Genomic DNA, 139,398 nt, shown 5'->3' with positions numbered 1-139,398 from the left:
AGTTTAGGGTTTAAAACCCTAATGCTGACTAAAGGAAAAGTTCAGGTTAGGGTTTAAAACCCTAATGCTGACTAAAGGAAAAGAGTTCAGTTTAGGGTTTAAAACCCTAATGCTGACTAAAGGAAAAGTTCAGTTTAGGGTTTAAAACCCTAATGCTGACTAAAGGAAAAGAGTTCAGTTTAGGGTTTAAAACCCTAATGCTGACTAAAGGAAAAGAGTTCAGTTTAGGGTTTAAAAACCCTAATGCTGACTAATGGAAAAGTTCAGTTTAGGGTTTAAAACACTAATGCTGACTAAAGGAAAAGAGTTCAGTTTAGGGTTTAAAACCAGTTCAGTTTACGGTTTAAAACCCTAATGCTGACTAAAGGAAAAGAGTTCAGTTTAGGGTTTAAAACCCTAATGCTGACTAAAGGAAAAGAGTTCAGTTTAGGGTTTAAAACCCTAATGCTGACTAAAGGGAAAGAGTTCAGTTTAAGGTTTAAAACCCTAATGCTGACTAAAGGAAAATAGTTCAGTTTAGGGTTTAAAACCCTAATGCTGACTAAAGGAAAAAAGTTCAGTTTAGGGTTTAAAACCCTAATGCTGACTAAAGGAAAAGAGTTCAATTTAGGGTTTAAAACCCTAATGCTGACTAAAGGGAAAGAGTTCAGTTTAGGGTTTAAAACCCTAATGCTGACTAAAGGGAAAGAGTTCAGTTTAGGGTTTAAAACCCTAATGCTGACTAAAGGAAAAGAGTTCAGTTTAGGGTTTAAAACCCTAATGCTGACTAAAGGAAAAGAGTTCAGTTTAGGGTTTAAAACCCTAATGCTGACTAAAGGAAAAGAGTTCAGTTTAGGGTTTAAAACACAAATGCTGACTAAAGAAAAAGTTCAGGTTAGGGTTTAAAACCCTAATGCTGACTAAAGGAAAAGAGTTCAGTTTAGGGTTTAAAACCCTAATGCTGACTAAAGGAAAAGTTCAGTTTAGGGTTTAAAACCCTAATGCTGACTAAAGGAAAAGAGTTCAGTTTAGGGTTTAAAACCCTAATGTTGACTAAAGGAAAAAAGTTCAGTTTAGGGTTTAAAAACCCAAATGCTGACTAAAGGAAAAGTTCAGTTTAGGGTTTAATACACTAATGCTGACTAAAGGAAAAGAGTTCAGTTTAGAGTTTAAAACCAGTTCAGTTTACGGTTTAAAACCCTAATGCTGACTAAAGGAAAAGAGTTCAGTTTAGGGTTTAAAACCCTAATGCTGACTTAAGGAAAAGAGTTCAGTTTAGGGTTTAAAACCCTAATGCTGACTAAAGGGAAAAAGTTCAGTTAAGGGTTTAAAACCCTAATGCTGACTAAAGAAAAAGAGTTCAGTTTAGGGTTTAAAACCCTAATGCTGACTAAAGGAAAAGATTTCAATTTAGGGTTTAAAACCCTAATGCTGACTAAAGGAAAAGAGTTCAGTTTAGGGTTTAAAACACTAATCCTGACTAAAGGAAAAGTTCAGGTTAGGGTTTAAAACCCTAATGCTGACTAAAGGGAAAGAGTTCAGTTTAGGGTTTAAAACCCTAATGCTGACTAAAGGAAAAAGTTTAGTTTAGGGTTTAAAACCCTAATGATGACTGAAGGAAAGAGTTCAGTTTAGGGTTTAAAACCCTAATGCTGACTAAAGGAAAAAGTTCAGTTTAGGGTTTAAAACCCTAATGTTGACTGAAGGAAAGAGTTTAGTTTAGGGTTTAAAACCCTAATGTTGACTAAAGGGAAAGAGTTCAGTTTAGGGTTTAAAACCCTAATGCTGACTAAAGGGAAAGAGTTCAGTTTAGGGTTTAAAACCCTAATGCTGACTAAAGGGAAAGAGTTCAGTTTTGGGTTTAAAACACTAATGCTGACTAAAGGAAAAGAGTTCAGTTTAGGGTTTAAAACCCTAATGCTTACTAAAGGAAAAGAGTTCAGTTTAAGGTTTAAAACCCTAATGCTGACTAAAGGGAAAGAGTTCAGTTTAAGGTTTAAAACCCTAATGCTGACTAAAGGAAAATAGTTCAGTTTAGGGTTTAAAACCTTAATGCTGACTAAAGGAAAAAAGTTCAGTTTAGGGTTTAAAACCCTAATGCTGACTAAAGAGAAAAGTTTATTTTAGGGTTTAAAACCCTAATGCTGACTAAAGAAAAAGAGTTTAGTTTAGGGTTTAAAACCCTAATGCTGACTAAAGGAAAAGAGTTCAATTTAGGGTTTAAAACCCTAATGCTGACTAAAGGAAAAGAGTTCAGTTTAGGGTTTAAAACCCTAATGCTGCCTAAAGGAAAAGAGTTCAGTTTAGGGTTTAAAAACCCTAATGCTGACTAAAGAAAAAGTTCAGTTTAGGGTTTAAAACCCTAATACTGACTAAAGGAAAAGAGTTCAGCTTAGGGTTTAAAACCAGTTCAGTTTAGGGTTTAAAACCCTAATGCTGACTAAAGGAAAAGAGTTCAGTTTAGGGTTTAAAACCCTAATGCTGACTAAAGGAAAAGAGTTCAGTTTATGGTTTAAAACCCTAATGCTGACTAAAGGAAAAGTTCAGTTTAGGGTTTAAAACCCTAATGCTGACAAAAGGAAAAGAGTTCAGTTTAGGGTTTAAAACCCTAATGCTGACTAAAGGAAAAGAGTTCAGTTTAGTGTTTAAAACCCTAATGCTGACTAAAGGAAAAGATTTCAATTTAGGGTTTAAAACCCTAATGCTGACTAAAGGAAAAGAGTTCAGTTTAGGGTTTAAAACCCTAATGCTTTCTAAAGGGAAAAGTTCAGTTTAGGGTTTAAAACCCTAATGCTGACTAAATGAAAAGAGTTTAGTTTAGTGTTTAAAACCCTAATGCTGACTAAAGGAAAAGAGTTCAGTTTAGGGTTTAAAACCCTAATGCTGACTAAAGGAAAAGTTTAGTTTAGGGTTTAAAACCCTAATGCTGACTAAAGGAAAAGAGTTCAGTTTAGGGTTTAAAACCCTAATGCTGACTAAAGGAAAAGAGTTCAGTTTAGGGTTTAAAACCCTAATGCTGACTAAAGGGAAAGAGTTCAGTTTAGGGTTTAAAACTCTAATGCTGGCTGAAGGGAAAGAGTTCAGTTTAGGGTTTAAAACCCTAATGCTGACTGAAGGAAAAGAGTTCAGTTTAGGGTTTAAATCCCTAATGCTGACTGAAGGAAAGAGTTCAGTTTAGGGTTTAAAACCCTAATGCTGACTAAAGGAAAAGAGTTCAGTTTAGGGTTTAAAACCCTAATGCTGACTAAAGGAAAAGAGTTCAGTTTAGGGTTTAAAACCCTAATGTTGACTAAAGGAAAAGAGTTCAGTTTAGGGTTTAAAAACCCAAATGCTGACTAAAGGAAAAGTTCAGTTTAGGGTTTAATACACTAATGCTGACTAAAGGAAAAGAGTTCAGTTTAGTGTTTAAAACCAGTTCAGTTTACGGTTTAAAACCCTAATGCTAAGTAAAGGAAAAGAGTTCAGTTTAGGGTTTAAAACCCTAATGCTGACTAAAGGAAAAGAGTTCAGTTTAGGGTTTAAAACCCTAATGCTGACTAAAGGGAAAAAGTTCAGTTAAGGGTTTAAAACCCTAATGCTGACTAAAGGAAAAGAGTTCAGTTTAGGGTTTAAAACACTAATCCTGACTAAAGGAAAAGTTCAGGTTAGGGTTTAAAACCTTAATGCTGACTAAAGGGAAAGAGTTCAGTTTAGGGTTTAAAACCCTAATGCTGACTAAAGGAAAAAGTTCAGTTTAGGGTTTAAAACCCTAATGATGACTGAAGGAAAGAGTTCAGTTTAGGGTTTAAAACACTAATGCTGACTAAAGGAAAAAGTTCAGTTTAGGGTTTAAAACCCTAATGCTGACTAAAGGAAAAGATTTCAATTTAGGGTTTAAAACCCTAATGCTGACTAAAGGAAAAGAGTTCAGTTTAGGGTTTAAAACACTAATCCTGACTAAAGGAAAAGTTCAGGTTAGGGTTTAAAACCCTAATGCTGACTAAAGGGAAAGAGTTCAGTTTAGGGTTTAAAACCCTAATGCTGACTAAAGGAAAAAGTTTAGTTTAGGGTTTAAAACCCTAATGATGACTGAAGGAAAGAGTTCAGTTTAGGGTTTAAAACCCTAATACTGACTAAAGGAAAAAGTTCAGTTTAGGGTTTAAAACCCTAATGTTGACTGAAGGAAAGAGTTCAGTTTAGGGTTTAAAACCCTAATGCTGCCTAAAGGAAAAGAGTTCAGTTTAGGGTTTAAAAACCCTAATGCTGACTAAAGAAAAAGTTCAATTTAGGGTTTAAAACCCTAATGCTGACTAAAGGAAAAGAGTTCAGTTTAGGGTTTAAAACCCTAATGTTGACTAAAGGAAAAGAGTTCAGTTTAGGGTTTAAAAACCCAAATGCTGACTAAAGGAAAAGTTCAGTTTAGGGTTTAATACACTAATGCTGACTAAAGGAAAAGAGTTCAGTTTAGAGTTTAAAAAGAGTTCAGTTTACGGTTTAAAACCCTAATGCTGACTAAAGGAAAAGAGTTCAGTTTAGGGTTTAAAACCCTAATGCTGACTAAAGGAAAAGAGTTCAGTTTAGGGTTTAAAACCCTAATGCTGACTAAAGGAAAAGAGTTCAGTTTAGGGTTTAAAACCCTAATGCTGACTAAAGAAAAAGAGTTCAGTTTAGGGTTTAAAACCCTAATGCTGACTAAAGGAAAAGATTTCAATTTAGGGTTTAAAACCCTAATGCTGACTAAAGGAAAAGAGTTCAGTTTAGGGTTTAAAACCCTAATGCTTTCTAAAGGGAAAAGTTCAGTTTAGGGTTTAAAACCCTAATGCTGACTAAATGAAAAGAGTTTAGTTTAGTGTTTAAAACCCTAATGCTGACTAAAGGAAAAGAGTTCAGTTTAGGGTTTAAAACCCTAATGCTGACTAAAGGAAAAAGTTCAGTTTAGGGTTTAAACCATAATGATGACTGAAGGAAAGAGTTCAGCTTAGGGTTTAACAACCTAATGCTGACTAAAGGAAAAGAGTTCAGTTTAGGGTTTAAAACCCTAATGCTGACTAAAGGGAAAGAGTTCAGTTTAGGGTTTAAAACTCTAATGCTGGCTGAAGGGAAAGAGTTCAGTTTAGGGTTTAAAACCCTAATGCTGACTGAAGGAAAAGAGTTCAGTTTAGGGTTTAAATCCCTAATGCTGACTGAAGGAAAGAGTTCAGTTTAGGGTTTAAAACCCTAATGCTGACTAAAGGAAAAGAGTTCAGTTTAGGGTTTAAAACCCTAATGCTGACTAAAGGAAAAGAGTTCAGTTTAGGGTTTAAAACCCTAATGTTGACTAAAGGAAAAGAGTTCAGTTTAGGGTTTAAAAACCCAAATGCTGACTAAAGGAAAAGTTCAGTTTAGGGTTTAATACACTAATGCTGACTAAAGGAAAAGAGTTCAGTTTAGAGTTTAAAACCAGTTCAGTTTGCGGTTTAAAACCCTAATGCTGACTAAAGGAAAAGAGTTCAGTTTAGGGTTTAAAACCCTAATGCTGACTAAATGAAAAGAGTTCAGTTTAGGGTTTAAAACCCTAATGCTGACTAAAGAAAAAGAGTTCAGTTTAGGGTTTAAAACCCTAATGCTGACTAAAGGAAAAGATTTCAATTTAGGGTTTAAAACCCTAATGCTGACTAAAGGAAAAGAGTTCAGTTTAGGGTTTAAAACACTAATCCTGACTAAAGGAAAAGTTCAGGTTAGGGTTTAAAACCCTAATGCTGACTAAAGGGAAAGAGTTCAGTTTAGGGTTTAAAACCCTAATGCTGACTAAAGGAAAAAGTTCAGTTTAGGGTTTAAAACCCTAATGATGACTGAAGGAAAGAGTTCAGTTTAGGGTTTAAAACCCTAATGCTGACTAAAGGAAAAAGTTCAGTTTAGGGTTTAAAACCCTAATGTTGACTGAAGGAAAGAGTTCAGTTTAGGGTTTAAAACCCTAATGTTGACTAAAGGGAAAGAGTTCAGTTTAGGGTTTAAAACCCTAATGCTGACTAAAGGAAAAGTTTAGTTTAGGGTTTAAAACCCTAATGCTGACTAAAGGAAAAGTTCAGGTTAGGGTTTAAAACCCTAATGCTGACTAAAGGAAAAGAGTTCAGTTTAGGGTTTAAAACCCTAATGCTGACTAAAGGAAAAGTTCAGTTTAGGGTTTAAAACCCTAATGCTGACTAAAGGAAAAGAGTTCAGTTTAGGGTTTAAAACCCTAATGCTGACTAAAGGAAAAGAGTTCAGTTTAGGGTTTAAAAACCCTAATGCTGACTAATGGAAAAGTTCAGTTTAGGGTTTAAAACACTAATGCTGACTAAAGGAAAAGAGTTCAGTTTACGGTTTAAAACCCTAATGCTGACTAAAGGAAAAGAGTTCAGTTTAGGGTTTAAAACCCTAATGCTGACTAAAGGAAAAGAGTTCAGTTTAGGGTTTAAAACCCTAATGCTGACTAAAGGAAAAGAGTTCAGTTTAGGGTTTAAAACCCTAATGTTGACTAAAGGAAAAGAGTTCAGTTTAGGGTTTAAAAACCCAAATGCTGACTAAAGGAAAAGTTCAGTTTAGGGTTTAATACACTAATGCTGACTAAAGGAAAAGAGTTCAGTTTAGAGTTTAAAACCAGTTCAGTTTGCGGTTTAAAACCCTAATGCTGACTAAAGGAAAAGAGTTCAGTTTAGGGTTTAAAACCCTAATGCTGACTAAAGGAAAAGAGTTCAGTTTAGGGTTTAAAACCCTAATGCTGACTAAAGAAAAAGAGTTCAGTTTAGGGTTTAAAACCCTAATGCTGACTAAAGGAAAAGATTTCAATTTAGGGTTTAAAACCCTAATGCTGACTAAAGGAAAAGAGTTCAGTTTAGGGTTTAAAACACTAATCCTGACTAAAGGAAAAGTTCAGGTTAGGGTTTAAAACCCTAATGCTGACTAAAGGGAAAGAGTTCAGTTTAGGGTTTAAAACCCTAATGCTGACTAAAGGAAAAAGTTCAGTTTAGGGTTTAAAACCCTAATGATGACTGAAGGAAAGAGTTCAGTTTAGGGTTTAAAACCCTAATGCTGACTAAAGGAAAAAGTTCAGTTGAGGGTTTAAAACCCTAATGTTGACTGAAGGAAAGAGTTCAGTTTAGGGTTTAAAACCCTAATGTTGACTAAAGGGAAAGAGTTCAGTTTAGGGTTTAAAACCCTAATGCTGACTAAAGGAAAAGTTTAGTTTAGGGTTTAAAACCCTAATGCTGACTAAAGGAAAAGTTCAGGTTAGGGTTTAAAACCCTAATGCTGACTAAAGGAAAAGAGTTCAGTTTAGGGTTTAAAACCCTAATGCTGACTAAAGGAAAAGTTCAGTTTAGGGTTTAAAACCCTAATGCTGACTAAAGGAAAAGAGTTCAGTTTAGGGTTTAAAACCCTAATGCTGACTAAAGGAAAAGAGTTCAGTTTAGGGTTTAAAAACCCTAATGCTGACTAATGGAAAAGTTCAGTTTAGGGTTTAAAACACTAATGCTGACTAAAGGAAAAGAGTTCAGTTTACGGTTTAAAACCCTAATGCTGACTAAAGGAAAAGAGTTCAGTTTAGGGTTTAAAACCCTAATGCTGACTAAAGGAAAAGAGTTCAGTTTAGGGTTTAAAACCCTAATGCTGACTAAAGGGAAAGAGTTCAGTTTAAGGTTTAAAACCCTAATGCTGACTAAAGGAAAATAGTTCAGTTTAGGGTTTAAAATCCTAATGCTGACTAAAGGAAAAGAGTTCAGTTTAGGGTTTAAAACCCTAATGCTGACTAAAGGAAAAGAGTTCAGTTTAGGGTTTAAAACCCTAATGCTGACTAAAGGGAAAGAGTTCAGTTTAGGGTTTAAAACCCTAATGCTGACTAAAGGGAAAGAGTTCAGTTTAGGGTTTAAAACCCTAATGCTGACTAAAGGAAAAGAGTTCAGTTTAGGGTTTAAAACCCTAATGCTGACTAAAGGAAAAGAGTTCAGTTTAGGGTTTAAAACCCTAATGCTGACTAAAGGAAAAGAGTTCAGTTTAGGGTTTAAAACACAAATGCTGACTAAAGAAAAAGTTCAGGTTAGGGTTTAAAACCCTAATGCTGACTAAAGGAAAAGAGTTCAGTTTAGGGTTTAAAACCCTAATGCTGACTAAAGGAAAAGTTCAGTTTAGGGTTTAAAACCCTAATGCTGACTAAAGGAAAAGAGTTCAGTTTAGGGTTTAAAACCCTAATGTTGACTAAAGGAAAAGAGTTCAGTTTAGGGTTTAAAAACCCAAATGCTGACTAAAGGAAAAGTTCAGTTTAGGGTTTAATACACTAATGCTGACTAAAGGAAAAGAGTTCAGTTTAGAGTTTAAAACCAGTTCAGTTTACGGTTTAAAACCCTAATGCTGACTAAAGGAAAAGAGTTCAGTTTAGGGTTTAAAACCCTAATGCTGACTTAAGGAAAAGAGTTCAGTTTAGGGTTTAAAACCCTAATGCTGACTAAAGGGAAAAAGTTCAGTTAAGGGTTTAAAACCCTAATGCTGACTAAAGAAAAAGAGTTCAGTTTAGGGTTTAAAACCCTAATGCTGACTAAAGGAAAAGATTTCAATTTAGGGTTTAAAACCCTAATGCTGACTAAAGGAAAAGAGTTCAGTTTAGGGTTTAAAACACTAATCCTGACTAAAGGAAAAGTTCAGGTTAGGGTTTAAAACCCTAATGCTGACTAAAGGGAAAGAGTTCAGTTTAGGGTTTAAAACCCTAATGCTGACTGAAGGAAAAAGTTCAGTTTAGGGTTTAAAACCCTAATGATGACTGAAGGAAAGAGTTCAGTTTAGGGTTTAAAACCCTAATGCTGACTAAAGGAAAAAGTTCAGTTTAGGGTTTAAAACCCTAATGTTGACTGAAGGAAAGAGTTCAGTTTAGGGTTTAAAACCCTAATGTTGACTAAAGGGAAAGAGTTCAGTTTAGGGTTTAAAACCCTAATGCTGACTAAAGGGAAAGAGTTCAGTTTAGGGTTTAAAACCCTAATGCTGACTAAAGGGAAAGAGTTCAGTTTTGGGTTTAAAACACTAATGCTGACTAAAGGAAAAGAGTTCAGTTTAGGGTTTAAAACCCTAATGCTGACTAAAGGAAAAGAGTTCAGTTTAGGGTTTAAAACCCTAATGCTGACTAAAGGAAAAGTTCAGTTTAGGGTTTAAAACCCTAATGCTGACTAAAGGAAAAGAGTTCAGTTTAGGGTTTAAAACCCTAATGCTGACTAAAGGAAAAAGTTCAGTTTAGGGTTTAAAACCCTAATGATGACTGAAGGAAAGAGTTCAGTTTAGGGTTTAAAACCCTAATGCTGACTAAAGGAAAAAGTTCAGTTGAGGGTTTAAAACCCTAATGTTGACTGAAGGAAAGAGTTCAGTTTAGGGTTTAAAACCCTAATGTTGACTAAAGGGAAAGAGTTCAGTTTAGGGTTTAAAACCCTAATGCTGACTAAAGGAAAAGTTTAGTTTAGGGTTTAAAACCCTAATGCTGACTAAAGGAAAAGTTCAGGTTAGGGTTTAAAACCCTAATGCTGACTAAAGGAAAAGAGTTCAGTTTAGGGTTTAAAACCCTAATGCTGACTAAAGGAAAAGTTCAGTTTAGGGTTTAAAACCCTAATGCTGACTAAAGGAAAAGAGTTCAGTTTAGGGTTTAAAACCCTAATGCTGACTAAAGGAAAAGAGTTCAGTTTAGGGTTTAAAAACCCTAATGCTGACTAATGGAAAAGTTCAGTTTAGGGTTTAAAACACTAATGCTGACTAAAGGAAAAGAGTTCAGTTTACGGTTTAAAACCCTAATGCTGACTAAAGGAAAAGAGTTCAGTTTAGGGTTTAAAACCCTAATGCTGACTAAAGGAAAAGAGTTCAGTTTAGGGTTTAAAACCCTAATGCTGACTAAAGGGAAAGAGTTCAGTTTAAGGTTTAAAACCCTAATGCTGACTAAAGGAAAATAGTTCAGTTTAGGGTTTAAAATCCTAATGCTGACTAAAGGAAAAGAGTTCAGTTTAGGGTTTAAAACCCTAATGCTGACTAAAGGAAAAGAGTTCAGTTTAGGGTTTAAAACCCTAATGCTGACTAAAGGGAAAGAGTTCAGTTTAGGGTTTAAAACCCTAATGCTGACTAAAGGGAAAGAGTTCAGTTTAGGGTTTAAAACCCTAATGCTGACTAAAGGAAAAGAGTTCAGTTTAGGGTTTAAAACCCTAATGCTGACTAAAGGAAAAGAGTTCAGTTTAGGGTTTAAAACCCTAATGCTGACTAAAGGAAAAGAGTTCAGTTTAGGGTTTAAAACACAAATGCTGACTAAAGAAAAAGTTCAGGTTAGGGTTTAAAACCCTAATGCTGACTAAAGGAAAAGAGTTCAGTTTAGGGTTTAAAACCCTAATGCTGACTAAAGGAAAAGTTCAGTTTAGGGTTTAAAACCCTAATGCTGACTAAAGGAAAAGAGTTCAGTTTAGGGTTTAAAACCCTAATGTTGACTAAAGGAAAAGAGTTCAGTTTAGGGTTTAAAAACCCAAATGCTGACTAAAGGAAAAGTTCAGTTTAGGGTTTAATACACTAATGCTGACTAAAGGAAAAGAGTTCAGTTTAGAGTTTAAAACCAGTTCAGTTTACGGTTTAAAACCCTAATGCTGACTAAAGGAAAAGAGTTCAGTTTAGGGTTTAAAACCCTAATGCTGACTTAAGGAAAAGAGTTCAGTTTAGGGTTTAAAACCCTAATGCTGACTAAAGGGAAAAAGTTCAGTTAAGGGTTTAAAACCCTAATGCTGACTAAAGAAAAAGAGTTCAGTTTAGGGTTTAAAACCCTAATGCTGACTAAAGGAAAAGATTTCAATTTAGGGTTTAAAACCCTAATGCTGACTAAAGGAAAAGAGTTCAGTTTAGGGTTTAAAACACTAATCCTGACTAAAGGAAAAGTTCAGGTTAGGGTTTAAAACCCTAATGCTGACTAAAGGGAAAGAGTTCAGTTTAGGGTTTAAAACCCTAATGCTGACTGAAGGAAAAAGTTCAGTTTAGGGTTTAAAACCCTAATGATGACTGAAGGAAAGAGTTCAGTTTAGGGTTTAAAACCCTAATGCTGACTAAAGGAAAAAGTTCAGTTTAAGGTTTAAAACCCTAATGTTGACTGAAGGAAAGAGTTCAGTTTAGGGTTTAAAACCCTAATGTTGACTAAAGGGAAAGAGTTCAGTTTAGGGTTTAAAACCCTAATGCTGACTAAAGGGAAAGAGTTCAGTTTAGGGTTTAAAACCCTAATGCTGACTAAAGGGAAAGAGTTCAGTTTTGGGTTTAAAACACTAATGCTGACTAAAGGAAAAGAGTTCAGTTTAGGGTTTAAAACCCTAATGCTGACTAAAGGAAAAGAGTTCAGTTTAGGGTTTAAAACCCTAATGCTGACTAAAGGGAAAGAGTTCAGTTTATGGTTTAAAACCCTAATGCTGACTAAAGGAAAATAGTTCAGTTTAGGGTTTAAAACCTTAATGCTGACTAAAGGAAAAAAGTTCAGTTTAGGGTTTAAAACCCTAATGCTGACTAAAGAGAAAAGTTTATTTTAGGGTTTAAAACCCTAATGCTGACTAAAGGAAAAGAGTTTAGTTTAGGGTTTAAAACCCTAATGCTGACTAAAGGAAAAGAGTTCAATTTAGGGTTTAAAACCCTAATGCTGACTAAAGGAAAAGAGTTCAGTTTAGGGTTTAAAACCCTAATGCTGCCTAAAGGAAAAGAGTTCAGTTTAGGGTTTAAAAACCCTAATGCTGACTAAAGAAAAAGTTCAGTTTAGGGTTTAAAACCCTAATACTGACTAAAGGAAAAGAGTTCAGCTTAGGGTTTAAAACCAGTTCAGTTTAGGGTTTAAAACCCTAATGCTGACTAAAGGAAAAGAGTTCAGTTTAGGGTTTAAAACCCTAATGCTGACTAAAGAAAAAGAGTTCAGTTTATGGTTTAAAACCCTAATGCTGACTAAAGGAAAAGTTCAGTTTAGGGTTTAAAACCCTAATGCTGACAAAAGGAAAAGAGTTCAGTTTAGGGTTTAAAACCCTAATGCTGACTAAAGGAAAAGAGTTCAGATTAGTGTTTAAAACCCTAATGCTGACTAAAGGAAAAGATTTCAATTTAGGGTTTAAAACCCTAATGCTGACTAAAGGAAAAGAGTTCAGTTTAGGGTTTAAAACCCTAATGCTTTCTAAAGGGAAAAGTTCAGTTTAAGGTTTAAAACCCTAATGCTGACTAAAGGGAAAGAGTTCAGTTTAAGGTTTAAAACCCTAATGCTGACTAAAGGAAAATAGTTCAGTTTAGGGTTTAAAACCTTAATGCTGACTAAAGCAAAAAAGATCAGTTTAGGGTTTAAAACCCTAATGCTGACTAAAGAGAAAAGTTTATTTTAGGGTTTAAAACCCTAATGCTGACTAAAGGAAAAGAGTTTAGGTTAGGGTTTAAAACCCTAATGCTGACTAAAGGAAAAGAGTTCAATTTAGGGTTTAAAACCCTAATGCTGACTAAAGGAAAAGAGTTCAGTTTAGGGTTTAAAACCCTAATGCTGCCTAAAGGAAAAGAGTTCAGTTTTGGGTTTAAAAACCCTAATGCTGACTAAAGAAAAAGTTCAGTTTAGGGTTTAAAACCCTAATACTGACTAAAGGAAAAGAGTTCAGCTTAGGGTTTAAAACCAGTTCAGTTTAGGGTTTAAAACCCTAATGCTGACTAAAGGAAAAGAGTTCAGTTTAGGGTTTAAAACCCTAATGCTGACTAAAGGAAAAGAGTTCAGTTTATGGTTTAAAACCCTAATGCTGACTAAAGGAAAAGTTCAGTTTAGGGTTTAAAACCCTAATGCTGACAAAAGGAAAAGAGTTCAGTTTAGGGTTTAAAACCCTAATGCTGACTAAAGGAAAAGAGTTCAGTTTAGTGTTTAAAACCCTAATGCTGACTAAAGGAAAAGATTTCAATTTAGGGTTTAAAACCCTAATGCTGACTAAAGGAAAAGAGTTCAGTTTAGGGTTTAAAACCCTAATGCTTTCTAAAGGGAAAAGTTCAGTTTAGGGTTTAAAACCCTAATGCTGACTAAATGAAAAGAGTTTAGTTTAGTGTTTAAAACCCTAATGCTGACTAAAGGAAAAGAGTTCAGTTTAGGGTTTAAAACCCTAATGCTGACTAAAGGAAAAGTTTAGTTTAGGGTTTAAAACCCTAATGCTGACTAAAGGAAAAGAGTTCAGTTTAGGGTTTAAAACCCTAATGCTGACTAAAGGAAAAGAGTTCAGTTTAGGGTTTAAAACCCTAATGCTGACTAAAGGGAAAGAGTTCAGTTTAGGGTTTAAAACTCTAATGCTGGCTGAAGGGAAAGAGTTCAGTTTAGGGTTTAAAACCCTAATACTGACTGAAGGAAAAGAGTTCAGTTTAGGGTTTAAATCCCTAATGCTGACTGAAGGAAAGAGTTCAGTTTAGGGTTTAAAACCCTAATGCTGACTAAAGGAAAAGAGTTCAGTTTAGGGTTTAAAACCCTAATGCTGACTAAAGGAAAAGAGTTCAGTTTAGGGTTTAAAACCCTAATGCTGACTAAAGGAAAAGAGTTCAGTTTAGGGTTTAAAAACCCAAATGCTGACTAAAGGAAAAGTTCAGTTTAGGGTTTAATACACTAATGCTGACTTAAGGAAAAGAGTTCAGTTTAGAGTTTAAAACCAGTTCAGTTTACGGTTTAAAACCCTAATGCTAACTAAAGGAAAAGAGTTCAGTTTAGGGTTTAAAACCCTAATGCTGACTAAAGGAAAAGAGTTCAGTTTAGGGTTTAAAACCCTAATGCTGACTAAAGGGAAAAAGTTCAGTTAAGGGTTTAAAACCCTAATGCTGACTAAAGAAAAAGAGTTCAGTTTAGGGTTTAAAACCCTAATGCTGACTAAAGGAAAAGATTTCAATTTAGGGTTTAAAACCCTAATGCTGACTAAAGGAAAAGAGTTCAGTTTAGGGTTTAAAACACTAATCCTGACTAAAGGAAAAGTTCAGGTTAGGGTTTAAAACCCTAATGCTGACTAAAGGGAAAGAGTCAGTTTAGGGTTTAAAACCCTAATGCTGACTAAAGGAAAAAGTTCAGTTTAGGGTTTAAAACCCTAATGATGACTGAAGGAAAGAGTTCAGTTTAGGGTTTAAAACCCTAATGCTGACTAAAGGAAAAAGGAAAAAGTTCAGTTTAGGGTTTAAAACCCTAATGTTGACTGAAGGAAAGAGTTCAGTTTAGGGTTTAAAACCCTAATGTTGACTAAAGGGAAAGAGTTTAGTTTAGGGTTTAAAACCCTAATGCTGACTAAAGGGAAAGAGTTCAGTTTAGGGTTTAAAACCCTAATGCTGACTAAAGGGAAAGAGTTCAGTTTTGGGTTTAAAACACTAATGCTGACTAAAGGAAAAGAGTTCAGTTTAGGGTTTAAAACCCTAATGCTGACTAAAGGAAAAGAGTTCAGTTTAGGGTTTAAAACCCTAATGCTGACTAAAGGGAAAGAGTTCAGTTTATGGTTTAAAACCCTAATGCTGACTAAAGGAAAATAGTTCAGTTTAGGGTTTAAAACCTTAATGCTGACTAAAGGAAAAAAGTTCAGTTTAGGGTTAAAAACCCTAATGCTGACTAAAGAGAAAAGTTTATTTTAGGGTTTAAAACCCTAATGCTGACTAAAGGAAAAGAGTTTAGTTTAGGGTTTAAAACCCTAATGCTGACTAAAGGAAAATAGTTCAATTTAGGGTTTAAAACCCTAATGCTGCCTAAAGGAAAAGAGTTCAGTTTAGGGTTTAAAACCCTAATGCTGCCTAAAGGAAAAGAGTTCAGTTTAGGGTTTAAAAACCCTAATGCTGACTAAAGAAAAAGTTCAGTTTAGGGTTTAAAACCCTAATACTGACTAAAGGAAAAGAGTTCAGCTTAGGGTTTAAAACCAGTTCAGTTTAGGTTTTAAAACCCTAATGCTGACTAAAGGAAAAGAGTTCAGTTTAGGGTTTAAAACCCTAATGCTGACTAAAGGAAAAGAGTTCAGTTTATGGTTTAAAACCCTAATGCTGACTAAAGGAAAAGTTCAGTTTAGGGTTTAAAACCCTAATGCTGACAAAAGGAAAAGAGTTCAGTTTAGGGTTTAAAACCCTAATGCTGACTAAAGGAAAAGAGTTCAGATTAGTGTTTAAAACCCTAATGCTGACTAAAGGAAAAGATTTCAATTTAGGGTTTAAAACCCTAATGCTGACTAAAGGAAAAGAGTTCAGTTTAGGGTTTAAAACCCTAATGCTTTCTAAAGGGAAAAGTTCAGTTTAGGGTTTAAAACCCTAATGCTGACTAAATTAAAAGAGTTTAGTTTAGTGTTTAAAACCCTAATGCTGACTAAAGGAAAAGAGTTCAGTTTAGGGTTTAAAACCCTAATGCTGACTAAAGGAAAAGCTTAGTATAGGGTTTAAAACCCTAATGCTGATTAAAGGAAAAGAGTTCAGTTTAGGGTTTAAAACCCTAATGCTGACTAAAGAAAAAGAGTTCAGTTTAGGGTTTAAAACCCTAATGCTGACTAAAGGGAAAGAGTTCAGTTTAGGGTTTAAAACTCTAATGCTGGCTGAAGGGAAAAAGTTCAGTTTAGGGTTTAAAACCCTAATGCTGACTGAAGGAAAAGAGTTCAGTTTAGGGTTTAAATCCCTAATGCTGACTGAAGGAAAGAGTTCAGTTTAGGGTTTAAAACCCTAATGCTGACTAAAGGAAAAGAGTTCAGTTTAGGGTTCAAAACCCTAATGCTGACAAAAGGAAAAAGTTCAGTTTAGGGTTTAAACCATAATGATGACTGAAGGAAAGAGTTCAGCTTAGGATTTAACAACCTAATGCTGACTAAAGGAAAAGAGTTCAATTTAGGGTTTAAAACCCTAATGCTGACTAAAGGAAAAGAGTTCAGTTTAGGGTTTAAAACCCTAATGCTGACTAAAGGGAAATAGTTCAGTTTAGGGTTTAAAACCCTAATGCTGACTAAAGGGAAAGAGTTCAGTTTAGGGTTTAAACCCTAATGCTGACTGAAGGAAAAGAGTTCAATTTAGGGTTTAAAACCCTAATGCTGACTGAAGGAAAGAGTTTAGTTTAGGGTTTAAAACCCTAATGCTGACTAAAGGAAAAGAGTTCAGTTTAGGGTTCAAAACCCTAATGCTGACTGAAGGAAAGAGTTCAGTTTAGGGTTTAAAACCCTAATGCTGACTAAAGGGAAAGAGTTCAGTTTATGGTTTAAAACCCTAATGCTGACTAAAGGGAAAGAGTTCAGTTTGGGGTTTAAAACCCTAATTCTGACTAAAGAAAAAGAGTTCAGTTTAGGGTTTAAAACCCTAATGCTGACTAAAAGGAAAGAGTTCAGTTTAGGGTTTAAAACCCTAATGCTGACTAAAGGGAAAGAGTTCAGTTTAGGGTTTAAAACCCTAATACTGACTAAAGGAAAAGAGTTCAATTTAGGGTTTAAAACGCTAATGCTGACTAAAGGAAAAAGAGTTCAGTTTAGGGTTTAAAACCCTAATGCTGACTAAAGGGAAAGAGTTCAGTTTAGGGTTTAAAACCCTAATGCTGACTAAAGGGAAAGAGTTCAGTTTAGGGTTTAAAACCCTAATGCTAACTAAAGGAAAAGAGTTCAGTTTAGGGTTTAAAACACTAATGCTGACTAAAGGAAAAGAGTTCAGTTTAGGGTTTAAAAGCCTAATGCTGACTAAAAGAAATGAGTTCAGTTTAGGGTTTAAAACCCTAATGCTGACTAAAGGGAAAGAGTTCAGTTTAAAGTTTAAAACCGTAATGCTGACTAAAGGAAAATAGTTCAGTTTAGGGTTTAAAACCCTAATGCTGACTAAAGAAAAAGAGTTCAGTTTAGGGTTTAAAACCCTAATGCTGACTAAAGGGAAAAGTTTAGTTTAGGGTTTAAAACCCTAATGCTGACTAAAGGAAAAGAGTTCAGTTTAGGGTTTAAAACCCTAATGCTGACTAAAGGAAAGGAGTTCAATTTAGGGTTTAAAACCCTAATGCTGACTAAAGGAAAAGAGTTCAGTTTAGGGTTTAAAAACTCTAATGCTGACTAAAGAAAAAGTTCAGTTTAGGGTTTAAAACCCTAATACTGACTAAAGAAAAAGAGTTCAGTTTAGGGTTTAAAACCAGATCAGTTTATGGTTTAAAACCCTAATGCTAACTAAAGGAAAAGAGTATAGTTTAGGGTTTAAAACCCTAATGCTGACTAAAGGAAAAGAGTTCAGTTTAGGGTTTAAAACCCTAATGCTGACTAAAGGAAAAGTTCAGTTTAGGGTTTAAAACCCTAATGCTGACTAAAGGAAAAGAGTTCAGTTTAGGTTTAAAACCCTAATGCTGACTAAAGGAAAAGAGTTCAGTTTAGTGTTTAAAACCCTAATGCTGACTAAAGGAAAAGAGTTCAATTTAGGGTTTAAAACCCTAATGCTGACTAAAGGAAAAGAGTTCAGTTTAGGGTTTAAAACCCTAATGCTGACTAAAGGGAAAAAGTTCAGTTAAGGGTTTAAAACCTTAATGCTGACTAAAGAAAAAGAGTTCAGTTTAGGGTTTAAAACCCTAATGCTGACTAAAGGAAAAGATTTCAATTTAGGGTTTAAAACCCTAATGCTGACTAAAGGAAAAAAGTTCAGTTTAGGGTTTATAACACTAATCCTGACTAAAGGAAAAGTTCAGGTTAGGGTTTAAAACCCTAATGCTAACTAAAGGGAAAGAGTTCAGTTTAGGGTTTAAAACCCTAATGCTGACTAAAGGAAAAAGTTTAGTTTAGGGTTTAAAACCCTAATGATGACTGAAGGAAAGAGTTCAGTTTAGGGTTTAAAACCCTAATGCTGACTAAAGGAAAAAGTTCAGTTTAGGGTTTAAAACCCTAATGTTGACTGAAGGAAAGAGTTCAGTTTAGGGTTTAAAACCCTAATGTTGACTAAAGGGAAAGAGTTCAGTTTAGGGTTTAAAACCCTAATGCTGACTAAAGGGAAAGAGTTCAGTTTAGGGTTTAAAACCCTAATGCTGACTAAAGGGAAAGAGTTCAGTTTTGGGTTTAAAACACTAATGCTGACTAAAGGAAAAGAGTTCAGTTTAGGGTTTAAAACCCTAATGCTGACTAAAGGAAAAGAGTTCAGTTTAGGGTTTAAAACCCTAATGCTGACTAAAGGGAAAGAGTTCAGTTTAAGGTTTAAAACCCTAATGCTGACTAAAGGAAAATAGTTCAGTTTAGGGTTTAAAACCTTAATGCTGACTAAAGGAAAAAAGTTCAGTTTAGGGTTTAAAACCCTAATGCTGACTAAAGAGAAAAGTTTATTTTAGGGTTTAAAACCCTAATGCTGACTAAAGGAAAAGAGTTTAGTTTAGGGTTTAAAACCCTAATGCTGACTAAAGGAAAAGAGTTCAATTTAGGGTTTAAAACCCTAATGCTGACTAAAGGAAAAGAGTTCAGTTTAGGGTTTAAAACCCTAATGCTGCCTAAAGGAAAAGAGTTCAGTTTAGGGTTTAAAAACCCTAATGCTGACTAAAGAAAAAGTTCAGTTTAGGGTTTAAAACCCTAATACTGACTAAAGGAAAAGAGTTCAGCTTAGGGTTTAAAACCAGTTCAGTTTAGGGTTTAAAACCCTAATGCTGACTAAAGGAAAAGAGTTCAGTTTAGGGTTTAAAACCCTAATGCTGACTAAAGGAAAAGAGTTCAGTTTATGGTTTAAAATCCTAATGCTGACTAAAGGAAAAGTTCAGTTTAGGGTTTAAAACCCTAATGCTGACAAAAGGAAAAGAGTTCAGTTTAGGGTTTAAAACCCTAATGCTGACTAAAGGAAAAGAGTTCAGTTTAGTGTTTAAAACCCTAATACTGACTAAAGGAAAAGATTTCAATTTAGGGTTTAAAACCCTAATGCTGACTAAAGGAAAAGAGTTCAGTTTAGAGTTTAAAACCAGTTCAGTTTACGGTTTAAAACCCTAATGCTGACTAAAGGAAAAGAGTTCAGTTTAGGGTTTAAAACCCTAATGCTGACTAAAGGAAAAGAGTTCAGTTTAGGGTTTAAAACCCTAATGCTGACTAAAGGGAAAAAGTTCAGTTAAGGGTTTAAAACCTTAATGCTGACTAAAGAAAAAGAGTTCAGTTTAGGGTTTAAAACCCTAATGCTGACTAAAGGAAAAGATTTCAATTTAGGGTTTAAAACCCTAATGCTGACTAAAGGAAAAAAGTTCAGTTTAGGGTTTATAACACTAATCCTGACTAAAGGAAAAGTTCAGGTTAGGGTTTAAAACCCTAATGCTGACTAAAGGGAAAGAGTTCAGTTTAGGGTTTAAAACCCTAATGCTGACTAAAGGAAAAAGTTTAGTTTAGGGTTTAAAACCCTAATGATGACTGAAGGAAAGAGTTCAGTTTAGGGTTTAAAACCCTAATGCTGACTAAAGGAAAAAGTTCAGTTTAGGGTTTAAAACCCTAATGTTGACTGAAGGAAAGAGTTCAGTTTAGGGTTTAAAACCCTAATGTTGACTAAAGGGAAAGAGTTCAGTTTAGGGTTTAAAACCCTAATGCTGACTAAAGGGAAAGAGTTCAGTTTAGGGTTTAAAACCCTAATGCTGACTAAAGGGAAAGAGTTCAGTTTTGGGTTTAAAACACTAATGCTGACTAAAGGAAAAGAGTTCAGTTTAGGGTTTAAAACCCTAATGCTGACTAAAGGAAAAGAGTTCAGTTTAGGGTTTAAAACCCTAATGCTGACTAAAGGGAAAGAGTTCAGTTTAAGGTTTAAAACCCTAATGCTGACTAAAGGAAAATAGTTCAGTTTAGGGTTTAAAACCTTAATGCTGACTAAAGGAAAAAAGTTCAGTTTAGGGTTTAAAACCCTAATGCTGACTAAAGAGAAAAGTTTATTTTAGGGTTTAAAACCCTAATGCTGACTAAAGGAAAAGAGTTCAATTTAGGGTTTAAAACCCTAATGCTGACTAAAGGAAAAGAGTTCAGTTTAGGGTTTAAAACCCTAATGCTGCCTAAAGGAAAAGAGTTCAGTTTAGGGTTTAAAAACCCTAATGCTGACTAAAGAAAAAGTTCAGTTTAGGGTTTAAAACCCTAATACTGACTAAAGGAAAAGAGTTCAGCTTAGGGTTTAAAACCAGTTCAGTTTAGGGTTTAAAACCCTAATGCTGACTAAAGGAAAAGAGTTCAGTTTAGGGTTTAAAACCCTAATGCTGACTAAAGGAAAAGAGTTCAGTTTATGGTTTAAAACCCTAATGCTGACTAAAGGAAAAGTTCAGTTTAGGGTTTAAAACCCTAATGCTGACAAAAGGAAAAGAGTTCAGTTTAGGGTTTAAAACCCTAATGCTGACTAAAGGAAAAGAGTTCAGTTTAGTGTTTAAAACCCTAATGCTGACTAAAGGAAAAGATTTCAATTTAGGGTTTAAAACCCTAATGCTGACTAAAGGAAAAGAGTTCAGTTTAGGGTTTAAAACCCTAATGCTTTCTAAAGGGAAAAGTTCAGTTTAGGGTTTAAAACCCTAATGCTGACTAAATGAAAAGAGTTTAGTTTAGTGTTTAAAACCCTAATGCTGACTAAAGGAAAAGAGTTCAGTTTAGGGTTTAAAACCCTAATGCTGACTAAAGGAAAAAGTTCAGTTTAGGGTTTAAACCATAATGATGACTGAAGGAAAGAGTTCAGCTTAGGGTTTAACAACCTAATGCTGACTAAAGGAAAAGAGTTCAGTTTAGGGTTTAAAACCCTAATGCTGACTAAAGGGAAAGAGTTCAGTTTAGGGTTTAAAACTCTAATGCTGGCTGAAGGGAAAGAGTTCAGTTTAGGGTTTAAAACCCTAATGCTGACTGAAGGAAAAGAGTTCAGTTTAGGGTTTAAATCCCTAATGCTGACTGAAGGAAAGAGTTCAGTTTAGGGTTTAAAACCCTAATGCTGACTAAAGGAAAAGAGTTCAGTTTAGGGTTTAAAACCCTAATGCTGACTAAAGGAAAAGAGTTCAGTTTAGGGTTTAAAACCCTAATGTTGACTAAAGGAAAAGAGTTCAGTTTAGGGTTTAAAAACCCAAATGCTGACTAAAGGAAAAGTTCAGTTTAGGGTTTAATACACTAATGCTGACTAAAGGAAAAGAGTTCAGTTTAGAGTTTAAAACCAGTTCAGTTTGCGGTTTAAAACCCTAATGCTGACTAAAGGAAAAGAGTTCAGTTTAGGGTTTAAAACCCTAATGCTGACTAAAGGAAAAGAGTTCAGTTTAGGGTTTAAAACCCTAATGCTGACTAAAGAAAAAGAGTTCAGTTTAGGGTTTAAAACCCTAATGCTGACTAAAGGAAAAGATTTCAATTTAGGGTTTAAAACCCTAATGCTGACTAAAGGAAAAGAGTTCAGTTTAGGGTTTAAAACACTAATCCTGACTAAAGGAAAAGTTCAGGTTAGGGTTTAAAACCCTAATGCTGACTAAAGGGAAAGAGTTCAGTTTAGGGTTTAAAACCCTAATGCTGACTAAAGGAAAAAGTTCAGTTTAGGGTTTAAAACCCTAATGATGACTGAAGGAAAGAGTTCAGTTTAGGGTTTAAAACCCTAATGCTGACTAAAGGAAAAAGTTCAGTTTAGGGTTTAAAACCCTAATGCTGACTAAAGGAAAAGAGTTCAGTTTAGAGTTTAAAACCAGTTCAGTTTACGGTTTAAAACCCTAATGCTGACTAAAGGAAAAGAGTTTAGTTTAGGGTTTAAAACCCTAATGCTGACTAAAGGAAAAGAGTTCAGTTTAGGGTTTAAAACCCTAATGCTGACTAAAGGAAAAGAGTTCAGTTTAGGGTTTAAAACCCTAATGCTGACTAAAGGGAAAGAGTTCAGTTTAAGGTTTAAAACCCTAATGCTGACTAAAGGAAAAGAGTTTAGTTTAGGGTTTAAAACCCTAATGCTGACTAAAGGAAAAGAGTTCAATTTAGGGTTTAAAACCCTAATGCTGACTAAAGGAAAAGAGTTCAGTTTAGGGTTTAAAACCCTAATGCTGCCTAAAGGAAAAGAGTTCAGTTTAGGGTTTAAAAACCCTAATGCTGACTAAAGAAAAAGTTCAGTTTAGGGTTTAAAACCCTAATACTGACTAAAGGAAAAGAGTTCAGCTTAGGGTTTAAAACCAGTTCAGTTTAGGGTTTAAAACCCTAATGCTGACTAAAGGAAAAGAGTTCAGTTTAGGGTTTAAAACCCTAATGCTGACTAAAGGAAAAGAGTTCAGTTTATGGTTTAAAATCCTAATGCTGACTAAAGGAAAAGTTCAGTTTAGGGTTTAAAACCCTAATGCTGACAAAAGGAAAAGAGTTCAGTTTAGGGTTTAAAACCCTAATGCTGACTAAAGGAAAAGAGTTCAGTTTAGTGTTTAAAACCCTAATACTGACTAAAGGAAAAGATTTCAATTTAGGGTTTAAAACCCTAATGCTGACTAAAGGAAAAGAGTTCAGTTTAGAGTTTAAAACCAGTTCAGTTTACGGTTTAAAACCCTAATGCTGACTAAAGGAAAAGAGTTCAGTTTAGGGTTTAAAACCCTAATGCTGACTAAAGGAAAAGAGTTCAGTTTAGGGTTTAAAACCCTAATGCTGACTAAAGGGAAAAAGTTCAGTTAAGGGTTTAAAACCTTAATGCTGACTAAAGAAAAAGAGTTCAGTTTAGGGTTTAAAACCCTAATGCTGACTAAAGGAAAAGATTTCAATTTAGGGTTTAAAACCCTAATGCTGACTAAAGGAAAAAAGTTCAGTTTAGGGTTTATAACACTAATCCTGACTAAAGGAAAAGTTCAGGTTAGGGTTTAAAACCCTAATGCTGACTAAAGGGAAAGAGTTCAGTTTAGGGTTTAAAACCCTAATGCTGACTAAAGGAAAAAGTTTAGTTTAGGGTTTAAAACCCTAATGATGACTGAAGGAAAGAGTTCAGTTTAGGGTTTAAAACCCTAATGCTGACTAAAGGAAAAAGTTCAGTTTAGGGTTTAAAACCCTAATGTTGACTGAAGGAAAGAGTTCAGTTTAGGGTTTAAAACCCTAATGTTGACTAAAGGGAAAGAGTTCAGTTTAGGGTTTAAAACCCTAATGCTGACTAAAGGGAAAGAGTTCAGTTTAGGGTTTAAAACCCTAATGCTGACTAAAGGGAAAGAGTTCAGTTTTGGGTTTAAAACACTAATGCTGACTAAAGGAAAAGAGTTCAGTTTAGGGTTTAAAACCCTAATGCTGACTAAAGGAAAAGAGTTCAGTTTAGGGTTTAAAACCCTAATGCTGACTAAAGGGAAAGAGTTCAGTTTAAGGTTTAAAACCCTAATGCTGACTAAAGGAAAATAGTTCAGTTTAGGGTTTAAAACCTTAATGCTGACTAAAGGAAAAAAGTTCAGTTTAGGGTTTAAAACCCTAATGCTGACTAAAGAGAAAAGTTTATTTTAGGGTTTAAAACCCTAATGCTGACTAAAGGAAAAGAGTTTAGTTTAGGGTTTAAAACCCTAATGCTGACTAAAGGAAAAGAGTTCAATTTAGGGTTTAAAACCCTAATGCTGACTAAAGGAAAAGAGTTCAGTTTAGGGTTTAAAACCCTAATGCTGCCTAAAGGAAAAGAGTTCAGTTTAGGGTTTAAAAACCCTAATGCTGACTAAAGAAAAAGTTCAGTTTAGGGTTTAAAACCCTAATACTGACTAAAGGAAAAGAGTTCAGCTTAGGGTTTAAAACCAGTTCAGTTTAGGGTTTAAAACCCTAATGCTGACTAAAGGAAAAGAGTTCAGTTTAGGGTTTAAAATCCTAATGCTGACTAAAGGAAAAGAGTTCAGTTTATGGTTTAAAACCCTAATGCTGACTAAAGGAAAAGTTCAGTTTAGTGTTTAAAACCCTAATGCTGACAAAAGGAAAAGAGTTCAGTTTAGGGTTTAAAACCCTAATGCTGACTAAAGGAAAAGAGTTCAGTTTAGTGTTTAAAACCCTAATGCTGACTAAAGGAAAAGATTTCAATTTAGGGTTTAAAACCCTAATGCTGACTAAAGGAAAAGAGTTCAGTTTAGGGTTTAAAACCCTAATGCTTTCTAAAGGGAAAAGTTCAGTTTAGGGTTTAAAACCCTAATGCTGACTAAATGAAAAGAGTTTAGTTTAGTGTTTAAAACCCTAATGCTGACTAAAGGAAAAGAGTTCAGTTTAGGGTTTAAAACCCTAATGCTGACTAAAGGAAAAAGTTCAGTTTAGGGTTTAAACCATAATGATGACTGAAGGAAAGAGTTCAGCTTAGGGTTTAACAACCTAATGCTGACTAAAGGAAAAGAGTTCAGTTTAGGGTTTAAAACCCTAATGCTGACTAAAGGGAAAGAGTTCAGTTTAGGGTTTAAAACTCTAATGCTGGCTGAAGGGAAAGAGTTCAGTTTAGGGTTTAAAACCCTAATGCTGACTGAAGGAAAAGAGTTCAGTTTAGGGTTTAAATCCCTAATGCTGACTGAAGGAAAGAGTTCAGTTTAGGGTTTAAAACCCTAATGCTGACTAAAGGAAAAGAGTTCAGTTTAGGGTTTAAAACCCTAATGCTGACTAAAGGAAAAGAGTTCAGTTTAGGGTTTAAAACCCTAATGTTGACTAAAGGAAAAGAGTTCAGTTTAGGGTTTAAAAACCCAAATGCTGACTAAAGGAAAAGTTCAGTTTAGGGTTTAATACACTAATGCTGACTAAAGGAAAAGAGTTCAGTTTAGAGTTTAAAACCAGTTCAGTTTGCGGTTTAAAACCCTAATGCTGACTAAAGGAAAAGAGTTCAGTTTAGGGTTTAAAACCCTAATGCTGACTAAAGGAAAAGAGTTCAGTTTAGGGTTTAAAACCCTAATGCTGACTAAAGAAAAAGAGTTCAGTTTAGGGTTTAAAACCCTAATGCTGACTAAAGGAAAAGATTTCAATTTAGGGTTTAAAACCCTAATGCTGACTAAAGGAAAAGAGTTCAGTTTAGGGTTTAAAACACTAATCCTGACTAAAGGAAAAGTTCAGGTTAGGGTTTAAAACCCTAATGCTGACTAAAGGGAAAGAGTTCAGTTTAGGGTTTAAAACCCTAATGCTGACTAAAGGAAAAAGTTCAGTTTAGGGTTTAAAACCCTAATGATGACTGAAGGAAAGAGTTCAGTTTAGGGTTTAAAACCCTAATGCTGACTAAAGGAAAAAGTTCAGTTTAGGGTTTAAAACCCTAATGCTGACTAAAGGAAAAGAGTTCAGTTTAGTGTTTAAAACCAGTTCAGTTTACGGTTTAAAACCCTAATGCTGACTAAAGGAAAAGAGTTCAGTTTAGGGTTTAAAACCCTAATGCTGACTAAAGGAAAAGAGTTCAGTTTAGGGTTTAAAACCCTAATGCTGACTAAAGGGAAAAAGTTCAGTTAAGGGTTTAAAACCTTAATGCTGACTAAAGAAAAAAGTTCAGTTTAGGGTTTAAAACCCTAATGCTGACTAAAGGAAAAGAGTTCAGTTTAGGGTTTAAAACCCTAATGCTGACTAAAGGAAAAGAGTTCAGTTTAGGGTTTAAAACCCTAATGCTGACTAAAGGGAAAAGTTCAGTTTAGGGTTTAAAACCCTAATGCTGACTAAAGGAAAAGAGTTCAGTTTAGGGTTTAAAACCCTAATGCTGACTGAAGGAAAAGAGTTCAGTTTAGGGTTTAAAACCCTAATGCTGACTGAAGGAAAAGAGTTCAGTTTAGGGTTTAAAACCCTAATGCTGACTGAAGGAAAAAAGTTTAGTTTAGGGTTCAAAACCCTAATGCAGACTAAAGGAAAAAGTTCAGTTTAGGGTTTAAAACCCTAATGATGACTGAAGGAAAGAGTTCAGTTTAGGGTTTAAAACCCTAATGCTGACTAAAGGAAAAATTCAGTTTAGGGTTTAAAACCCTAATGCTGACTAAAGGAAAAGAGTTCAGTTTAGGGTTTAAAACCCTAATGCTGACTAAAGGAAAAGAGTTCAGTTTAGGGTTTAAAACCCTAATGCTGACTAAAGGGAAAGAGTTCAATTTAGGGTTTAAAACCCTAATGCTGACTAAAGGAAAAGAGTTCAGTTTAGGGTTTAAAACCCTAATGCTGACTGAAGTAAAGAGTTTAGTTTAGGGTTTAAAACTCTAATGCTGACTAAAGGAAAAGAGTTTAGATTAGGGTTTAAAACCCTAATGCTGACTAAAGGAAAAAGTTCAGTTTAGGGTTTAAAACACTAGTGATGACTAAAGGAAAAGAGTTCAGTTTAGGGTTTAAAACCCTAATGCTGACTGAAGGAAAAGAGTTCAGTTTAGGGTTTAAAACCCTAATGCTGACTGAAGGAAAAGAGTTCAGTTTAGGGTTTAAAACCCTAATGCTGACTGAAGGAAAAAAGTTTAGTTTAGGGTTCAAAACCCTAATGCAGACTAAAGGAAAAAGTTCAGTTTAGGGTTTAAAACCCTAATGATGACTGAAGGAAAGAGTTCAGTTTAGGGTTTAAAACCCTAATGCTGACTAAAGGAAAAATTCAGTTTAGGGTTTAAAACCCTAATGCTGACTAAAGGAAAAGAGTTCAGTTTAGGGTTTAAAACCCTAATGCTGACTAAAGGAAAAGAGTTCAGTTTAGGGTTTAAAACCCTAATGCTGACTAAAGGGAAAGAGTTCAATTTAGGGTTTAAAACCCTAATGCTGACTAAAGGAAAAGAGTTCAGTTTAGGGTTTAAAACCCTAATGCTGACTGAAGTAAAGAGTTTAGTTTAGGGTTTAAAACTCTAATGCTGACTAAAGGAAAAGAGTTTAGATTAGGGTTTAAAACCCTAATGCTGACTAAAGGAAAAAGTTCAGTTTAGGGTTTAAAACACTAGTGATGACTGAAGGAAAGAGTTCAGTTTAGGGTTTAAAACCCTAATGCTGACTAAAGGAAAAAGTTCAGTTTAGGGTTTAAAACCCTAATGTTGACTGAAGGAAAGAGTTCAGTTTAGGGTTTAAAACCCTAATGTTGACTAAAGGGAAAGAGTTCAGTTTAGGGTTTAAAACCCTAATGCTGACTAAAGGGAAAGAGTTCTGTTTAGGGTTTAAAACCCTAATGCTGACTAAAGGAAAAGAGTTCAGATTAGGGTTTAAAACCCTAATGCTGACTAAAGGGAAAGAGTTCAGTTTAGGGTTTAAAACCCTAATGCTGACTAAAGGGAAAGAGTTCAGTTTAGGGTTTAAAACACTAATGCTGACTAAAGGAAAAGAGTTCAGTTTAGGGTTTAAAACCCTAATGCTGACTAAAGGAAAAGAGTTCAGTTTAAGGTTTACAACCCTAATGCTGACTAAAGGGAAAGAGTTCCTTTTAAGGTTTAAAACCCTAATGCTGACTAAAGGAAAATAGTTCAGTTTAGGGTTTAAATCCCTAATGCTGACTAAAGGAAAAGAGTTCAGTTTAGGGTTTAAAACCCTAATACTGACTAAAGGGAAAAGTTTAGTTTAGGGTTTCAAACCCTAATGCTGACTAAAGGAAAAGAGTTCAGTTTAGGGTTTAAAACCCTAATGCTGACTAAAGGAAAATAGTTCAATTTAGGGTTTAAAACCCTAATGCTAACTAAAGGAAAAGTTCAGTTTAGGGTTTAAAACCCTAATGCTGACTAAAGGAAAAGAGTTCAGTTTAGGGTTTAAAACCCTAATGCTGACTAAAGAAAAAGAGTTCAGTTTAGGGTTTAAAAACCCTAATGCTGACTAAAGGAAAAGTTTAGTTTAGGGTTTAAAATCCTAATACTGACTAAAGGAAAAGAGTTCAGTTTAGGGTTTAAAACCAGTTCAGTTTAGGGTTTAAAACCCTAATGCTGACTAAAGAAAAAGAGTTCAGTTTAGGGTTTAAAACCCTAATGCTGACTAAAGGAAAAGTTCAGTTTAGGGTTTAAAACCCTAATGCTGACTAAAGGAAAAGAGTTCAGTTTAGGGTTTAAAACCCTAATGCTGACTAAAGGAAAAGAGTTCAGTTTAGGGTTTAAAACCCTAATGCTGACTAAAGGGAAAAGTTCAGTTTAGGGTTTAAAACCCTAATGCTGACTAAATGAAAAGAGTTTAGTTTAGTGTTTAAAACCCGAATGCTGACTAAAGGAAAAGAGTTCAGTTTAGGGTTTAAAACCCTAATGCTGACTAAAGGGAAAAGTTCAGTTTAGGGTTTAAAACCCTAATGCTGACTAAAGGAAAAGAGTTCAGTTTAGGGTTTAAAACCCTAATGCTGACTGAAGGAAAAGAGTTCAGTTTAGGGTTTAAAACCCTAATGCTGACTGAAGGAAAAGAGTTCAGTTTAGGGTTTAAAACCCTAATGCTGACTGAAGGAAAAAAGTTTAGTTTAGGGTTCAAAACCCTAATGCAGACTAAAGGAAAAAGTTCAGTTTAGGGTTTAAAACCCTAATGATGACTGAAGGAAAGAGTTCAGTTTAGGGTTTAAAACCCTAATGCTGACTAAAGGAAAAAGTTCAGTTTAGGGTTTAAAACCCTAATGCTGACTGAAGGAAAGAGTTCAGTTTAGGGTTTAAAACCCTAATGCTGACTAAAGGGAAAGAGTTCAGTTTAGGGTTTAAAACCCTAATGCTGACTAAAGGGAAAGAGTTCAGTATAGTGTTTAAAACCCTAATGCTGACTAAAGGGAAAGAGTTCAGTTTAGGGTTTAAAACCCTAATGCTGACTAAAGGGAAAGAGTTCAGTTTAGGGTTTAAAACCCTAATGCTGACTAAAGGGAAAGAGTTCAGTTTAGTGTTTAAAACCGTAATGCTGACTAAAGGAAAAGAGTTCAGTTTAGGGTTTAAAACCCTAATGCTGACTAAAGGAAAAGAGTTCAGTTTAGGGTTTAAAACCCTAATGCTGACTAAAGGGAAAGAGTTCAGTTTAGGGTTTAAAACCCTAATGCTGACTAAAGGAAAAGAGTTCAGTTTAGGGTTTAAAACACTAATGCTGACTAAAGGAAAAGTTCAGGTTAAGGTTTAAAACCCTAATGCTGACTAAAGGAAAAGAGTTCAGTTTAGGGTTTAAAACCCTAATGCTGACTAAAGGAAAAGTTCAGTTTAAGGTTTAAAACCCTAATGCTGACTAAAGGAAAAGAGTTCAGTTTAGGGTTTAAAACCCTAATGCTGACTAAAGGAAAAGAGTTCAGTTTAGGGTTTAAAAACCCTAATGCTGACTAATGGAAAAGTTCAGTTTAGGGTTTAAAACACTAATGCTGACTAAAGGAAAAGAGTTCAGTTTAGGGTTTAAAACCAGTTCAGTTTACGGTTTAAAACCCTAATACTGACTAAAGGAAAAGAGTTCAGTTTAAGGTTTAAAACCCTAATGCTGACTAAAGGAAAAGAGTTCAGTTTAGGGTTTAAAACCCTAATGCTGACTAAAGGGAAAGAGTTCAGTTTAAGGTTTAAAACCCTAATGCTGACTAAAGGAAAATAGTTCAGTTTAGGGTTTAAAACCCTAATGCTGACTAAAGGAAAAGAGTTCAGTTTAGGGTTTAAAACCCTAATGCTGACTAAAGGGAAAGAGTTCAGTTTAGGGTTTAAAACCCTAATGCTGACTAAAGGGAAAGAGTTCAGTTTAGGGTTTAAAACCCTAATGCTGACTAAAGGAAAAGAGTTCAGTTTAGGGTTTAAAACCCTAATGCTGACTAAAGGAAAAGAGTTCAGTTTAGGGTTTAAAACCCTAATGCTGACTAAAGTGAAAGAGTTCAGTTTAGGGTTTAAAACCCTAATGCTGACTAAAGGAAAAGAGTTCAGTTTAGGGTTTAAAACACTAATGCTGACTAAAGAAAAAGTTTAGGTTAGGGTTTAAAACTCTAATGCTGACTAAAGGAAAAGAGTTCAGTTTAGGGTTTAAAACCCTAATGCTGACTAAAGGAAAAGTTCAGTTTAGGGTTTAAAACCCTAATGCTGACTAAAGGAAAAGAGTTCAGTTTAGGGTTTAAAACCCTAATGTTGACTAAAGGAAAAGAGTTCAGTTTAGGGTTTAAAAACCCAAATGCTGACTAAAGGAAAAGTTTAGTTTAGGGTTTAATACACTAATGCTGACTAAAGGAAAAGAGTTCAGTTTAGAGTTTAAAACCAGTTCAGTTTACGGTTTAAAACCCTAATGCTGACTAAAGGAAAAGAGTTCAGTTTAGGGTTTAAAACCCTAATGCTGACTAAAGGAAAAGAGTTCAGTTTAGGGTTTAAAACCCTAATGCTGACTAAAGGGAAAAAGTTCAGTTAAGGGTTTAAAACCTTAATGCTGACTAAAGAAAAAAGTTCAGTTTAGGGTTTAAAACCCTAATGCTGACTAAAGGAAAAGATTTCAATTTAGGGTTTAAAACCCTGATGCTGACTAAAGGAAAAGAGTTCAGTTTAGGGTTTATAACACTAATCCTGACTAAAGGAAAAGTTCAGGTTAGGGTTTAAAACCCTAATGCTGACTAAAGGGAAAGAGTTCAGTTTAGGGTTTAAAACCCTAATGCTGACTAAAGGAAAAAGTTTAGTTTAGGGTTTAAAACCCTAATGATGACTGAAGGAAAGAGTTCAGTTTAGGGTTTAAAACCCTAATGCTGACTAAAGGAAAAAGTTCAGTTTAGGGTTTAAAACCCTAATGTTGACTGAAGGAAAGAGTTCAGTTTAGGGTTTAAAACCCTAATGTTGACTAAAGGGAAAGAGTTCAGTTTAGGGTTTAAAACCCTAATGCTGACTAAAGGGAAAGAGTTCAGTTTAGGGTTTAAAACACTAATGCTGACTAAAGGAAAAGAGTTCAGTTTAGGGTTTAAAACCCTAATGCTTACTAAAGGAAAAGAGTTCAGATTAAGGTTTAAAACCCTAATGCTGACTAAAGGGAAAGAGTTCAGTTTAAGGTTTAAAACCCTAATGCTGACTAAAGGAAAATAGTTCAGTTTAGGGTTTAAAACCTTAATGCTGACTAAAGGAAAAAAGTTCAGTTTAGGGTTTAAAACCCTAATGCTGACTAAAGAGAAAAGTTTATTTTAGGGTTTAAAACCCTAATGCTGACTAAAGGAAAAGAGTTTAGTTTAGGGTTTAAAACCCTAATGCTGACTAAAGGAAAAGAGTTCAATTTAGGGTTTAAAACCCTAATGCTGACTAAAGGAAAAGAGTTCAGTTTAGGGTTTAAAACCCTAATGCTGCCTAAAGGAAAAGAGTTCAGTTTAGGGTTTAAAAACCCTAATGCTGACTAAAGAAAAAGTTCAGTTTAGGGTTTAAAACCCTAATACTGACTTAAGGAAAAGAGTTCAGCTTAGGGTTTAAAACCAGTTCAGTTTAGGGTTTAAAACCCTAATGCTGACTAAAGGAAAAGAGTTCAGTTTAGGGTTTAAAACCCTAATGCTGACTAAAGGAAAAGAGTTCAGTTTATGGTTTAAAACCCTAATGCTGACTAAAGGAAAAGTTCAGTTTAGGGTTTAAAACCCTAATGCTGACAAAAGGAAAAGAGTTCAGTTTAGGGTTTAAAACCCTAATGCTGACTAAAGGAAAAGAGTTCAGTTTAGTGTTTAAAACCCTAATGCTAACTAAAGGAAAAGATTTCAATTTAGGGTTTAAAACCCTAATGCTGACTAAAGGAAAAGAGTTCAGTTTAGGGTTTAAAACCCTAATGCTTTCTAAAGGGAAAAGTTCAGTTTAGGGTTTAAAACCCTAATGCTGACTAAATGAAAAGAGTTTAGTTTAGTGTTTAAAACCCTAATGCTGACTAAAGGAAAATAGTTCAGTTTAGGGTTTAAAACCCTAATGCTGACTAAAGGAAAAAGTTCAGTTTAGGGTTTAAACCATAATGATGACTGAAGGAAAGAGTTCAGCTTAGGGTTTAACAACCTAATGCTGACTAAAGGAAAAGAGTTCAGTTTAGGGTTTAAAACCCTAATGCTGACTAAAGGGAAAGAGTTCAGTTTAGGGTTTAAAACTCTAATGCTGGCTGAAGGGAAAGAGTTCAGTTTAGGGTTTAAAACCCTAATGCTGACTGAAGGAAAAGAGTTCAGTTTAGGGTTTAAATCCCTAATGCTGACTGAAGGAAAGAGTTCAGTTTAGGGTTTAAAACCCTAATGCTGACTAAAGGAAAAGAGTTCAGTTTAGGGTTTAAAACCCTAATGCTGACTAAAGGAAAAGAGTTCAGTTTAGGGTTTAAAACCCTAATGTTGACTAAAGGAAAAGAGTTCAGTTTAGGGTTTAAAAACCCAAATGCTGACTAAAGGAAAAGTTCAGTTTAGGGTTTAATACACTAATGCTGACTAAAGGAAAAGAGTTCAGTTTAGAGTTTAAAACCAGTTCAGTTTGCGGTTTAAAACCCTAATGCTGACTAAAGGAAAAGAGTTCAGTTTAGGGTTTAAAACCCTAATGCTGACTAAATGAAAAGAGTTCAGTTTAGGGTTTAAAACCCTAATGCTGACTAAAGAAAAAGAGTTCAGTTTAGGGTTTAAAACCCTAATGCTGACTAAAGGAAAAGATTTCAATTTAGGGTTTAAAACCCTAATGCTGACTAAAGGAAAAGAGTTCAGTTTAGGGTTTAAAACCCTAATGCTGACTAAATGAAAAGAGTTTAGTTTAGTGTTTAAAACCCTAATGCTGACTAAAGGAAAAGAGTTCAGTTTAGGGTTTAAAACCCTAATGCTGACTAAAGGAAAAGTTTAGTTTAGGGTTTAAAACCCTAATGCTGACTAAAGGAAAAGAGTTCAGTTTAGGGTTTAAAACCCTAATGCTGACTAAAGGAAAAGAGTTCAGTTTAGGGTTTAAAACCCTAATGCTGACTAAAGGGAAAGAGTTCAGTTTAGGGTTTAAAACCCTAATGCTGACTAAAGGAAAAGAGTTCAGTTTAGGGTTTAAAACACTAATGTTGACTGAAGGAAAGAGTTCAGTTTAGGGTTTAAAACCCTAATGTTGACTAAAGGGAAAGAGTTCAGTTTAGGGTTTAAAACCCTAATGCTAACTTAGGGTTTAAAACCCTAATGCTGACTAAAGGGAAAGAGTTCAGGTTAGGGTTTAAAACCCTAATGCTGACTAAAGGAAAAGAGTTCAGTTTAGGGTTTAAAACCCTAATGCTGACTAAAGGAAAAGTTCAGTTTAGGGTTTAAAACCCTAATGCTGACTAAAGGAAAAGAGTTCAGTTTAGGGTTTAAAACCCTAATGCTGACTAAAGGAAAAGAGTTCAGTTTAGGGTTTAAAAACCCTAATGCTGACTAATGGAAAAGTTCAGTTTAGGGTTTAAAACACTAATGCTGACTAAAGGAAAAGAGTTCAGTTTAGGGTTTAAAACCAGTTCAGTTTACGGTTTAAAACCCTAATGCTGACTAAAGGAAAAGAGTTCAGTTTAGGGTTTAAAACCCTAATGCTGACTAAAGGAAAAGAGTTCAGTTTAGGGTTTAAAACCCTAATGCTGACTAAAGGGAAAGAGTTCAGTTTAAGGTTTAAAACCCTAATGCTGACTAAAGGAAAATAGTTCAGTTTAGGGTTTAAAACCCTAATGCTGACTAAAGGAAAAAGTTCAGTTTAGGGTTTAAAACCCTAATGCTGACTAAAGGAAAAGAGTTCAGTTTAGGGTTTAAAACCCTAATGCTGACTAAAGGGAAAGAGTTCAGTTTAGGGTTTAAAACCCTAATGCTGACTAAAGGGAAAGAGTTCAGTTTAGGGTTTAAAACCCTAATGCTGACTAAAGGAAAAGAGTTCAGTTTAGGGTTTAAAACCCTAATGCTGACTAAAGGAAAAGAGTTCAGTTTAGGGTTTAAAACCCTAATGCTGACTAAAGGGAAAGAGTTCAGTTTAGGGTTTAAAACCCTAATGCTGACTAAAGGAAAAGAGTTCAGTTTAGGGTTTAAAACACAAATGCTGACTAAAGAAAAAGTTCAGGTTAGGGTTTAAAACCCTAATGCTGACTAAAGGAAAAGAGTTCAGTTTAGGGTTTAAAACCCTAATGCTGACTAAAGGAAAAGTTCAGTTTAGGGTTTAAAACCCTAATGCTGACTAAAGGAAAAGAGTTCAGTTTAAGGGTTTAAAACCCTAATGTTGACTAAAGGAAAAGAGTTCAGTTTAGGGTTTAAAAACCCAAATGCTGACTAAAGGAAAAGTTCAGTTTAGGGTTTAATACACTAATGCTGACTAAAGGAAAAGAGTTCAGTTTAGAGTTTAAAACCAGTTCAGTTTACAGTTTAAAACCCTAATGCTGACTAAAGGAAAAGAGTTCAGCTTAGGGTTTAAAACCCTAATGCTGACTTAAGGAAAAGAGTTCAGTTTAGGGTTTAAAACCCTAATGCTGACTAAAGGGAAAAAGTTCAGTTAAGGGTTTAAAACCCTAATGCTGACTAAAGAAAAAGAGTTCAGTTTAGGGTTTAAAACCCTAATGCTGACTAAAAGAAAAGATTTCAATTTAGGGTATAAAACCCTAATGCTGACTAAAGGAAAAGAGTTCAGTTTAGGGTTTAAAACACTAATCCTGACTAAAGGAAAAGTTCAGGTTAGGGTTTAAAACCCTAATGCTGACTAAAGGGAAAGAGTTCAGTTTAGGGTTTAAAACCCTAATGCTGACTAAAGGAAAAAGTTTAGTTTAGGGTTTAAAACCCTAATGATGACTGAAGGAAAGAGTTCAGTTTAGGGTTTAAAACCCTAATGCTGACTAAAGGAAAAAGTTCAGTTTAGGGTTTAAAACCCTAATGTTGACTGAAGGAAAGAGTTCAGTTTAGGGTTTAAAACCCTAATGTTGACTAAAGGGAAAGAGTTCAGTTTAGGGTTTAAAACCCTAATGCTGACTAAAGGGAAAGAGTTCAGTTTAGGGTTTAAAACCCTAATGCTGACTAAAGGGAAAGAGTTCAGTTTTGGGTTTAAAACACTAATGCTGACTAAAGGAAAAGAGTTCAGTTTAGGGTTTAAAACCCTAATGCTTACTAAAGGAAAAGAGTTCAGATTAAGGTTTAAAACCCTAATGCTGACTAAAGGGAAAGAGTTCAGTTTAAGGTTTAAAACCCTAATGCTGACTAAAGGAAAATAGTTCAGTTTAGGGTTTAAAACCTTAATGCTGACTAAAGGAAAAAAGTTCAGTTTAGGGTTTAAAACCCTAATGCTGACTAAAGAGAAAAGTTTATTTTAGGGTTTAAAACCCTAATGCTGACTAAAGGAAAAGAGTTCAATTTAGGGTTTAAAACCCTAATGCTGACTGAAGGAAAAGAGTTCAATTTAGGGTTTAAAACCCTAATGCTGACTGAAGGAAAAGAGTTCAGTTTAGGGTTTAAAACCCTAATGCTGACTGAAGGAAAAGAGTTCAGGTTAGGGTTTAAAACCCTAATGCTGACTGAAGGAAAAAAGTTTAGTTTAGGGTTCAAAACCCTAATGCAGACTAAAGGAAAAAGAGTTCAGTTTAGGGTTTAAAACCCTAATGATGACTGAAGGAAAGAGTTCAGTTTAGGGTTTAAAACCCTAATGCTGACTAAAGGAAAAATTCAGTTTAGGGTTTAAAACCCTAATGCTGACTAAAGGAAAAGAGTTCAGTTTAGGGTTTAAAACCCTAATGCTGACTAAAGGAAAAGAGTTCAGTTTAGGGTTTAAAACCCTAATGCTGACTAAAGGGAAAGAGTTCAATTTAGGGTTTAAAACCCTAATGCTGACTAAAGGAAAAGAGTTCAGTTTAGGGTTTAAAACCCTAATGCTGACTGAAGTAAAGAGTTTAGTTTAGGGTTTAAAACTCTAATGCTGACTAATGGAAAAGAGTTTAGATTAGGGTTTAAAACCCTAATGCTGACTAAAGGAAAAAGTTCAGTTTAGGGTTTAAAACACTAGTGATGACTGAAGGAAAGAGTTCAGTTTAGGGTTTAAAACCCTAATGCTGACTAAAGGAAAAAGTTCAGTTTAGGGTTTAAAACCCTAATGTTGACTGAAGGAAAGAGTTCAGTTTAGGGTTTAAAACCCTAATGTTGACTAAAGGGAAAGAGTTCAGTTTAGGGTTTAAAACCCTAATGCTGACTAAAGGGAAAGAGTTCTGTTTAGGGTTTAAAACCCTAATGCTGACTAAAGGAAAAGAGTTCAGATTAGGGTTTAAAACCCTAATGCTGACTAAAGGGAAAGAGTTCAGTTTAGGGTTTAAAACCCTAATGCTGACTAAAGGGAAAGAGTTCAGTTTAGGGTTTAAAACCCTAATGCTGACTAAAGGAAAAGAGTTCAGTTTAGGGTTTAAAACCCTAATGCTGACTAAAGGGAAAGAGTTCAATTTAGGGTTTAAAACCCTAATGCTGACTAAAGGAAAAGAGTTCAGTTTAGGGTTTAAAACCCTAATGCTGACTGAAGTAAAGAGTTTAGTTTAGGGTTTAAAACTCTAATGCTGACTAATGGAAAAGAGTTTAGATTAGGGTTTAAAACACTAATGCTGACTAAAGGAAAAGAGTTCAGTTTAGGGTTTAAAACCAGTTCAGTTTACGGTTTAAAACCCTAATGCTGACTAAAGGAAAAGAGTTCAGTTTAGGGTTTAAAACCCTAATGCTGACTAAAGGAAAAGAGTTCAGTTTAGGGTTTAAAACCCTAATGCTGACTAAAGGGAAAGAGTTCAGTTTAAGGTTTAAAACCCTAATGCTGACTAAAGGAAAATAGTTCAGTTTAGGGTTTAAAACCCTAATGCTGACTAAAGGAAAAAAGTTCAGTTTAGGGTTTAAAACCCTAATGCTGACTAAAGGAAAAGAGTTCAGTTTAGGGTTTAAAACCCTAATGCTGACTAAAGGGAAAGAGTTCAGTTTAGGGTTTAAAACCCTAATGCTGACTAAAGGGAAAGAGTTCAGTTTAGGGTTTAAAACCCTAATGCTGACTAAAGGAAAAGAGTTCAGTTTAGGGTTTAAAACCCTAATGCTGACTAAAGGAAAAGAGTTCAGTTTAGGGTTTAAAACCCTAATGCTGACTAAAGGGAAAGAGTTCAGTTTAGGGTTTAAAACCCTAATGCTGACTAAAGGAAAAGAGTTCAGTTTAGGGTTTAAAACACAAATGCTGACTAAAGAAAAAGTTCAGGTTAGGGTTTAAAACCCTAATGCTGACTAAAGGAAAAGAGTTCAGTTTAGGGTTTAAAACCCTAATGCTGACTAAAGGAAAAGTTCAGTTTAGGGTTTAAAACCCTAATGCTGACTAAAGGAAAAGAGTTCAGTTTAGGGTTTAAAACCCTAATGTTGACTAAAGGAAAAGAGTTCAGTTTAGGGTTTAAAAACCCAAATGCTGACTAAAGGAAAAGTTCAGTTTAGGGTTTAATACACTAATGCTGACTAAAGGAAAAGAGTTCAGTTTAGAGTTTAAAACCAGTTCAGTTTACAGTTTAAAACCCTAATGCTGACTAAAGGAAAAGAGTTCAGCTTAGGGTTTAAAACCCTAATGCTGACTTAAGGAAAAGAGTTCAGTTTAGGGTTTAAAACCCTAATGCTGACTAAAGGGAAAAAGTTCAGTTAAGGGTTTAAAACCCTAATGCTGACTAAAGAAAAAGAGTTCAGTTTAGGGTTTAAAACCCTAATGCTGACTAAAAGAAAAGATTTCAATTTAGGGTATAAAACCCTAATGCTGACTAAAGGAAAAGAGTTCAGTTTAGGGTTTAAAACACTAATCCTGACTAAAGGAAAAGTTCAGGTTAGGGTTTAAAACCCTAATGCTGACTAAAGGGAAAGAGTTCAGTTTAGGGTTTAAAACCCTAATGCTGACTAAAGGAAAAAGTTTAGTTTAGGGTTTAAAACCCTAATGATGACTGAAGGAAAGAGTTCAGTTTAGGGTTTAAAACCCTAATGCTGACTAAAGGAAAAAGTTCAGTTTAGGGTTTAAAACCCTAATGTTGACTGAAGGAAAGAGTTCAGTTTAGGGTTTAAAACCCTAATGTTGACTAAAGGGAAAGAGTTCAGTTTAGGGTTTAAAACCCTAATGCTGACTAAAGGGAAAGAGTTCAGTTTAGGGTTTAAAACCCTAATGCTGACTAAAGGAAAAGAGTTCAGTTTAGGGTTTAAAACCCTAATGCTGACTAAAGGAAAAGAGTTCAGTTTAGGGTTTAAAACCCTAATGCTGACTAAAGGGAAAGAGTTCAGTTTAGGGTTTAAAACCCTAATGCTGACTAAAGGGAAAGAGTTTAGTTTAGGGTTTAAAACCCTAATGCTGACTAAAGGAAAAGAGTTCAGTTTAGGGTTTAAAACCCTAATGCTTACTAAAGGAAAAGAGTTCAGATTAAGGTTTAAAACCCTAATGCTGACTAAAGGGAAAGAGTTCAGTTTAAGGTTTAAAACCCTAATGCTGACTAAAGGAAAATAGTTCAGTTTAGGGTTTAAAACCTTAATGCTGACTAAAGGAAAAAAGTTCAGTTTAGGGTTTAAAACCCTAATGCTGACTAAAGAGAAAAGTTTATTTTAGGGTTTAAAACCCTAATGCTGACTAAAGGAAAAGAGTTCAATTTAGGGTTTAAAACCCTAATGCTGACTGAAGGAAAAGAGTTCAATTTAGGGTTTAAAACCCTAATGCTGACTGAAGGAAAAGAGTTCAGTTTAGGGTTTAAAACCCTAATGCTGACTGAAGGAAAAGAGTTCAGGTTAGGGTTTAAAACCCTAATGCTGACTGAAGGAAAAAAGTTTAGTTTAGGGTTCAAAACCCTAATGCAGACTAAAGGAAAAAGAGTTCAGTTTAGGGTTTAAAACCCTAATGATGACTGAAGGAAAGAGTTCAGTTTAGGGTTTAAAACCCTAATGCTGACTAAAGGAAAAATTCAGTTTAGGGTTTAAAACCCTAATGCTGACTAAAGGAAAAGAGTTCAGTTTTAGGGTTTAAAACCCTAATGCTGACTAAAGGAAAAGAGTTCAGTTTAGGGTTTAAAACCCTAATGCTGACTAAAGGGAAAGAGTTCAATTTAGGGTTTAAAACCCTAATGCTGACTAAAGGAAAAGAGTTCAGTTTAGGGTTTAAAACCCTAATGCTGACTGAAGTAAAGAGTTTAGTTTAGGGTTTAAAACTCTAATGCTGACTAATGGAAAAGAGTTTAGATTAGGGTTTAAAACCCTAATGCTGACTAAAGGAAAAAGTTCAGTTTAGGGTTTAAAACACTAGTGATGACTGAAGGAAAGAGTTCAGTTTAGGGTTTAAAACCCTAATGCTGACTAAAGGAAAAAGTTCAGTTTAGGGTTTAAAACCCTAATGTTGACTGAAGGAAAGAGTTCAGTTTAGGGTTTAAAACCCTAATGTTGACTAAAGGGAAAGAGTTCAGTTTAGGGTTTAAAACCCTAATGCTGACTAAAGGGAAAGAGTTCTGTTTAGGGTTTAAAACCCTAATGCTGACTAAAGGAAAAGAGTTCAGATTAGGGTTTAAAACCCTAATGCTGACTAAAGGGAAAGAGTTCAGTTTAGGGTTTAAAACCCTAATGCTGACTAAAGGGAAAGAGTTCAGTTTAGGGTTTAAAACACTAATGCTGACTAAAGGAAAAGAGTTCAGTTTAGGGTTTAAAACCCTAATGCTGACTAAAGGAAAAGAGTTCAGTTTAAGGTTTACAACCCTAATGCTGACTAAAGGGAAAGAGTTCCTTTTAAGGTTTAAAACCCTAATGCTGACTAAAGGAAAATAGTTCAGTTTAGGGTTTAAATCCCTAATGCTGACTAAAGGAAAAGAGTTCAGTTTAGGGTTTAAAACCCTAATACTGACTAAAGGGAAAAGTTTAGTTTAGGGTTTCAAACCCTAATGCTGACTAAAGGAAAAGAGTTCAGTTTAGGGTTTAAAACCCTAATGCTGACTAAAGGAAAATAGTTCAATTTAGGGTTTAAAACCCTAATGCTAACTAAAGGAAAAGTTCAGTTTAGGGTTTAAAACCCTAATGCTGACTAAAGGAAAAGAGTTCAGTTTAGGGTTTAAAACCCTAATGCTGACTAAAGAAAAAGAGTTCAGTTTAGGGTTTAAAAACCCTAATGCTGACTAAAGGAAAAGTTTAGTTTAGGGTTTAAAATCCTAATACTGACTAAAGGAAAAGAGTTCAGTTTAGGGTTTAAAACCAGTTCAGTTTAGGGTTTAAAACCCTAATGCTGACTAAAGAAAAAGAGTTCAGTTTAGGGTTTAAAACCCTAATGCTGACTAAAGGAAAAGTTCAGTTTAGGGTTTAAAACCCTAATGCTGACTAAAGGAAAAGAGTTCAGTTTAGGGTTTAAAACCCTAATGCTGACTAAAGGAAAAGAGTTCAGTTTAGGGTTTAAAACCCTAATGCTGACTAAAGGGAAAAGTTCAGTTTAGGGTTTAAAACCCTAATGCTGACTAAATGAAAAGAGTTTAGTTTAGTGTTTAAAACCCGAATGCTGACTAAAGGAAAAGAGTTCAGTTTAGGGTTTAAAACCCTAATGCTGACTAAAGGGAAAAGTTCAGTTTAGGGTTTAAAACCCTAATGCTGACTAAAGGAAAAGAGTTCAGTTTAGGGTTTAAAACCCTAATGCTGACTGAAGGAAAAGAGTTCAGTTTAGGGTTTAAAACCCTAATGCTGACTGAAGGAAAAGAGTTCAGTTTAGGGTTTAAAACCCTAATGCTGACTGAAGGAAAAAAGTTTAGTTTAGGGTTCAAAACCCTAATGCAGACTAAAGGAAAAAGTTCAGTTTAGGGTTTAAAACCCTAATGATGACTGAAGGAAAGAGTTCAGTTTAGGGTTTAAAACCCTAATGCTGACTAAAGGAAAAAGTTCAGTTTAGGGTTTAAAACCCTAATGCTGACTGAAGGAAAGAGTTCAGTTTAGGGTTTAAAACCCTAATGCTGACTAAAGGGAAAGAGTTCAGTTTAGGGTTTAAAACCCTAATGCTGACTAAAGGGAAAGAGTTCAGTATAGTGTTTAAAACCCTAATGCTGACTAAAGGGAAAGAGTTCAGTTTAGGGTTTAAAACCCTAATGCTGACTAAAGGGAAAGAGTTCAGTTTAGGGTTTAAAACCCTAATGCTGACTAAAGGGAAAGAGTTCAGTTTAGGGTTTAAAACCCTAATGCTGACTAAAGGAAAAGAGTTCAGTTTAGGGTTTAAAACCCTAATGCTGACTAAAGGAAAAGAGTTCAGTTTAGGGTTTAAAACCCTAATGCTGACTAAAGGGAAAGAGTTCAGTTTAGGGTTTAAAACCCTAATGCTGACTAAAGGAAAAGAGTTCAGTTTAGGGTTTAAAACACTAATGCTGACTAAAGGAAAAGTTCAGGTTAAGGTTTAAAACCCTAATGCTGACTAAAGGAAAAGAGTTCAGTTTAGGGTTTAAAACCCTAATGCTGACTAAAGGAAAAGTTCAGTTTAAGGTTTAAAACCCTAATGCTGACTAAAGGAAAAGAGTTCAGTTTAGGGTTTAAAACCCTAATGCTGACTAAAGGAAAAGAGTTCAGTTTAGGGTTTAAAAACCCTAATGCTGACTAATGGAAAAGTTCAGTTTAGGGTTTAAAACACTAATGCTGACTAAAGGAAAAGAGTTCAGTTTAGGGTTTAAAACCAGTTCAGTTTACGGTTTAAAACCCTAATACTGACTAAAGGAAAAGAGTTCAGTTTAAGGTTTAAAACCCTAATGCTGACTAAAGGAAAAGAGTTCAGTTTAGGGTTTAAAACCCTAATGCTGACTAAAGGGAAAGAGTTCAGTTTAAGGTTTAAAACCCTAATGCTGACTAAAGGAAAATAGTTCAGTTTAGGGTTTAAAACCCTAATGCTGACTAAAGGAAAAGAGTTCAGTTTAGGGTTTAAAACCCTAATGCTGACTAAAGGAAAAGAGTTCAGTTTAGGGTTTAAAACCCTAATGCTGACTAAAGGAAAAGAGTTCAGTTTAGGGTTTAAAACCCTAATGCTGACTAAAGGGAAAGAGTTCAGTTTAAGGTTTAAAACCCTAATGCTGACTAAAGGAAAATAGTTCAGTTTAGGGTTTAAAACCCTAATGCTGACTAAAGGAAAAGAGTTCAGTTTAGGGTTTAAAACCCTAATGCTGACTAAAGGAAAAGAGTTCAGTTTAGGGTTTAAAACCCTAATGCTGACTAAAGTGAAAGAGTTCAGTTTAGGGTTTAAAACCCTAATGCTGACTAAAGGAAAAGAGTTCAGTTTAGGGTTTAAAACACTAATGCTGACTAAAGAAAAAGTTTAGGTTAGGGTTTAAAACCCTAATGCTGACTAAAGGAAAAGAGTTCAGTTTAGGGTTTAAAACCCTAATGCTGACTAAAGGAAAAGTTCAGTTTAGGGTTTAAAACCCTAATGCTGACTAAAGGAAAAGAGTTCAGTTTAGGGTTTAAAACCCTAATGTTGACTAAAGGAAAAGAGTTCAGTTTAGGGTTTAAAAACCCAAATGCTGACTAAAGGAAAAGTTTAGTTTAGGGTTTAATACACTAATGCTGACTAAAGGAAAAGAGTTCAGTTTAGAGTTTAAAACCAGTTCAGTTTACGGTTTAAAACCCTAATGCTGACTAAAGGAAAAGAGTTCAGTTTAGGGTTTAAAACCCTAATGCTGACTAAAGGAAAAGAGTTCAGTTTAGGGTTTAAAACCCTAATGCTGACTAAAGGGAAAAAGTTCAGTTAAGGGTTTAAAACCTTAATGCTGACTAAAGAAAAAAAGTTCAGTTTAGGGTTTAAAACCCTAATGCTGACTAAAGGAAAAGATTTCAATTTAGGGTTTAAAACCCTAATGCTGACTAAAGGAAAAGAGTTCAGTTTAGGGTTTATAACACTAATCCTGACTAAAGGAAAAGTTCAGGTTAGGGTTTAAAACCCTAATGCTGACTAAAGGGAAAGAGTTCAGTTTAGGGTTTAAAACCCTAATGCTGACTAAAGGAAAAAGTTTAGTTTAGGGTTTAAAACCCTAATGATGACTGAAGGAAAGAGTTCAGTTTAGGGTTTAAAACCCTAATGCTGACTAAAGGAAAAAGTTCAGTTTAGGGTTTAAAACCCTAATGTTGACTGAAGGAAAGAGTTCAGTTTAGGGTTTAAAACCCTAATGTTGACTAAAGGGAAAGAGTTCAGTTTAGGGTTTAAAACCCTAATGCTGACTAAAGGGAAAGAGTTCAGTTTAGGGTTTAAAACCCTAATGCTGACTAAAGGGAAAGAGTTCAGTTTTGGGTTTAAAACACTAATGCTGACTAAAGGAAAAGAGTTCAGTTTAGGGTTTAAAACCCTAATGCTTACTAAAGGAAAAGAGTTCAGATTAAGGTTTAAAACCCTAATGCTGACTAAAGGGAAAGAGTTCAGTTTAAGGTTTAAAACCCTAATGCTGACTAAAGGAAAATAGTTCAGTTTAGGGTTTAAAACCTTAATGCTGACTAAAGGAAAAAAGTTCAGTTTAGGGTTTAAAACCCTAATGCTGACTAAAGAGAAAAGTTTATTTTAGGGTTTAAAACCCTAATGCTGACTAAAGGAAAAGAGTTTAGTTTAGGGTTTAAAACCCTAATGCTGACTAAAGGAAAAGAGTTCAATTTAGGGTTTAAAACCCTAATGCTGACTAAAGGAAAAGAGTTCAGTTTAGGGTTTAAAACCCTAATGCTGCCTAAAGGAAAAGAGTTCAGTTTAGGGTTTAAAAACCCTAATGCTGACTAAAGAAAAAGTTCAGTTTAGGGTTTAAAACCCTAATACTGACTTAAGGAAAAGAGTTCAGCTTAGGGTTTAAAACCAGTTCAGTTTAGGGTTTAAAACCCTAATGCTGACTAAAGGAAAAGAGTTCAGTTTAGGGTTTAAAACCCTAATGCTGACTAAAGGAAAAGAGTTCAGTTTATGGTTTAAAACCCTAATGCTGACTAAAGGAAAAGTTCAGTTTAGGGTTTAAAACCCTAATGCTGACAAAAGGAAAAGAGTTCAGTTTAGGGTTTAAAACCCTAATGCTGACTAAAGGAAAAGAGTTCAGTTTAGTGTTTAAAACCCTAATGCTAACTAAAGGAAAAGATTTCAATTTAGGGTTTAAAACCCTAATGCTGACTAAAGGAAAAGAGTTCAGTTTAGGGTTTAAAACCCTAATGCTTTCTAAAGGGAAAAGTTCAGTTTAGGGTTTAAAACCCTAATGCTGACTAAATGAAAAGAGTTTAGTTTAGTGTTTAAAACCCTAATGCTGACTAAAGGAAAATAGTTCAGTTTAGGGTTTAAAACCCTAATGCTGACTAAAGGAAAAAGTTCAGTTTAGGGTTTAAACCATAATGATGACTGAAGGAAAGAGTTCAGCTTAGGGTTTAACAACCTAATGCTGACTAAAGGAAAAGAGTTCAGTTTAGGGTTTAAAACCATAATGCTTACTAAAGGGAAAGAGTTTAGTTTAGGGTTTAAAACTCTAATACTGGCTGAAGGGAAAGAGTTCAGTTTAGGGTTTAAAACCCTAATGCTGACTGAAGGAAAAGAGTTCAGTTTAGGGTTTAAATCCCTAATGCTGACTGAAGGAAAGAGTTCAGTTTAGGGTTTAAAACCCTAATGCTGACTAAAGGAAAAGAGTTCAGTTTAGGGTTTAAAACCCTAATGCTGACTAAAGGAAAAGAGTTCAGTTTAGGGTTTAAAACCCTAATGTTGACTAAAGGAAAAGAGTTCAGTTTAGGGTTTAAAAACCCAAATGCTGACTAAAGGAAAAGTTCAGTTTAGGGTTTAATACACTAATGCTGACTAAAGGAAAAGAGTTCAGTTTAGAGTTTAAAACCAGTTCAGTTTGCGGTTTAAAACCCTAATGCTGACTAAAGGAAAAGAGTTCAGTTTAGGGTTTAAAACCCTAATGCTGACTAAAGGAAAAGAGTTCAGTTTAGGGTTTAAAACCCTAATGCTGACTAAAGAAAAAGAGTTCAGTTTAGGGTTTAAAACCCTAATGCTGACTAAAGGAAAAGATTTCAATTTAGGGTTTAAAACCCTAATGCTGACTAAAGGAAAAGAGTTCAGTTTAGGGTTTAAAACACTAATCCTGACTAAAGGAAAAGTTCAGGTTAGGGTTTAAAACCCTAATGCTGACTAAAGGGAAAGAGTTCAGTTTAGGGTTTAAAACCCTAATGCTGACTAAAGGAAAAAGTTCAGTTTAGGGTTTAAAACCCTAATGATGACTGAAGGAAAGAGTTCAGTTTAGGGTTTAAAACCCTAATGCTGACTAAAGGAAAAAGTTCAGTTTAGGGTTTAAAACCCTAATGCTGACTGAAGGAAAGAGTTCAGTTTAGGGTTTAAAACCCTAATGCTGACTAAAGGGAAAGAGTTCAGTTTAGGGTTTAAAACCCTAATGCTGACTAAAGGAAAAGTTTAGTTTAGGGTTTAAAACCCTAATGCTGACTAAAGGAAAAGTTCAGGTTAGGGTTTAAAACCCTAATGCTGACTAAAGGAAAAGAGTTCAGTTTAGGGTTTAAAACCCTAATGCTGACTAAAGGAAAAGTTCAGTTTAGGGTTTAAAACCCTAATGCTGACTAAAGGAAAAGAGTTCAGTTTAGGGTTTAAAACCCTAATGCTGACTAAAGGAAAAGAGTTCAGTTTAGGGTTTAAAACCCTAATGCTGACTAAAGGGAAAAGTTCAGTTTAGGGTTTAAAACACTAATGCTGACTAAAGGAAAAGAGTTCAGTTTAGGGTTTAAAACCAGTTCAGTTTACGGTTTAAAACCCTAATGCTGACTAAAGGAAAAGAGTTCAGTTTAGGGTTTAAAACCCTAATGCTGACTAAAGGAAAAGAGTTCAGTTTAGGGTTTAAAACCCTAATGCTGACTAAAGGGAAAGAGTTCAGTTTAGGGTTTAAAACCCTAATGCTGACTAAAGGAAAAGAGTTCAGTTTAGGGTTTAAAACCCTAATGCTGACTAAAGGAAAAAGTTCAGTTTAGGGTTTAAAACCCTAATGCTGACTAAAGGAAAAGAGTTCAGTTTAGGGTTTAAAACCCTAATGCTGACTAAAGGGAAAGAGTTCAGTTTAGGGTTTAAAACCCTAATGCTGACTAAAGGGAAAGAGTTCAGTTTAGGGTTTAAAACCCTAATGCTGACTAAAGGAAAAGAGTTCAGTTTAGGGTTTAAAACCCTAATGCTGACTAAAGGAAAAGAGTTCAGTTTAGGGTTTAAAACCCTAATGCTGACTAAAGGGAAAGAGTTCAGTTTAGGGTTTAAAACCCTAATGCTGACTAAAGGAAAAGAGTTCAGTTTAGGGTTTAAAACACTAATGCTGACTAAAGGAAAAGTTCAGTTTAGGGTTTAAAACCCTAATGCTGACTAAAGGAAAAGAGTTCAGTTTAGGGTTTAAAACCCTAATGCTGACTAAAGGAAAAAGTTCAGTTTAGGGTTTAAAACCCTAATGCTGACTAAAGGAAAAGAGTTCAGTTTAGGGTTTAAAACCCTAATGCTGACTAAAGGAAAAGAGTTCAGTTTAGGGTTTAAAACCCTAATGCTGACTAAAGGAAAAAGTTCAGTTTAGGGTTTAAAACCCTAATGCTGACTAAAGGAAAAGAGTTCAGTTTAGGGTTTAAAACCCTAATGCTGACTAAGGGAAAAAGTTCAGTTTAGGGTTTAAAACCCTAATGCTGACTAAAGGAAAAGAGTTCAGTTTAGGGTTTAAAACCCTAATGCTGACTTAAGGAAAAGAGTTCAGTTTAGGGTTTAAAACCCTAATGCTGACTAAAGGGAAAAAGTTCAGTTAAGGGTTTAAAACCCTAATGCTGACTAAAGGAAAAGAGTTCAGTTTAGGGTTTAAAACCCTAATGCTGACTAAAGGAAAAGATTTCAGTTTAGGGTTTAAAACCCTAATGCTGACTAAAGGAAAAGAGTTCAGTTTAGGGTTTAAAACCCTAATGCTAACTAAAGGAAAAGAGTCAGTTTAGGGTTTAAAACCCTAATGCTGACTGAAGGAAAGAGTTCAGTTTAGGGTTTAAAACCCTAATGCTGACTAAAGGAAAAAGTTCAGTTTAGGGTTTAAAACCCTAATGATGACTGAAGGAAAGAGTTCAGTTTAGGGTTTAAAACCCTAATGCTGACTAAAGGAAAAAGTTCAGTTTAGGGTTTAAAACCCTAATGTTGACTGAAGGAAAGAGTTCAGTTTAGGGTTTAAAACCCTAATGTTGACTAAAGGGAAAGAGTTCAGTTTAGGGTTTAAAACCCTAATGCTGACTAAAGGAAAAGTTTAGTTTAGGGTTTAAAACCCTAATGCTGACTAAAGGAAAAGTTCAGGTTAGGGTTTAAAACCCTAATGCTGACTAAAGGAAAAGAGTTCAGTTTAGGGTTTAAAACCCTAATGCTGACTAAAGGAAAAGTTCAGTTTAGGGTTTAAAACCCTAATGCTGACTAAAGGAAAAGAGTTCAGTTTAGGGTTTAAAACCCTAATGCTGACTAAAGGAAAAGAGTTCAGTTTAGGGTTTAAAAACCCTAATGCTGACTAATGGAAAAGTTCAGTTTAGGGTTTAAAACACTAATGCTGACTAAAGGAAAAGAGTTCAGTTTAGGGTTTAAAACCAGTTCAGTTTACGGTTTAAAACCCTAATGCTGACTAAAGGAAAAGAGTTCAGTTTAGGGTTTAAAACCCTAATGCTGACTAAAGGAAAAGAGTTCAGTTTAGGGTTTAAAACCCTAATGCTGACTAAAGGGAAAGAGTTCAGTTTAAGGTTTAAAACCCTAATGCTGACTAAAGGAAAATAGTTCAGTTTAGGGTTTAAAACCCTAATGCTGACTAAAGGAAAAAGTTCAGTTTAGGGTTTAAAACCCTAATGCTGACTAAAGGAAAAGAGTTCAGTTTAGGGTTTAAAACCCTAATGCTGACTAAAGGGAAAGAGTTCAGTTTAGGGTTTAAAACCCTAATGCTGACTAAAGGGAAAGAGTTCAGTTTAGGGTTTAAAACCCTAATGCTGACTAAAGGAAAAGAGTTCAGTTTAGGGTTTAAAACCCTAATGCTGACTAAAGGAAAAGAGTTCAGTTTAGGGTTTAAAACCCTAATGCTGACTAAAGGGAAAGAGTTCAGTTTAGGGTTTAAAACCCTAATGCTGACTAAAGGAAAAGAGTTCAGTTTAGGGTTTAAAACACAAATGCTGACTAAAGAAAAAGTTCAGGTTAGGGTTTAAAACCCTAATGCTGACTAAAGGAAAAGAGTTCAGTTTAGGGTTTAAAACCCTAATGCTGACTAAAGGAAAAGTTCAGTTTAGGGTTTAAAACCCTAATGCTGACTAAAGGAAAAGAGTTCAGTTTAAGGGTTTAAAACCCTAATGTTGACTAAAGGAAAAGAGTTCAGTTTAGGGTTTAAAAACCCAAATGCTGACTAAAGGAAAAGTTCAGTTTAGGGTTTAATACACTAATGCTGACTAAAGGAAAAGAGTTCAGTTTAGAGTTTAAAACCAGTTCAGTTTACAGTTTAAAACCCTAATGCTGACTAAAGGAAAAGAGTTCAGTTTAGGGTTTAAAACCCTAATGCTGACTTAAGGAAAAGAGTTCAGTTTAGGGTTTAAAACCCTAATGCTGACTAAAGGGAAAAAGTTCAGTTAAGGGTTTAAAACCCTAATGCTGACTAAAGAAAAAGAGTTCAGTTTAGGGTTTAAAACCCTAATGCTGACTAAAAGGAAAAGATTTCAATTTAGGGTTTAAAACCCTAATGCTGACTAAAGGAAAAGAGTTCAGTTTAGGGTTTAAAACACTAATCCTGACTAAAGGAAAAGTTCAGGTTAGGGTTTAAAACCCTAATGCTGACTAAAGGGAAAGAGTTCAGTTTAGGGTTTAAAACCCTAATGCTGACTAAAGGAAAAAGTTTAGTTTAGGGTTTAAAACCCTAATGATGACTGAAGGAAAGAGTTCAGTTTAGGGTTTAAAACCCTAATGCTGACTAAAGGAAAAAGTTCAGTTTAGGGTTTAAAACCCTAATGCTGACTGAAGGAAAGAGTTCAGTTTAGGGTTTAAAACCCTAATGCTGACTAAAGGGAAAGAGTTCAGTTTAGGGTTTAAAACCCTAATGCTGACTAAAGGGAAAGAGTTCAGTTTAGGGTTTAAAACCCTAATGCTGACTAAAGGGAAAGAGTTCAGTTTTGGGTTTAAAACCCTAATGCTGACTGAAAGGAAAAGTTCAGTTTAGGGTTTAAAACCCTAATGCTGACTAAAGGAAAAGAGTTCAGTTTAGGGTTTAAAACCCTAATGCTGACTAAAGGGAAAGAGTTCAGTTTAAGGTTTAAAACCCTAATGCTGACTAAAGGAAAATAGTTCAGTTTAGGGTTTAAAACCTTAATGCTGACTAAAGGAAAAAAGTTCAGTTTAGGGTTTAAAACCCTAATGCTGACTAAAGAGAAAAGTTTATTTTAGGGTTTAAAACCCTAATGCTGACTAAAGGAAAAGAGTTTAGTTTAGGGTTTAAAACCCTAATGCTGACTAAAGGAAAAGAGTTCAATTTAGGGTTTAAAACCCTAATGCTGACTAAAGGAAAAGAGTTCAGTTTAGGGTTTAAAACCCTAATGCTGACTAAAGAAAAAGAGTTCAGTTTAGGGTTTAAAACCCTAATGCTGACTAAAGGAAAAGATTTCAATTTAGGGTTTAAAACCCTAATGCTGACTAAAGGAAAAGAGTTCAGTTTAGGGTTTAAAACCCTAATGCTTTCTAAAGGGAAAAGTTCAGTTTAAAGTTTAAAACCCTAATGCTGATTGGAAGGAAAAGAGTTCAGTTTAGGGTTTAAAACCCTAATGCTGACTGAATGGAAAAAGTTCAGTTTAGGGTTTAAAACCCTAATGCTGACTAAAGGAAAAAGTTCAGTTTAGGGTTTAAAACCATAATGCTGACTGAAAGGAAAAGTTCAGTTTAGGGTTTAAAACCCTAATGCTAACTAAAGGAAAAGAGTCAGTTTAGGGTTTAAAACCCTAATGCTGACTGAAGGAAAGAGTTCAGTTTAGGGTTTAAAACCCTAATGCTGACTGAAGGAAAAGAGTTCAGTTTAGGGTTTAAAACCCTAATGCTGACTGAAGGAAAAGAGTTCAGTTTAGGGTTTAAAACCCTAATGCTGACTGAAGGAAAGAGTTCAGTTTAGGGTTTAAAACCCTAATGCTGACTAAAGGAAAAGAGTTCAGTTTAGGGTTTAAAACCCTAATGCTGACTAAAGGAAAAGAGTTCAGTTTAGGGTTTAAAACCCTAATGCTGACTAAAGGGAAAGAGTTCAGTTTAGGGTTTAATACACTAATGCTGACTAAAGGAAAAGAGTTCAGTTTAGAGTTTAAAACCAGTTCAGTTTGCGGTTTAAAACCCTAATGCTGACTAAAGGAAAAGAGTTCAGTTTAGGGTTTAAAACCCTAATGCTGACTAAAGGAAAAGAGTTCAGTTTAGGGTTTAAAACCCTAATGCTGACTAAAGGAAAAGAGTTCAGTTTAGGGTTTAAAACCCTAATGCTGACTAAAGGAAAAGAGTTCAGTTTAGGGTTTAAAACCCTAATGCTGACTAAAGGAAAAAGTTCAGTTTAGGGTTTAAAACCCTAATGATGACTGAAGGAAAGAGTTCAGTTTAGGGTTTAAAACCCTAATGCTGACTAAAGGAAAAAGTTCAGTTTAGGGTTTAAAACCCTAATGTTGACTGAAGGAAAGAGTTCAGTTTAGGGTTTAAAACCCTAATGCTGACTAAAGGGAAAGAGTTCAGTTTAGGGTTTAAAACCCTAATGCTGACTAAAAGGAAAAGTTTAGTTTAGGGTTTAAAACCCTAATGCTGACTAAAGGAAAAGTTCAGGTTAGGGTTTAAAACCCTAATGCTGACTAAAGGAAAAGAGTTCAGTTTAGGGTTTAAAACCCTAATGCTGACTAAAGGAAAAGTTCAGTTTAGGGTTTAAAACCCTAATGCTGACTAAAGGAAAAGAGTTCAGTTTAGGGTTTAAAACCCTAATGCTGACTAAAGGAAAAGAGTTCAGTTTAGGGTTTAAAAACCCTAATGCTGACTAATGGAAAAGTTCAGTTTAGGGTTTAAAACACTAATGCTGACTAAAGGAAAAGTTCAGTTTACGGTTTAAAACCCTAATGCTGACTAAAGGAAAAGAGTTCAGTTTAGGGTTTAAAACCCTAATGCTGACTAAAGGAAAAGAGTTCAGTTTAGGGTTTAAAACCCTAATGCTGACTAAAGGGAAAGAGTTCAGTTTAGGGTTTAAAACCCTAATGCTGACTAAAGGAAAAGAGTTCAGTTTAGGGTTTAAAACACAAATGCTGACTAAAGAAAAAGTTCAGGTTAGGGTTTAAAACCCTAATGCTGACTAAAGGAAAAGAGTTCAGTTTAGGGTTTAAAACCCTAATGCTGACTAAAGGGAAAGAGTTCAGTTTAGGGTTTAAAACCCTAATGCTGACTAAAGGGAAAGAGTTCAGTTTAGGGTTTAAAACCCTAATGCTGACTAAAGGAAAAGAGTTCAGTTTAGGGTTTAAAACCCTAATGCTGACTAAAGGAAAAGAGTTCAGTTTAGGGTTTAAAACCCTAATGCTGACTAAAGGGAAAGAGTTCAGTTTAGGGTTTAAAACCCTAATGCTGACTAAAGGAAAAGAGTTCAGTTTAGGGTTTAAAACACAAATGCTGACTAAAGAAAAAGTTCAGGTTAGGGTTTAAAACCCTAATGCTGACTAAAGGAAAAGAGTTCAGTTTAGGGTTTAAAACCCTAATGCTGACTAAAGGAAAAGTTCAGTTTAGGGTTTAAAACCCTAATGCTGACTAAAGGAAAAGAGTTCAGTTTAAGGGTTTAAAACCCTAATGTTGACTAAAGGAAAAGAGTTCAGTTTAGGGTTTAAAAACCCAAATGCTGACTAAAGGAAAAGTTCAGTTTAGGGTTTAATACACTAATGCTGACTAAAGGAAAAGAGTTCAGTTTAGAGTTTAAAACCAGTTCAGTTTACAGTTTAAAACCCTAATGCTGACTAAAGGAAAAGAGTTCAGTTTAGGGTTTAAAACCCTAATGCTGACTTAAGGAAAAGAGTTCAGTTTAGGGTTTAAAACCCTAATGCTGACTAAAGGGAAAAAGTTCAGTTAAGGGTTTAAAACCCTAATGCTGACTAAAGAAAAAGAGTTCAGTTTAGGGTTTAAAACCCTAATGCTGACTAAAAGAAAAGATTTCAATTTAGGGTTTAAAACCCTAATGCTGACTAAAGGAAAAGAGTTCAGTTTAGGGTTTAAAACACTAATCCTGACTAAAGGAAAAGTTCAGGTTAGGGTTTAAAACCCTAATGCTGACTAAAGGGAAAGAGTTCAGTTTAGGGTTTAAAACCCTAATGCTGACTAAAGGAAAAAGTTTAGTTTAGGGTTTAAAACCCTAATGATGACTGAAGGAAAGAGTTCAGTTTAGGGTTTAAAACCCTAATGCTGACTAAAGGAAAAAGTTCAGTTTAGGGTTTAAAACCCTAATGTTGACTGAAGGAAAGAGTTCAGTTTAGGGTTTAAAACCCTAATGTTGACTAAAGGGAAAGAGTTCAGTTTAGGGTTTAAAACCCTAATGCTGACTAAAGGGAAAGAGTTCAGTTTAGGGTTTAAAACCCTAATGCTGACTAAAGGGAAAGAGTTCAGTTTAGGGTTTAAAACCCTAATGCTGATTGAAAGGAAAAGTTCAGTTTAGGGTTTAAAACCCTAATGCTGACTGAAAGGAAAAAGTTCAGTTTAGGGTTTAAAACCCTAATGCTGACTAAAGGGAAAGAGTTCAGTTTAAGGTTTAAAACCCTAATGCTGACTAAAGGAAAATAGTTCAGTTTAGGGTTTAAAACCTTAATGCTGACTAAAGGAAAAAAGTTCAGTTTAGGGTTTAAAACCCTAATGCTGACTAAAGAGAAAAGTTTATTTTAGGGTTTAAAACCCTAATGCTGACTAAAGGAAAAGAGTTTAGTTTAGGGTTTAAAACCCTAATGCTGACTAAAGGAAAAGAGTTCAATTTAGGGTTTAAAACCCTAATGCTGACTAAAGGAAAAGAGTTCAGTTTAGGGTTTAAAACCCTAATGCTGCCTAAAGGAAAAGAGTTCAGTTTAGGGTTTAAAAACCCTAATGCTGACTAAAGAAAAAGTTCAGTTTAGGGTTTAAAACCCTAATACTGACTAAAGGAAAAGAGTTCAGCTTAGGGTTTAAAACCAGTTCAGTTTAGGGTTTAAAACCCTAATGCTGACTAAAGGAAAAGAGTTCAGTTTAGGGTTTAAAACCCTAATGCTGACTAAAGGAAAAGAGTTCAGTTTAGGGTTTAAAACCCTAATGCTGACTAAAGGAAAAGTTCAGTTTAGGGTTTAAAACCCTAATGCTGACAAAAGGAAAAGAGTTCAGTTTAGGGTTTAAAACCCTAATGCTGACTAAAGGAAAAGAGTTCAGTTTAGTGTTTAAAACCCTAATGCTGACTAAAGGAAAAGATTTCAATTTAGGGTTTAAAACCCTAATGCTGACTAAAGGAAAAGAGTTCAGTTTAGGGTTTAAAACCCTAATGCTTTCTAAAGGGAAAAGTTCAGTTTAGGGTTTAAAACCCTAATGCTGACTAATGGAAAAGTTCAGTTTAGGGTTTAAAACCCTAATGCTGACTAAAGGAAAAGTTCAGTTTAGGGTTTAAAACCCTAATGCTGACTAAAGGAAAAAGTTCAGTTTAGGGTTTAAAACCCTAATGCTGACTGAAGGAAAGAGTTCAGTTTAGGGTTTAAAACCCTAATGCTGACTAAAGGGAAAGAGTTCAGTTTAGGGTTTAAAACCCTAATGCTGACTAAAGGGAAAGAGTTCAGTTTAGGGTTTAAAACCCTAATGCTGACTAAAGGGAAAGAGTTCAGTTTAGGGTTTAAAACCCTAATGCTGACTAAAGGGAAAGAGTTCAGTTTAGGGTTTAAAACCCTAATGCTGACTAAAGGGAAAGAGTTCAGTTTAGGGTTTAAAACCCTAATGCTGACTAAAGGAAAAGAGTTCAGTTTAGGGTTTAAAACCCTAATGCTGACTAAAGGAAAAGAGTTCAGTTTAGGGTTTAAAACCCTAATGCTGACTAAAGGGAAAGAGTTCAGTTTAGGGTTTAAAACCCTAATGCTGACTAAAGGAAAAGAGTTCAGTTTAGGGTTTAAAACCCTAATGCTGACTAAAGGAAAAGAGTTCAGTTTAGGGTTTAAAACCCTAATGCTGACTAAAGGAAAAGAGTTCAGTTTAGGGTTTAAAACCCTAATGCTGACTAAAGGAAAAGTTCAGTTTAAGGTTTAAAACCCTAATGCTGACTAAAGGAAAAGAGTTCAGTTTAGGGTTTAAAACCCTAATGCTGACTAAAGGAAAAGAGTTCAGTTTAGGGTTTAAAACCCTAATGCTGACTAAAGGAAAAGAGTTCAGTTTAGGGTTTAAAAACCCTAATGCTGACTAATGGAAAAGTTCAGTTTAGGGTTTAAAACACTAATGCTGACTAAAGGAAAAGAGTTCAGTTTAGGGTTTAAAACCAGTTCAGTTTACGGTTTAAAACCCTAATGCTGACTAAAGGAAAAGAGTTCAGTTTAGGGTTTAAAACCCTAATGCTGACTAAAGGAAAAGAGTTCAGTTTAGGGTTTAAAACCCTAATGCTGACTAAAGGAAAAGAGTTCAGTTTAGGGTTTAAAACCCTAATGCTGACTAAAGGAAAGAGTTCAGTTTAGGGTTTAAAACCCTAATGCTGACTAAAGGGAAAGAGTTCAGTTTAAGGTTTAAAACCCTAATGCTGACTAAAGGAAAATAGTTCAGTTTAGGGTTTAAAACCCTAATGCTGACTAAAGGAAAAGAGTTCAGTTTAGGGTTTAAAACCCTAATGCTGACTAAAGGAAAAGAGTTCAGTTTAGGGTTTAAAACCCTAATGCTGACTAAAGGGAAAGAGTTCAGTTTAAGGTTTAAAACCCTAATGCTGACTAAAGGAAAATAGTTCAGTTTAGGGTTTAAAACCCTAATGCTGACTAAAGGAAAAGAGTTCAGTTTAGGGTTTAAAACCCTAATGCTGACTAAAGGAAAAGAGTTCAGTTTAGGGTTTAAAACCCTAATGCTGACTAAAGGAAAAGAGTTCAGTTTAGGGTTTAAAACCCTAATGCTGACTAAAGGGAAAGAGTTCAGTTTAAGGTTTAAAACCCTAATGCTGACTAAAGGAAAATAGTTCAGTTTAGGGTTTAAAACCCTAATGCTGACTAAAGGAAAAGAGTTCAGTTTAGGGTTTAAAACCCTAATGCTGACTAAAGGAAAAGAGTTCAGTTTAGGGTTTAAAACCCTAATGCTGACTAAAGTGAAAGAGTTCAGTTTAGGGTTTAAAACCCTAATGCTGACTAAAGGAAAAGAGTTCAGTTTAGGGTTTAAAACACTAATGCTGACTAAAGAAAAAGTTTAGGTTAGGGTTTAAAACCCTAATGCTGACTAAAGGAAAAGAGTTCAGTTTAGGGTTTAAAACCCTAATGCTGACTAAAGGAAAAGTTCAGTTTAGGGTTTAAAACCCTAATGCTGACTAAAGGAAAAGAGTTCAGTTTAGGGTTTAAAACCCTAATGTTGACTAAAGGAAAAGAGTTCAGTTTAGGGTTTAAAAACCCAAATGCTGACTAAAGGAAAAGTTTAGTTTAGGGTTTAATACACTAATGCTGACTAAAGGAAAAGAGTTCAGTTTAGAGTTTAAAACCAGTTCAGTTTACGGTTTAAAACCCTAATGCTGACTAAAGGAAAAGAGTTCAGTTTAGGGTTTAAAACCCTAATGCTGACTAAAGGAAAAGAGTTCAGTTTAGGGTTTAAAACCCTAATGCTGACTAAAGGGAAAAAGTTCAGTTAAGGGTTTAAAACCTTAATGCTGACTAAAGAAAAAGTTCAGTTTAGGGTTTAAAACCCTAATGCTGACTAAAGGAAAAGATTTCAATTTAGGGTTTAAAACCCTAATGCTGACTAAAGGAAAAGAGTTCAGTTTAGGGTTTATAACACTAATCCTGACTAAAGGAAAAGTTCAGGTTAGGGTTTAAAACCCTAATGCTGACTAAAGGGAAAGAGTTCAGTTTAGGGTTTAAAACCCTAATGCTGACTAAAGGAAAAAGTTTAGTTTAGGGTTTAAAACCCTAATGATGACTGAAGGAAAGAGTTCAGTTTAGGGTTTAAAACCCTAATGCTGACTAAAGGAAAAAGTTCAGTTTAGGGTTTAAAACCCTAATGTTGACTGAAGGAAAGAGTTCAGTTTAGGGTTTAAAACCCTAATGCTGACTAAAGGGAAAGAGTTCAGTTTAGGGTTTAAAACCCTAATGCTGACTAAAGGGAAAGAGTTCAGTTTTGGGTTTAAAACACTAATGCTGACTAAAGGAAAAGAGTTCAGTTTAGGGTTTAAAACCCTAATGCTTACTAAAGGAAAAGAGTTCAGATTAAGGTTTAAAACCCTAATGCTGACTAAAGGGAAAGAGTTCAGTTTAAGGTTTAAAACCCTAATGCTGACTAAAGGAAAATAGTTCAGTTTAGGGTTTAAAACCTTAATGCTGACTAAAGGAAAAAAGTTCAGTTTAGGGTTTAAAACCCTAATGCTGACTAAAGAGAAAAGTTTATTTTAGGGTTTAAAACCCTAATGCTGACTAAAGGAAAAGAGTTTAGTTTAGGGTTTAAAACCCTAATGCTGACTAAAGGAAAAGAGTTCAATTTAGGGTTTAAAACCCTAATGCTGACTAAAGGAAAAGAGTTCAGTTTAGGGTTTAAAACCCTAATGCTGCCTAAAGGAAAAGAGTTCAGTTTAGGGTTTAAAAACCCTAATGCTGACTAAAGAAAAAGTTCAGTTTAGGGTTTAAAACCCTAATACTGACTTAAGGAAAAGAGTTCAGCTTAGGGTTTAAAACCAGTTCAGTTTAGGGTTTAAAACCCTAATGCTGACTAAAGGAAAAGAGTTCAGTTTAGGGTTTAAAACCCTAATGCTGACTAAAGGAAAAGAGTTCAGTTTATGGTTTAAAACCCTAATGCTGACTAAAGGAAAAGTTCAGTTTAGGGTTTAAAACCCTAATGCTGACAAAAGGAAAAGAGTTCAGTTTAGGGTTTAAAACCCTAATGCTGACTAAAGGAAAAGAGTTCAGTTTAGTGTTTAAAACCCTAATGCTAACTAAAGGAAAAGATTTCAATTTAGGGTTTAAAACCCTAATGCTGACTAAAGGAAAAGAGTTCAGTTTAGGGTTTAAAACCCTAATGCTTTCTAAAGGGAAAAGTTCAGTTTAGGGTTTAAAACCCTAATGCTGACTAAATGAAAAGAGTTTAGTTTAGTGTTTAAAACCCTAATGCTGACTAAAGGAAAAGTTTAGTTTAGGGTTTAAAACCCTAATGCTGACTAAAGGAAAAGAGTTCAGTTTAGGGTTTAAACCATAATGATGACTGAAGGAAAGAGTTCAGCTTAGGGTTTAACAACCTAATGCTGACTAAAGGAAAAGAGTTCAGTTTAGGGTTTAAAACCCTAATGCTGACTAAAGGGAAAGAGTTCAGTTTAGGGTTTAAAACTCTAATGCTGGCTGAAGGGAAAGAGTTCAGTTTAGGGTTTAAAACCCTAATGCTGACTGAAGGAAAAGAGTTCAGTTTAGGGTTTAAATCCCTAATGCTGACTGAAGGAAAGAGTTCAGTTTAGGGTTTAAAACCCTAATGCTGACTAAAGGAAAAGAGTTCAGTTTAGGGTTTAAAACCCTAATGCTGACTAAAGGAAAAGAGTTCAGTTTAGGGTTTAAAACCCTAATGTTGACTAAAGGAAAAGAGTTCAGTTTAGGGTTTAAAAACCCAAATGCTGACTAAAGGAAAAGTTCAGTTTAGGGTTTAATACACTAATGCTGACTAAAGGAAAAGAGTTCAGTTTAGAGTTTAAAACCAGTTCAGTTTGCGGTTTAAAACCCTAATGCTGACTAAAGGAAAAGAGTTCAGTTTAGGGTTTAAAACCCTAATGCTGACTAAAGGAAAAGAGTTCAGTTTAGGGTTTAAAACCCTAATGCTGACTAAAGAAAAAGAGTTCAGTTTAGGGTTTAAAACCCTAATGCTGACTAAAGGAAAAGATTTCAATTTAGGGTTTAAAACCCTAATGCTGACTAAAGGAAAAGAGTTCAGTTTAGGGTTTAAAACACTAATCCTGACTAAAGGAAAAGTTCAGGTTAGGGTTTAAAACCCTAATGCTGACTAAAGGGAAAGAGTTCAGTTTAGGGTTTAAAACCCTAATGCTGACTAAAGGAAAAAGTTCAGTTTAGGGTTTAAAACCCTAATGATGACTGAAGGAAAGAGTTCAGTTTAGGGTTTAAAACCCTAATGCTGACTAAAGGAAAAAGTTCAGTTTAGGGTTTAAAACCCTAATGTTGACTGAAGGAAAGAGTTCAGTTTAGGGTTTAAAACCCTAATGTTGACTAAAGGGAAAGAGTTCAGTTTAGGGTTTAAAACCCTAATGCTGACTAAAGGAAAAGTTTAGTTTAGGGTTTAAAACCCTAATGCTGACTAAAGGAAAAGTTCAGGTTAGGGTTTAAAACCCTAATGCTGACTAAAGGAAAAGAGTTCAGTTTAGGGTTTAAAACCCTAATGCTGACTAAAGGAAAAGTTCAGTTTAGGGTTTAAAACCCTAATGCTGACTAAAGGAAAAGAGTTCAGTTTAGGGTTTAAAACCCTAATGCTGACTAAAGGAAAAGAGTTCAGTTTAGGGTTTAAAAACCCTAATGCTGACTAATGGAAAAGTTCAGTTTAGGGTTTAAAACACTAATGCTGACTAAAGGAAAAGAGTTCAGTTTAGGGTTTAAAACCAGTTCAGTTTACGGTTTAAAACCCTAATGCTGACTAAAGGAAAAGAGTTCAGTTTAGGGTTTAAAACCCTAATGCTGACTAAAGGAAAAGAGTTCAGTTTAGGGTTTAAAACCCTAATGCTGACTAAAGGAAAAAGTTCAGTTTAGGGTTTAAAACCCTAATGCTGACTAAAGGAAAAGAGTTCAGTTTAGGGTTTAAAACCCTAATGCTGACTAAAGGGAAAGAGTTCAGTTTAGGGTTTAAAACCCTAATGCTGACTAAAGGGAAAGAGTTCAGTTTAGGGTTTAAAACCCTAATGCTGACTAAAGGAAAAGAGTTCAGTTTAGGGTTTAAAACCCTAATGCTGACTAAAGGAAAAGAGTTCAGTTTAGGGTTTAAAACCCTAATGCTGACTAAAGTGGAAAGAGTTCAGTTTAGGGTTTAAAACCCTAATGCTGACTAAAGGAAAAGAGTTCAGTTTAGGGTTTAAAACACAAATGCTGACTAAAGAAAAAGTTCAGGTTAGGGTTTAAAACCCTAATGCTGACTAAAGGAAAAGAGTTCAGTTTAGGGTTTAAAACCCTAATGCTGACTAAAGGAAAAGTTCAGTTTAGGGTTTAAAACCCTAATGCTGACTAAAGGAAAAGAGTTCAGTTTAAGGGTTTAAAACCCTAATGTTGACTAAAGGAAAAGAGTTCAGTTTAGGGTTTAAAAACCCAAATGCTGACTAAAGGAAAAGTTCAGTTTAGGGTTTAATACACTAATGCTGACTAAAGGAAAAGAGTTCAGTTTAGAGTTTAAAACCAGTTCAGTTTACAGTTTAAAACCCTAATGCTGACTAAAGGAAAAGAGTTCAGTTTAGGGTTTAAAACCCTAATGCTGACTTAAGGAAAAGAGTTCAGTTTAGGGTTTAAAACCCTAATGCTGACTAAAGGGAAAAAGTTCAGTTAAGGGTTTAAAACCCTAATGCTGACTAAAGAAAAAGAGTTCAGTTTAGGGTTTAAAACCCTAATGCTGACTAAAGGAAAAGATTTCAATTTAGGGTTTAAAACCCTAATGCTGACTAAAGGAAAAGAGTTCAGTTTAGGGTTTAAAACACTAATCCTGACTAAAGGAAAAGTTCAGGTTAGGGTTTAAAACCCTAATGCTGACTAAAGGGAAAGAGTTCAGTTTAGGGTTTAAAACCCTAATGCTGACTAAAGGAAAAAGTTCAGTTTAGGGTTTAAAACCCTAATGATGACTGAAGGAAAGAGTTCAGTTTAGGGTTTAAAACCCTAATGCTGACTAAAGGAAAAAGTTCAGTTTAGGGTTTAAAACCCTAATGTTGACTGAAGGAAAGAGTTCAGTTTAGGGTTTAAAACCCTAATGCTGACTAAAGGGAAAGAGTTCAGTTTAGGGTTTAAAACCCTAATGCTGACTAAAGGAAAAGTTTAGTTTAGGGTTTAAAACCCTAATGCTGACTAAAGGAAAAGTTCAGGTTAGGGTTTAAAACCCTAATGCTGACTAAAGGAAAAGAGTTCAGTTTAGGGTTTAAAACCCTAATGCTGACTAAAGGAAAAGTTCAGTTTAGGGTTTAAAACCCTAATGCTGACTAAAGGAAAAGAGTTCAGTTTAGGGTTTAAAACCCTAATGCTGACTAAAGGAAAAGAGTTCAGTTTAGGGTTTAAAAACCCTAATGCTGACTAATGGAAAAGTTCAGTTTAGGGTTTAAAACACTAATGCTGACTAAAGGAAAAGAGTTCAGTTTAGGGTTTAAAACCAGTTCAGTTTACGGTTTAAAACCCTAATGCTGACTAAAGGAAAAGAGTTCAGTTTAGGGTTTAAAACCCTAATGCTGACTAAAGGAAAAGAGTTCAGTTTAGGGTTTAAAACCCTAATGCTGACTAAAGGGAAAGAGTTCAGTTTAAGGTTTAAAACCCTAATGCTGACTAAAGGAAAATAGTTCAGTTTAGGGTTTAAAACCCTAATGCTGACTAAAGGAAAAAGTTCAGTTTAGGGTTTAAAACCCTAATGCTGACTAAAGGAAAAGTTCAGTTTAGGGTTTAAAACCCTAATGCTGACTAAAGGAAAAGTTCAGTTTAGGGTTTAAAACCCTAATGCTGACTAAAGGGAAAGAGTTCAGTTTAGGGTTTAAAACCCTAATGCTGACTAAAGGAAAAGAGTTCAGTTTAGGGTTTAAAACCCTAATGCTGACTAAAGGAAAAGAGTTCAGTTTAGGGTTTAAAACCCTAATGCTGACTAAAGGGAAAGAGTTCAGTTTAGGGTTTAAAACCCTAATGCTGACTAAAGGAAAAGAGTTCAGTTTAGGGTTTAAAACACAAATGCTGACTAAAGAAAAAGTTCAGGTTAGGGTTTAAAACCCTAATGCTGACTAAAGGAAAAGAGTTCAGTTTAGGGTTTAAAACCCTAATGCTGACTAAAGGAAAAGTTCAGTTTAGGGTTTAAAACCCTAATGCTGACTAAAGGAAAAGAGTTCAGTTTAAGGGTTTAAAACCCTAATGTTGACTAAAGGAAAAGAGTTCAGTTTAGGGTTTAAAAACCCAAATGCTGACTAAAGGAAAAGTTCAGTTTAGGGTTTAATACACTAATGCTGACTAAAGGAAAAGAGTTCAGTTTAGAGTTTAAAACCAGTTCAGTTTACAGTTTAAAACCCTAATGCTGACTAAAGGAAAAGAGTTCAGTTTAGGGTTTAAAACCCTAATGCTGACTTAAGGAAAAGAGTTCAGTTTAGGGTTTAAAACCCTAATGCTGACTAAAGGGAAAAAGTTCAGTTAAGGGTTTAAAACCCTAATGCTGACTAAAGAAAAAGAGTTCAGTTTAGGGTTTAAAACCCTAATGCTGACTAAAAGAAAAGATTTCAATTTAGGGTATAAAACCCTAATGCTGACTAAAGGAAAAGAGTTCAGTTTAGGGTTTAAAACACTAATCCTGACTAAAGGAAAAGTTCAGGTTAGGGTTTAAAACCCTAATGCTGACTAAAGGGAAAGAGTTCAGTTTAGGGTTTAAAACCCTAATGCTGACTAAAGGAAAAAGTTTAGTTTAGGGTTTAAAACCCTAATGATGACTGAAGGAAAGAGTTCAGTTTAGGGTTTAAAACCCTAATGCTGACTAAAGGAAAAAGTTCAGTTTAGGGTTTAAAACCCTAATGTTGACTGAAGGAAAGAGTTCAGTTTAGGGTTTAAAACCCTAATGTTGACTAAAGGGAAAGAGTTCAGTTTAGGGTTTAAAACCCTAATGCTGACTAAAGGGAAAGAGTTCAGTTTAGGGTTTAAAACCCTAATGCTGACTAAAGGGAAAGAGTTCAGTTTTGGGTTTAAAACACTAATGCTGACTAAAGGAAAAGAGTTCAGTTTAGGGTTTAAAACCCTAATGCTTACTAAAGGAAAAGAGTTCAGTTTAAGGTTTAAAACCCTAATGCTGACTAAAGGGAAAGAGTTCAGTTTAAGGTTTAAAACCCTAATGCTGACTAAAGGAAAATAGTTCAGTTTAGGGTTTAAAACCTTAATGCTGACTAAAGGAAAAAAGTTCAGTTTAGGGTTTAAAACCCTAATGCTGACTAAAGAGAAAAGTTTATTTTAGGGTTTAAAACCCTAATGCTGACTAAAGGAAAAGAGTTTAGTTTAGGGTTTAAAACCCTAATGCTGACTAAAGGAAAAGAGTTCAATTTAGGGTTTAAAACCCTAATGCTGACTAAAGGAAAAGAGTTCAGTTTAGGGTTTAAAACCCTAATGCTGACTAAAGAAAAAGAGTTCAGTTTAGGGTTTAAAACCCTAATGCTGACTAAAGGAAAAGATTTCAATTTAGGGTTTAAAACCCTAATGCTGACTAAAGGAAAAGAGTTCAGTTTAGGGTTTAAAACCCTAATGCTTTCTAAAGGGAAAAGTTCAGTTTAGGGTTTAAAACCCTAATGCTGACTAAATGAAAAGAGTTTAGTTTAGTGTTTAAAACCCTAATGCTGACTAAAGGAAAAGAGTTCAGTTTAGGGTTTAAAACCCTAATGCTGACTAAAGGAAAAAGTTCAGTTTAGGGTTTAAAACCCTAATGCTGACTAAAGGAAAAGAGTTCAGTTTAGGGTTTAAAACCCTAATGCTGACTAAAGGAAAAGAGTTCAGTTTAGGGTTTAAAACCCTAATGCTGACTAAAGGGAAAGAGTTCAGTTTAGGGTTTAAAACTCTAATGCTGGCTGAAGGGAAAGAGTTCAGTTTAGGGTTTAAAACCCTAATGCTGACTGAAGGAAAGAGTTCAGTTTAGGGTTTAAAACCCTAATGCTGACTAAAGGAAAAGAGTTCAGTTTAGGGTTTAAAACCCTAATGCTGACTAAAGGAAAAGAGTTCAGTTTAGGGTTTAAAACCCTAATGCTGACTAAAGGGAAAGAGTTCAGTTTAGGGTTTAATACACTAATGCTGACTAAAGGAAAAGAGTTCAGTTTAGAGTTTAAAACCAGTTCAGTTTGCGGTTTAAAACCCTAATGCTGACTAAAGGAAAAGAGTTCAGTTTAGGGTTTAAAACCCTAATGCTGACTAAAGGAAAAGAGTTCAGTTTAGGGTTTAAAACCCTAATGCTGACTAAAGAAAAAGAGTTCAGTTTAGGGTTTAAAACCCTAATGCTGACTAAAGGAAAAGATTTCAATTTAGGGTTTAAAACCCTAATGCTGACTAAAGGAAAAAGTTCAGTTTAGGGTTTAAAACCCTAATGATGACTGAAGGAAAGAGTTCAGTTTAGGGTTTAAAACCCTAATGCTGACTAAAGGAAAAAGTTCAGTTTAGGGTTTAAAACCCTAATGTTGACTGAAGGAAAGAGTTCAGTTTAGGGTTTAAAACCCTAATGTTGACTAAAGGGAAAGAGTTCAGTTTAGGGTTTAAAACCCTAATGCTGACTAAAGGAAAAGTTTAGTTTAGGGTTTAAAACCCTAATGCTGACTAAAGGAAAAGTTCAGGTTAGGGTTTAAAACCCTAATGCTGACTAAAGGAAAAGAGTTCAGTTTAGGGTTTAAAACCCTAATGCTGACTAAAGGAAAAGTTCAGTTTAGGGTTTAAAACCCTAATGCTGACTAAAGGAAAAGAGTTCAGTTTAGGGTTTAAAACCCTAATGCTGACTAAAGGAAAAGAGTTCAGTTTAGGGTTTAAAACCCTAATGCTGACTAAAGGAAAAAGTTCAGTTTAGGGTTTAAAACCCTAATGCTGACTAAAGGAAAAGTTCAGTTTACGGTTTAAAACCCTAATGCTGACTAAAGGAAAAGAGTTCAGTTTAGGGTTTAAAACCCTAATGCTGACTAAAGGAAAAGAGTTCAGTTTAGGGTTTAAAACCCTAATGCTGACTAAAGGGAAAGAGTTCAGTTTAAGGTTTAAAACCCTAATGCTGACTAAAGGAAAATAGTTCAGTTTAGGGTTTAAAACCCTAATGCTGACTAAAGGAAAAAGTTCAGTTTAGGGTTTAAAACCCTAATGCTGACTAAAGGAAAAGAGTTCAGTTTAGGGTTTAAAACCCTAATGCTGACTAAAGGGAAAGAGTTCAGTTTAGGGTTTAAAACCCTAATGCTGACTAAAGGGAAAGAGTTCAGTTTAGGGTTTAAAACCCTAATGCTGACTAAAGGAAAAGAGTTCAGTTTAGGGTTTAAAACCCTAATGCTGACTAAAGGAAAAGAGTTCAGTTTAGGGTTTAAAACCCTAATGCTGACTAAAGGGAAAGAGTTCAGTTTAGGGTTTAAAACCCTAATGCTGACTAAAGGAAAAGAGTTCAGTTTAGGGTTTAAAACACAAATGCTGACTAAAGAAAAAGTTCAGGTTAGGGTTTAAAACCCTAATGCTGACTAAAGGAAAAGAGTTCAGTTTAGGGTTTAAAACCCTAATGCTGACTAAAGGAAAAGAGTTCAGTTTAGGGTTTAAAACCCTAATGTTGACTAAAGGAAAAGAGTTCAGTTTAGGGTTTAAAAACCCAAATGCTGACTAAAGGAAAAGTTCAGTTTAGGGTTTAATACACTAATGCTGACTAAAGGAAAAGAGTTCAGTTTAGAGTTTAAAACCAGTTCAGTTTACAGTTTAAAACCCTAATGCTGACTAAAGGAAAAGAGTTCAGTTTAGGGTTTAAAACCCTAATGCTGACTTAAGGAAAAGAGTTCAGTTTAGGGTTTAAAACCCTAATGCTGACTAAAGGGAAAAAGTTCAGTTAAGGGTTTAAAACCCTAATGCTGACTAAAGAAAAAGAGTTCAGTTTAGGGTTTAAAACCCTAATGCTGACTAAAAGAAAAGATTTCAATTTAGGGTTTAAAACCCTAATGCTGACTAAAGGAAAAGAGTTCAGTTTAGGGTTTAAAACACTAATCCTGACTAAAGGAAAAGTTCAGGTTAGGGTTTAAAACCCTAATGCTGACTAAAGGGAAAGAGTTCAGTTTAGGGTTTAAAACCCTAATGCTGACTAAAGGAAAAAGTTTAGTTTAGGGTTTAAAACCCTAATGATGACTGAAGGAAAGAGTTCAGTTTAGGGTTTAAAACCCTAATGCTGACTAAAGGAAAAAGTTCAGTTTATGGTTTAAAACCCTAATGTTGACTGAAGGAAAGAGTTCAGTTTAGGGTTTAAAACCCTAATGTTGACTAAAGGGAAAGAGTTCAGTTTAGGGTTTAAAACCCTAATGCTGACTAAAGGGAAAGAGTTCAGTTTAGGGTTTAAAACCCTAATGCTGACTAAAGGGAAAGAGTTCAGTTTTGGGTTTAAAACACTAATGCTGACTAAAGGAAAAGAGTTCAGTTTAGGGTTTAAAACCCTAATGCTTACTAAAGGAAAAGAGTTCAGTTTAAGGTTTAAAACCCTAATGCTGACTAAAGGGAAAGAGTTCAGTTTAAGGTTTAAAACCCTAATGCTGACTAAAGGAAAATAGTTCAGTTTAGGGTTTAAAACCTTAATGCTGACTAAAGGAAAAAAGTTCAGTTTAGGGTTTAAAACCCTAATGCTGACTAAAGAGAAAAGTTTATTTTAGGGTTTAAAACCCTAATGCTGACTAAAGGAAAAGAGTTTAGTTTAGGGTTTAAAACCCTAATGCTGACTAAAGGAAAAGAGTTCAATTTAGGGTTTAAAACCCTAATGCTGACTAAAGGAAAAGAGTTCAGTTTAGGGTTTAAAACCCTAATGCTGCCTAAAGGAAAAGAGTTCAGTTTAGGGTTTAAAAACCCTAATGCTGACTAAAGAAAAAGTTCAGTTTAGGGTTTAAAACCCTAATACTGACTAAAGGAAAAGAGTTCAGCTTAGGGTTTAAAACCAGTTCAGTTTAGGGTTTAAAACCCTAATGCTGACTAAAGGAAAAGAGTTCAGTTTAGGGTTTAAAACCCTAATGCTGACTAAAGGAAAAGAGTTCAGTTTATGGTTTAAAACCCTAATGCTGACTAAAGGAAAAGTTCAGTTTAGGGTTTAAAACCCTAATGCTGACAAAAGGAAAAGAGTTCAGTTTAGGGTTTAAAACCCTAATGCTGACTAAAGGAAAAGAGTTCAGTTTAGTGTTTAAAACCCTAATGCTGACTAAAGGAAAAGATTTCAATTTAGGGTTTAAAACCCTAATGCTGACTAAAGGAAAAGAGTTCAGTTTAGGGTTTAAAACCCTAATGCTTTCTAAAGGGAAAAGTTCAGTTTAGGGTTTAAAACCCTAATGCTGACTAAATGAAAAGAGTTTAGTTTAGTGTTTAAAACCCTAATGCTGACTAAAGGAAAAGAGTTCAGTTTAGGGTTTAAAACCCTAATGCTGACTAAAGGAAAAGTTTAGTTTAGGGTTTAAAACCCTAATGCTGACTAAAGGAAAAGAGTTCAGTTTAGGGTTTAAAACCCTAATGCTGACTAAAGGAAAAGAGTTCAGTTTAGGGTTTAAAACCCTAATGCTGACTAAAGGGAAAGAGTTCAGTTTAGGGTTTAAAACTCTAATGCTGGCTGAAGGGAAAGAGTTCAGTTTAGGGTTTAAAACCCTAATGCTGACTGAAGGAAAAGAGTTCAGTTTAGGGTTTAAATCCCTAATGCTGACTGAAGGAAAGAGTTCAGTTTAGGGTTTAAAACCCTAATGCTGACTAAAGGAAAAGAGTTCAGTTTAGGGTTTAAAACCCCAATGCTGACTAAAGGAAAAGAGTTCAGTTTAGGGTTTAAAACCCTAATGTTGACTAAAGGAAAAGAGTTCAGTTTAGGGTTTAAAAACCCAAATGCTGACTAAAGGAAAAGTTCAGTTTAGGGTTTAATACACTAATGCTGACTAAAGGAAAAGAGTTCAGTTTAGTGTTTAAAACCAGTTCAGTTTACGGTTTAAAACCCTAATGCTAACTAAAGGAAAAGAGTTCAGTTTAGGGTTTAAAACCCTAATGCTGACTAAAGGAAAAGAGTTCAGTTTAGGGTTTAAAACCCTAATGCTGACTAAAGGGAAAAAGTTCAGTTAAGGGTTTAAAACCCTAATGCTGACTAAAGAAAAAGAGTTCAGTTTAGGGTTTAAAACCCTAATGCTGACTAAAGGAAAAGATTTCAATTTAGGGTTTAAAACCCTAATGCTGACTAAAGGAAAAGAGTTCAGTTTAGGGTTTAAAACACTAATCCTGACTAAAGGAAAAGTTCAGGTTAGGGTTTAAAACCCTAATGCTGACTAAAGGGAAAGAGTTCAGTTTAGGGTTTAAAACCCTAATGCTGACTAAAGGAAAAAGTTCAGTTTAGGGTTTAAAACCCTAATGATGACTGAAGGAAAGAGTTCAGTTTAGGGTTTAAAACCCTAATGCTGACTAAAGGAAAAAGTTCAGTTTAGGGTTTAAAACCCTAATGTTGACTGAAGGAAAGAGTTCAGTTTAGGGTTTAAAACCCTAATGTTGACTAAAGGGAAAGAGTTCAGTTTAGGGTTTAAAACCCTAATGCTGACTAAAGGGAAAGAGTTCAGTTTTGGGTTTAAAACACTAATGCTGACTAAAGGAAAAGAGTTCAGTTTAGGGTTTAAAACCCTAATGCTGACTAAAGGAAAAGAGTTCAGTTTAGGGTTTAAAACCCTAATGCTGACTAAAGGGAAAGAGTTCAGTTTATGGTTTAAAACCCTAATGCTGACTAAAGGAAAATAGTTCAGTTTAGGGTTTAAAACCTTAATGCTGACTAAAGGAAAAAAGTTCAGTTTAGGGTTTAAAACCCTAATGCTGACTAAAGAGAAAAGTTTATTTTAGGGTTTAAAACCCTAATGCTGACTAAAGGAAAAGAGTTTAGTTTAGGGTTTAAAACCCTAATGCTGACTAAAGGAAAAGAGTTCAATTTAGGGTTTAAAACCCTAATGCTGACTAAAGGAAAAGAGTTCAGTTTAGGGTTTAAAACCCTAATGCTGCCTAAAGGAAAAGAGTTCAGTTTAGGGTTTAAAAACCCTAATGCTGACTAAAGAAAAAGTTCAGTTTAGGGTTTAAAACCCTAATGCTGACTAAAGGAAAAGAGTTCAGTTTAGGGTTTAAAACCCTAATGTTGACTAAAGGAAAAGAGTTCAGTTTAGGGTTTAAAAACCCAAATGCTGACTAAAGGAAAAGTTCAGTTTAGGGTTTAATACACTAATGCTGACTAAAGGAAAAGAGTTCAGTTTAGAGTTTAAAACCAGTTCAGTTTGCGGTTTAAAACCCTAATGCTGACTAAAGGAAAAGAGTTCAGTTTAGGGTTTAAAACCCTAATGCTGACTAAAGGAAAAGAGTTCAGTTTAGGGTTTAAAACCCTAATGCTGACTAAAGAAAAAGAGTTCAGTTTAGGGTTTAAAACCCTAATGCTGACTAAAGGAAAAGATTTCAATTTAGGGTTTAAAACCCTAATGCTGACTAAAGGAAAAGAGTTCAGTTTAGGGTTTAAAACCCTAATGCTTTCTAAAGGGAAAAGTTCAGTTTAGGGTTTAAAACCCTAATGCTGACTAAATGAAAAGAGTTTAGTTTAGTGTTTAAAACCCTAATGCTGACTAAAGGAAAAGAGTTCAGTTTAGGGTTTAAAACCCTAATGCTGACTAAAGGAAAAAGTTCAGTTTAGGGTTTAAACCATAATGATGACTGAAGGAAAGAGTTCAGCTTAGGGTTTAACAACCTAATGCTGACTAAAGGAAAAGAGTTCAGTTTAGGGTTTAAAACCCTAATGCTGACTAAAGGGAAAGAGTTCAGTTTAGGGTTTAAAACTCTAATGCTGGCTGAAGGGAAAGAGTTCAGTTTAGGGTTTAAAACCCTAATGCTGACTGAAGGAAAAGAGTTCAGTTTAGGGTTTAAATCCCTAATGCTGACTGAAGGAAAGAGTTCAGTTTAGGGTTTAAAACCCTAATGCTGACTAAAGGAAAAGAGTTCAGTTTAGGGTTTAAAACCCTAATGCTGACTAAAGGAAAAGAGTTCAGTTTAGGGTTTAAAACCCTAATGTTGACTAAAGGAAAAGAGTTCAGTTTAGGGTTTAAAAACCCAAATGCTGACTAAAGGAAAAGTTCAGTTTAGGGTTTAATACACTAATGCTGACTAAAGGAAAAGAGTTCAGTTTAGAGTTTAAAACCAGTTCAGTTTGCGGTTTAAAACCCTAATGCTGACTAAAGGAAAAGAGTTCAGTTTAGGGTTTAAAACCCTAATGCTGACTAAAGGAAAAGAGTTCAGTTTAGGGTTTAAAACCCTAATGCTGACTAAAGAAAAAGAGTTCAGTTTAGGGTTTAAAACCCTAATGCTGACTAAAGGAAAAGATTTCAATTTAGGGTTTAAAACCCTAATGCTGACTAAAGGAAAAGAGTTCAGTTTAGGGTTTAAAACACTAATCCTGACTAAAGGAAAAGTTCAGGTTAGGGTTTAAAACCCTAATGCTGACTAAAGGGAAAGAGTTCAGTTTAGGGTTTAAAACCCTAATGCTGACTAAAGGAAAAAGTTCAGTTTAGGGTTTAAAACCCTAATGATGACTGAAGGAAAGAGTTCAGTTTAGGGTTTAAAACCCTAATGCTGACTAAAGGAAAAAGTTCAGTTTAGGGTTTAAAACCCTAATGTTGACTGAAGGAAAGAGTTCAGTTTAGGGTTTAAAACCCTAATGTTGACTAAAGGGAAAGAGTTCAGTTTAGGGTTTAAAACCCTAATGCTGACTAAAGGAAAAGTTTAGTTTAGGGTTTAAAACCCTAATGCTGACTAAAGGAAAAGTTCAGGTTAGGGTTTAAAACCCTAATGCTGACTAAAGGAAAAGAGTTCAGTTTAGGGTTTAAAACCCTAATGCTGACTAAAGGAAAAGTTCAGTTTAGGGTTTAAAACCCTAATGCTGACTAAAGGAAAAGAGTTCAGTTTAGGGTTTAAAACCCTAATGCTGACTAAAGGAAAAGAGTTCAGTTTAGGGTTTAAAACCCTAATGCTGACTAAAGGAAAAGAGTTCAGTTTAGGGTTTAAAAACCCTAATGCTGACTAATGGAAAAGTTCAGTTTAGGGTTTAAAACACTAATGCTGACTAAAGGAAAAGAGTTCAGTTTAGGGTTTAAAACCAGTTCAGTTTACGGTTTAAAACCCTAATGCTGACTAAAGGAAAAGAGTTCAGTTTAGGGTTTAAAACCCTAATGCTGACTAAAGGAAAAGAGTTCAGTTTAGGGTTTAAAACCCTAATGCTGACTAAAGGGAAAGAGTTCAGTTTAAGGTTTAAAACCCTAATGCTGACTAAAGGAAAATAGTTCAGTTTAGGGTTTAAAACCCTAATGCTGACTAAAGGAAAAGAGTTCAGTTTAGGGTTTAAAACCCTAATGCTGACTAAAGGAAAAGAGTTCAGTTTAGGGTTTAAAACCCTAATGCTGACTAAAGGAAAAGAGTTCAGTTTAGCGTTTAAAACCCCAATGTTGACTAAAGGAAAAGAGTTCAGTTTAGGGTTTAAAAACCCAAATGCTGACTAAAGGAAAAGTTGAGTTTAGGGTTTAATACACTAATGCTGACTAAAGGAAAAGAGTTCAGTTTAGAGTTTAAAACCAGTTCAGTTTGCGGTTTAAAACCCTAATGCTGACTAAAGGAAAAGAGTTCAGTTTAGGGTTTAAAACCCTAATGCTGACTAAAGGAAAAGAGTTCAGTTTAGGGTTTAAAACCCTAATGCTGACTAAAGAAAAGAGTTCAGTTTAGGGTTTAAAACCCTAATGCTGACTAAAGGAAAAGATTTCAATTTAGGGTTTAAAACCCTAATGCTGACTAAAGGAAAAGAGTTCAGTTTAGGGTTTAAAACCCTAATGCTTTCTAAAGGGAAAAGTTCAGTTTAGGGTTTAAAACCCTAATGCTGACTAAATGAAAAGAGTTTAGTTTAGTGTTTAAAACCCTAATGCTGACTAAAGGAAAAGAGTTCAGTTTAGGGTTTAAAACCCTAATGCTGACTAAAGGAAAAAGTTCAATTTAGGGTTTAAACCATAATAATGATTGAAGGAAAGAGTTCAGCTTAGGGTTTAACAACCTAATGCTGACTAAAGGAAAAGAGTTCAGTTTAGGGTTTAAAACCCTAATGCTGACTAAAGGGAAAGAGTTCAGTTTAGGGTTTAAAACTCTAATGCTGGCTGAAGGGAAAGAGTTCAGTTTAGGGTTTAAAACCCTAATGCTGACTGAAGGAAAAGAGTTCAGTTTAGGGTTTAAATCCCTAATGCTGACTGAAGGAAAGAGTTCAGTTTAGGGTTTAAAACCCTAATGCTGACTAAAGGAAAAGAGTTCAGTTTAGGGTTTAAAACCCTAATGCTGACTAAAGGGAAAGAGTTCAGTTTAAGGTTTAAAACCCTAATGCTGACTAAAGGAAAATAGTTCAGTTTAGGGTTTAAAACCCTAATGCTGACTAAAGGAAAAGAGTTCAGTTTAGGGTTTAAAACCCTAATGCTGACTAAAGGAAAAGAGTTCAGTTTAGGGTTTAAAACCCTAATGCTGACTAAAGGAAAAGAGTTCAGTTTAGCGTTTAAAACCCTAATGTTGACTAAAGGAAAAGAGTTCAGTTTAGGGTTTAAAAACCCAAATGCTGACTAAAGGAAAAGTTGAGTTTAGGGTTTAATACACTAATGCTGACTAAAGGAAAAGAGTTCAGTTTAGAGTTTAAAACCAGTTCAGTTTGCGGTTTAAAACCCTAATGCTGACTAAAGGAAAAGAGTTCAGTTTAGGGTTTAAAACCCTAATGCTGACTAAAGGAAAAGAGTTCAGTTTAGGGTTTAAAACCCTAATGCTGACTAAAGAAAAAGAGTTCAGTTTAGGGTTTAAAACCCTAATGCTGACTAAAGGAAAAGATTTCAATTTAGGGTTTAAAACCCTAATGCTGACTAAAGGAAAAGAGTTCAGTTTAGGGTTTAAAACCCTAATGCTTTCTAAAGGGAAAAGTTCAGTTTAGGGTTTAAAACCCTAATGCTGACTAAATGAAAAGAGTTTAGTTTAGTGTTTAAAACCCTAATGCTGACTAAAGGAAAAGAGTTCAGTTTAGGGTTTAAAACCCTAATGCTGACTAAAGGAAAAAGTTCAATTTAGGGTTTAAACCATAATAATGATTGAAGGAAAGAGTTCAGCTTAGGGTTTAACAACCTAATGCTGACTAAAGGAAAAGAGTTCAGTTTAGGGTTTAAAACCCTAATGCTGACTAAAGGGAAAGAGTTCAGTTTAGGGTTTAAAACTCTAATGCTGGCTGAAGGGAAAGAGTTCAGTTTAGGGTTTAAAACCCTAATGCTGACTGAAGGAAAAGAGTTCAGTTTAGGGTTTAAATCCCTAATGCTGACTGAAGGAAAGAGTTCAGTTTAGGGTTTAAAACCCTAATGCTGACTAAAGGAAAAGAGTTCAGTTTAGGGTTTAAAACCCTAATGCTGACTAAAGGAAAAGAGTTCAGTTTAGGGTTTAAAACCCTAATGTTGACTAAAGGAAAAGAGTTCAGTTTAGGGTTTAAAAACCCAAATGCTGACTAAAGGAAAAGTTCAGTTTAGGGTTTAATACACTAATGCTGACTAAAGGAAAAGAGTTCAGTTTAGAGTTTAAAACCAGTTCAGTTTGCGGTTTAAAACCCTAATGCTGACTAAAGGAAAAGAGTTCAGTTTAGGGTTTAAAACCCTAATGCTGACTAAAGGAAAAGAGTTCAGTTTAGGGTTTAAAACCCTAATGCTGACTAAAGAAAAAGAGTTCAGTTTAGGGTTTAAAACCCTAATGCTGACTAAAGGAAAAGATTTCAATTTAGGGTTTAAAACCCTAATGCTGACTAAAGGAAAAGAGTTCAGTTTAGGGTTTAAAACACTAATCCTGACTAAAGGAAAAGTTCAGGTTAGGGTTTAAAACCCTAATGCTGACTAAAGGGAAAGAGTTCAGTTTAGGGTTTAAAACCCTAATGCTGACTAAAGGAAAAAGTTCAGTTTAGGGTTTAAAACCCTAATGATGACTGAAGGAAAGAGTTCAGTTTAGGGTTTAAAACCCTAATGCTGACTAAAGGAAAAAGTTCAGTTTAGGGTTTAAAACCCTAATGTTGACTGAAGGAAAGAGTTCAGTTTAGGGTTTAAAACCCTAATGTTGACTAAAGGGAAAGAGTTCAGTTTAGGGTTTAAAACCCTAATGCTGACTAAAGGAAAAGTTTAGTTTAGGGTTTAAAACCCTAATGCTGACTAAAGGAAAAGTTCAGGTTAGGGTTTAAAACCCTAATGCTGACTAAAGGAAAAGAGTTCAGTTTAGGGTTTAAAACCCTAATGCTGACTAAAGGAAAAGTTCAGTTTAGGGTTTAAAACCCTAATGCTGACTAAAGGAAAAGAGTTCAGTTTAGGGTTTAAAACCCTAATGCTGACTAAAGGAAAAGAGTTCAGTTTAGGGTTTAAAAACCCTAATGCTGACTAATGGAAAAGTTCAGTTTAGGGTTTAAAACACTAATGCTGACTAAAGGAAAAGAGTTCAGTTTAGGGTTTAAAACCAGTTCAGTTTACGGTTTAAAACCCTAATGCTGACTAAAGGAAAAGAGTTCAGTTTAGGGTTTAAAACCCTAATGCTGACTAAAGGAAAAGAGTTCAGTTTAGGGTTTAAAACCCTAATGCTGACTAAAGGGAAAGAGTTCAGTTTAAGGTTTAAAACCCTAATGCTGACTAAAGGAAAATAGTTCAGTTTAGGGTTTAAAACCCTAATGCTGACTAAAGGAAAAGAGTTCAGTTTAGGGTTTAAAACCCTAATGCTGACTAAAGGAAAAGAGTTCAGTTTAGGGTTTAAAACCCTAATGCTGACTAAAGGGAAAGAGTTCAGTTTAGGGTTTAAAACCCTAATGCTGACTAAAGGGAAAGAGTTCAGTTTAGGGTTTAAAACCCTAATGCTGACTAAAGGAAAAGAGTTCAGTTTAGGGTTTAAAACCCTAATGCTGACTAAAGGAAAAGAGTTCAGTTTAGGGTTTAAAACCCTAATGCTGACTAAAGGGAAAGAGTTCAGTTTAGGGTTTAAAACCCTAATGCTGACTAAAGGAAAAGAGTTCAGTTTAGGGTTTAAAACACAAATGCTGACTAAAGAAAAAGTTCAGGTTAGGGTTTAAAACCCTAATGCTGACTAAAGGAAAAGAGTTCAGTTTAGGGTTTAAAACCCTAATGCTGACTAAAGGAAAAGTTCAGTTTAGGGTTTAAAACCCTAATGCTGACTAAAGGAAAAGAGTTCAGTTTAGGGTTTAAAACCCTAATGTTGACTAAAGGAAAAGAGTTCAGTTTAGGGTTTAAAAACCCAAATGCTGACTAAAGGAAAAGTTCAGTTTAGGGTTTAAAACCCTAATGCTGACTAAAGGAAAAAGTTTAGTTTAGGGTTTAAAACCCTAATGATGACTGAAGGAAAGAGTTCATTTTAGGGTTTAAAACCCTAATGCTGACTAAAGGAAAAAGTTCAGTTTAGGGTTTAAAACCCTAATGTTGACTGAAGGAAAGAGTTCAGCTTAGGGTTTAAAACCAGTTCAGTTTAGGGTTTTAAACCCTAATGTTGACTAAAGGGAAAGAGTTCAGTTTAGGGTTTAAAACCCTAATGCTGACTAAAGGGAAAGAGTTCAGTTTAGGGTTTAAAACCCTAATGCTGACTAAAGGAAAAGAGTTCAGTTTAGGGTTTAAAACCCTAATGCTGACTAAAGGAAAAGAGTTCAGTTTAGGGTTTAAAACCCTAATGCTGACTAAAGGGAAAGAGTTCAGTTTAGGGTTTAAAACCCTAATGCTGACTAAAGGAAAAGAGTTCAGTTTAGGGTTTAAAACACAAATGCTGACTAAAGAAAAAGTTCAGGTTAGGGTTTAAAACCCTAATGCTGACTAAAGGAAAAGAGTTCAGTTTAGGGTTTAAAACCCTAATGCTGACTAAAGGAAAAGTTCAGTTTAGGGTTTAAAACCCTAATGCTGACTAAAGGAAAAGAGTTCAGTTTAGGGTTTAAAACCCTAATGTTGACTAAAGGAAAAGAGTTCAGTTTAGGGTTTAAAAACCCAAATGCTGACTAAAGGAAAAGTTCAGTTTAGGGTTTAATACACTAATGCTGACTAAAGGAAAAGAGTTCAGTTTAGAGTTTAAAACCAGTTCAGTTTACGGTTTAAAACCCTAATGCTGACTAAAGGAAAAGAGTTCAGTTTAGGGTTTAAAACCCTAATGCTGACTTAAGGAAAAGAGTTCAGTTTAGGGTTTAAAACCCTAATGCTGACTAAAGGGAAAAAGTTCAGTTAAGGGTTTAAAACCCTAATGCTGACTAAAGAAAAAGAGTTCAGTTTAGGGTTTAAAACCCTAATGCTGACTAAAGGAAAAGATTTCAATTTAGGGTTTAAAACCCTAATGCTGACTAAAGGAAAAGAGTTCAGTTTAGGGTTTAAAACACTAATCCTGACTAAAGGAAAAGTTCAGGTTAGGGTTTAAAACCCTAATGCTGACTAAAGGGAAAGAGTTCAGTTTAGGGTTTAAAACCCTAATGCTGACTAAAGGAAAAAGTTTAGTTTAGGGTTTAAAACCCTAATGATGACTGAAGGAAAGAGTTCAGTTTAGGGTTTAAAACCCTAATGCTGACTAAAGGAAAAAGTTCAGTTTAGGGTTTAAAACCCTAATACTGACTAAAGGAAAAGAGTTCAGCTTAGGGTTTAAAACCAGTTCAGTTTAGGGTTTAAAACCCTAATGTTGACTAAAGGGAAAGAGTTCAGTTTAGGGTTTAAAACCCTAATGCTGACTAAAGGGAAAGAGTTCAGTTTAGGGTTTAAAACCCTAATGCTGACTAAAGGGAAAGAGTTCAGTTTTGGGTTTAAAACACTAATGCTGACTAAAGGAAAAGAGTTCAGTTTAGGGTTTAAAACCCTAATGCTTACTAAAGGAAAAGAGTTCAGTTTAAGGTTTAAAACCCTAATGCTGACTAAAGGGAAAGAGTTCAGTTTAAGGTTTAAAACCCTAATGCTGACTAAAGGAAAATAGTTCAGTTTAGGGTTTAAAACCTTAATGCTGACTAAAGGAAAAAAGTTCAGTTTAGGGTTTAAAACCCTAATGCTGACTAAAGAGAAAAGTTTATTTTAGGGTTTAAAACCCTAATGCTGACTAAAGGAAAAGAGTTTAGTTTAGGGTTTAAAACCCTAATGCTGACTAAAGGAAAAGAGTTCAATTTAGGGTTTAAAACCCTAATGCTGACTAAAGGAAAAGAGTTCAGTTTAGGGTTTAAAACCCTAATGCTGCCTAAAGGAAAAGAGTTCAGTTTAGGGTTTAAAAACCCTAATGCTGACTAAAGAAAAAGTTCAGTTTAGGGTTTAAAACCCTAATACTGACTAAAGGAAAAGAGTTCAGCTTAGGGTTTAAAACCAGTTCAGTTTAGGGTTTAAAACCCTAATGCTGACTAAAGGAAAAGAGTTCAGTTTAGGGTTTAAAACCCTAATGCTGACTAAAGGAAAAGAGTTCAGTTTATGGTTTAAAACCCTAATGCTGACTAAAGGAAAAGTTCAGTTTAGGGTTTAAAACCCTAATGCTGACAAAAGGAAAAGAGTTCAGTTTAGGGTTTAAAACCCTAATGCTGACTAAAGGAAAAGAGTTCAGTTTAGTGTTTAAAACCCTAATGCTGACTAAAGGAAAAGATTTCAATTTAGGGTTTAAAACCCTAATGCTGACTAAAGGAAAAGAGTTCAGTTTAGGGTTTAAAACCCTAATGCTTTCTAAAGGGAAAAGTTCAGTTTAGGGTTTAAAACCCTAATGCTGACTAAATGAAAAGAGTTTAGTTTAGTGTTTAAAACCCTAATGCTGACTAAAGGAAAAGAGTTCAGTTTAGGGTTTAAAACCCTAATGCTGACTAAAGGAAAAGTTTAGTTTAGAGTTTAAAACCCTAATGCTGACTAAAGGAAAAGAGTTCAGTTTAGGGTTTAAAACCCTAATGCTGACTAAAGGAAAAGAGTTCAGTTTAGGGTTTAAAACCCTAATGCTGACTAAAGGGAAAGAGTTCAGTTTAGGGTTTAAAACTCTAATGCTGGCTGAAGGGAAAGAGTTCAGTTTAGGGTTTAAAACCCTAATGCTGACTGAAGGAAAAGAGTTCAGTTTAGGGTTTAAATCCCTAATGCTGACTGAAGGAAAGAGTTCAGTTTAGGGTTTAAAACCCTAATGCTGACTAAAGGAAAAGAGTTCAGTTTAGGGTTTAAAACCCTAATGCTGACTAAAGGAAAAGAGTTCTGTTTAGGGTTTAAAACCCTAATGTTGACTAAAGGAAAAGAGTTCAGTTTAGGGTTTAAAAACCCAAATGCTGACTAAAGGAAAAGTTCAGTTTAGGGTTTAATACACTAATGCTGACTAAAGGAAAAGAGTTCAGTTTAGTGTTTAAAACCAGTTCAGTTTACGGTTTAAAACCCTAATGCTAACTAAAGGAAAAGAGTTCAGTTTAGGGTTTAAAACCCTAATGCTGACTAAAGGAAAAGAGTTCAGTTTAGGGTTTAAAACCCTAATGCTGACTAAAGGGAAAAAGTTCAGTTAAGGGTTTAAAACCCTAATGCTGACTAAAGGAAAAGAGTTCAGTTTAGGGTTTAAAACACTAATCCTGACTAAAGGAAAAGTTCAGGTTAGGGTTTAAAACCCTAATGCTGACTAAAGGGAAAGAGTTCAGTTTAGGGTTTAAAACCCTAATGCTGACTAAAGGAAAAAGTTCAGTTTAGGGTTTAAAACCCTAATGATGACTGAAGGAAAGAGTTCAGTTTAGGGTTTAAAACCCTAATGCTGACTAAAGGAAAAAGTTCAGTTTAGGGTTTAAAACCCTAATGTTGACTGAAGGAAAGAGTTCAGTTTAGGGTTTAAAACCCTAATGTTGACTAAAGGGAAAGAGTTCAGTTTAGGGTTTAAAACCCTAATGCTGACTAAAGGGAAAGAGTTCAGTTTAGGGTTTAAAACCCTAATGCTGACTAAAGGGAAAGAGTTCAGTTTTGGGTTTAAAACACTAATGCTGACTAAAGGAAAAGAGTTCAGTTTAGGGTTTAAAACCCTAATGCTTACTAAAGGAAAAGAGTTCAGTTTAAGGTTTAAAACCCTAATGCTGACTAAAGGGAAAGAGTTCAGTTTAAGGTTTAAAACCCTAATGCTGACTAAAGGAAAATAGTTCAGTTTAGGGTTTAAAACCTTAATGCTGACTAAAGGAAAAAAGTTCAGTTTAGGGTTTAAAACCCTAATGCTGACTAAAGAGAAAAGTTTATTTTAGGGTTTAAAACCCTAATGCTGACTAAAGGAAAAGAGTTTAGTTTAGGGTTTAAAACCCTAATGCTGACTAAAGGAAAAGAGTTCAATTTAGGGTTTAAAACCCTAATGCTGACTAAAGGAAAAGAGTTCAGTTTAGGGTTTAAAACCCTAATGCTGCCTAAAGGAAAAGAGTTCAGTTTAGGGTTTAAAAACCCTAATGCTGACTAAAGAAAAAGTTCAGTTTAGGGTTTAAAACCCTAATACTGACTAAAGGAAAAGAGTTCAGCTTAGGGTTTAAAACCAGTTCAGTTTAGGGTTTAAAACCCTAATGCTGACTAAAGGAAAAGAGTTCAGTTTAGGGTTTAAATCCCTAATGCTGACTAAAGGAAAAGAGTTCAGTTTATGGTTTAAAACCCTAATGCTGACTAAAGGAAAAGTTCAGTTTAGGGTTTAAAACCCTAATGCTGACAAAAGGAAAAGAGTTCAGTTTAGGGTTTAAAACCCTAATGCTGACTAAAGGAAAAGAGTTCAGTTTAGTGTTTAAAACCCTAATGCTGACTAAAGGAAAAGATTTCAATTTAGGGTTTAAAACCCTAATGCTGACTAAAGGAAAAGAGTTCAGTTTAGGGTTTAAAACCCTAATGCTTTCTAAAGGGAAAAGTTCAGTTTAGGGTTTAAAACCCTAATGCTGACTAAATGAAAAGAGTTTAGTTTAGTGTTTAAAACCCTAATGCTGACTAAAGGAAAAGAGTTCAGTTTAGGGTTTAAAACCCTAATGCTGACTAAAGGAAAAGTTTAGTTTAGGGTTTAAAACCCTAATGCTGACTAAAGGAAAAGAGTTCAGTTTAGGGTTTAAAACCCTAATGCTGACTAAAGGAAAAGAGTTCAGTTTAGGGTTTAAAACCCTAATGCTGACTAAAGGGAAAGAGTTCAGTTTAGGGTTTAAAACTCTAATGCTGGCTGAAGGGAAAGAGTTCAGTTTAGGGTTTAAAACCCTAATGCTGACTGAAGGAAAAGAGTTCAGTTTAGGGTTTAAATCCCTAATGCTGACTGAAGGAAAGAGTTCAGTTTAGGGTTTAAAACCCTAATGCTGACTAAAGGAAAAGAGTTCAGTTTAGGGTTTAAAACCCTAATGCTGACTAAAGGAAAAGAGTTCTGTTTAGGGTTTAAAACCCTAATGTTGACTAAAGGAAAAGAGTTCAGTTTAGGGTTTAAAAACCCAAATGCTGACTAAAGGAAAAGTTCAGTTTAGGGTTTAATACACTAATGCTGACTAAAGGAAAAGAGTTCAGTTTAGTGTTTAAAACCAGTTCAGTTTACGGTTTAAAACCCTAATGCTAACTAAAGGAAAAGAGTTCAGTTTAGGGTTTAAAACCCTAATGCTGACTAAAGGAAAAGAGTTCAGTTTAGGGTTTAAAACCCTAATGCTGACTAAAGGGAAAGAGTTCAGTTTAAGGTTTAAAACCCTAATGCTGACTAAAGGAAAATAGTTCAGTTTAGGGTTTAAAACCCTAATGCTGACTAAAGGAAAAGAGTTCAGTTTAGGGTTTAAAACCCTAATGCTGACTAAAGGAAAAAGTTCAGTTTAGGGTTTAAAACCCTAATGTTGACTGAAGGAAAGAGTTCAGTTTAGGGTTTAAAACCCTAATGTTGACTAAAGGGAAAGAGTTCAGTTTAGGGTTTAAAACCCTAATGCTGACTAAAGGGAAAGAGTTCAGTTTAGGGTTTAAAACCCTAATGCTGACTAAAGGGAAAGAGTTCAGTTTTGGGTTTAAAACACTAATGCTGACTAAAGGAAAAGAGTTCAGTTTAGGGTTTAAAACCCTAATGCTTACTAAAGGAAAAGAGTTCAGTTTAAGGTTTAAAACCCTAATGCTGACTAAAGGGAAAGAGTTCAGTTTAAGGTTTAAAACCCTAATGCTGACTAAAGGAAAATAGTTCAGTTTAGGGTTTAAAACCTTAATGCTGACTAAAGGAAAAAAGTTCAGTTTAGGGTTTAAAACCCTAATGCTGACTAAAGAGAAAAGTTTATTTTAGGGTTTAAAACCCTAATGCTGACTAAAGGAAAAGAGTTTAGTTTAGGGTTTAAAACCCTAATGCTGACTAAAGGAAAAGAGTTCAATTTAGGGTTTAAAACCCTAATGCTGACTAAAGGAAAAGAGTTCAGTTTAGGGTTTAAAACCCTAATGCTGCCTAAAGGAAAAGAGTTCAGTTTAGGGTTTAAAAACCCTAATGCTGACTAAAGAAAAAGTTCAGTTTAGGGTTTAAAACCCTAATACTGACTAAAGGAAAAGAGTTCAGCTTAGGGTTTAAAACCAGTTCAGTTTAGGGTTTAAAACCCTAATGCTGACTAAAGGAAAAGAGTTCAGTTTAGGGTTTAAATCCCTAATGCTGACTAAAGGAAAAGAGTTCAGTTTATGGTTTAAAACCCTAATGCTGACTAAAGGGAAAAGTTCAGTTTAGGGTTTAAAACCCTAATGCTGACAAAAGGAAAAGAGTTCAGTTTAGGGTTTAAAACCCTAATGCTGACTAAAGGAAAAGAGTTCAGTTTAGTGTTTAAAACCCTAATGCTGACTAAAGGAAAAGATTTCAATTTAGGGTTTAAAACCCTAATGCTGACTAAAGGAAAAGAGTTCAGTTTAGGGTTTAAAACCCTAATGCTTTCTAAAGGGAAAAGTTCAGTTTAGGGTTTAAAACCCTAATGCTGACTAAATGAAAAGAGTTTAGTTTAGTGTTTAAAACCCTAATGCTGACTAAAGGAAAAGAGTTCAGTTTAGGGTTTAAAACCCTAATGCTGACTAAAGGAAAAGTTTAGTTTAGGGTTTAAAACCCTAATGCTGACTAAAGGAAAAGAGTTCAGTTTAGGGTTTAAAACCCTAATGCTGACTAAAGGAAAAGAGTTCAGTTTAGGGTTTAAAACCCTAATGCTGACTAAAGGGAAAGAGTTCAGTTTAGGGTTTAAAACTCTAATGCTGGCTGAAGGGAAAGAGTTCAGTTTAGGGTTTAAAACCCTAATGCTGACTGAAGGAAAAGAGTTCAGTTTAGGGTTTAAATCCCTAATGCTGACTGAAGGAAAGAGTTCAGTTTAGGGTTTAAAACCCTAATGCTGACTAAAGGAAAAGAGTTCAGTTTAGGGTTTAAAACCCTAATGCTGACTAAAGGAAAAGAGTTCTGTTTAGGGTTTAAAACCCTAATGTTGACTAAAGGAAAAGAGTTCAGTTTAGGGTTTAAAAACCCAAATGCTGACTAAAGGAAAAGTTCAGTTTAGGGTTTAATACACTAATGCTGACTAAAGGAAAAGAGTTCAGTTTAGTGTTTAAAACCAGTTCAGTTTACGGTTTAAAACCCTAATGCTAACTAAAGGAAAAGAGTTCAGTTTAGGGTTTAAAACCCTAATGCTGACTAAAGGAAAAGAGTTCAGTTTAGGGTTTAAAACCCTAATGCTGACTAAAGGGAAAAAGTTCAGTTAAGGGTTTAAAACCCTAATGCTGACTAAAGGAAAAGAGTTCAGTTTAGGGTTTAAAACACTAATCCTGACTAAAGGAAAAGTTCAGGTTAGGGTTTAAAACCTTAATGCTGACTAAAGGGAAAGAGTTCAGTTTAGGGTTTAAAACCCTAATGCTGACTAAAGGAAAAAGTTCAGTTTAGGGTTTAAAACCCTAATGATGACTGAAGGAAAGAGTTCAGTTTAGGGTTTAAAACCCTAATGCTGACTAAAGGAAAAAGTTCAGTTTAGGGTTTAAAACCCTAATGTTGACTGAAGGAAAGAGTTCAGTTTAGGGTTTAAAACCCTAATGTTGACTAAAGGGAAAGAGTTCAGTTTAGGGTTTAAAACCCTAATGCTGACTAAAGGGAAAGAGTTCAGTTTAGGGTTTAAAACCCTAATGCTGACTAAAGGGAAAGAGTTCAGTTTTGGGTTTAAAACACTAATGCTGACTAAAGGAAAAGAGTTCAGTTTAGGGTTTAAACCATAATGATGACTGAAGGAAAGAGTTCAGCTTAGGGTTTAACAACCTAATGCTGACTAAAGGAAAAGAGTTCAGTTTAGGGTTTAAAACCCTAATGCTGACTAAAGGGAAAGAGTTCAGTTTAGGGTTTAAAACTCTAATGCTGGCTGAAGGGAAAGAGTTCAGTTTAGGGTTTAAAACCCTAATGCTGACTGAAGGAAAAGAGTTCAGTTTAGGGTTTAAATCCCTAATGCTGACTGAAGGAAAGAGTTCAGTTTAGGGTTTAAAACCCTAATGCTGACTAAAGGAAAAGAGTTCAGTTTAGGGTTTAAAACCCTAATGCTGACTAAAGGAAAAGAGTTCAGTTTAGGGTTTAAAACCCTAATGTTGACTAAAGGAAAAGAGTTCAGTTTAGGGTTTAAAAACCCAAATGCTGACTAAAGGAAAAGTTCAGTTTAGGGTTTAATACACTAATGCTGACTAAAGGAAAAGAGTTCAGTTTAGAGTTTAAAACCAGTTCAGTTTGCGGTTTAAAACCCTAATGCTGACTAAAGGAAAAGAGTTCAGTTTAGGGTTTAAAACCCTAATGCTGACTAAAGGAAAAGAGTTCAGTTTATGGTTTAAAACCCTAATGCTGACTAAAGGGAAAAAGTTCAGTTAAGGGTTTAAAACCCTAATGCTGACAAAAGGAAAAGAGTTCAGTTTAGGGTTTAAAACCCTAATGCTGACTAAAGGAAAAGATTTCAATTTAGGGTTTAAAACCCTAATGCTGACTAAAGGAAAAGAGTTCAGTTTAGGGTTTAAAACCCTAATGCTGACTAAGGAAAAGAGTTCAGTTTAGGGTTTAAAACCCTAATGCTTTCTAAAGGGAAAAGTTCAGTTTAAGGTTTAAAACCCTAATGCTGACTAAAGGGAAAGAGTTCAGTTTAAGGTTTAAAACCCTAATGCTGACTAAAGGAAAATAGTTCAGTTTAGGGTTTAAAACCTTAATGCTGACTAAAGGAAAAAAGTTCAGTTTAGGGTTTAAAACCCTAATGCTGACTAAAGAGAAAAGTTTATTTTAGGGTTTAAAACCCTAATGCTGACTAAAGGAAAAGAGTTTAGGTTAGGGTTTAAAACCCTAATGCTGACTAAAGGAAAAGAGTTCAATTTAGGGTTTAAAACCCTAATGCTGACTAAAGGAAAAGAGTTCAGTTTAGGGTTTAAAACCCTAATGCTGCCTAAAGGAAAAGAGTTCAGTTTAGGGTTTAAAAACCCTAATGCTGACTAAAGAAAAAGTTCAGTTTAGGGTTTAAAACCCTAATACTGACTAAAGGAAAAGAGTTCAGCTTAGGGTTTAAAACCAGTTCAGTTTAGGGTTTAAAACCCTAATGCTGACTAAAGGAAAAGAGTTCAGTTTAGGGTTTAAAACCCTAATGCTGACTAAAGGAAAAGAGTTCAGTTTATGGTTTAAAACCCTAATGCTGACTAAAGGAAAAGTTCAGTTTAGGGTTTAAAACCCTAATGCTGACAAAAGGAAAAGAGTTCAGTTTAGGGTTTAAAACCCTAATGCTGACTAAAGGAAAAGAGTTCAGTTTAGTGTTTAAAACCCTAATGCTGACTAAAGGAAAAGATTTCAATTTAGGGTTTAAAACCCTAATGCTGACTAAAGGAAAAGAGTTCAGTTTAGGGTTTAAAACCCTAATGCTTTCTAAAGGGAAAAGTTCAGTTTAGGGTTTAAAACCCTAATGCTGACTAAATGAAAAGAGTTTAGTTTAGTGTTTAAAACCCTAATGCTGACTAAAGGAAAAGAGTTCAGTTTAGGGTTTAAAACCCTAATGCTGACTAAAGGAAAAGTTTAGTTTAGGGTTTAAAACCCTAATGCTGACTAAAGGAAAAGAGTTCAGTTTAGGGTTTAAAACCCTAATGCTGACTAAAGGAAAAGAGTTCAGTTTAGGGTTTAAAACCCTAATGCTGACTAAAGGGAAAGAGTTCAGTTTAGGGTTTAAAACTCTAATGCTGGCTGAAGGGAAAGAGTTCAGTTTAGGGTTTAAAACCCTAATACTGACTGAAGGAAAAGAGTTCAGTTTAGGGTTTAAATCCCTAATGCTGACTGAAGGAAAGAGTTCAGTTTAGGGTTTAAAACCCTAATGCTGACTAAAGGAAAAGAGTTCAGTTTAGGGTTTAAAACCCTAATGCTGACTAAAGGAAAAGAGTTCAGTTTAGGGTTTAAAACCCTAATGTTGACTAAAGGAAAAGAGTTCAGTTTAGGGTTTAAAAACCCAAATGCTGACTAAAGGAAAAGTTCAGTTTAGGGTTTAATACACTAATGCTGACTAAAGGAAAAGAGTTCAGTTTAGAGTTTAAAACCAGTTAAGTTTACGGTTTGAAACCCTAATGCTAACTAAAGGAAAAGAGTTCAGTTTAGGGTTTAAAACCCTAATGCTGACTAAAGGAAAAGAGTTCAGTTTAGGGTTTAAAACCCTAATGCTGACTAAAGGGAAAAAGTTCAGTTAAGGGTTTAAAACCCTAATGCTGACTAAAGAAAAAGAGTTCAGTTTAGGGTTTAAAACCCTAATGCTGACTAAAGGAAAAGATTTCAATTTAGGGTTTAAAACCCTAATGCTGACTAAAGGAAAAGAGTTCAGTTTAGGGTTTAAAACACTAATCCTGACTAAAGGAAAAGTTCAGGTTAGGGTTTAAAACCCTAATGCTGACTAAAGGGAAAGAGTTCAGTTTAGGGTTTAAAACCCTAATGCTGACTAAAGGAAAAAGTTCAGTTTAGGGTTTAAAACCCTAATGATGACTGAAGGAAAGAGTTCAGTTTAGGGTTTAAAACCCTAATGCTGACTAAAGGAAAAAGTTCAGTTTAGGGTTTAAAACCCTAATGTTGACTGAAGGAAAGAGTTCAGTTTAGGGTTTAAAACCCTAATGTTGACTAAAGGTAAAGAGTTTAGTTTAGGGTTTAAAACCCTAATGCTGACTAAAGGGAAAGAGTTCAGTTTAGGGTTTAAAACCCTAATGCTGACTAAAGGGAAAGAGTTCAGTTTTGGGTTTAAAACACTAATGCTGACTAAAGGAAAAGAGTTCAGTTTAGGGTTTAAAACCCTAATGCTGACTAAAGGAAAAGAGTTCAGTTTAGGGTTTAAAACCCTAATGCTGACTAAAGGGAAAGAGTTCAGTTTATGGTTTAAAACCCTAATGCTGACTAAAGGAAAATAGTTCAGTTTAGGGTTTAAAACCTTAATGCTGACTAAAGGAAAAAAGTTCAGTTTAGGGTTAAAAACCCTAATGCTGACTAAAGAGAAAAGTTTATTTTAGGATTTAAAACCCTAATGCTGACTAAAGGAAAAGAGTTTAGTTTAGGGTTTAAAACCCTAATGCTGACTAAAGGAAAAGAGTTCAGTTTATGGTTTAAAACCCTAATGCTGACTAAAGGGAAAAAGTTCAGTTAAGGGTTTAAAACCCTAATGCTGACAAAAGGAAAAGAGTTCAGTTTAGGGTTTAAAACCCTAATGCTGACTAAAGGAAAAGATTTCAATTTAGGGTTTAAAACCCTAATGCTGACTAAAGGAAAAGAGTTCAGTTTAGGGTTTAAAACCCTAATGCTGACTAAGGAAAAGAGTTCAGTTTAGGGTTTAAAACCCTAATGCTTTCTAAAGGGAAAAGTTCAGTTTAAGGTTTAAAACCCTAATGCTGACTAAAGGGAAAGAGTTCAGTTTAAGGTTTAAAACCCTAATGCTGACTAAAGGAAAATAGTTCAGTTTAGGGTTTAAAACCTTAATGCTGACTAAAGGAAAAAAGTTCAGTTTAGGGTTTAAAACCCTAATGCTGACTAAAGAGAAAAGTTTATTTTAGGGTTTAAAACCCTAATGCTGACTAAAGGAAAAGAGTTTAGGTTAGGGTTTAAAACCCTAATGCTGACTAAAGGAAAAGAGTTCAATTTAGGGTTTAAAACCCTAATGCTGACTAAAGGAAAAGAGTTCAGTTTAGGGTTTAAAACCCTAATGCTGCCTAAAGGAAAAGAGTTCAGTTTAGGGTTTAAAAACCCTAATGCTGACTAAAGAAAAAGTTCAGTTTAGGGTTTAAAACCCTAATACTGACTAAAGGAAAAGAGTTCAGCTTAGGGTTTAAAACCAGTTCAGTTTAGGGTTTAAAACCCTAATGCTGACTAAAGGAAAAGAGTTCAGTTTAGGGTTTAAAACCCTAATGCTGACTAAAGGAAAAGAGTTCAGTTTATGGTTTAAAACCCTAATGCTGACTAAAGGAAAAGTTCAGTTTAGGGTTTAAAACCCTAATGCTGACAAAAGGAAAAGAGTTCAGTTTAGGGTTTAAAACCCTAATGCTGACTAAAGGAAAAGAGTTCAGTTTAGTGTTTAAAACCCTAATGCTGACTAAAGGAAAAGATTTCAATTTAGGGTTTAAAACCCTAATGCTGACTAAAGGAAAAGAGTTCAGTTTAGGGTTTAAAACCCTAATGCTTTCTAAAGGGAAAAGTTCAGTTTAGGGTTTAAAACCCTAATGCTGACTAAATGAAAAGAGTTTAGTTTAGTGTTTAAAACCCTAATGCTGACTAAAGGAAAAGAGTTCAGTTTAGGGTTTAAAACCCTAATGCTGACTAAAGGAAAAGTTTAGTTTAGGGTTTAAAACCCTAATGCTGACTAAAGGAAAAGAGTTCAGTTTAGGGTTTAAAACCCTAATGCTGACTAAAGGAAAAGAGTTCAGTTTAGGGTTTAAAACCCTAATGCTGACTAAAGGGAAAGAGTTCAGTTTAGGGTTTAAAACTCTAATGCTGGCTGAAGGGAAAGAGTTCAGTTTAGGGTTTAAAACCCTAATACTGACTGAAGGAAAAGAGTTCAGTTTAGGGTTTAAATCCCTAATGCTGACTGAAGGAAAGAGTTCAGTTTAGGGTTTAAAACCCTAATGCTGACTAAAGGAAAAGAGTTCAGTTTAGGGTTTAAAACCCTAATGCTGACTAAAGGAAAAGAGTTCAGTTTAGGGTTTAAAACCCTAATGTTGACTAAAGGAAAAGAGTTCAGTTTAGGGTTTAAAAACCCAAATGCTGACTAAAGGAAAAGTTCAGTTTAGGGTTTAATACACTAATGCTGACTAAAGGAAAAGAGTTCAGTTTAGAGTTTAAAACCAGTTCAGTTTACGGTTTAAAACCCTAATGCTAACTAAAGGAAAAGAGTTCAGTTTAGGGTTTAAAACCCTAATGCTGACTAAAGGAAAAGAGTTCAGTTTAGGGTTTAAAACCCTAATGCTGACTAAAGGGAAAAAGTTCAGTTAAGGGTTTAAAACCCTAATGCTGACTAAAGAAAAAGAGTTCAGTTTAGGGTTTAAAACCCTAATGCTGACTAAAGGAAAAGATTTCAATTTAGGGTTTAAAACCCTAATGCTGACTAAAGGAAAAGAGTTCAGTTTAGGGTTTAAAACACTAATCCTGACTAAAGGAAAAGTTCAGGTTAGGGTTTAAAACCCTAATGCTGACTAAAGGGAAAGAGTTCAGTTTAGGGTTTAAAACCCTAATGCTGACTAAAGGAAAAAGTTCAGTTTAGGGTTTAAAACCCTAATGATGACTGAAGGAAAGAGTTCAGTTTAGGGTTTAAAACCCTAATGCTGACTAAAGGAAAAAGTTCAGTTTAGGGTTTAAAACCCTAATGTTGACTGAAGGAAAGAGTTCAGTTTAGGGTTTAAAACCCTAATGTTGACTAAAGGGAAAGAGTTTAGTTTAGGGTTTAAAACCCTAATGCTGACTAAAGGGAAAGAGTTCAGTTTAGGGTTTAAAACCCTAATGCTGACTAAAGGGAAAGAGTTCAGTTTTGGGTTTAAAACACTAATGCTGACTAAAGGAAAAGAGTTCAGTTTAGGGTTTAAAACCCTAATGCTGACTAAAGGAAAAGAGTTCAGTTTAGGGTTTAAAACCCTAATGCTGACTAAAGGGAAAGAGTTCAGTTTATGGTTTAAAACCCTAATGCTGACTAAAGGAAAATAGTTCAGTTTAGGGTTTAAAACCTTAATGCTGACTAAAGGAAAAAAGTTCAGTTTAGGGTTAAAAACCCTAATGCTGACTAAAGAGAAAAGTTTATTTTAGGGTTTAAAACCCTAATGCTGACTAAAGGAAAAGAGTTTAGTTTAGGGTTTAAAACCCTAATGCTGACTAAAGGAAAAGAGTTCAATTTAGGGTTTAAAACCCTAATGCTGCCTAAAGGAAAAGAGTTCAGTTTAGGGTTTAAAACCCTAATGCTGCCTAAAGGAAAAGAGTTCAGTTTAGGGTTTAAAAACCCTAATGCTGACTAAAGAAAAAGTTCAGTTTAGGGTTTAAAACCCTAATACTGACTAAAGGAAAAGAGTTCAGCTTAGGGTTTAAAACCAGTTCAGTTTAGGGTTTAAAACCCTAATGCTGACTAAAGGAAAAGAGTTCAGTTTAGGGTTTAAAACCCTAATGCTGACTAAAGGAAAAGAGTTCAGTTTATGGTTTAAAACCCTAATGCTGACTAAAGGAAAAGTTCAGTTTAGGGTTTAAAACCCTAATGCTGACAAAAGGAAAAGAGTTCAGTTTAGGGTTTAAAACCCTAATGCTGACTAAAGGAAAAGAGTTCAGATTAGTGTTTAAAACCCTAATGCTGACTAAAGGAAAAGATTTCAATTTAGGGTTTAAAACCCTAATGCTGACTAAAGGAAAAGAGTTCAGTTTAGGGTTTAAAACCCTAATGCTTTCTAAAGGGAAAAGTTCAGTTTAGGGTTTAAAACCCTAATGCTGACTAAATGAAAAGAGTTTAGTTTAGTGTTTAAAACCCTAATGCTGACTAAAGGAAAAGAGTTCAGTTTAGGGTTTAAAACCCTAATGCTGACTAAAGGAAAAGCTTAGTATAGGGTTTAAAACCCTAATGCTGATTAAAGGAAAAGAGTTCAGTTTAGGGTTTAAAACCCTAATGCTGACTAAAGAAAAAGAGTTCAGTTTAGGGTTTAAAACCCTAATGCTGACTAAAGGGAAAGAGTTCAGTTTAGGGTTTAAAACTCTAATGCTGGCTGAAGGGAAAAAGTTCAGTTTAGGGTTTAAAACCCTAATGCTGACTGAAGGAAAAGAGTTCAGTTTAGGGTTTAAATCCCTAATGCTGACTGAAGGAAAGAGTTCAGTTTAGGGTTTAAAACCCTAATGCTGACTAAAGGAAAAGAGTTCAGTTTAGGGTTCAAAACCCTAATGCTGACTAAAGGAAAAAGTTCAGTTTAGGGTTTAAACCATAATGATGACTGAAGGAAAGAGTTCAGCTTAGGGTTTAACAACCTAATGCTGACTAAAGGAAAAGAGTTCAGTTTAGGGTTTAAAACCCTAATGCTGACTAAAGGAAAAGAGTTCAGTTTAGGGTTTAAAACCCTAATGCTGACTAAAGGGAAATAGTTCAGTTTAGGGTTTAAAACCCTAATGCTGACTAAAGGGAAAGAGTTCAGTTTAGGGTTTAAACCCTAATGCTGACTGAAGGAAAAGAGTTCAATTTAGGGTTTAAAACCCTAATGCTGACTGAAGGAAAGAGTTCAGTTTAGGGTTTAAAACCCTAATGCTGACTAAAGGAAAAGAGTTCAGTTTAGGGTTCAAAACCCTAATGCTGACTGAAGGAAAGAGTTCAGTTTAGGGTTTAAAACCCTAATGCTGACTAAAGGGAAAGAGTTCAGTTTATGGTTTAAAACCCTAATGCTGACTAAAGGGAAAGAGTTCAGTTTGGGGTTTAAAACCCTAATTCTGACTAAAGAAAAAGAGTTCAGTTTAGGGTTTAAAACCCTAATGCTGACTAAAAGGAAAGAGTTCAGTTTAGGGTTTAAAACCCTAATGCTGACTAAAGGGAAAGAGTTCAGTTTAGGGTTTAAAACCCTAATGCTGACTAAAGGAAAAGAGTTCAGTTTAGGGTTTAAAACCCTAATGCTGACTAAAGGGAAAAATGTAGTTTAGGGTTTAAAACCCTATTGCTGACTAAAGGAAAAGAGTTCAGTTTAGGGTTTAAAACCCTAATGCTGACTAAAGGAAAAGAGTTCAGTTTAGGGTTTAAAACCCTAATGCTAACTAAAGGAAAAGAGTTCAGTTTAGGGTTTAAAACACTAATGCTGACTAAAGGAAAAGAGTTCAGTTTAGGGTTTAAAAGCCTAATGCTGACTAAAAGAAATGAGTTCAGTTTAGGGTTTAAAACCCTAATGCTGACTAAAGGGAAAGAGTTCAGTTTAAAGTTTAAAACCGTAATGCTGACTAAAGGAAAATAGTTCAGTTTAGGGTTTAAAACCCTAATGCTGACTAAAGAAAAAGAGTTCAGTTTAGGGTTTAAAACCCTAATGCTGACTAAAGGGAAAAGTTTAGTTTAGGGTTTAAAACCCTAATGCTGACTAAAGGAAAAGAGTTCAGTTTAGGGTTTAAAACCCTAATGCTGACTAAAGGAAAGGAGTTCAATTTAGGGTTTAAAACCCTAATGCTGACTAAAGGAAAAGAGTTCAGTTTAGGGTTTAAAAACTCTAATGCTGACTAAAGAAAAAGTTCAGTTTAGGGTTTAAAACCCTAATACTGACTAAAGAAAAAGAGTTCAGTTTAGGGTTTAAAACCAGATCAGTTTATGGTTTAAAACCCTAATGCTAACTAAAGGAAAAGAGTATAGTTTAGGGTTTAAAACCCTAATGCTGACTAAAGGAAAAGAGTTCAGTTTAGGGTTTAAAACCCTAATGCTGACTAAAGGAAAAGTTCAGTTTAGGGTTTAAAACCCTAATGCTGACTAAAGGAAAAGAGTTCAGTTTAGGTTTAAAACCCTAATGCTGACTAAAGGAAAAGAGTTCAGTTTAGTGTTTAAAACCCTAATGCTGACTAAAGGAAAAGAGTTCAATTTAGGGTTTAAAACCCTAATGCTGACTAAAGGAAAAGAGTTCAGTTTAGGGTTTAAAACCCTAATGCTGACTAAAGGGAAAAAGTTCAGTTAAGGGTTTAAAACCTTAATGCTGACTAAAGAAAAAGAGTTCAGTTTAGGGTTTAAAACCCTAATGCTGACTAAAGGAAAAGATTTCAATTTAGGGTTTAAAACCCTAATGCTGACTAAAGGAAAAAAGTTCAGTTTAGGGTTTATAACACTAATCCTGACTAAAGGAAAAGTTCAGGTTAGGGTTTAAAACCCTAATGCTAACTAAAGGGAAAGAGTTCAGTTTAGGGTTTAAAACCCTAATGCTGACTAAAGGAAAAAGTTTAGTTTAGGGTTTAAAACCCTAATGATGACTGAAGGAAAGAGTTCAGTTTAGGGTTTAAAACCCTAATGCTGACTAAAGGAAAAAGTTCAGTTTAGGGTTTAAAACCCTAATGTTGACTGAAGGAAAGAGTTCAGTTTAGGGTTTAAAACCCTTATGTTGACTAAAGGGAAAGAGTTCAGTTTAGGGTTTAAAACCCTAATGCTGACTAAAGGGAAAGAGTTCAGTTTAGGGTTTAAAATCCTAATGCTGACTAAAGGGAAAGAGTTCAGTTTTGGGTTTAAAACACTAATGCTGACTAAAGGAAAAGAGTTCAGTTTAGGGTTTAGAACCCTAATGCTGACTAAAGGAAAAGAGTTCAGTTTAGGGTTTAAAACCCTAATGCTGACTAAAGGGAAAGAGTTCAGTTTAAGGTTTAAAATCCTAATGCTGACTAAAGGAAAATAGTTCAGTTTAGGGTTTAAAACCTTAATGCTGACTAAAGGAAAAAAGTTCAGTTTAGGGTTTAAAACCCTAATGCTGACTAAAGAGAAAAGTTTATTTTAGGGTTTAAAACCCTAATGCTGACTAAAGGAAAAGAGTTTAGTTTAGGGTTTAAAACCCTAATGCTGACTAAAGGAAAAGAGTTCAATTTAGGGTTTAAAACCCTAATGCTGACTAAAGGAAAAGAGTTCAGTTTAGGGTTTAAAACCCTAATGCTGCCTAAAGGTAAAGAGTTCAGTTTAGGGTTTAAAAACCCTAATGCTGACTAAAGAAAAAGTTCAGTTTAGGGTTTAAAACCCTAATACTGACTAAAGGAAAAGAGTTCAGCTTAGGGTTTAAAACCAGTTCAGTTTAGGGTTTAAAACCCTAATGCTGACTAAAGGAAAAGAGTTCAGTTTAGGGTTTAAAACCCTAATGCTGACTAAAGGAAAAGAGTTCAGTTTATGGTTTAAAATCCTAATGCTGACTAAAGGAAAAGTTCAGTTTAGGGTTTAAAACCCTAATGCTGACAAAAGGAAAAGAGTTCAGTTTAGGGTTTAAAACCCTAATGCTGACTAAAGGAAAAGAGTTCAGTTTAGTGTTTAAAACCCTAATACTGACTAAAGGAAAAGATTTCAATTTAGGGTTTAAAACCCTAATGCTGACTAAAGGAAAAGAGTTCAGTTTAGGGTTTAAAACCCTAATGCTTTCTAAAGGGAAAAGTTCAGTTTAGGGTTTAAAACCCTAATGCTGACTAAATGAAAAGAGTTTAGTTTAGTGTTTAAAACCCTAATGCTGACTAAAGGAAAAGAGTTCAGTTTAGGGTTTAAAACCCTAATGCTGACTAAAGGAAAAAGTTCAGTTTAGGGTTTAAACCATAATGATGACTGAAGGAAAGAGTTCAGTTTAGGGTTTAAAACCCTAATGCTGCCTAAAGGTAAAGAGTTCAGTTTAGGGTTTAAAAACCCTAATGCTGACTAAAGAAAAAGTTCAGTTTAGGGTTTAAAACCCTAATACTGACTAAAGGAAAAGAGTTCAGCTTAGGGTTTAAAACCAGTTCAGTTTAGGGTTTAAAACCCTAATGCTGACTAAAGGAAAAGAGTTCAGTTTAGGGTTTAAAACCCTAATGCTGACTAAAGGAAAAGAGTTCAGTTTATGGTTTAAAATCCTAATGCTGACTAAAGGAAAAGTTCAGTTTAGGGTTTAAAACCCTAATGCTGACAAAAGGAAAAGAGTTCAGTTTAGGGTTTAAAACCCTAATGCTGACTAAAGGAAAAGAGTTCAGTTTAGTGTTTAAAACCCTAATACTGACTAAAGGAAAAGATTTCAATTTAGGGTTTAAAACCCTAATGCTGACTAAAGGAAAAGAGTTCAGTTTAGGGTTTAAAACCCTAATGCTTTCTAAAGGGAAAAGTTCAGTTTAGGGTTTAAAACCCTAATGCTGACTAAATGAAAAGAGTTTAGTTTAGTGTTTAAAACCCTAATGCTGACTAAAGGAAAAGAGTTCAGTTTAGGGTTTAAAACCCTAATGCTGACTAAAGGAAAAGAGTTCAATTTAGGGTTTAAAACCCTAATGCTGACTAAAGGAAAAGAGTTCAGTTTAGGGTTTAAAACCCTAATGCTGACTAAAGGGAAAAAGTTCAGTTAAGGGTTTAAAACCTTAATGCTGACTAAAGAAAAAGAGTTCAGTTTAGGGTTTAAAACCCTAATGCTGACTAAAGGAAAAGATTTCAATTTAGGGTTTAAAACCCTAATGCTGACTAAAGGAAAAAAGTTCAGTTTAGGGTTTATAACACTAATCCTGACTAAAGGAAAAGTTCAGGTTAGGGTTTAAAACCCTAATGCTAACTAAAGGGAAAGAGTTCAGTTTAGGGTTTAAAACCCTAATGCTGACTAAAGGAAAAAGTTTAGTTTAGGGTTTAAAACCCTAATGATGACTGAAGGAAAGAGTTCAGTTTAGGGTTTAAAACCCTAATGCTGACTAAAGGAAAAAGTTCAGTTTAGGGTTTAAAACCCTAATGTTGACTGAAGGAAAGAGTTCAGTTTAGGGTTTAAAACCCTTATGTTGACTAAAGGGAAAGAGTTCAGTTTAGGGTTTAAAACCCTAATGCTGACTAAAGGGAAAGAGTTCAGTTTAGGGTTTAAAATCCTAATGCTGACTAAAGGGAAAGAGTTCAGTTTTGGGTTTAAAACACTAATGCTGACTAAAGGAAAAGAGTTCAGTTTAGGGTTTAGAACCCTAATGCTGACTAAAGGAAAAGAGTTCAGTTTAGGGTTTAAAACCCTAATGCTGACTAAAGGGAAAGAGTTCAGTTTAAGGTTTAAAATCCTAATGCTGACTAAAGGAAAATAGTTCAGTTTAGGGTTTAAAACCTTAATGCTGACTAAAGGAAAAAAGTTCAGTTTAGGGTTTAAAACCCTAATGCTGACTAAAGGGAAAGAGTTCAGTTTAGGGTTTAAAATCCTAATGCTGACTAAAGGGAAAGAGTTCAGTTTTGGGTTTAAAACACTAATGCTGACTAAAGGAAAAGAGTTCAGTTTAGGGTTTAGAACCCTAATGCTGACTAAAGGAAAAGAGTTCAGTTTAGGGTTTAAAACCCTAATGCTGACTAAAGGGAAAGAGTTCAGTTTAAGGTTTAAAATCCTAATGCTGACTAAAGGAAAATAGTTCAGTTTAGGGTTTAAAACCTTAATGCTGACTAAAGGAAAAAAGTTCAGTTTAGGGTTTAAAACCCTAATGCTGACTAAAGAGAAAAGTTTATTTTAGGGTTTAAAACCCTAATGCTGACTAAAGGAAAAGAGTTTAGTTTAGGGTTTAAAACCCTAATGCTGACTAAAGGAAAAGAGTTCAATTTAGGGTTTAAAACCCTAATGCTGACTAAAGGAAAAGAGTTCAGTTTAGGGTTTAAAACCCTAATGCTGCCTAAAGGTAAAGAGTTCAGTTTAGGGTTTAAAAACCCTAATGCTGACTAAAGAAAAAGTTCAGTTTAGGGTTTAAAACCCTAATACTGACTAAAGGAAAAGAGTTCAGCTTAGGGTTTAAAACCAGTTCAGTTTAGGGTTTAAAACCCTAATGCTGACTAAAGGAAAAGAGTTCAGTTTAGGGTTTAAAACCCTAATGCTGACTAAAGGAAAAGAGTTCAGTTTATGGTTTAAAATCCTAATGCTGACTAAAGGAAAAGTTCAGTTTAGGGTTTAAAACCCTAATGCTGACAAAAGGAAAAGAGTTCAGTTTAGGGTTTAAAACCCTAATGCTGACTAAAGGAAAAGAGTTCAGTTTAGTGTTTAAAACCCTAATACTGACTAAAGGAAAAGATTTCAATTTAGGGTTTAAAACCCTAATGCTGACTAAAGGAAAAGAGTTCAGTTTAGGGTTTAAAACCCTAATGCTTTCTAAAGGGAAAAGTTCAGTTTAGGGTTTAAAACCCTAATGCTGACTAAATGAAAAGAGTTTAGTTTAGTGTTTAAAACCCTAATGCTGACTAAAGGAAAAGAGTTCAGTTTAGGGTTTAAAACCCTAATGCTGACTAAAGGAAAAAGTTCAGTTTAGGGTTTAAACCATAATGATGACTGAAGGAAAGAGTTCAGTTTAGGGTTTAAAACCCTAATGCTGCCTAAAGGTAAAGAGTTCAGTTTAGGGTTTAAAAACCCTAATGCTGACTAAAGAAAAAGTTCAGTTTAGGGTTTAAAACCCTAATACTGACTAAAGGAAAAGAGTTCAGCTTAGGGTTTAAAACCAGTTCAGTTTAGGGTTTAAAACCCTAATGCTGACTAAAGGAAAAGAGTTCAGTTTAGGGTTTAAAACCCTAATGCTGACTAAAGGAAAAGAGTTCAGTTTATGGTTTAAAATCCTAATGCTGACTAAAGGAAAAGTTCAGTTTAGGGTTTAAAACCCTAATGCTGACAAAAGGAAAAGAGTTCAGTTTAGGGTTTAAAACCCTAATGCTGACTAAAGGAAAAGAGTTCAGTTTAGTGTTTAAAACCCTAATACTGACTAAAGGAAAAGATTTCAATTTAGGGTTTAAAACCCTAATGCTGACTAAAGGAAAAGAGTTCAGTTTAGGGTTTAAAACCCTAATGCTTTCTAAAGGGAAAAGTTCAGTTTAGGGTTTAAAACCCTAATGCTGACTAAATGAAAAGAGTTTAGTTTAGTGTTTAAAACCCTAATGCTGACTAAAGGAAAAGAGTTCAGTTTAGGGTTTAAAACCCTAATGCTGACTAAAGGAAAAGAGTTCAATTTAGGGTTTAAAACCCTAATGCTGACTAAAGGAAAAGAGTTCAGTTTAGGGTTTAAAACCCTAATGCTGACTAAAGGGAAAAAGTTCAGTTAAGGGTTTAAAACCTTAATGCTGACTAAAGAAAAAGAGTTCAGTTTAGGGTTTAAAACCCTAATGCTGACTAAAGGAAAAGATTTCAATTTAGGGTTTAAAACCCTAATGCTGACTAAAGGAAAAAAGTTCAGTTTAGGGTTTATAACACTAATCCTGACTAAAGGAAAAGTTCAGGTTAGGGTTTAAAACCCTAATGCTAACTAAAGGGAAAGAGTTCAGTTTAGGGTTTAAAACCCTAATGCTGACTAAAGGAAAAAGTTTAGTTTAGGGTTTAAAACCCTAATGATGACTGAAGGAAAGAGTTCAGTTTAGGGTTTAAAACCCTAATGCTGACTAAAGGAAAAAGTTCAGTTTAGGGTTTAAAACCCTAATGTTGACTGAAGGAAAGAGTTCAGTTTAGGGTTTAAAACCCTTATGTTGACTAAAGGGAAAGAGTTCAGTTTAGGGTTTAAAACCCTAATGCTGACTAAAGGGAAAGAGTTCAGTTTAGGGTTTAAAATCCTAATGCTGACTAAAGGGAAAGAGTTCAGTTTTGGGTTTAAAACACTAATGCTGACTAAAGGAAAAGAGTTCAGTTTAGGGTTTAGAACCCTAATGCTGACTAAAGGAAAAGAGTTCAGTTTAGGGTTTAAAACCCTAATGCTGACTAAAGGGAAAGAGTTCAGTTTAAGGTTTAAAATCCTAATGCTGACTAAAGGAAAATAGTTCAGTTTAGGGTTTAAAACCTTAATGCTGACTAAAGGAAAAAAGTTCAGTTTAGGGTTTAAAACCCTAATGCTGACTAAAGAGAAAAGTTTATTTTAGGGTTTAAAACCCTAATGCTGACTAAAGGAAAAGAGTTTAGTTTAGGGTTTAAAACCCTAATGCTGACTAAAGGAAAAGAGTTCAATTTAGGGTTTAAAACCCTAATGCTGACTAAAGGAAAAGAGTTCAGTTTAGGGTTTAAAACCCTAATGCTGCCTAAAGGTAAAGAGTTCAGTTTAGGGTTTAAAAACCCTAATGCTGACTAAAGAAAAAGTTCAGTTTAGGGTTTAAAACCCTAATACTGACTAAAGGAAAAGAGTTCAGCTTAGGGTTTAAAACCAGTTCAGTTTAGGGTTTAAAACCCTAATGCTGACTAAAGGAAAAGAGTTCAGTTTAGGGTTTAAAACCCTAATGCTGACTAAAGGAAAAGAGTTCAGTTTATGGTTTAAAATCCTAATGCTGACTAAAGGAAAAGTTCAGTTTAGGGTTTAAAACCCTAATGCTGACAAAAGGAAAAGAGTTCAGTTTAGGGTTTAAAACCCTAATGCTGACTAAAGGAAAAGAGTTCAGTTTAGTGTTTAAAACCCTAATACTGACTAAAGGAAAAGATTTCAATTTAGGGTTCAAAACCCTAATGCTGACTAAAGGAAAAGAGTTCAGTTTAGGGTTTAAAACCCTAATGCTTTCTAAAGGGAAAAGTTCAGTTTAGGGTTTAAAACCCTAATGCTGACTAAATGAAAAGAGTTTAGTTTAGTGTTTAAAACCCTAATGCTGACTAAAGGAAAAGAGTTCAGTTTAGGGTTTAAAACCCTAATGCTGACTAAAGGAAAAAGTTCAGTTTAGGGTTTAAACCATAATGATGACTGAAGGAAAGAGTTCAGCTTAGGGTTTAACAACCTAATGCTGACTAAAGGAAAAGAGTTCAGTTTAGGGTTTAAAACACTAATGCTGACTAAAGGGAAAGAGTTCAGTTTAGGGTTTAAAACTCTAATGCTGGCTGAAGGGAAAGAGTTCAGTTTAGGGTTTAAAACCCTAATGCTGACTGAAGGAAAAGAGTTCAGTTTAGGGTTTAAATCCCTAATGCTGACTGAAGGAAAGAGTTCAGTTTAGGGTTTAAAACCCTAATGCTGACTAAAGGAAAAGAGTTCAGTTTAGGGTTTAAAACCCTAATGCTGACTAAAGGAAAAGAGTTCAGTTTAGGGTTTAAAACCCTAATGTTGACTAAAGGAAAAGAGTTCAGTTTAGGGTTTAAAAACCCAAATGCTGACTAAAGGAAAAGTTCAGTTTAGGGTTTAATACACTAATGCTGACTAAAGGAAAAGAGTTCAGTTTAGAGTTTAAAACCAGTTCAGTTTGCGGTTTAAAACCCTAATGCTGACTAAAGGAAAAGAGTTCAGTTTAGGGTTTAAAACCCTAATGCTGACTAAAGGAAAAGAGTTCAGTTTAGGGTTTAAAACCCTAATGCTGACTAAAGGGAAAAAGTTCAGTTAAGGGTTTAAAACCCTAATGCTGACTAAAGAAAAAGAGTTCAGTTTAGGGTTTAAAACCCTAATGCTGACTAAAGGAAAAGATTTCAATTTAGGGTTTAAAACCCTAATGCTGACTAAAGGAAAAGAGTTCAGTTTAGGGTTTAAAACACTAATCCTGACTAAAGGAAAAGTTCAGGTTAGGGTTTAAAACCCTAATGCTGACTAAAGGGAAAGAGTTCAGTTTAGGGTTTAAAACCCTAATGCTGACTAAAGGAAAAAGTTCAGTTTAGGGTTTAAAACCCTAATGATGACTGAAGGAAAGAGTTCAGTTTAGGGTTTAAAACCCTAATGCTGACTAAAGGAAAAAGTTCAGTTTAGGGTTTAAAACCCTAATGTTGACTGAAGGAAAGAGTTCAGTTTAGGGTTTAAAACCCTAATGTTGACTAAAGGGAAAGAGTTCAGTTTAGGGTTTAAAACCCTAATGCTGACTAAAGGAAAAGTTTAGTTTAGGGTTTAAAACCCTAATGCTGACTAAAGGAAAAGTTCAGGTTAGGGTTTAAAACCCTAATGCTGACTAAAGGAAAAGAGTTCAGTTTAGGGTTTAAAACCCTAATGCTGACTAAAGGAAAAGTTCAGTTTAGGGTTTAAAACCCTAATGCTGACTAAAGGAAAAGAGTTCAGTTTAGGGTTTAAAACCCTAATGCTGACTAAAGGAAAAGAGTTCAGTTTAGGGTTTAAAAACCCTAATGCTGACTAATGGAAAAGTTCAGTTTAGGGTTTAAAACACTAATGCTGACTAAAGGAAAAGAGTTCAGTTTAGGGTTTAAAACCAGTTCAGTTTACGGTTTAAAACCCTAATGCTGACTAAAGGAAAAGAGTTCAGTTTAGGGTTTAAAACCCTAATGCTGACTAAAGGAAAAGAGTTCAGTTTAGGGTTTAAAACCCTAATGCTGACTAAAGGGAAAGAGTTCAGTTTAAGGTTTAAAACCCTAATGCTGACTAAAGGAAAATAGTTCAGTTTAGGGTTTAAAACCCTAATGCTGACTAAAGGAAAAGAGTTCAGTTTAGGGTTTAAAACCCTAATGCTGACTAAAGGAAAAGAGTTCAGTTTAGGGTTTAAAACCCTAATGCTGACTAAAGGAAAAGATTTCAATTTAGGGTTTAAAACCCTAATGCTGACTAAAGGAAAAAAGTTCAGTTTAGGGTTTATAACACTAATCCTGACTAAAGGAAAAGTTCAGGTTAGGGTTTAAAACCCTAATGCTGACTAAAGGGAAAGAGTTCAGTTTAGGGTTTAAAACCCTAATGCTGACTAAAGGAAAAAGTTTAGTTTAGGGTTTAAAACCCTAATGATGACTGAAGGAAAGAGTTCAGTTTAGGGTTTAAAACCCTAATGCTGACTAAAGGAAAAGAGTTTAGTTTAGGGTTTAAAAACTCTAATGCTGACTAAAGAAAAAGTTCAGTTTAGGGTTTAAAACCCTAATGCTGACTAAAGGAAAAGAGTTCAGTTTAGGGTTTAAAACCCTAATGCTGACTAAAGGAAAAGAGTTCAGTTTAGGGTTTAAAAACCCTAATGCTGACTAATGGAAAAGTTCAGTTTAGGGTTTAAAACACTAATGCTGACTAAAGGAAAAGAGTTCAGTTTAGGGTTTAAAACCCTAATGCTGACTAAAGGAAAAAGTTCAGTTTAGGGTTTAAACCATAATGATGACTGAAGGAAAGAGTTCAGCTTAGGGTTTAACAACCTAATGCTGACTAAAGGAAAAGAGTTCAGTTTAGGGTTTAAAACCCTAATGCTGACTAAAGGGAAAGAGTTCAGTTTAGGGTTTAAAACTCTAATGCTGGCTGAAGGGAAAGAGTTCAGTTTAGGGTTTAAAACCCTAATGCTGACTGAAGGAAAAGAGTTCAGTTTAGGGTTTAAATCCCTAATGCTGACTGAAGGAAAGAGTTCAGTTTAGGGTTTAAAACCCTAATGCTGACTAAAGGAAAAGAGTTCAGTTTAGGGTTTAAAACCCTAATGCTGACTAAAGGAAAAGAGTTCAGTTTAGGGTTTAAAACCCTAATGTTGACTAAAGGAAAAGAGTTCAGTTTAGGGTTTAAAAACCCAAATGCTGACTAAAGGAAAAGTTCAGTTTAGGGTTTAATACACTAATGCTGACTAAAGGAAAAGAGTTCAGTTTAGAGTTTAAAACCAGTTTAGTTTGCGGTTTAAAACCCTAATGCTGACTAAAGGAAAAGAGTTCAGTTTAGGGTTTAAAACCCTAATGCTGACTAAAGGAAAAGAGTTCAGTTTAGGGTTTAAAACCCTAATGCTGACTAAAGAAAAAGAGTTCAGTTTAGGGTTTAAAACCCTAATGCTGACTAAAGGGAAAAGTTTAGTTTAGGGTTTAAAACCCTAATGCTGACTAAAGGAAAAGAGTTCAGTTTAGGGTTTAAAACCCTAATGCTGACTAAAGGAAAGGAGTTCAATTTAGGGTTTAAAACCCTAATGCTGACTAAAGGAAAAGAGTTCAGTTTAGGGTTTAAAAACTCTAATGCTGACTAAAGAAAAAGTTCAGTTTAGGGTTTAAAACCCTAATACTGACTAAAGAAAAAGAGTTCAGTTTAGGGTTTAAAACCAGATCAGTTTATGGTTTAAAACCCTAATGCTAACTAAAGGAAAAGAGTATAGTTTAGGGTTTAAAACCCTAATGCTGACTAAAGGAAAAGAGTTCAGTTTAGGGTTTAAAACCCTAATACTAACTAAAGGAAAAGTTCAGTTTAGGGTTTAAAACCCTAATGCTGACTAAAGGAAAAGAGTTCAGTTTAGGTTTAAAACCCTAATGCTGACTAAAGGAAAAGAGTTCAGTTTAGTGTTTAAAACCCTAATGCTGACTAAAGGAAAAGAGTTCAATTTAGGGTTTAAAACCCTAATGCTGACTAAAGGAAAAGAGTTCAGTTTAGGGTTTAAAACCCTAATGCTGACTAAAGGGAAAAAGTTCAGTTAAGGGTTTAAAACCTTAATGCTGACTAAAGAAAAAGAGTTCAGTTTAGGGTTTAAAACCCTAATGCTGACTAAAGGAAAAGATTTCAATTTAGGGTTTAAAACCCTAATGCTGACTAAAGGAAAAAAGTTCAGTTTAGGGTTTATAACACTAATCCTGACTAAAGGAAAAGTTCAGGTTAGGGTTTAAAACCCTAATGCTGACTAAAGGAAAAAGTTTAGTTTAGGGTTTAAAACCCTAATGATGACTGAAGGAAAGAGTTCAGTTTAGGGTTTAAAACCCTAATGCTGACTAAAGGAAAAAGTTCAGTTTAGGGTTTAAAACCCTAATGTTGACTGAAGGAAAGAGTTCAGTTTAGGGTTTAAAACCCTAATGTTGACTAAAGGGAAAGAGTTCAGTTTAGGGTTTAAAACCCTAATGCTGACTAAAGGGAAAGAGTTCAGTTTAGGGTTTAAAACCCTAATGCTGACTAAAGGAAAAGAGTTCAGTTTAGGGTTTAAAACCCTAATGCTGACTAAAGGAAAAGAGTTCAGTTTAGGGTTTAAAACACAAATGCTGACTAAAGAAAAAGTTCAGGTTAGGGTTTAAAACCCTAATGCTGACTAAAGGAAAAGAGTTCAGTTTAGGGTTTAAAACCCTAATGCTGACTAAAGGAAAAGTTCTGTTTAGGGTTTAAAACCCTAATGCTGACTAAAGGAAAAGAGTTCAGTTTAGGGTTTAAAACCCTAATGTTGACTAAAGGAAAAGAGTTTAGTTTAGGGTTTAAAAACCCAAATGCTGACTAAAGGAAAAGTTCAGTTTAGGGTTTAATACACTAATGCTGACTAAAGGAAAAGAGTTCAGTTTAGAGTTTAAAACCAGTTCAGTTTACGGTTTAAAACCCTAATGCTGACTAAAGGAAAAGAGTTCAGTTTAGGGTTTAAAACCCTAATGCTGACTTAAGGAAAAGAGTTCAGTTTAGGGTTTAAAACCCTAATGCTGACTAAAGGGAAAAAGTTCAGTTAAGGGTTTAAAACCCTAATGCTGACTAAAGAAAAAGAGTTCAGTTTAGGGTTTAAAACCCTAATGCTGACTAAAGGAAAAGATTTCAATTTAGGGTTTAAAACCCTAATGCTGACTAAAGGAAAAGAGTTCAGTTTAGGGTTTAAAACACTAATCCTGACTAAAGGAAAAGTTCAGGTTAGGGTTTAAAACCCTAATGCTGACTAAAGGGAAAGAGTTCAGTTTAGGGTTTAAAACCCTAATGCTGACTAAAGGAAAAAGTTTAGTTTAGGGTTTAAAACCCTAATGATGACTGAAGGAAAGAGTTCAGTTTAGGGTTTAAAACCCTAATGCTGACTAAAGGAAAAAGTTCAGTTTAGGGTTTAAAACCCTAATGTTGACTGAAGGAAAGAGTTCAGGTTAGGGTTTAAAACCCTAATGCTGACTAAAGGGAAAGAGTTCAGTTTAGGGTTTAAAACCCTAATGCTGACTAAAGGAAAAAGTTTAGTTTAGGGTTTAAAACCCTAATGATGACTGAAGGAAAGAGTTCAGTTTAGGGTTTAAAACCCTAATGCTGACTAAAGGAAAAGAGTTTAGTTTAGGGTTTAAAAACTCTAATGCTGACTAAAGAAAAAGTTCAGTTTAGGGTTTAAAACCCTAATGCTGACTAAAGGAAAAGAGTTCAGTTTAGGGTTTAAAACCCTAATGCTGACTAAAGGAAAAGAGTTCAGTTTAGGGTTTAAAAACCCTAATGCTGACTAATGGAAAAGTTCAGTTTAGGGTTTAAAACACTAATGCTGACTAAAGGAAAAGAGTTCAGTTTAGGGTTTAAAACCAGTTCAGTTTACGGTTTAAAACCCTAATGCTGACTAAAGGAAAAGAGTTCAGTTTAGGGTTTAAAACCCTAATGCTGACTAAAGGAAAAGAGTTCAGTTTAGGGTTTAAAACCCTAATGCTGACTAAAGGGAAAGAGTTCAGTTTAAGGTTTAAAACCCTAATGCTGACTAAAGGAAAATAGTTCAGTTTAGGGTTTAAAACCCTAATGCTGACTAAAGGAAAAGAGTTCAGTTTAGGGTTTAAAACCCTAATGCTGACTAAAGGAAAAGAGTTCAGTTTAGGGTTTAAAACCCTAATGCTGACTAAAGGAAAAGATTTCAATTTAGGGTTTAAAACCCTAATGCTGACTAAAGGAAAAAAGTTCAGTTTAGGGTTTATAACACTAATCCTGACTAAAGGAAAAGTTCAGGTTAGGGTTTAAAACCCTAATGCTGACTAAAGGGAAAGAGTTCAGTTTAGGGTTTAAAACCCTAATGCTGACTAAAGGAAAAAGTTTAGTTTAGGGTTTAAAACCCTAATGATGACTGAAGGAAAGAGTTCAGTTTAGGGTTTAAAACCCTAATGCTGACTAAAGGAAAAGAGTTTAGTTTAGGGTTTAAAAACTCTAATGCTGACTAAAGAAAAAGTTCAGTTTAGGGTTTAAAACCCTAATGCTGACTAAAGGAAAAGAGTTCAGTTTAGGGTTTAAAACCCTAATGCTGACTAAAGGAAAAGAGTTCAGTTTAGGGTTTAAAAACCCTAATGCTGACTAATGGAAAAGTTCAGTTTAGGGTTTAAAACACTAATGCTGACTAAAGGAAAAGAGTTCAGTTTAGGGTTTAAAACCCTAATGCTGACTAAAGGAAAAAGTTCAGTTTAGGGTTTAAACCATAATGATGACTGAAGGAAAGAGTTCAGCTTAGGGTTTAACAACCTAATGCTGACTAAAGGAAAAGAGTTCAGTTTAGGGTTTAAAACCCTAATGCTGACTAAAGGGAAAGAGTTCAGTTTAGGGTTTAAAACTCTAATGCTGGCTGAAGGGAAAGAGTTCAGTTTAGGGTTTAAAACCCTAATGCTGACTGAAGGAAAAGAGTTCAGTTTAGGGTTTAAATCCCTAATGCTGACTGAAGGAAAGAGTTCAGTTTAGGGTTTAAAACCCTAATGCTGACTAAAGGAAAAGAGTTCAGTTTAGGGTTTAAAACCCTAATGCTGACTAAAGGAAAAGAGTTCAGTTTAGGGTTTAAAACCCTAATGTTGACTAAAGGAAAAGAGTTCAGTTTAGGGTTTAAAAACCCAAATGCTGACTAAAGGAAAAGTTCAGTTTAGGGTTTAATACACTAATGCTGACTAAAGGAAAAGAGTTCAGTTTAGAGTTTAAAACCAGTTTAGTTTGCGGTTTAAAACCCTAATGCTGACTAAAGGAAAAGAGTTCAGTTTAGGGTTTAAAACCCTAATGCTGACTAAAGGAAAAGAGTTCAGTTTAGGGTTTAAAACCCTAATGCTGACTAAAGAAAAAGAGTTCAGTTTAGGGTTTAAAACCCTAATGCTGACTAAAGGGAAAAGTTTAGTTTAGGGTTTAAAACCCTAATGCTGACTAAAGGAAAAGAGTTCAGTTTAGGGTTTAAAACCCTAATGCTGACTAAAGGAAAGGAGTTCAATTTAGGGTTTAAAACCCTAATGCTGACTAAAGGAAAAGAGTTCAGTTTAGGGTTTAAAAACTCTAATGCTGACTAAAGAAAAAGTTCAGTTTAGGGTTTAAAACCCTAATACTGACTAAAGAAAAAGAGTTCAGTTTAGGGTTTAAAACCAGATCAGTTTATGGTTTAAAACCCTAATGCTAACTAAAGGAAAAGAGTATAGTTTAGGGTTTAAAACCCTAATGCTGACTAAAGGAAAAGAGTTCAGTTTAGGGTTTAAAACCCTAATACTAACTAAAGGAAAAGTTCAGTTTAGGGTTTAAAACCCTAATGCTGACTAAAGGAAAAGAGTTCAGTTTAGGTTTAAAACCCTAATGCTGACTAAAGGAAAAGAGTTCAGTTTAGTGTTTAAAACCCTAATGCTAACTAAAGGAAAAGAGTTCAATTTAGGGTTTAAAACCCTAATGCTGACTAAAGGAAAAGAGTTCAGTTTAGGGTTTAAAACCCTAATGCTGACTAAAGGGAAAAAGTTCAGTTAAGGGTTTAAAACCTTAATGCTGACTAAAGAAAAAGAGTTCAGTTTAGGGTTTAAAACCCTAATGCTGACTAAAGGAAAAGATTTCAATTTAGGGTTTAAAACCCTAATGCTGACTAAAGGAAAAAAGTTCAGTTTAGGGTTTATAACACTAATCCTGACTAAAGGAAAAGTTCAGGTTAGGGTTTAAAACCCTAATGCTGACTAAAGGAAAAAGTTTAGTTTAGGGTTTAAAACCCTAATGATGACTGAAGGAAAGAGTTCAGTTTAGGGTTTAAAACCCTAATGCTGACTAAAGGAAAAAGTTCAGTTTAGGGTTTAAAACCCTAATGTTGACTGAAGGAAAGAGTTCAGTTTAGGGTTTAAAACCCTAATGTTGACTAAAGGGAAAGAGTTCAGTTTAGGGTTTAAAACCCTAATGCTGACTAAAGGGAAAGAGTTCAGTTTAGGGTTTAAAACCCTAATGCTGACTAAAGGAAAAGAGTTCAGTTTAGGGTTTAAAACCCTAATGCTGACTAAAGGAAAAGAGTTCAGTTTAGGGTTTAAAACACAAATGCTGACTAAAGAAAAAGTTCAGGTTAGGGTTTAAAACCCTAATGCTGACTAAAGGAAAAGAGTTCAGTTTAGGGTTTAAAACCCTAATGCTGACTAAAGGAAAAGTTCTGTTTAGGGTTTAAAACCCTAATGCTGACTAAAGGAAAAGAGTTCAGTTTAGGGTTTAAAACCCTAATGTTGACTAAAGGAAAAGAGTTTAGTTTAGGGTTTAAAAACCCAAATGCTGACTAAAGGAAAAGTTCAGTTTAGGGTTTAATACACTAATGCTGACTAAAGGAAAAGAGTTCAGTTTAGAGTTTAAAACCAGTTCAGTTTACGGTTTAAAACCCTAATGCTGACTAAAGGAAAAGAGTTCAGTTTAGGGTTTAAAACCCTAATGCTGACTTAAGGAAAAGAGTTCAGTTTAGGGTTTAAAACCCTAATGCTGACTAAAGGGAAAAAGTTCAGTTAAGGGTTTAAAACCCTAATGCTGACTAAAGAAAAAGAGTTCAGTTTAGGGTTTAAAACCCTAATGCTGACTAAAGGAAAAGATTTCAATTTAGGGTTTAAAACCCTAATGCTGACTAAAGGAAAAGAGTTCAGTTTAGGGTTTAAAACACTAATCCTGACTAAAGGAAAAGTTCAGGTTAGGGTTTAAAACCCTAATGCTGACTAAAGGGAAAGAGTTCAGTTTAGGGTTTAAAACCCTAATGCTGACTAAAGGAAAAAGTTTAGTTTAGGGTTTAAAACCCTAATGATGACTGAAGGAAAGAGTTCAGTTTAGGGTTTAAAACCCTAATGCTGACTAAAGGAAAAAGTTCAGTTTAGGGTTTAAAACCCTAATGTTGACTGAAGGAAAGAGTTCAGGTTAGGGTTTAAAACCCTAATGCTGACTAAAGGGAAAGAGTTCAGTTTAGGGTTTAAAACCCTAATGCTGACTAAAGGAAAAAGTTTAGTTTAGGGTTTAAAACCCTAATGATGACTGAAGGAAAGAGTTCAGTTTAGGGTTTAAAACCCTAATGCTGACTAAAGGAAAAGAGTTTAGTTTAGGGTTTAAAAACTCTAATGCTGACTAAAGAAAAAGTTCAGTTTAGGGTTTAAAACCCTAATGCTGACTAAAGGAAAAGAGTTCAGTTTAGGGTTTAAAACCCTAATGCTGACTAAAGGAAAAGAGTTCAGTTTAGGGTTTAAAAACCCTAATGCTGACTAATGGAAAAGTTCAGTTTAGGGTTTAAAACACTAATGCTGACTAAAGGAAAAGAGTTCAGTTTAGGGTTTAAAACCCTAATGCTGACTAAAGGAAAAGAGTTCAGTTTAGGGTTTAAAAACTCTAATGCTGACTAAAGAAAAAGTTCAGTTTAGGGTTTAAAACCCTAATACTGACTAAAGAAAAAGAGTTCAGTTTAGGGTTTAAAACCAGATCAGTTTATGGTTTAAAACCCTAATGCTAACTAAAGGAAAAGAGTATAGTTTAGGGTTTAAAACCCTAATGCTGACTAAAGGAAAAGAGTTCAGTTTAGGGTTTAAAACCCTAATACTAACTAAAGGAAAAGTTCAGTTTAGGGTTTAAAACCCTAATGCTGACTAAAGGAAAAGAGTTCAGTTTAGGTTTAAAACCCTAATGCTGACTAAAGGAAAAGAGTTCAGTTTAGTGTTTAAAACCCTAATGCTGACTAAAGGAAAAGAGTTCAATTTAGGGTTTAAAACCCTAATGCTGACTAAAGGAAAAGAGTTCAGTTTAGGGTTTAAAACCCTAATGCTGACTAAAGGGAAAAAGTTCAGTTAAGGGTTTAAAACCTTAATGCTGACTAAAGAAAAAGAGTTCAGTTTAGGGTTTAAAACCCTAATGCTGACTAAAGGAAAAGATTTCAATTTAGGGTTTAAAACCCTAATGCTGACTAAAGGAAAAAAGTTCAGTTTAGGGTTTATAACACTAATCCTGACTAAAGGAAAAGTTCAGGTTAGGGTTTAAAACCCTAATGCTGACTAAAGGAAAAAGTTTAGTTTAGGGTTTAAAACCCTAATGATGACTGAAGGAAAGAGTTCAGTTTAGGGTTTAAAACCCTAATGCTGACTAAAGGAAAAAGTTCAGTTTAGGGTTTAAAACCCTAATGTTGACTGAAGGAAAGAGTTCAGTTTAGGGTTTAAAACCCTAATGTTGACTAAAGGGAAAGAGTTCAGTTTAGGGTTTAAAACCCTAATGCTGACTAAAGGGAAAGAGTTCAGTTTAGGGTTTAAAACCCTAATGCTGACTAAAGGAAAAGAGTTCAGTTTAGGGTTTAAAACCCTAATGCTGACTAAAGGAAAAGAGTTCAGTTTAGGGTTTAAAACACAAATGCTGACTAAAGAAAAAGTTCAGGTTAGGGTTTAAAACCCTAATGCTGACTAAAGGAAAAGAGTTCAGTTTAGGGTTTAAAACCCTAATGCTGACTAAAGGAAAAGTTCTGTTTAGGGTTTAAAACCCTAATGCTGACTAAAGGAAAAGAGTTCAGTTTAGGGTTTAAAACCCTAATGTTGACTAAAGGAAAAGAGTTTAGTTTAGGGTTTAAAAACCCAAATGCTGACTAAAGGAAAAGTTCAGTTTAGGGTTTAATACACTAATGCTGACTAAAGGAAAAGAGTTCAGTTTAGAGTTTAAAACCAGTTCAGTTTACGGTTTAAAACCCTAATGCTGACTAAAGGAAAAGAGTTCAGTTTAGGGTTTAAAACCCTAATGCTGACTTAAGGAAAAGAGTTCAGTTTAGGGTTTAAAACCCTAATGCTGACTAAAGGGAAAAAGTTCAGTTAAGGGTTTAAAACCCTAATGCTGACTAAAGAAAAAGAGTTCAGTTTAGGGTTTAAAACCCTAATGCTGACTAAAGGAAAAGATTTCAATTTAGGGTTTAAAACCCTAATGCTGACTAAAGGAAAAGAGTTCAGTTTAGGGTTTAAAACACTAATCCTGACTAAAGGAAAAGTTCAGGTTAGGGTTTAAAACCCTAATGCTGACTAAAGGGAAAGAGTTCAGTTTAGGGTTTAAAACCCTAATGCTGACTAAAGGAAAAAGTTTAGTTTAGGGTTTAAAACCCTAATGATGACTGAAGGAAAGAGTTCAGTTTAGGGTTTAAAACCCTAATGCTGACTAAAGGAAAAAGTTCAGTTTAGGATTTAAAACCCTAATGTTGACTGAAGGAAAGAGTTCAGGTTAGGGTTTAAAACCCTAATGCTGACTAAAGGGAAAGAGTTCAGTTTAGGGTTTAAAACCCTAATGCTGACTAAAGGAAAAAGTTTAGTTTAGGGTTTAAAACCCTAATGATGACTGAAGGAAAGAGTTCAGTTTAGGGTTTAAAACCCTAATGCTGACTAAAGGAAAAGAGTTTAGTTTAGGGTTTAAAAACTCTAATGCTGACTAAAGAAAAAGTTCAGTTTAGGGTTTAAAACCCTAATGCTGACTAAAGGAAAAGAGTTCAGTTTAGGGTTTAAAACCCTAATGCTGACTAAAGGAAAAGAGTTCAGTTTAGGGTTTAAAAACCCTAATGCTGACTAATGGAAAAGTTCAGTTTAGGGTTTAAAACACTAATGCTGACTAAAGGAAAAGAGTTCAGTTTAGGGTTTAAAACCCTAATGCTGACTAAAGGAAAAAGTTCAGTTTAGGGTTTAAACCATAATGATGACTGAAGGAAAGAGTTCAGCTTAGGGTTTAACAACCTAATGCTGACTAAAGGAAAAGAGTTCAGTTTAGGGTTTAAAACCCTAATGCTGACTAAAGGGAAAGAGTTCAGTTTAGGGTTTAAAACTCTAATGCTGGCTGAAGGGAAAGAGTTCAGTTTAGGGTTTAAAACCCTAATGCTGACTGAAGGAAAAGAGTTCAGTTTAGGGTTTAAATCCCTAATGCTGACTGAAGGAAAGAGTTCAGTTTAGGGTTTAAAACCCTAATGCTGACTAAAGGAAAAGAGTTCAGTTTAGGGTTTAAAACCCTAATGCTGACTAAAGGAAAAGAGTTCAGTTTAGGGTTTAAAACCCTAATGTTGACTAAAGGAAAAGAGTTCAGTTTAGGGTTTAAAAACCCAAATGCTGACTAAAGGAAAAGTTCAGTTTAGGGTTTAATACACTAATGCTGACTAAAGGAAAAGAGTTCAGTTTAGAGTTTAAAACCAGTTTAGTTTGCGGTTTAAAACCCTAATGCTGACTAAAGGAAAAGAGTTCAGTTTAGGGTTTAAAACCCTAATGCTGACTAAAGGAAAAGAGTTCAGTTTAGGGTTTAAAACCCTAATGCTGACTAAAGGAAAAGAGTTCAGTTTAGGGTTTAAAACCCTAATGCTGACTAAAGGAAAGGAGTTCAATTTAGGGTTTAAAACCCTAATGCTGACTAAAGGAAAAGAGTTCAGTTTAGGGTTTAAAAACTCTAATGCTGACTAAAGAAAAAGTTCAGTTTAGGGTTTAAAACCCTAATACTGACTAAAGAAAAAGAGTTCAGTTTAGGGTTTAAAACCAGATCAGTTTATGGTTTAAAACCCTAATGCTAACTAAAGGAAAAGAGTATAGTTTAGGGTTTAAAACCCTAATGCTGACTAAAGGAAAAGAGTTCAGTTTAGGGTTTAAAACCCTAATGCTGACTAAAGGAAAAGTTCAGTTTAGGGTTTAAAACCCTAATGCTGACTAAAGGAAAAGAGTTCAGTTTAGGTTTAAAACCCTAATGCTGACTAAAGGAAAAGAGTTCAGTTTAGTGTTTAAAACCCTAATGCTGACTAAAGGAAAAGAGTTCAATTTAGGGTTTAAAACCCTAATGCTGACTAAAGGAAAAGAGTTCAGTTTAGGGTTTAAAACCCTAATGCTGACTAAAGGGAAAAAGTTCAGTTAAGGGTTTAAAACCTTAATGCTGACTAAAGAAAAAGAGTTCAGTTTAGGGTTTAAAACCCTAATGCTGACTAAAGGAAAAGATTTCAATTTAGGGTTTAAAACCCTAATGCTGACTAAAGGAAAAAAGTTCAGTTTAGGGTTTATAACACTAATCCTGACTAAAGGAAAAGTTCAGGTTAGGGTTTAAAACCCTAATGCTGACTAAAGGAAAAAGTTTAGTTTAGGGTTTAAAACCCTAATGATGACTGAAGGAAAGAGTTCAGTTTAGGGTTTAAAACCCTAATGCTGACTAAAGGAAAAAGTTCAGTTTAGGGTTTAAAACCCTAATGTTGACTGAAGGAAAGAGTTCAGTTTAGGGTTTAAAACCCTAATGTTGACTAAAGGGAAAGAGTTCAGTTTAGGGTTTAAAACCCTAATGCTGACTAAAGGGAAAGAGTTCAGTTTAGGGTTTAAAACCCTAATGCTGACTAAAGGAAAAGAGTTCAGTTTAGGGTTTAAAACCCTAATGCTGACTAAAGGAAAAGAGTTCAGTTTAGGGTTTAAAACACAAATGCTGACTAAAGAAAAAGTTCAGGTTAGGGTTTAAAACCCTAATGCTGACTAAAGGAAAAGAGTTCAGTTTAGGGTTTAAAACCCTAATGCTGACTAAAGGAAAAGTTCAGTTTAGGGTTTAAAACCCTAATGCTGACTAAAGGAAAAGAGTTCAGTTTAGGGTTTAAAACCCTAATGTTGACTAAAGGAAAAGAGTTTAGTTTAGGGTTTAAAAACCCAAATGCTGACTAAAGGAAAAGTTCAGTTTAGGGTTTAATACACTAATGCTGACTAAAGGAAAAGAGTTCAGTTTAGAGTTTAAAACCAGTTCAGTTTACGGTTTAAAACCCTAATGCTGACTAAAGGAAAAGAGTTCAGTTTAGGGTTTAAAACCCTAATGTTGACTTAAGGAAAAGAGTTCAGTTTAGGGTTTAAAACCCTAATGCTGACTAAAGGGAAAAAGTTCAGTTAAGGGTTTAAAACCCTAATGCTGACTAAAGAAAAAGAGTTCAGTTTAGGGTTTAAAACCCTAATGCTGACTAAAGGAAAAGATTTCAATTTAGGGTTTAAAACCCTAATGCTGACTAAAGGAAAAGAGTTCAGTTTAGGGTTTAAAACACTAATCCTGACTAAAGGAAAAGTTCAGGTTAGGGTTTAAAACCCTAATGCTGACTAAAGGGAAAGAGTTCAGTTTAGGGTTTAAAACCCTAATGCTGACTAAAGGAAAAAGTTTAGTTTAGGGTTTAAAACCCTAATGATGACTGAAGGAAAGAGTTCAGTTTAGGGTTTAAAACCCTAATGCTGACTAAAGGAAAAAGTTCAGTTTAGGGTTTAAAACCCTAATGTTGACTGAAGGAAAGAGTTCAGTTTAGGGTTTAAAACCCTAATGTTGACTAAAGGGAAAGAGTTCAGTTTAGGGTTTAAAACCCTAATGCTGACTAAAGGGAAAGAGTTCAGTTTAGGGTTTAAAACCCTAATGCTGACTAAAGGGAAAGAGTTCAGTTTTGGGTTTAAAACACTAATGCTGACTAAAGGAAAAGAGTTCAGTTTAGGGTTTAAAACCCTAATGCTTACTAAAGGAAAAGAGTTCAGTTTAAGGTTTAAAACCCTAATGCTGACTAAAGGGAAAGAGTTCAGTTTAAGGTTTAAAACCCTAATGCTGACTAAAGGAAAATAGTTCAGTTTAGGGTTTAAAACCTTAATGCTGACTAAAGGAAAAAAGTTCAGTTTAGGGTTTAAAACCCTAATGCTGACTAAAGAGAAAAGTTTATTTTAGGGTTTAAAACCCTAATGCTGACTAAAGGAAAAGAGTTTAGTTTAGGGTTTAAAACCCTAATGCTGACTAAAGGAAAAGAGTTCAATTTAGGGTTTAAAACCCTAATGCTGACTAAAGGAAAAGAGTTCAGTTTAGGGTTTAAAACCCTAATGCTGCCTAAAGGAAAAGAGTTCAGTTTAGGGTTTAAAAACCCTAATGCTGACTAAAGAAAAAGTTCAGTTTAGGGTTTAAAACCCTAATACTGACTAAAGGAAAAGAGTTCAGCTTAGGGTTTAAAACCAGTTCAGTTTAGGGTTTAAAACCCTAATGCTGACTAAAGGAAAAGAGTTCAGTTTAGGGTTTAAAACCCTAATGCTGACTAAAGGAAAAAAGTTCAGTTTATGGTTTAAAACCCTAATGCTGACTAAAGGAAAAGTTCAGTTTAGGGTTTAAAACCCTAATGCTGACAAAAGGAAAAGAGTTCAGTTTAGGGTTTAAAACCCTAATGCTGACTAAAGGAAAAGAGTTCAGTTTAGTGTTTAAAACCCTAATGCTGACTAAAGGAAAAGATTTCAATTTAGGGTTTAAAACCCTAATGCTGACTAAAGGAAAAGAGTTCAGTTTAGGGTTTAAAACCCTAATGCTTTCTAAAGGGAAAAGTTCAGTTTAGGGTTTAAAACCCTAATGCTGACTAAATGAAAAGAGTTTAGTTTAGTGTTTAAAACCCTAATGCTAACTAAAGGAAAAGAGTTCAGTTTAGGGTTTAAAACCCTAATGCTGACTAAAGGAAAAGTTTAGTTTAGGGTTTAAAACCCTAATGCTGACTAAAGGAAAAGAGTTCAGTTTAGGGTTTAAAACCCTAATGCTGACTAAAGGGAAAGAGTTCAGTTTAGGGTTTAAAACTCTAATGCTGGCTGAAGGGAAAGAGTTCAGTTTAGGGTTTAAAACCCTAATGCTGACTGAAGGAAAAGAGTTCAGTTTAGGGTTTAAATCCCTAATGCTGACTGAAGGAAAGAGTTCAGTTTAGGGTTTAAAACCCTAATGCTGACTAAAGGAAAAGAGTTCAGTTTAGGGTTTAAAACCCTAATGCTGACTAAAGGAAAAGAGTTCAGTTTAGGGTTTAAAACCCTAATGTTGACTAAAGGAAAAGAGTTCAGTTTAGGGTTTAAAAACCCAAATGCTGACTAAAGGAAAAGTTCAGTTTAGGGTTTAATACACTAATGCTGACTAAAGGAAAAGAGTTCAGTTTAGTGTTTAAAACCAGTTCAGTTTACGGTTTAAAACCCTAATGCTAACTAAAGGAAAAGAGTTCAGTTTAGGGTTTAAAACCCTAATGCTGACTAAAGGAAAAGAGTTCAGTTTAGGGTTTAAAACCCTAATGCTGACTAAAGGGAAAAAGTTCAGTTAAGGGTTTAAAACCCTAATGCTGACTAAAGAAAAAGAGTTCAGTTTAGGGTTTAAAACCCTAATGCTGACTAAAGGAAAAGATTTCAATTTAGGGTTTAAAACCCTAATGCTGACTAAAGGAAAAGAGTTCAGTTTAGGGTTTAAAACACTAATCCTGACTAAAGGAAAAGTTCAGGTTAGGGTTTAAAACCCTAATGTTGACTAAAGGGAAAGAGTTCAGTTTAGGGTTTAAAACCCTAATGCTGACTAAAGGAAAAAGTTCAGTTTAGGGTTTAAAACCCTAATGATGACTGAAGGAAAGAGTTCAGTTTAGGGTTTAAAACCCTAATGCTGACTAAAGGAAAAAGTTCAGTTTAGGGTTTAAAACCCTAATGTTGACTGAAGGAAAGAGTTCAGTTTAGGGTTTAAAACCCTAATGTTGACTAAAGGGAAAGAGTTCTGTTTAGGGTTTAAAACCCTAATGCTGACTAAAGGTAAAGAGTTCAGTTTAGGGTTTAAAACCCTAATGCTGACTAAAGGGAAAGAGTTCAGTTTTGGGTTTAAAACACTAATGCTGACTAAAGGAAAAGAGTTCAGTTTAGGGTTTAAAACCCTAATGCTGACTAAAGGAAAAGAGTTCAGTTTAGGGTTTAAAACCCTAATGCTGACTAAAAGGAAAGAGTTCAGTTTATGGTTTAAAACCCTAATGCTGACTAAAGGAAAATAGTTCAGTTTAGGGTTTAAAACCTTAATGCTGACTAAAGGAAAAAAGTTCAGTTTAGGGTTTAAAACCCTAATGCTGACTAAAGAGAAAAGTTTATTTTAGGGTTTAAAACCCTAATGCTGACTAAAGGAAAAGAGTTTAGTTTAGGGTTTAAAACCCTAATGCTGACTAAAGGAAAATAGTTCAATTTAGGGTTTAAAACCCTAATGCTGACTAAAGGAAAAGAGTTCAGTTTAGGGTTTAAAACCCTAATGCTGCCTAAAGGAAAAGAGTTCAGTTTAGGGTTTAAAAACCCTAATGCTGACTAAAGAAAAAGTTCAGTTTAGGGTTTAAAACCCTAATACTGACTAAAGGAAAAGAGTTCAGCTTAGGGTTTAAAACCAGTTCAGTTTAGGGTTTAAAACCCTAATGCTGACTAAAGGAAAAGAGTTCAGTTTAGGGTTTAAAACCCTAATGCTGACTAAAGGAAAAGAGTTCAGTTTATGGTTTAAAACCCTAATGCTGACTAAAGGAAAAGTTCAGTTTAGGGTTTAAAACCCTAATGCTGACAAAAGGAAAAGAGTTCAGTTTAGGGTTTAAAACCCTAATGCTGACTAAAGGAAAAGAGTTCAGATTAGTGTTTAAAACCCTAATGCTGACTAAAGGAAAAGATTTCAATTTAGGGTTTAAAACCCTAATTCTGACTAAAGGAAAAGAGTTCAGTTTAGGGTTTAAAACCCTAATGCTTTCTAAAGGGAAAAGTTCAGTTTAAGGTTTAAAACCCTAATGCTGACTAAAGGGAAAGAGTTCAGTTTAAGGTTTAAAACCCTAATGCTGACTAAAGGAAAATAGTTCAGTTTAGGGTTTAAAACCTTAATGCTGACTAAAGGAAAAAAGTTCAGTTTAGGGTTTAAAACCCTAATGCTGACTAAAGAGAAAAGTTTATTTTAGGGTTTAAAACCCTAATGCTGACTAAAGGAAAAGAGTTTAGTTTAGGGTTTAAAACCCTAATGCTGACTAAAGGAAAAGAGTTCAATTTAGGGTTTAAAACCCTAATGCTGACTAAAGGAAAAGAGTTCAGTTTAGGGTTTAAAACCCTAATGCTGCCTAAAGGAAAAGAGTTCAGTTTAGGGTTTAAAAACCCTAATGCTGACTAAAGAAAAAGTTCAGTTTAGGGTTTAAAACCCTAATACTGACTAAAGGAAAAGAGTTCAGCTTAGGGTTTAAAACCAGTTCAGTTTAGGGTTTAAAACCCTAATGCTGACTAAAGGAAAAGAGTTCAGTTTAGGGTTTAAAACCCTAATGCTGACTAAAGGAAAAGAGTTCAGTTTATGGTTTAAAACCCTAATGCTGACTAAAGGAAAAGTTCAGTTTAGGGTTTAAAACCCTAATGCTGACAAAAGGAAAAGAGTTCAGTTTAGGGTTTAAAACCCTAATGCTGACTAAAGGAAAAGAGTTCAGTTTAGTGTTTAAAACCCTAATGCTGACTAAAGGAAAAGATTTCAATTTAGGGTTTAAAACCCTAATGCTGACTAAAGGAAAAGAGTTCAGTTTAGGGTTTAAAACCCTAATGCTTTCTAAAGGGAAAAGTTCAGTTTAGGGTTTAAAACCCTAATGCTGACTAAATGAAAAGAGTTTAGTTTAGTGTTTAAAACCCTAATGCTGACTAAAGGAAAAGAGTTCAGTTTAGGGTTTAAAACCCTAATGCTGACTAAAGGAAAAGTTTAGTTTAGGGTTTAAAACCCTAATGCTGACTAAAGGAAAAGAGTTCAGTTTAGGGTTTAAAACCCTAATGCTGACTAAAGGAAAAGAGTTCAGTTTAGGGTTTAAAACCCTAATGCTGACTAAAGGGAAAGAGTTCAGTTTAGGGTTTAAAACTCTAATGCTGGCTGAAGGGAAAGAGTTCAGTTTAGGGTTTAAAACCCTAATGCTGACTGAAGGAAAAGAGTTCAGTTTAGGGTTTAAATCCCTAATGCTGACTGAAGGAAAGAGTTCAGTTTAGGGTTTAAAACCCTAATGCTGACTAAAGGAAAAGAGTTCAGTTTAGGGTTTAAAACCCTAATGCTGACTAAAGGAAAAGAGTTCAGTTTAGGGTTTAAAACCCTAATGTTGACTAAAGGAAAAGAGTTCAGTTTAGGGTTTAAAAACCCAAATGCTGACTAAAGGAAAAGTTCAGTTTAGGGTTTAATACACTAATGCTGACTAAAGGAAAAGAGTTCAGTTTAGTGTTTAAAACCAGTTCAGTTTACGGTTTAAAACCCTAATGCTAACTAAAGGAAAAGAGTTCAGTTTAGGGTTTAAAACCCTAATGCTGACTAAAGGAAAAGAGTTCAGTTTAGGGTTTAAAACCCTAATGCTGACTAAAGGGAAAAAGTTCAGTTAAGGGTTTAAAACCCTAATGCTGACTAAAGAAAAAGAGTTCAGTTTAGGGTTTAAAACCCTAATGCTGACTAAAGGAAAAGATTTCAATTTAGGGTTTAAAACCCTAATGCTGACTAAAGGAAAAGAGTTCAGTTTAGGGTTTAAAACACTAATCCTGACTAAAGGAAAAGTTCAGGTTAGGGTTTAAAACCCTAATGTTGACTAAAGGGAAAGAGTTCAGTTTAGGGTTTAAAACCCTAATGCTGACTAAAGGAAAAAGTTCAGTTTAGGGTTTAAAACCCTAATGATGACTGAAGGAAAGAGTTCAGTTTAGGGTTTAAAACCCTAATGCTGACTAAAGGAAAAAGTTCAGTTTAGGGTTTAAAACCCTAATGTTGACTGAAGGAAAGAGTTCAGTTTAGGGTTTAAAACCCTAATGTTGACTAAAGGGAAAGAGTTCTGTTTAGGGTTTAAAACCCTAATGCTGACTAAAGGTAAAGAGTTCAGTTTAGGGTTTAAAACCCTAATGCTGACTAAAGGGAAAGAGTTCAGTTTTGGGTTTAAAACACTAATGCTGACTAAAGGAAAAGAGTTCAGTTTAGGGTTTAAAACCCTAATGCTGACTAAAGGAAAAGAGTTCAGTTTAGGGTTTAAAACCCTAATGCTGACTAAAAGGAAAGAGTTCAGTTTATGGTTTAAAACCCTAATGCTGACTAAAGGAAAATAGTTCAGTTTAGGGTTTAAAACCTTAATGCTGACTAAAGGAAAAAAGTTCAGTTTAGGGTTTAAAACCCTAATGCTGACTAAAGAGAAAAGTTTATTTTAGGGTTTAAAACCCTAATGCTGACTAAAGGAAAAGAGTTTAGTTTAGGGTTTAAAACCCTAATGCTGACTAAAGGAAAATAGTTCAATTTAGGGTTTAAAACCCTAATGCTGACTAAAGGAAAAGAGTTCAGTTTAGGGTTTAAAACCCTAATGCTGCCTAAAGGAAAAGAGTTCAGTTTAGGGTTTAAAAACCCTAATGCTGACTAAAGAAAAAGTTCAGTTTAGGGTTTAAAACCCTAATACTGACTAAAGGAAAAGAGTTCAGCTTAGGGTTTAAAACCAGTTCAGTTTAGGGTTTAAAACCCTAATGCTGACTAAAGGAAAAGAGTTCAGTTTAGGGTTTAAAACCCTAATGCTGACTAAAGGAAAAGAGTTCAGTTTATGGTTTAAAACCCTAATGCTGACTAAAGGAAAAGTTCAGTTTAGGGTTTAAAACCCTAATGCTGACAAAAGGAAAAGAGTTCAGTTTAGGGTTTAAAACCCTAATGCTGACTAAAGGAAAAGAGTTCAGATTAGTGTTTAAAACCCTAATGCTGACTAAAGGAAAAGATTTCAATTTAGGGTTTAAAACCCTAATTCTGACTAAAGGAAAAGAGTTCAGTTTAGGGTTTAAAACCCTAATGCTTTCTAAAGGGAAAAGTTCAGTTTAAGGTTTAAAACCCTAATGCTGACTAAAGGGAAAGAGTTCAGTTTAAGGTTTAAAACCCTAATGCTGACTAAAGGAAAATAGTTCAGTTTAGGGTTTAAAACCTTAATGCTGACTAAAGGAAAAAAGTTCAGTTTAGGGTTTAAAACCCTAATGCTGACTAAAGAGAAAAGTTTATTTTAGGGTTTAAAACCCTAATGCTGACTAAAGGAAAAGAGTTTAGTTTAGGGTTTAAAACCCTAATGCTGACTAAAGGAAAAGAGTTCAATTTAGGGTTTAAAACCCTAATGCTGACTAAAGGAAAAGAGTTCAGTTTAGGGTTTAAAACCCTAATGCTGCCTAAAGGAAAAGAGTTCAGTTTAGGGTTTAAAAACCCTAATGCTGACTAAAGAAAAAGTTCAGTTTAGGGTTTAAAACCCTAATACTGACTAAAGGAAAAGAGTTCAGCTTAGGGTTTAAAACCAGTTCAGTTTAGGGTTTAAAACCCTAATGCTGACTAAAGGAAAAGAGTTCAGTTTAGGGTTTAAAACCCTAATGCTGACTAAAGGAAAAGAGTTCAGTTTATGGTTTAAAACCCTAATGCTGACTAAAGGAAAAGTTCAGTTTAGGGTTTAAAACCCTAATGCTGACAAAAGGAAAAGAGTTCAGTTTAGGGTTTAAAACCCTAATGCTGACTAAAGGAAAAGAGTTCAGTTTAGTGTTTAAAACCCTAATGCTGACTAAAGGAAAAGATTTCAATTTAGGGTTTAAAACCCTAATGCTGACTAAAGGAAAAGAGTTCAGTTTAGGGTTTAAAACCCTAATGCTTTCTAAAGGGAAAAGTTCAGTTTAGGGTTTAAAACCCTAATGCTGACTAAATGAAAAGAGTTTAGTTTAGTGTTTAAAACCCTAATGCTGACTAAAGGAAAAGAGTTCAGTTTAGGGTTTAAAACCCTAATGCTGACTAAAGGAAAAGTTTAGTTTAGGGTTTAAAACCCTAATGCTGACTAAAGGAAAAGAGTTCAGTTTAGGGTTTAAAACCCTAATGCTGACTAAAGGAAAAGAGTTCAGTTTAGGGTTTAAAACCCTAATGCTGACTAAAGGGAAAGAGTTCAGTTTAGGGTTTAAAACTCTAATGCTGGCTGAAGGGAAAGAGTTCAGTTTAGGGTTTAAAACCCTAATGCTGACTGAAGGAAAAGAGTTCAGTTTAGGGTTTAAATCCCTAATGCTGACTGAAGGAAAGAGTTCAGTTTAGGGTTTAAAACCCTAATGCTGACTAAAGGAAAAGAGTTCAGTTTAGGGTTTAAAACCCTAATGCTGACTAAAGGAAAAGAGTTCAGTTTAGGGTTTAAAACCCTAATGTTGACTAAAGGAAAAGAGTTCAGTTTAGGGTTTAAAAACCCAAATGCTGACTAAAGGAAAAGTTCAGTTTAGGGTTTAATACACTAATGCTGACTAAAGGAAAAGAGTTCAGTTTAGTGTTTAAAACCAGTTCAGTTTACGGTTTAAAACCCTAATGCTAACTAAAGGAAAAGAGTTCAGTTTAGGGTTTAAAACCCTAATGCTGACTAAAGGAAAAGAGTTCAGTTTAGGGTTTAAAACCCTAATGCTGACTAAAGGGAAAAAGTTCAGTTAAGGGTTTAAAACCCTAATGCTGACTAAAGAAAAAGAGTTCAGTTTAGGGTTTAAAACCCTAATGCTGACTAAAGGAAAAGATTTCAATTTAGGGTTTAAAACCCTAATGCTGACTAAAGGAAAAGAGTTCAGTTTAGGGTTTAAAACACTAATCCTGACTAAAGGAAAAGTTCAGGTTAGGGTTTAAAACCCTAATGCTGACTAAAGGGAAAGAGTTCAGTTTAGGGTTTAAAACCCTAATGCTGACTAAAGGAAAAAGTTCAGTTTAGGGTTTAAAACCCTAATGATGACTGAAGGAAAGAGTTCAGTTTAGGGTTTAAAACCCTAATGCTGACTAAAGGAAAAAGTTCAGTTTAGGGTTTAAAACCCTAATGTTGACTGAAGGAAAGAGTTCAGTTTAGGGTTTAAAACCCTAATGTTGACTAAAGGGAAAGAGTTCAGTTTAGGGTTTAAAACCCTAATGCTGACTAAAGGGAAAGAGTTCAGTTTAGGGTTTAAAACCCTAATGCTGACTAAAGGGAAAGAGTTCAGTTTTGGGTTTAAAACACTAATGCTGACTAAAGGAAAAGAGTTCAGTTTAGGGTTTAAAACCCTAATGCTGACTAAAGGAAAAGAGTTCAGTTTAGGGTTTAAAACCCTAATGCTGACTAAAAGGAAAGAGTTCAGTTTATGGTTTAAAACCCTAATGCTGACTAAAGGAAAATAGTTCAGTTTAGGGTTTAAAACCTTAATGCTGACTAAAGGAAAAAAGTTCAGTTTAGGGTTTAAAACCCTAATGCTGACTAAAGAGAAAAGTTTATTTTAGGGTTTAAAACCCTAATGCTGACTAAAGGAAAAGAGTTTAGTTTAGGGTTTAAAACCCTAATGCTGACTAAAGGAAAAGAGTTCAATTTAGGGTTTAAAACCCTAATGCTGACTAAAGGAAAAGAGTTCAGTTTAGGGTTTAAAACCCTAATGCTGCCTAAAGGAAAAGAGTTCAGTTTAGGGTTTAAAAACCCTAATGCTGACTAAAGAAAAAGTTCAGTTTAGGGTTTAAAACCCTAATACTGACTAAAGGAAAAGAGTTCAGCTTAGGGTTTAAAACCAGTTCAGTTTAGGGTTTAAAACCCTAATGCTGACTAAAGGAAAAGAGTTCAGTTTAGGGTTTAAAACCCTAATGCTGACTAAAGGAAAAGAGTTCAGTTTATGGTTTAAAACCCTAATGCTGACTAAAGGAAAAGTTCAGTTTAGGGTTTAAAACCCTAATGCTGACAAAAGGAAAAGAGTTCAGTTTAGGGTTTAAAACCCTAATGCTGACTAAAGGAAAAGAGTTCAGATTAGTGTTTAAAACCCTAATGCTGACTAAAGGAAAAGATTTCAATTTAGGGTTTAAAACCCTAATGCTGACTAAAGGAAAAGAGTTCAGTTTAGGGTTTAAAACCCTAATGCTTTCTAAAGGGAAAAGTTCAGTTTAAGGTTTAAAACCCTAATGCTGACTAAAGGGAAAGAGTTCAGTTTAAGGTTTAAAACCCTAATGCTGACTAAAGGAAAATAGTTCAGTTTAGGGTTTAAAACCTTAATGCTGACTAAAGGAAAAAAGTTCAGTTTAGGGTTTAAAACCCTAATGCTGACTAAAGAGAAAAGTTTATTTTAGGGTTTAAAACCCTAATGCTGACTAAAGGAAAAGAGTTTAGTTTAGGGTTTAAAACCCTAATGCTGACTAAAGGAAAAGAGTTCAATTTAGGGTTTAAAACCCTAATGCTGACTAAAGGAAAAGAGTTCAGTTTAGGGTTTAAAACCCTAATGCTGCCTAAAGGAAAAGAGTTCAGTTTAGGGTTTAAAAACCCTAATGCTGACTAAAGAAAAAGTTCAGTTTAGGGTTTAAAACCCTAATACTGACTAAAGGAAAAGAGTTCAGCTTAGGGTTTAAAACCAGTTCAGTTTAGGGTTTAAAACCCTAATGCTGACTAAAGGAAAAGAGTTCAGTTTAGGGTTTAAAACCCTAATGCTGACTAAAGGAAAAGAGTTCAGTTTATGGTTTAAAACCCTAATGCTGACTAAAGGAAAAGTTCAGTTTAGGGTTTAAAACCCTAATGCTGACAAAAGGAAAAGAGTTCAGTTTAGGGTTTAAAACCCTAATGCTGACTAAAGGAAAAGAGTTCAGATTAGTGTTTAAAACCCTAATGCTGACTAAAGGAAAAGATTTCAATTTAGGGTTTAAAACCCTAATGCTGACTAAAGGAAAAGAGTTCAGTTTAGGGTTTAAAACCCTAATGCTTTCTAAAGGGAAAAGTTCAGTTTAAGGTTTAAAACCCTAATGCTGACTAAAGGGAAAGAGTTCAGTTTAAGGTTTAAAACCCTAATGCTGACTAAAGGAAAATAGTTCAGTTTAGGGTTTAAAACCTTAATGCTGACTAAAGGAAAAAAGTTCAGTTTAGGGTTTAAAACCCTAATGCTGACTAAAGAGAAAAGTTTATTTTAGGGTTTAAAACCCTAATGCTGACTAAAGGAAAAGAGTTTAGTTTAGGGTTTAAAACCCTAATGCTGACTAAAGGAAAAGAGTTCAATTTAGGGTTTAAAACCCTAATGCTGACTAAAGGAAAAGAGTTCAGTTTAGGGTTTAAAACCCTAATGCTGCCTAAAGGAAAAGAGTTCAGTTTAGGGTTTAAAAACCCTAATGCTGACTAAAGAAAAAGTTCAGTTTAGGGTTTAAAACCCTAATACTGACTAAAGGAAAAGAGTTCAGCTTAGGGTTTAAAACCAGTTCAGTTTAGGGTTTAAAACCCTAATGCTGACTAAAGGAAAAGAGTTCAGTTTAGGGTTTAAAACCCTAATGCTGACTAAAGGAAAAGAGTTCAGTTTATGGTTTAAAACCCTAATGCTGACTAAAGGAAAAGTTCAGTTTAGGGTTTAAAACCCTAATGCTGACAAAAGGAAAAGAGTTCAGTTTAGGGTTTAAAACCCTAATGCTGACTAAAGGAAAAGAGTTCAGTTTAGTGTTTAAAACCCTAATGCTGACTAAAGGAAAAGATTTCAATTTAGGGTTTAAAACCCTAATACTGACTAAAGGAAAAGAGTTCAGTTTAGGGTTTAAAACCCTAATGCTTTCTAAAGGGAAAAGTTCAGTTTAGGGTTTAAAACCCTAATGCTGACTAAATGAAAAGAGTTTAGTTTAGTGTTTAAAACCCTAATGCTGACTAAAGGAAAAGAGTTCAGTTTAGGGTTTAAAACCCTAATGCTGACTAAAGGAAAAGTTTAGTTTAGGGTTTAAAACCCTAATGCTGACTAAAGGAAAAGAGTTCAGTTTAGGGTTTAAAACCCTAATGCTGACTAAAGGAAAAGAGTTCAGTTTAGGGTTTAAAACCCTAATGCTGACTAAAGGGAAAGAGTTCAGTTTAGGGTTTAAAACTCTAATGCTGGCTGAAGGGAAAGAGTTCAGTTTAGGGTTTAAAACCCTAATGCTGACTGAAGGAAAAGAGTTCAGTTTAGGGTTTAAATCCCTAATGCTGACTGAAGGAAAGAGTTCAGTTTAGGGTTTAAAACCCTAATGCTGACTAAAGGAAAAGAGTTCAGTTTAGGGTTTAAAACCCTAATGCTGACTAAAGGAAAAGAGTTCAGTTTAGGGTTTAAAACCCTAATGTTGACTAAAGGAAAAGAGTTCAGTTTAGGGTTTAAAAACCCAAATGCTGACTAAAGGAAAAGTTCAGTTTAGGGTTTAATACACTAATGCTGACTAAAGGAAAAGAGTTCAGTTTAGAGTTTAAAACCAGTTCAGTTTAGGGTTTAAAACCCTAATGCTGACTAAAGGAAAAGAGTTCAGTTTAGGGTTTAAAACCCTAATGCTGACTAAAGGGAAAGAGTTCAGTTTATGGTTTAAAACCCTAATGCTGACTAAAGGAAAATAGTTCAGTTTAGGGTTTAAAACCTTAATGCTGACTAAAGGAAAAAAGTTCAGTTTAGGGTTTAAAACCCTAATGCTGACTAAAGAGAAAAGTTTATTTTAGGGTTTAAAACCCTAATGCTGACTAAAGGAAAAGAGTTTAGTTTAGGGTTTAAAACCCTAATGCTGACTAAAGGAAAAAAGTTCAATTTAGGGTTTAAAACCCTAATGCTGCCTAAAGGAAAAGAGTTCAGTTTAGGGTTTAAAACCCTAATGCTGCCTAAAGGAAAAGAGTTCAGTTTAGGGTTTAAAAACCCTAATGCTGACTAAAGAAAAAGTTCAGTTTAGGGTTTAAAACCCTAATACTGACTAAAGGAAAAGAGTTCAGCTTAGGGTTTAAAACCAGTTCAGTTTAGGGTTTAAAACCCTAATGCTGACTAAAGGAAAAGAGTTCAGTTTAGGGTTTAAAACCCTAATGCTGACTAAAGGAAAAGAGTTCAGTTTATGGTTTAAAACCCTAATGCTGACTAAAGGAAAAGTTCAGTTTAGGGTTTAAAACCCTAATGCTGACAAAAGGAAAAGAGTTCAGTTTAGGGTTTAAAACCCTAATGCTGACTAAAGGAAAAGAGTTCAGATTAGTGTTTAAAACCCTAATGCTGACTAAAGGAAAAGATTTCAATTTAGGGTTTAAAACCCTAATGCTGACTAAAGGAAAAGAGTTCAGTTTAGGGTTTAAAACCCTAATGCTTTCTAAAGGGAAAAGTTCAGTTTAGGGTTTAAAACCCTAATGCTGACTAAATGAAAAGAGTTTAGTTTAGTGTTTAAAACCCTAATGCTGACTAAAGGAAAAGAGTTCAGTTTAGGGTTTAAAACCCTAATGCTGACTAAAGGAAAAGTTTAGTTTAGGGTTTAAAACCCTAATGCTGACTAAAGGAAAAGAGTTCAGTTTAGGGTTTAAAACCCTAATGCTGACTAAAGGAAAAGAGTTCAGTTTAGGGTTTAAAACCCTAATGCTGACTAAAGGGAAAGAGTTCAGTTTAGGGTTTAAAACTCTAATGCTGGCTGAAGGGAAAGAGTTCAGTTTAGGGTTTAAAACCCTAATGCTGACTGAAGGAAAAGAGTTCAGTTTAGGGTTTAAATCCCTAATGCTGACTGAAGGAAAGAGTTCAGTTTAGGGTTTAAAACCCTAATGCTGACTAAAGGAAAAGAGTTCAGTTTAGGGTTTAAAACCCTAATGCTGACTAAAGGAAAAGAGTTCAGTTTAGGGTTTAAAACCCTAATGTTGACTAAAGGAAAAGAGTTCAGTTTAGGGTTTAAAAACCCAAATGCTGACTAAAGGAAAAGTTCAGTTTAGGGTTTAATACACTAATGCTGACTAAAGGAAAAGAGTTCAGTTTAGTGTTTAAAACCAGTTCAGTTTACGGTTTAAAACCCTAATGCTAACTAAAGGAAAAGAGTTCAGTTTAGGGTTTAAAACCCTAATGCTGACTAAAGGAAAAGAGTTCAGTTTAGGGTTTAAAACCCTAATGCTGACTAAAGGAAAAGAGTTCAGTTTAGGGTTTAAAACCCTAATGCTTTCTAAAGGGAAAAGTTCAGTTTAGGGTTTAAAACCCTAATGCTGACTAAATGAAAAGAGTTTAGTTTAGTGTTTAAAACCCTAATGCTGACTAAAGGAAAAGAGTTCAGTTTAGGGTTTAAAACCCTAATGCTGACTAAAGGAAAAGTTTAGTTTAGGGTTTAAAACCCTAATGCTGACTAAAGGAAAAGAGTTCAGTTTAGGGTTTAAAACCCTAATGCTGACTAAAGGAAAAGAGTTCAGTTTAGGGTTTAAAACCCTAATGCTGACTAAAGGGAAAGAGTTCAGTTTAGGGTTTAAAACTCTAATGCTGGCTGAAGGGAAAGAGTTCAGTTTAGGGTTTAAAACCCTAATGCTGACTAAAGGGAAAGAGTTCAGTTTTGGGTTTAAAACACTAATACTGACTAAAGGAAAAGAGTTCAGTTTAGGGTTTAAAACCCTAATGCTGACTAAAGGAAAAGAGTTCAGTTTAGGGTTTAAAACCCTAATGCTGACTAATGGGAAAGAGTTCAGTTTATGGTTTAAAACCCTAATGCTGACTAAAGGAAAATAGTTCAGTTTAGGGTTTAAAACCTTAATGCTGACTAAAGGAAAAAAGTTCAGTTTAGGGTTTAAAACCCTAATGCTGACTAAAGAGAAAAGTTTATTTTAGGGTTTAAAACCCTAATGCTGACTAAAGGAAAAGAGTTTAGTTTAGGGTTTAAAACCCTAATGCTGACTAAAGGAAAAGAGTTCAGTTTAGGGTTTAAAACCCTAATGCTGACTAAAGGAAAAGAGTTCAGTTTAGGGTTTAAAACCCTAATGCTTTCTAAAGGGAAAAGTTCAGTTTAGGGTTTAAAACCCTAATGCTGACTAAATGAAAAGAGTTTAGTTTAGTGTTTAAAACCCTAATGCTGACTAAAGGAAAAGAGTTCAGTTTAGGGTTTAAAACCCTAATGCTGACTAAAGGAAAAGTTTAGTTTAGGGTTTAAAACCCTAATGCTGACTAAAGGAAAAGAGTTCAGTTTAGGGTTTAAAACCCTAATGCTGACTAAAGGAAAAGAGTTCAGTTTAGGGTTTAAAACCCTAATGCTGACTAAAGGGAAAGAGTTCAGTTTAGGGTTTAAAACTCTAATGCTGGCTGAAGGGAAAGAGTTCAGTTTAGGGTTTAAAACCCTAATGCTGACTGAAGGAAAAGAGTTCAGTTTAGGGTTTAAATCCCTAATGCTGACTGAAGGAAAGAGTTCAGTTTAGGGTTTAAAACCCTAATGCTGACTAAAGGAAAAGAGTTCAGTTTAGGGTTTAAAACCCTAATGCTGACTAAAGGAAAAGAGTTCAGTTTAGGGTTTAAAACCCTAATGCTGACTAAAGGAAAAGAGTTCAGTTTAGGGTTTAAAAACCCAAATGCTGACTAAAGGAAAAGTTCAGTTTAGGGTTTAATACACTAATGCTGACTAAAGGAAAAGAGTTCAGTTTAGAGTTTAAAACCAGTTCAGTTTAGGGTTTAAAACCCTAATGCTGACTAAAGGAAAAGAGTTCAGTTTAGGGTTTAAAACCCTAATGCTGACTAAAGGGAAAGAGTTCAGTTTATGGTTTAAAACCCTAATGCTGACTAAAGGAAAATAGTTCAGTTTAGGGTTTAAAACCTTAATGCTGACTAAAGGAAAAAAGTTCAGTTTAGGGTTTAAAACCCTAATGCTGACTAAAGAGAAAAGTTTATTTTAGGGTTTAAAACCCTAATGCTGACTAAAGGAAAAGAGTTTAGTTTAGGGTTTAAAACCCTAATGCTGACTAAAGGAAAAAAGTTCAATTTAGGGTTTAAAACCCTAATGCTGCCTAAAGGAAAAGAGTTCAGTTTAGGGTTTAAAACCCTAATGCTGCCTAAAGGAAAAGAGTTCAGTTTAGGGTTTAAAAACCCTAATGCTGACTAAAGAAAAAGTTCAGTTTAGGGTTTAAAACCCTAATACTGACTAAAGGAAAAGAGTTCAGCTTAGGGTTTAAAACCAGTTCAGTTTAGGGTTTAAAACCCTAATGCTGACTAAAGGAAAAGAGTTCAGTTTAGGGTTTAAAACCCTAATGCTGACTAAAGGAAAAGAGTTCAGTTTATGGTTTAAAACCCTAATGCTGACTAAAGGAAAAGTTCAGTTTAGGGTTTAAAACCCTAATGCTGACAAAAGGAAAAGAGTTCAGTTTAGGGTTTAAAACCCTAATGCTGACTAAAGGAAAAGAGTTCAGATTAGTGTTTAAAACCCTAATGCTGACTAAAGGAAAAGATTTCAATTTAGGGTTTAAAACCCTAATGCTGACTAAAGGAAAAGAGTTCAGTTTAGGGTTTAAAACCCTAATGCTTTCTAAAGGGAAAAGTTCAGTTTAGGGTTTAAAACCCTAATGCTGACTAAATGAAAAGAGTTTAGTTTAGTGTTTAAAACCCTAATGCTGACTAAAGGAAAAGAGTTCAGTTTAGGGTTTAAAACCCTAATGCTGACTAAAGGAAAAGTTTAGTTTAGGGTTTAAAACCCTAATGCTGACTAAAGGAAAAGAGTTCAGTTTAGGGTTTAAAACCCTAATGCTGACTAAAGGAAAAGAGTTCAGTTTAGGGTTTAAAACCCTAATGCTGACTAAAGGGAAAGAGTTCAGTTTAGGGTTTAAAACTCTAATGCTGGCTGAAGGGAAAGAGTTCAGTTTAGGGTTTAAAACCCTAATGCTGACTGAAGGAAAAGAGTTCAGTTTAGGGTTTAAATCCCTAATGCTGACTGAAGGAAAGAGTTCAGTTTAGGGTTTAAAACCCTAATGCTGACTAAAGGAAAAGAGTTCAGTTTAGGGTTTAAAACCCTAATGCTGACTAAAGGAAAAGAGTTCAGTTTAGGGTTTAAAACCCTAATGTTGACTAAAGGAAAAGAGTTCAGTTTAGGGTTTAAAAACCCAAATGCTGACTAAAGGAAAAGTTCAGTTTAGGGTTTAATACACTAATGCTGACTAAAGGAAAAGAGTTCAGTTTAGTGTTTAAAACCAGTTCAGTTTACGGTTTAAAACCCTAATGCTAACTAAAGGAAAAGAGTTCAGTTTAGGGTTTAAAACCCTAATGCTGACTAAAGGAAAAGAGTTCAGTTTAGGGTTTAAAACCCTAATGCTGACTAAAGGAAAAGAGTTCAGTTTAGGGTTTAAAACCCTAATGCTTTCTAAAGGGAAAAGTTCAGTTTAGGGTTTAAAACCCTAATGCTGACTAAATGAAAAGAGTTTAGTTTAGTGTTTAAAACCCTAATGCTGACTAAAGGAAAAGAGTTCAGTTTAGGGTTTAAAACCCTAATGCTGACTAAAGGAAAAGTTTAGTTTAGGGTTTAAAACCCTAATGCTGACTAAAGGAAAAGAGTTCAGTTTAGGGTTTAAAACCCTAATGCTGACTAAAGGAAAAGAGTTCAGTTTAGGGTTTAAAACCCTAATGCTGACTAAAGGGAAAGAGTTCAGTTTAGGGTTTAAAACTCTAATGCTGGCTGAAGGGAAAGAGTTCAGTTTAGGGTTTAAAACCCTAATGCTGACTAAAGGGAAAGAGTTCAGTTTTGGGTTTAAAACACTAATACTGACTAAAGGAAAAGAGTTCAGTTTAGGGTTTAAAACCCTAATGCTGACTAAAGGAAAAGAGTTCAGTTTAGGGTTTAAAACCCTAATGCTGACTAATGGGAAAGAGTTCAGTTTATGGTTTAAAACCCTAATGCTGACTAAAGGAAAATAGTTCAGTTTAGGGTTTAAAACCTTAATGCTGACTAAAGGAAAAAAGTTCAGTTTAGGGTTTAAAACCCTAATGCTGACTAAAGAGAAAAGTTTATTTTAGGGTTTAAAACCCTAATGCTGACTAAAGGAAAAGAGTTTAGTTTAGGGTTTAAAACCCTAATGCTGACTAAAGGAAAAGAGTTCAGTTTAGGGTTTAAAACCCTAATGCTGACTAAAGGAAAAGAGTTCAGTTTAGGGTTTAAAACCCTAATGCTTTCTAAAGGGAAAAGTTCAGTTTAGGGTTTAAAACCCTAATGCTGACTAAATGAAAAGAGTTTAGTTTAGTGTTTAAAACCCTAATGCTGACTAAAGGAAAAGAGTTCAGTTTAGGGTTTAAAACCCTAATGCTGACTAAAGGAAAAGTTTAGTTTAGGGTTTAAAACCCTAATGCTGACTAAAGGAAAAGAGTTCAGTTTAGGGTTTAAAACCCTAATGCTGACTAAAGGGAAAGAGTTCAGTTTAGGGTTTAAAACTCTAATGCTGGCTGAAGGGAAAGAGTTCAGTTTAGGGTTTAAAACCCTAATGCTGACTAAAGGGAAAGAGTTCAGTTTTGGGTTTAAAACACTAATGCTGACTAAAGGAAAAGAGTTCAGTTTAGGGTTTAAAACCCTAATGCTGACTAAAGGAAAAGAGTTCAGTTTAGGGTTTAAAACCCTAATGCTGACTAATGGGAAAGAGTTCAGTTTATGGTTTAAAACCCTAATGCTGACTAAAGGAAAATAGTTCAGTTTAGGGTTTAAAACCTTAATGCTGACTAAAGGAAAAAAGTTCAGTTTAGGGTTTAAAACCCTAATGCTGACTAAAGAGAAAAGTTTATTTTAGGGTTTATAACCCTAATGCTGACTAAAGGAAAAGAGTTTAGTTTAGGGTTTAAAACCCTAATGCTGACTAAAGGAAAAGAGTTCAATTTAGGGTTTAAAACCCTAATGCTGACTAAAGGAAAAGAGTTCAGTTTAGGGTTTAAAACCCTAATGCTGCCTAAAGGAAAAGAGTTCAGTTTAGGGTTTAAAAACCCTAATGCTGACTAAAGAAAAAGTTCAGTTTAGGGTTTAAAACCCTAATACTGACTAAAGATAAAGAGTTCAGCTTAGGGTTTAAAACCAGTTCAGTTTAGGGTTTAAAACCCTAATGCTGACTAAAGGAAAAGAGTTCAGTTTATGGTTTAAAACCCTAATGCTGACTAAAGGAAAAGTTCAGTTTAGGGTTTAAAACCCTAATGCTGACAAAAGGAAAAGAGTTCAGTTTAGGGTTTAAAACCCTAATGCTGACTAAAGGAAAAGAGTTCAGATTAGTGTTTAAAACCCTAATGCTGACTAAAGGAAAAGATTTCAATTTAGGGTTTAAAACCCTAATGCTGACTAAAGGAAAAGAGTTCAGTTTAGGGTTTAAAACCCTAATGCTTTCTAAAGGGAAAAGTTCAGTTTAAGGTTTAAAACCCTAATGCTGACTAAAGGGAAAGAGTTCAGTTTAAGGTTTAAAACCCTAATGCTGACTAAAGGAAAATAGTTCAGTTTAGGGTTTAAAACCTTAATGCTGACTAAAGGAAAAAAGTTCAGTTTAGGGTTTAAAACCCTAATGCTGACTAAAGAGAAAAGTTTATTTTAGGGTTTAAAACCCTAATGCTGACTAAAGGAAAAGAGTTCAGTTTAGGGTTTAAAACCCTAATGCTGACTAAAGGAAAAGAGTTCAATTTAGGGTTTAAAACCCTAATGCTGACTAAATGGAAAGAGTTCAGTTTAGGGTTTAAAACTCTAATGCTGGCTGAAGGGAAAGAGTTCAGTTTAGGGTTTAAAACCCTAATGCTGACTAAAGGGAAAGAGTTCAGTTTTGGGTTTAAAACACTAATGCTGACTAAAGGAAAAGAGTTCAGTTTAGGGTTTAAAACCCTAATGCTGACTAAAGGAAAAGAGTTCAGTTTAGGGTTTAAAACCCTAATGCTGACTAATGGGAAAGAGTTCAGTTTATGGTTTAAAACCCTAATGCTGACTAAAGGAAAATAGTTCAGTTTAGGGTTTAAAACCTTAATGCTGACTAAAGGAAAAAAGTTCAGTTTAGGGTTTAAAACCCTAATGCTGACTAAAGAGAAAAGTTTATTTTAGGGTTTATAACCCTAATGCTGACTAAAGGAAAAGAGTTTAGTTTAGGGTTTAAAACCCTAATGCTGACTAAAGGAAAAGAGTTCAATTTAGGGTTTAAAACCCTAATGCTGACTAAAGGAAAAGAGTTCAGTTTAGGGTTTAAAACCCTAATGCTGCCTAAAGGAAAAGAGTTCAGTTTAGGGTTTAAAAACCCTAATGCTGACTAAAGAAAAAGTTCAGTTTAGGGTTTAAAACCCTAATACTGACTAAAGATAAAGAGTTCAGCTTAGGGTTTAAAACCAGTTCAGTTTAGGGTTTAAAACCCTAATGCTGACTAAAGGAAAAGAGTTCAGTTTATGGTTTAAAACCCTAATGCTGACTAAAGGAAAAGTTCAGTTTAGGGTTTAAAACCCTAATGCTGACAAAAGGAAAAGAGTTCAGTTTAGGGTTTAAAACCCTAATGCTGACTAAAGGAAAAGAGTTCAGATTAGTGTTTAAAACCCTAATGCTGACTAAAGGAAAAGATTTCAATTTAGGGTTTAAAACCCTAATGCTGACTAAAGGAAAAGAGTTCAGTTTAGGGTTTAAAACCCTAATGCTTTCTAAAGGGAAAAGTTCAGTTTAAGGTTTAAAACCCTAATGCTGACTAAAGGGAAAGAGTTCAGTTTAAGGTTTAAAACCCTAATGCTGACTAAAGGAAAATAGTTCAGTTTAGGGTTTAAAACCTTAATGCTGACTAAAGGAAAAAAGTTCAGTTTAGGGTTTAAAACCCTAATGCTGACTAAAGAGAAAAGTTTATTTTAGGGTTTAAAACCCTAATGCTGACTAAAGGAAAAGAGTTTAGTTTAGGGTTTAAAACCCTAATGCTGACTAAAGGAAAAGAGTTCAATTTAGGGTTTAAAACCCTAATGCTGACTAAAGGAAAAGAGTTCAGTTTAGGGTTTAAAACCCTAATGCTGCCTAAAGGAAAAGAGTTCAGTTTAGGGTTTAAAAACCCTAATGCTGACTAAAGAAAAAGTTCAGTTTAGGGTTTAAAACCCTAATACTGACTAAAGGAAAAGAGTTCAGCTTAGGGTTTAAAACCAGTTCAGTTTAGGGTTTAAAACCCTAATGCTGACTAAAGGAAAAGAGTTCAGTTTAGGGTTTAAAACCCTAATGCTGACTAAAGGAAAAGAGTTCAGTTTATGGTTTAAAACCCTAATGCTGACTAAAGGAAAAGTTCAGTTTAGGGTTTAAAACCCTAATGCTGACAAAAGGAAAAGAGTTCAGTTTAGGGTTTAAAACCCTAATGCTGACTAAAGGAAAAGAGTTCAGTTTAGTGTTTAAAACCCTAATGCTGACTAAAGGAAAAGATTTCAATTTAGGGTTTAAAACCCTAATGCTGACTAAAGGAAAAGAGTTCAGTTTAGGGTTTAAAACCCTAATGCTTTCTAAAGGGAAAAGTTCAGTTTAGGGTTTAAAACCCTAATGCTGACTAAATGAAAAGAGTTTAGTTTAGTGTTTAAAACCCTAATGCTGACTAAAGGAAAAGAGTTCAGTTTAGGGTTTAAAACCCTAATGCTGACTAAAGGAAAAGTTTAGTTTAGGGTTTAAAACCCTAATGCTGACTAAAGGAAAAGAGTTCAGTTTAGGGTTTAAAACCCTAATGCTGACTAAAGGAAAAGAGTTCAGTTTAGGGTTTAAAACCCTAATGCTGACTAAAGGGAAAGAGTTCAGTTTAGGGTTTAAAACTCTAATGCTGGCTGAAGGGAAAGAGTTCAGTTTAGGGTTTAAAACCCTAATGCTGACTGAAGGAAAAGAGTTCAGTTTAGGGTTTAAATCCCTAATGCTGACTGAAGGAAAGAGTTCAGTTTAGGGTTTAAAACCCTAATGCTGACTAAAGGAAAAGAGTTCAGTTTAGGGTTTAAAACCCTAATGCTGACTAAAGGAAAAGAGTTCAGTTTAGGGTTTAAAACCCTAATGTTGACTAAAGGAAAAGAGTTCAGTTTAGGGTTTAAAAACCCAAATGCTGACTAAAGGAAAAGTTCAGTTTAGGGTTTAATACACTAATGCTGACTAAAGGAAAAGAGTTCAGTTTAGAGTTTAAAACCAGTTCAGTTTACGGTTTAAAACCCTAATGCTAACTAAAGGAAAAGAGTTCAGTTTAGGGTTTAAAACCCTAATGCTGACTAAAGGAAAAGAGTTCAGTTTAGGGTTTAAAACCCTAATGCTAACTAAAGGGAAAAAGTTCAGTTAAGGGTTTAAAACCCTAATGCTGACTAAAGAAAAAGAGTTCAGTTTAGGGTTTAAAACCCTAATGCTGACTAAAGGAAAAGATTTCAATTTAGGGTTTAAAACCCTAATGCTGACTAAAGGAAAAGAGTTCAGTTTAGGGTTTAAAACACTAATCCTGACTAAAGGAAAAGTTCAGGTTAGGGTTTAAAACCCTAATGCTGACTAAAGGGAAAGAGTTCAGTTTAGGGTTTAAAACCCTAATGCTGACTAAAGGAAAAAGTTCAGTTTAGGGTTTAAAACCCTAATGATGACTGAAGGAAAGAGTTCAGTTTAGGGTTTAAAACCCTAATGCTGACTAAAGGAAAAAGTTCAGTTTAGGGTTTAAAACCCTAATGTTGACTGAAGGAAAGAGTTCAGTTTAGGGTTTAAAACCCTAATGTTGACTAAAGGGAAAGAGTTCAGTTTAGGGTTTAAAACCCTAATGCTGACTAAAGGGAAAGAGTTCAGTTTAGGGTTTAAAACCCTAATGTTGACTAAAGGGAAAGAGTTCAGTTTTGGGTTTAAAACACTAATGCTGACTAAAGGAAAAGAGTTCAGTTTAGGGTTTAAAACCCTAATGCTGACTAAAGGAAAAGAGTTCAGTTTAGGGTTTAAAACCCTAATGCTGACTAAAGGGAAAGAGTTCAGTTTATGGTTTAAAACCCTAATGCTGACTAAAGGAAAATAGTTCAGTTTAGGGTTTAAAACCTTAATGCTGACTAAAGGAAAAAAGTTCAGTTTAGGGTTTAAAACCCTAATGCTGACTAAAGAGAAAAGTTTATTTTAGGGTTTAAAACCCTAATGCTGACTAAAGGAAAAGAGTTTAGTTTAGGGTTTAAAACCCTAATGCTGACTAAAGGAAAAGAGTTCAATTTAGGGTTTAAAACCCTAATGCTGCCTAAAGGAAAAGAGTTCAGTTTAGGGTTTAAAACCCTAATGCTGCCTAAAGGAAAAGAGTTCAGTTTAGGGTTTGAAAACCCTAATGCTGACTAAAGAAAAAGTTCAGTTTAGGGTTTAAAACCCTAATACTGACTAAAGGAAAAGAGTTCAGCTTAGGGTTTAAAACCAGTTCAGTTTAGGGTTTAAAACCCTAATGCTGACTAAAGGAAAAGAGTTCAGTTTAGGGTTTAAAACCCTAATGCTGACTAAAGGAAAAGAGTTCAGTTTATGGTTTAAAACCCTAATGCTGACTAAAGGAAAAGTTCAGTTTAGGGTTTAAAACCCTAATGCTGACAAAAGGAAAAGAGTTCAGTTTAGGGTTTAAAACCCTAATGCTGACTAAAGGAAAAGAGTTCAGATTAGTGTTTAAAACCCTAATGCTGACTAAAGGAAAAGATTTCAATTTAGGGTTTAAAACCCTAATGCTGACTAAAGGAAAAGAGTTCAGTTTAGGGTTTAAAACCCTAATGCTTTCTAAAGGGAAAAGTTCAGTTTAGGGTTTAAAACCCTAATGCTGACTAAATGAAAAGAGTTTAGTTTAGTGTTTAAAACCCTAATGCTGACTAAAGGAAAAGAGTTCAGTTTAGGGTTTAAAACCCTAATGCTGACTAAAGGAAAAGTTTAGTATAGGGTTTAAAACCCTAATGCTGACTAAAGGAAAAGAGTTAAGTTTAGGGTTTAAAACCCTAATGCTGACTAAAGGAAAAGAGTTCAGTTTAGGGTTTAAAACCCTAATGCTGACTAAAGGGAAAGAGTTCAGTTTAGGGTTTAAAACTCTAATGCTGGCTGAAGGGAAAAAGTTCAGTTTAGGGTTTAAAACCCTAATGCTGACTGAAAGAAAAGAGTTCAGTTTAGGGTTTAAATCCCTAATGCTGACTGAAGGAAAGAGTTCAGTTTAGGGTTTAAAACCCATATGCTGACTAAAGGAAAAGAGTTCAGTTTAGGGTTCAAAACCCTAATGCTGACTAAAGGAAAAAGTTCAGTTTAGGGTTTAAACCATAATGATGACTGAAGGAAAGAGTTCAGCTTAGGGTTTAAAAACCTAATGCTGACTAAAGGAAAAGAGTTCAGTTTAGGGTTTAAAACCCTAATGCTGACTAAAGGAAAAGAGTTCAGTTTAGGGTTTAAAACCCTAATGCTGACTAAAGGGAAATAGTTCAGTTTAGGGTTTAAAACCCTAATGCTGACTAAAGGGAAAGAGTTCAGTTTAGGGTTTAAACCCTAATGCTGACTGAAGGAAAAGAGTTCAATTTAGGGTTTGAAAACCCTAATGCTGACTAAAGAAAAAGTTCAGTTTAGGGTTTAAAACCCTAATACTGACTAAAGGAAAAGAGTTCAGCTTAGGGTTTAAAACCAGTTCAGTTTAGGGTTTAAAACCCTAATGCTGACTAAAGGAAAAGAGTTCAGTTTAGGGTTTAAAACCCTAATGCTGACTAAAGGAAAAGAGTTCAGTTTAGGGTTTAAAACCCTAATGCTGACTAAAGGAAAAGAGTTCAGTTTATGGTTTAAAACCCTAATGCTGACTAAAGGAAAAGTTCAGTTTAGGGTTTAAAACCCTAATGCTGACAAAAGGAAAAGAGTTCAGTTTAGGGTTTAAAACCCTAATGCTGACTAAAGGAAAAGAGTTCAGTTTAGTGTTTAAAACCCTAATGCTGACTAAAGGAAAAGATTTCAATTTAGGGTTTAAAACCCTAATGCTGACTAAAGGAAAAGAGTTCAGTTTAGGGTTTAAAACCCTAATGCTTTCTAAAGGGAAAAGTTCAGTTTAGGGTTTAAAACCCTAATGCTGACTAAATGAAAAGAGTTTAGTTTAGTGTTTAAAACCCTAATGCTGACTAAAGGAAAAGAGTTCAGTTTAGGGTTTAAAACCCTAATGCTGACTAAAGGAAAAGTTTAGTTTAGGGTTTAAAACCCTAATGCTGACTAAAGGAAAAGAGTTCAGTTTAGGGTTTAAAACCCTAATGCTGACTAAAGGAAAAGAGTTCAGTTTAGGGTTTAAAACCCTAATGCTGACTAAAGGGAAAGAGTTCAGTTTAGGGTTTAAAACTCTAATGCTGGCTGAAGGGAAAGAGTTCAGTTTAGGGTTTAAAACCCTAATGCTGACTGAAGGAAAAGAGTTCAGTTTAGGGTTTAAATCCCTAATGCTGACTGAAGGAAAGAGTTCAGTTTAGGGTTTAAAACCCTAATGCTGACTAAAGGAAAAGAGTTCAGTTTAGGGTTTAAAACCCTAATGCTGACTAAAGGAAAAGAGTTCAGTTTAGGGTTTAAAACCCTAATGTTGACTAAAGGAAAAGAGTTCAGTTTAGGGTTTAAAAACCCAAATGCTGACTAAAGGAAAAGTTCAGTTTAGGGTTTAATACACTAATGCTGACTAAAGGAAAAGAGTTCAGTTTAGAGTTTAAAACCAGTTCAGTTTACGGTTTAAAACCCTAATGCTAACTAAAGGAAAAGAGTTCAGTTTAGGGTTTAAAACCCTAATGCTGACTAAAGGAAAAGAGTTCAGTTTAGGGTTTAAAACCCTAATGCTAACTAAAGGGAAAAAGTTCAGTTAAGGGTTTAAAACCCTAATGCTGACTAAAGAAAAAGAGTTCAGTTTAGGGTTTAAAACCCTAATGCTGACTAAAGGAAAAGATTTCAATTTAGGGTTTAAAACCCTAATGCTGACTAAAGGAAAAGAGTTCAGTTTAGGGTTTAAAACACTAATCCTGACTAAAGGAAAAGTTCAGGTTAGGGTTTAAAACCCTAATGCTGACTAAAGGGAAAGAGTTCAGTTTAGGGTTTAAAACCCTAATGCTGACTAAAGGAAAAAGTTCAGTTTAGGGTTTAAAACCCTAATGATGACTGAAGGAAAGAGTTCAGTTTAGGGTTTAAAACCCTAATGCTGACTAAAGGAAAAAGTTCAGTTTAGGGTTTAAAACCCTAATGTTGACTGAAGGAAAGAGTTCAGTTTAGGGTTTAAAACCCTAATGTTGACTAAAGGGAAAGAGTTCAGTTTAGGGTTTAAAACCCTAATGCTGACTAAAGGGAAAGAGTTCGGTTTAGGGTTTAAAACCCTAATGTTGACTAAAGGGAAAGAGTTCAGTTTTGGGTTTAAAACACTAATGCTGACTAAAGGAAAAGAGTTCAGTTTAGGGTTTAAAACCCTAATGCTGACTAAAGGAAAAGAGTTCAGTTTAGGGTTTAAAACCCTAATGCTGACTAAAGGGAAAGAGTTCAGTTTATGGTTTAAAACCCTAATGCTGACTAAAGGAAAATAGTTCAGTTTAGGGTTTAAAACCTTAATGCTGACTAAAGGAAAAAAGTTCAGTTTAGGGTTTAAAACCCTAATGCTGACTAAAGAGAAAAGTTTATTTTAGGGTTTAAAACCCTAATGCTGACTAAAGGAAAAGAGTTTAGTTTAGGGTTTAAAACCCTAATGCTGACTAAAGGAAAAGAGTTCAATTTAGGGTTTAAAACCCTAATGCTGCCTAAAGGAAAAGAGTTCAGTTTAGGGTTTAAAACCCTAATGCTGCCTAAAGGAAAAGAGTTCAGTTTAGGGTTTGAAAACCCTAATGCTGACTAAAGAAAAAGTTCAGTTTAGGGTTTAAAACCCTAATACTGACTAAAGGAAAAGAGTTCAGCTTAGGGTTTAAAACCAGTTCAGTTTAGGGTTTAAAACCCTAATGCTGACTAAAGGAAAAGTGTTCAGTTTAGGGTTTAAAACCCTAATGCTGACTAAAGGAAAAGAGTTCAGTTTATGGTTTAAAACCCTAATGCTGACTAAAGGAAAAGTTCAGTTTAGGGTTTAAAACCCTAATGCTGACAAAAGGAAAAGAGTTCAGTTTAGGGTTTAAAACCCTAATGCTGACTAAAGGAAAAGAGTTCAGTTTAGGGTTTAAAACCCTAATGCTAACTAAAGGGAAAAAGTTCAGTTAAGGGTTTAAAACCCTAATGCTGACTAAAGAAAAAGAGTTCAGTTTAGGGTTTAAAACCCTAATGCTGACTAAAGGAAAAGATTTCAATTTAGGGTTTAAAACCCTAATGCTGACTAAAGGAAAAGAGTTCAGTTTAGGGTTTAAAACACTAATCCTGACTAAAGGAAAAGTTCAGGTTAGGGTTTAAAACCCTAATGCTGACTAAAGGGAAAGAGTTCAGTTTAGGGTTTAAAACCCTAATGCTGACTAAAGGAAAAAGTTCAGTTTAGGGTTTAAAACCCTAATGATGACTGAAGGAAAGAGTTCAGTTTAGGGTTTAAAACCCTAATGCTGACTAAAGGAAAAAGTTCAGTTTAGGGTTTAAAACCCTAATGTTGACTGAAGGAAAGAGTTCAGTTTAGGGTTTAAAACCCTAATGTTGACTAAAGGGAAAGAGTTCAGTTTAGGGTTTAAAACCCTAATGCTGACTAAAGGGAAAGAGTTCAGTTTAGGGTTTAAAACCCTAATGTTGACTAAAGGGAAAGAGTTCAGTTTTGGGTTTAAAACACTAATGCTGACTAAAGGAAAAGAGTTCAGTTTAGGGTTTAAAACCCTAATGCTGACTAAAGGAAAAGAGTTCAGTTTAGGGTTTAAAACCCTAATGCTGACTAAAGGGAAAGAGTTCAGTTTATGGTTTAAAACCCTAATGCTGACTAAAGGAAAATAGTTCAGTTTAGGGTTTAAAACCTTAATGCTGACTAAAGGAAAAAAGTTCAGTTTAGGGTTTAAAACCCTAATGCTGACTAAAGAGAAAAGTTTATTTTAGGGTTTAAAACCCTAATGCTGACTAAAGGAAAAGAGTTTAGTTTAGGGTTTAAAACCCTAATGCTGACTAAAGGAAAAGAGTTCAATTTAGGGTTTAAAACCCTAATGCTGCCTAAAGGAAAAGAGTTCAGTTTAGGGTTTAAAACCCTAATGCTGCCTAAAGGAAAAGAGTTCAGTTTAGGGTTTGAAAACCCTAATGCTGACTAAAGAAAAAGTTCAGTTTAGGGTTTAAAACCCTAATACTGACTAAAGGAAAAGAGTTCAGCTTAGGGTTTAAAACCAGTTCAGTTTAGGGTTTAAAACCCTAATGCTGACTAAAGGAAAAGAGTTCAGTTTAGGGTTTAAAACCCTAATGCTGACTAAAGGAAAAGAGTTCAGTTTATGGTTTAAAACCCTAATGCTGACTAAAGGAAAAGTTCAGTTTAGGGTTTAAAACCCTAATGCTGACAAAAGGAAAAGAGTTCAGTTTAGGGTTTAAAACCCTAATGCTGACTAAAGGAAAAGAGTTCAGATTAGTGTTTAAAACCCTAATGCTGACTAAAGGAAAAGATTTCAATTTAGGGTTTAAAAC

Source organism: Nicotiana tabacum, chromosome 6 (genome assembly GCF_000715075.1).
Source record: "Nicotiana tabacum cultivar K326 chromosome 6, ASM71507v2, whole genome shotgun sequence".
NCBI classification, from domain to species: domain Eukaryota; kingdom Viridiplantae; phylum Streptophyta; class Magnoliopsida; order Solanales; family Solanaceae; genus Nicotiana; species Nicotiana tabacum.
Note: the sequence above shows the minus strand (reverse complement) of the source record.